At 41.0% G+C, this 144,179-nt stretch overlaps 1 protein-coding gene and 1 long non-coding RNA gene across 3 annotated transcripts; one reads left to right on the top strand and one right to left on the bottom strand.

Annotated features, from left to right (window-relative positions):
- The first annotated feature begins 24,348 nt into the window (after nt 1-24,348).
- Nucleotides 24,349-45,061, top strand: LOC126471092 (uncharacterized). The gene is made up of 2 exons (XR_007586290.1): nt 24,349-24,466; nt 44,930-45,061. It is a non-coding gene; the product is annotated as an uncharacterized LOC126471092 (long non-coding RNA).
- A 2,483-nt stretch (nt 45,062-47,544) lies between these two features.
- On the bottom strand, nt 47,545-141,125 carry LOC126471078 (DNA polymerase alpha subunit B). 2 transcript variants are annotated; one of them, XM_050099153.1, is made up of 10 exons: nt 140,979-141,125; nt 90,575-90,800; nt 60,654-60,699; nt 54,354-54,469; nt 53,919-54,189; nt 53,528-53,798; nt 49,434-49,665; nt 49,093-49,302; nt 48,561-48,747; nt 47,545-48,282 (listed from the first exon to the last, which is right to left on the bottom strand). In XM_050099153.1, exons 1-10 carry the CDS (start codon nt 141,052-141,054, stop codon nt 48,139-48,141), a joined length of 1,779 nt encoding a protein of 592 aa, XP_049955110.1. In that variant the 5' UTR covers nt 141,055-141,125; the 3' UTR covers nt 47,545-48,138. The 2 variants fall into 2 exon arrangements, with proteins under 2 accessions (XP_049955110.1, XP_049955116.1); XM_050099159.1 differs by lacking the exons at nt 60,654-60,699; nt 90,575-90,800; nt 140,979-141,125 and adding an exon at nt 55,391-56,530.
- Between the last annotated feature and the right edge of the window lie 3,054 nt (nt 141,126-144,179).

The following is a 144,179-nucleotide window of genomic DNA, read 5'->3' as shown; positions in this document are numbered from 1 at the left end:
ACTCTCCACAAGGTGTCCTCCGAAAAGATGTCAGCTCCTATGGCTTGTATAGTGTGTTCTGTTTCTGATTTCTTCTTCGTACAAGACATGGCTTATCTGTCATTCGGGTGTCTTCGAAAAATGTGACAATTAAGCCTTTTTGTAGCATGAAACTTGTTTGAAGTAGACAGAAAGTCAATATCACTAATGAGATTAGAATGTTCAAACTGTTCAGTGCTGCTACAAACTTTTGTGTATTATCTTTTATTCCATAACTTTCTAGAATTATCTAGACTATTTGAAACCAAGTCTATGGTTGGCTGCACTGAATAATGGTAAGCTTGGAATAGTTCCTGATCTTGGCTGCTTGTCTCCAACCACTTGATTATCATTCTGCAAGATTCAGACAGCAAAAGTTTGTGGCACATTTGTGACACGGTAGGTTACTCCAAGGAGGAAGGGGATATTAGTGTTTAACGTCCCGTCGACAACGAGGTCATTAGAGACGGAGCGCAAGCTCGGGTGAGGGAAGGATGGGGAAGGAAATCGGCCGTGCCCTTTCAAAGGAACCATCCCGGCATTTGCCTGAAGTGATTTAGGGAAATCACGGAAAACCGGTTACTCCAAGTACATCTCATGTGGCTCTGCAGCTGTTACTGGCACTGCAGTGAAATTGAAGGACACAGTATGAAGCTCCAATGATCAGGTAGTATGGTGAAATGCGACCAAAATGTAAGGCTATGATCTCACGCATTTCTGTCCGTCAACAAGACTGATTGATAGTGGGAGTGTAACTTACTTGAGTGTCTGCATGTTTGGTGGCTCATTCCACCATCTGATATGTTTGTGCCCACACTAAATGAGAGTTGCTTTGTTCATGGCTTGGTCCACCATTATCTCTATTGTCCATGTAGATTGTAGTCACAACTTTCTGCAGTTTTCTTTGCCCTGTACTGGTGGAATATGAAGGCATCCAGTACACCATCCAAGTCTTTGTTCTGATGATGATGAAGAAGAAGAAGAAGAAGAAGAAGAGGAGGAGGAGGAGGAGGAGGAGGACACTCAGCATCTTGCTGGTGATAGAAGTTTTCCGCAATGAGCAAATGTCCAGTGTTGTAAATCACATTGCAGACAATTGTGAAGCATCTACTACCACAGGGTCACCACTGTAGTCTGATATTAGCAGATCAAAACTAATGATGATCAAACACAACATTTGGTACACAGTAGCTGCTTTATTTGTATTACTGATCTCAGAAAGAAAACAAGTTCACACTCCTTGTTACACACCAGACTCTTGCTCAAACCTTTTCTAAGGGTGGTCCTCTTCTCAGTCTTTAATACAAGAAGGTTTTCTTTCCTGTGTATCAATCCTAATTGGTTTGGTTATCCCTGAATTTTAGTAATATTATTGTTGCTACAAGTTAATGCATTGTTCGATTCTGACTGGATTACTAAAATGACCAATACCCTTTCTAAAACAATATGCACTACAAACAAAATGATTTTCAAAGCGGAATTTGGTGTTCACTTTCGACTCAGTGGTCTAAAAGTAGTCCAGTGTGATATTCATTTTATTGATATGTACTAACAGGGACAGTAAAACGGGAATAACCAGTACCCCAGCAGCAACTGAGTAGCACCCCTGCATGGAGATAGCAGACAGGGCAGGTTATGGGGCCACGAGAATTGTTGCTGGACTATTAGTTATTCTTCCTGTTTTATTGTCGCCATTAATACATATTGATAAAATGAATACTACATTCGAATAATTTATGAAATGGGCACACAAAAATTCTGCTTAGCAATCATATTATTTGCAATGGGAGACAAACTGACACTTTCCTTTGACACCAGATTTCGCGTAAAAAATGTGATAAGCGAGCTCCACCTACACCTTGACAAAATTAAAATGCAAATATGTCTTAAGTTTTTCAGCAAAACTTTCAACGTCTAAAACTTCAGCTGCTCTTTTGCTATCTCTACAATCACTATTTTTTCTTATTTATTGAATTGTTCTCCCTTTAAGACTGGCTACTTCATTTTCATCATTTCTGCCTTTTTATGGTTTGTACTTTTTGTTACCTACATTAAATGTATATGGCTTTTCAAAGATATTTTCTACTTTGTTAGAAGGATTTAGTGGTCTCCAGTGGCTCCTTATGGAACAATTAAATGTCATTTGATGCCTTACCCTTGTATTGGTGTTGCACTGAAAATATCCGTATAACATTGCAAATGTTGGCGGTATGTGGTGGGCATCTTATTTGCAAACAGATTTGTTCTATTCACTCACAGTTATTGTTGCCAACAGTAACATCTACTTCAGTCTTGATCCTCAAGACTGCATTCAGTGCTGCTCGGGTTTGTCTTCTTTTCTAAAGTTATTAAACTATTTTTAACAGAAACAAATTAATCCTGATAGAGCCAAATAAATCATAATTACATTGTTATCACTGGTCCCTTGTATCTGTATAATTTAGTTTTTTGGACATAATATGATTTGATACAATGTTCCTCACATACACTACAATTGTGTCTTGTACTAGATGAATTTATAACAAGTAACCCATGCAGCTCACTGCAATACGCACATAGCTCTTCAGATATAAAATTGTGTGTAAGACAGCTATCAGCCTGTTGCACTGCACTACTTTACTGCTTATATATTCATGGGTTTTAATGTCCGCAAAATTCTATGCAGCTTACGGTTGGTTTGTTCGTTGGCAGCTCCAAATCTGCAGTGTTCCTTGAACATCCGATCCCGCAAACAATTAAGTTTCTACTGCAAGAATTAAACCTTAATCCTGTTTTATTTGTGAAGTTACCAACTTCTAATTTCCTTTTTACAGAGAACGAGTGCTGTGAAATAAGATGCTGACAGTGGACACTTGTGAAAATTACTCATGCCGGCAGTGCAATAAGAAGTCCTTACAAGTTTGCTCCACTGACAGACAGCTAATAGTTTCTTGAAAAATGCCAATTTGAAGCTTTAGCTTCTTAGTAAAGAAGAACCACAAACTAATCTTTCACTTACCTGTGCATTACTGCTTACAGAGCAGACTAGAGGCATTTCTAGGTCTGCATTGTACTGCACATGTGTGTGCTCAGTATGTATACTAATATGAAAACATTTTGCTAAGGGACGTGTAGAGTCATCACTAACAACGAAACTGCTACCAAATGGGTAAACAAACACATCTACATACCTCAACCTACACGACCAACTAACTTACATGTTTTAAGCAAAAACAGATAAGTGTGTGGCATTACAGCATTTTCTGTCACACAAGTCACATTGGCATTATTCTGCTTCCATGAGTACATATGAGCGTGCTACTGCTCCCTTTTTGGCTATGGTCACTCACTCTACAAGTGTGTCACACTAGCTTAGAATTCAGATGCTAGTTTCTAGTTTTAATGGGCGTTTGTTTCCATAGAAGTCATGTCGAAAAATAGTTCTATATTTCTTAAACCAAAATACCTATAAAATGTCCATGAACAACCTCCAAACATTTGTTGTCATTGTGGTTCACCCTGCATATACAGGGTGTTACAAAAAGGTACGGCCAAACTTTCAGGAAACATTCCTCACAGACAAATAAAGAAAAGATGTTATGTGGGCATGTGTCCGGAAACGCTTAATTTCTATATTAGAGGTCATTTTAGTTTCGTCAGTATGTACTGTACTTCCTCGATTCACCGCCAGTTGGCCCAATTGAAGGAAGGTAATGTTGACTTCGGTGCTTGTGTTGACATGCGACTCATTGCTCTACAGTACTAGCATCAAGCACATCAATACGTACCATCAACAGGGTAGTGTTCATCACGAACGTGGTTTTGCAGTCAGTGCAATGTTTACAAATGCGGAGTTGGCAGATGCCCATTTGATGTATGGATTAGCACGGGGCAATAGCCTTGGAGCGGTATGTTTGTATCGAGACAGATTTCCAGAACGAAGGTGTCCCGACAGGAAAACGTTCGAAGCAATTGATCGGCGTCTTAGGGAGCACGGGACATTCCTGCCTATGACTCGCGACTGGGGAAAACCTAGAACGACGAGGACACCTGCAATGGACGAGGCAATTCTTCGTGCAGTTGACAATAACCCTAATGTCAGCGTAGACAAGTTGCTGCTGTACAAGGTAACGTTGACCACGTCACTGTATGGAGAGTGCTACGGGAGAACCAGTTGTTTCCGTACCATGTACAGCATGTGCAGGCACTATCAGCAGCTGATTGGCCTCCACGGGTACACTTCTGCGAATGGCTCACCCAACAATGTGTCAATCCTCATTTCAGTGCAAATGTTCTCTTTACGGATGAGGCTTCATTCCAACGTGATCAAATTGTAAATTTTCACAATCAACATGTGCGGGCTGACGAGAATCCGCACGCAATTGTGCAATCACGTCCTCAACACAGATTTTCTGTGAACGTTTGGGTAGACATTGTTGGTGATGTCTTGATTGGGCCCCATGTTCTTGCACCTACGCTCAATGGAGCACGTTATCATGATTTCATACGGGATACTCTACCTGTGCTGCTAGAACATGTTCCTTTACAAGTACGACACAACATGTGGTTCATGCACGATGGAGCTCCTGCACATTTCAGTCGAAGTGTTCGTACGCTTCTCAACAACAGATTCGGTGACCGATGGATTGGTAGAGGCGGACCAATTCCATGGCCTCCACGCTCTCCTGACCTCAACCCTCTTGACTTTCATTTATGGGGGCATTTGAAAGCTCTTGTCTACGCAACCCCAGTACCAAATGTAGACTCTTCGTGCTCGTATTGTGGATGGCTGTGATACAATACGCCATTCTCCAGGGCTGCATCAGCACATCAGGGATTCCATGCGATGGAGGGTGGATGCATGTATCTTCGTTAATGGAGGACATTTTGAACATTTCCTGTAACAAAGTGTTTCAAGTCACGCAGATACGTTCTGTTGCTGTGTTTTTCCATTCCATGATTAATGTGATTTGAAGAGAAGTAATAAAATGAGCTCTAACATGGAAAGTAAGCATTTCCAGACACATGTCCACATAACATATTTTCTTTCTTTGTGTGTAAGGAATGTTTCCTGAAAGTTTGGCCGTACCTTTTTGTAACACCCTGTATGTGGCAAGGTTCTGAGTCACATCATCGCAAATAAACTTTTGTCATTGGCTGACTGTCCAGTTTTGGACTTGATGGCAGTATGTGCAACATGGAGCTCCCAGAGTTTACACCATGGTATAAACTCTCCATCATAAAAAATCTTACAGCTGCATTCTACAACCACTAACTCAGTCTTGATATTGGTTGGTTGGGGTTGAAGGGACCAAACAGCAAGGTCGTCAGTCCCTTGTTTCAAATGTGGTCCATTCCGATAGTGTGATATCTCAGAAAAGTCGGAACGATAAAAAGTAAAAAGGCTAAAAAATGTAAAAGGGCAGTCATGTTGTCAATGGAAAAAACAAAATGAGATAAGTCAGCAAGAGAGAGAACCCCAATGCTATGATAGAGGCAGGAAATATCCCACCTCTGAAGCAGCAGAGGCAAGACCACCTGCGACTTAAAAGGTGCAACCACTAGAATGTAGAAGTGCGTATGGGAAAAGGAGACTAACCAATCCTAAAAAATGATAAAAACAGAGTAAAAGGGGAGAAACGAGGATCTCGGTCAGGGAGGCAAGTCGGGACTCTCCAAACACGTCTTACAGTGAGAGATACCCCAACACTCACCGCCCTGCCCCAACACCAGAGAGAGATTAAAAACTTTAAAACTGAGAATGAAAACCACTATCCCGGAGGAAACCGAGGACCAGGTCGACCATCCGGGAATAGTCAGCCAACATCAAAGGTAAAGTGGGAGGGAGCCTGTACTTAGCGTGCAGAGCCAAAAGAAGGGGGCATTCAACCAAAATGTGGGCTACTGACTGGAAGGCTCCACAACCACAAAGTGGGGGTAGCTCATCATGCAAAAGAAAACCGTGGGTCAGCCTGGTATGGCCAATACTGAGAAGACACTATGTGGTAGAGTCCTTTCGGGAGAGGCGAAAGGAAGAACGCCACGGGCCTGGTGTCACCTTAATCGCACGAAGTTTATTAGACAGGGATGTAGCCTCCCAAGAGTTGGCCCATGATTGTGCGAAGTGGGATTTGATGTGAAACCGTAAATCCGCTGCAGGAGGGGTTACAGAAGACGGGGAGTAAGTGACTGCTCCCCCAGCCAAACGATCAGCGAGCTCATTACCCGGGATACCCATATGGCCAGGGACCCAAAGGAAGTAAACGGAACAAGCAGCACGGTGAATATCAGCGAGATGGTCATGGATGGCCGAGACCAAGGGCTGGCGCGAAAAACACCAGTCAATAGCGTGAAGGCCACTCATCGAGTCCGTACATAACAAAACATGGTTGTGTTGGGACTGTTTAATAAAGGTAAGGGCCTAGGAAATGGCCATCAATTCCGCAGTAAACACCCCACGTGTAGGTGGCAGCAGATGATTTTCCGTTCCAACAGAGGACCTGAAGGCATATCCCACATGATCAGCAGATTGAGAGCCATCAGTGTAAAAAACAACAGCATCCCAAAACTCCCATAAAATTAGGCGGAAAAAGGATTGGAACACCATCGGGGGGATGGAATCTTTCGGACCTTGGCAGAGATCCATCCAAATTCGAGGCCAAGGAACTAACCAAGTGGGGGGGGGGGGGCTGGAGGGGAGGGAGCGAGGAACACAGGACAAAGAAGGAAGCTGAAAATCACCGCAAAGAGATGCAAGGCGGAGCCCAACCGGTAAACCCGCCCGAGGACACAGGAGAGAATAAGAAGGATGAGTGGCAGAGGAACAGATAGCGAGTGCATAAGACACCAGAAGCTGGGACCGCCAAACAGAAAGGGGGAAGACCCCAGCTTCAACCAGCAGACTATCAACAGGGCTAGTAGGGCAGGCACCGGTGGCCAAACGGATACCACGATGGAGGACTGGATCCAGCACGTGCAGTGTGGAAGGAGCAGCCGAACCATAAACTTGACAACCATAGTCCAAGCGAGACAGAACTAGAGCATGATAAAGACGGAGGAGGAGGGAGCGGTCCCCACCCCAAGAGGAGTGGGCAAGGAAGCGAAGGACATTGAGTTTACGGGAACATCCTACCTTCAAAAGTCTGATATGGGACAGCCAAGTGAGCTTGTTGTCGAAAAGAAGACCTAGAAAACGAAACTGTGGGGCCACAGGCAGTGCATCGAGATAGAGCTCTGTATCAGGGTGGATCATAGTACGGCGACAGAAGTGGACCACCCGCGATTTTAAAGGAGAGAATTGAAACCCGTGTGAGAGGATCCATGCAGAGGCACGCCGTGTAGCTCCCTGGAGCTGCCGTTCTGCAGAGGCCATCGAAGAGGAACTAACCCAAATGCAGAAATCATCCGCATACAGGGCAGGGGCGACCAAAGGACCGACAGAGGCCACAAGTCCATCGATAGCAATGAGGAAAGGAAGTAAACTCAAGACAGAACCCTGTGGGATACCCGTCTCCTGGGTCCGTGGAGAACTAAAAACAGTACCAACCCGAGCCCTGAATGACCGATGGACCAGGAACTGGTGGATAAAAATCGGGAGTGGGCCCCGAAGACCCCACTGATGAAGTGTAAGTAAGATGTGATAGCACCAGGCCATGTCAAAAAATACTGCAACGAAATGGCGGCGCTGGAAAAAAAGCCTGCTGAACTGCAGATTCCAAGCGAAGTAAATGATCGATCGGAGACCATCTTTGTCAGAAGCCACACTGGTAAGGGGAAAATAGATCCCGAGATTCGAGGACCCAACTGAGCCAACAGGCTACCATCCATTCAAGTAACTTGCAAACAACATTTGTCAGACTAATTGGCCGATAGCTGTCTACAAATAGGGGGTTCTTACCAGGCTTAAGGACAGGAACCACGATGGTATCCCTCCACTGGGAAGGGAAATCACCCTGGAGCCAGATACAGTTTAACACCCGGAGAAGATGTTGCCGCTGTGGAGCACTGAGGTGTTGAAGCAGTTGGTTATGAATGGGGTCTGGGCCAGGGGCTGTATCATGAGAAGAAGAAAGTGCGGAAAGAAATTCCCATTCAGTAAAGGGTTCGTTGTAAGATACTCACTGACAAGGGGTAAAACATTAGGTGGAAGCTTCGGCCTGCTGTTTACAGTGAAGGAAAGCAGCCGGATAGGAGGCTGATGCTGATGCCATTGCAAAATAATGGGTCGCAAGATGTTCCGCAAGAATCAACGGGTCTGTACAAAAGCCATCTGGGAGGTGAAGGCCTGGGAGGGTGAACTGGCGATGGCAACCTTGGAGAGAGCGAAGTGTAGTCCATACCCGTGAAATAGGGACAGTAGAACCGAGGGAAGAAACAAATCGTTCCAACATATCTGTTTGCTCTGTTTGATTAAATAACAGGCTTTAGCGTCAAGGAGTTTAAAGGTAATAAGGCTGACAACGGATGGGTGCCTCTTAAGGTGTTGCAAAGCTCGACAGCGATCACAGATGGCAATGGCAATGCCCGTACTTCACCACGGGACTTGCCGGCGACGAAATGGTCCAGATGAGCGCGGTACAGCAAGGCTAACAGCGCGAACAATCGCGTCAGACACGTCATGTAGGACGTCATCATTACAACCCGACAAAGAGGGAGAAAACACGACCTGTGCAGTGTATAGAGGCCAATCGGCGCGTTGGAAAGACCAACGATGTAACCTGTCCATCGGGGAGCAGGAAAGGAGAGAGAGAATCAACAGGAAATGGTCACTATCACAAAGGTCATCGTGTGGCGACCAGTGTAATGAAGGGAGGAGAGAGGGAAAAGAAAGAGATAGATAAATGGCTGAAAAGGTACCATGACCGGCACTGAAATGAGTAGGGGAGCCATCATTAAGAAGGCACAAGTCGTGGTCTGTAATGAACTGATCTAAGAGAAGACCTCGTCTAGATGGAAATGCACTGCCCCTCAAGGGATGATGAGCATTAAAATCTCCAAGAAGGAGGAAGGGAGGGGGAAGTTGCTGAAGAAGGGCGGTTAAGGCAGCAGGTGTAAGAGTCCTGTCAGGAGGGAGATAAAGATTGCAAACCGTGACCACAGAGTCCAGGTGGACCCTAACAACAACCACTTCCAATGTAGTTTGAAGAGGAATCCACGTGCTAGCAATGTCTGTACAGACCAACGTGCAAACGCCACCAGAAGCCTGCAAGGGTCCGACCTGATTTCGACAGAAAACACAGAACCCACAGAGGGTCGGTGAGTGAGCATCAGTAAAATGAGATTCCCGTAGAACCACACAAGCTGCAGAGCAAGACGAAATAAGGGATTGCAATTCCGGAAGGTGATGGTAGTATCCATTACAATTCCATTGGATAATCACAGAACAATGATTTAAATGGGGGCTGGACAGGCTAAAGCCAGTCATACCGCTGGGTCACCACCCATCGTCGACAAGGAGGGGTCGACATCCATGAACGACACGTCAGAATCTGGTTGTGAAGCCGCGGATGGGACCACTGGTGACACCAGAGGCTCTTTGTCCCGAGACTTATATTTCTTCTTCTTTTCTGTTTGAGATCGACGAATGCTGTGTGGCAGAAAGGAGCCAGCTGCAGCAAGATTGGGAACAGAAAGAGATCAGGCGACCTGCGGCCGACAGACCGCGGTCGTCGCGTGGCAGCAGACTTTTGGCCTGGAAGGTGCCGGGAAGGGGCATCCCAGGAGGGGCGCCCTTGACTGGCAGACGCCGAAGGAGTGGGAAACCGGCTGGGGAGAGGGAGCAGCGCCCAGAGGAGAAGGTATGGGAGCCGCAGGGTAGAGGGGAGGAGAGGGGTCCGGGACTGGGGTAAGGAAGGGGGAGGAAGGGGTGAAGATGTAACTAAAGCATAACTAGACGCCATGCACACAGGGGGAAGACGTGTATACTTCTTACGAGCCTTTGTGTAGGTTAAACGATCAAGGGACTTATACTCCTGTATCTTCTTTTCCTTCTTATATACTGGGCAATCTGGTGAATGTGGAGAATGATTGCCATGACAATTAACACACACAGGAGGGGGAACACAGGGACTCCACTTATGGAGTGGACGTCCACAGTCACCACAAAGAGGGGCCTGCGAACAGTGGGAAGACGTGTCTAAAACGCAAGCACTTAAAACACCTCGTAGGAGGTGGGATGTACGGCTCCACATCACATGAATAAACCATAATCTTTACTTTCTCAGGGAGGGTAACCCCTTCAAAGGGCAGGATAAAGGCACCAGTATCAATGCGATTGTCCTTAGGACCCTTCTGAACACGCCGAACAAAGTAAACACCCCGCTGTCCGAGATTGTCCCGAAGTTCCTGATCAGTTTGAAGGATGAGGTCCCTGTGAAAAATCACACCTGGAACCATATTTGGAGACTGGTGGGGGTTAATGGACACAGGAAGTGTGCCAAGATGGGTACAGGCACGAAGGGCTGCAGACTGGGCAGCTGAAGCAGTTTTGATCAGCAACGAACCCGACCTCATCTTGCTCAGGGAGTCCACTTCGCCAAACCTGTCTTCAATGTGTTCCACAAAGAATGAAGGTTTGGTATTGGTGAAAGTATCCCCATCAGCCCTGGTGCAAACCAGACAGCGGGGAAAAGGCTTTGCCCCTAGCTGACGGGCCTGACCCTCTTCCCAGGGGTAGCCATGGAAGGGAAGGCCAAAGGGGCAGGAGAAGCAGCACTAGAAGAATCAGCTCCACGCAAAGAGACGGCCGCAGAAGAATGGCCAGAGTTTTGGACCCGTATGCGTTTCATTTGCATAGCGTCCGCCCTGATACCACCCACTCCGATCAGGGGCTCTCCTCAGGCGCGCCACCCAGCCACAGCAAAAACCGTCTGGCACAGCGGCCATTGCCGGGAGTTCCAATGCTCCAGGATGATGAGCAACCACTCCAAGGCTTGCATGAGGTGGTCACAGCTCAGGTATAAGAAGTGTGATCCCTGTGTGTTCAGGGGGCTCAACCAAAAGGGTACATAGCGGCCCACCACACAGGCTGGCTACCATGCTGGGTATGCACCCTAGCATCAGACGACATGAAAGAAAAGGTGGAATGAACTAGGAGGGTACACGTCAGAGATACTAGGTAAGGTGTTCTTCCCCAAATGGCTCACACTACGGAAGATAAATTTAGTAATGGAGGTCAAACCCCAGGGATTGCCAAAAGAGGTGATTATGCAAGAAAGCTAAATTCCAAAACCAACATAACCAGGAGGATAGCGCGGCCAACATAAGCAAGGACACCAAGAGAGGGAGGAGAGGGTGAGGGGGGAAGGAGCAAGGAGAGGAAAGGAGGGGAAGGAGAAGGAAATGCAGCCCTGGAAAGAAGGAAGGCATAGCTCGGGGCCCCATGCTCGCCACGCACGTACTCACGAAAGAACCGTGAGCCCCCTGGGGGGAGGTCTTGATACTGGACGTGTTATGACATATGTGCATATTTTAGACTACACTCTTACCAATTCTGCAGTCAGCGATAGTGTGTTTACCTTAACTTTCATTTGATTCATAATTTTAGTGTTGACTTGGTTCGAGCTATACATGTCACAAGTTGCACACCCAGATGTGGCAAATCTTGTGGGGCAGAGACTCTACACCAGAAGTGGACAAGAATTCAGCTCGTTGACAGTACCCTGGTACAAGTGCCATAGCACCCAGTCCGGCTAGCACATTTCCATCACTGCCATGCCATCTCAGCAAGAGGAGTAAACTCCGAATGTTCAGCATTTAAAAGGCAATAAACTCACACTGCGAATGACTTGGTTTTTAAAATAACAGTTAACTACATAGACCAAAAATACAACAAAATTTCAGTATTATTTGTTTTTGGCATGCTGAAGAAGTATAATTTTGGCCTGGTACAACCTGTTGACATATGGACAGATGTAGACAATTTTATAGATCTTTGCACTCTAGTTGCCACGTAATCATGACTTATACAGTATTTAGCTTCATAATCGGCAAGTCTTCCTCTCGCACACACATTGTAGCACCTGGGCAACCTCATTGTGTAGACATTGAAACTCTACCTGCGAAAAGCAAGACAGACGTCCTAGACAGTTTTAATTTTAAAAGGATTTGTCTAAATTGGGAATTGCCATGCAGATCAGTCAGTTACATCTGCACATGCACCGGGATGCTTTCAGCTGAAATGGCACATGGTCTCAAAAATATACATACGATTGGCAGTTTAACACTTTCGCTGTGGCTGACGCTTATAAGCGTCCGCGCTCACTGTCGGATTACTCAGTCTAGTTGCAGCGTCTAAGCTTGCACCAAAGAGTGTAAACTTTTGTTTTGTGTGAACTGGCACCTGGTCCTTCCAATGTGAAAAGGAGCAGGAAAAGTGTAAAATTGACAGAGGGACAGTTACTTAGTGTACTAAACGACAGTGATTTTTTGAGTTGTGAGGACGAGGCATACCAAGGAGATTGTCATTTAGAGGCTGCAGAAGAATTGCAGAGTGATGATAGCGTGGAAGCACAGCTTTCGAATCTGTTTCGTGACAGTTCCGCTACTAAATTGACGACCTCTATCAGAGCCAATCTTAAAAATGCGCATTTGAAGTAAATATAATTTCAAATGAATCCAGTTTCCTTTTCCCTTCATAAGAATTTGCGTTTTGGAATCAAAATTTTTTTCTGAATGCGGTGGATTTGTTGCTTGTTTGAATTGTATTTTTTTTTACATTATCAACAAATCACGAACATTTGAATGACGCCTGTGACCCCTATAGGTGTCAGACAGCAAACAGACTTTAAAACATGACCACAATACAGTCGAAGGTTATTTGAAGTAATGCATCTAAGGTGTCATCATTAAGTCAGTATAGAACATGATCCTACAGATCTTACAAGGTCCTGACGTCAGCCTGTAGCTCAGGTGTGCTTAGCAGCGTCGGCTCCGAGCGGTACCTGCCGTTTCAGAGTATTACCACAGTCTAACATAACAGTCGCTACACTCACTACTGTAAAAGTTGTTGCAGTTTGACAGATGGAGCGACACTAGCGCTCCAAGCGGCAGGTAAGGTGAACGTCAGACGCGTCGTAAGCATAATGTTTGTTTGCATCCATTTCCTACGTAATTTCCGAATTATTCGTGTTAGTTTCTTGCCTCCAAGAGTTTGTGTAGTATCAGAAGGCATATATGTTTCTAAAAATGATTCTAAAATAAGCGCAAGTATGGACAAAAACCATGAATAGAGTGGCAAGCTACAACACATTCGTGAAGAAACACTTGTGACATTGGACAGAATTCCAGCTTACCACGTTGATATCAAAAGAGTATAAACACACAGATTCACATGTAAGGAGCACAGACATGTACCTCTATATGCAAAAGCGATGGACAGCTCGTTTATCGTTCTGTAGGCCTACTGTGTTTGTCATTGTCGCCTGTTGCCACAAGTACGACCTTCATCTTTATATTATTCTAAGTGGGACAAGCAACTGACAAATAGTGGGAGAAATATGTTGAAAACATTATAGTGAGCTGATTACATTATATTTCACGAAAAACCAAATATTTGAATAATTTTCATACAATCTGTCTGTAGGCACTTCCCTTGTTCCATAATAGTTTCGCTTGAAGTCTAGCGATCTGCACATTCTGCCACTTCACACGCTTTTGTAAGACACAAACAGCTGCACTTAAACTAACCACTTCATCGTCAAAGCAGGTCTGTGTTGACGATTCTCACGAATCTGGCACTAATACATGGAGAGTTGAACTGGCTGCTTCTGTGTCATAGGACTGTTTTACAGCTTTAGATTGACTGTCGAATCTTTGTGGCAGTTTCCTCTTCATCGTCAGTTGAGGTGGCTTATTTGGAATGTCAAACAGTGGGTACTGCATTTCACATGAGTTTGATATTGTCTGCGTTCATGAACTGGTTTTGTTCGAAATGTAGCGAACAAAACCTAATATTATTATACAGGTAAACTGGGTCTTTCTTCATAAGGTCTTCTCGTCTGCTATTAACTAGCCATTTTTCCCCCCCTAAAACGAAACATTCATCATTTATACACATACATTTGCAAGTGAATCCTGACGATACAGTTTAGTAACATGATGGTATATACCTCTCAGGATCCTTAGAAAACCTAAAAAAGACAGCTGTGGTGTCTTCTTCCTATTGCTGCTGCAATTTATTGCGCTACAAACGCTCCCGATGATAAAAACCATTGTATAAATAAAAATAAACCATCACTATTCGCTTTCACGATCGCGCCGAACTCACAGTTCAACCTACCGGCCGCTTGGAGCGCTGAAGGCAACAAAATCGAGGCGAAGTGTCGCGACTGTTATGTTAGACTGTGGTAGTGTTGGGCTAAACTGCGATTTTCCGATATCAGTGATTTCTGTGAATGCTACTTTTCAGTATCTGTTATTCTTAACTGTGATTTGTCGCAGTTAAGAGTCGCAGTTAAGGAACCTAAGTCGCGTATCCCTCCGCCACTGCTATTTCTGCGATTTCTGCTACTACTGCGATTTCTGCGACTTCTGTGACTCCTGCGATTTCTGCAACTTACCACCGCATGAAAAAGCTACATCTGTCCACACAGAATATTGCATCTCAACAAACCTGTCATTGGTAAGTATGTTTTACGTTTGTTCTTCCGTTGGCTTTTATCTTGTGTTAAAGAAACAACTGTGAAAATATTAACAGTGTAATTAATATGTAAGTAGCCATACAGTACCGTAATAGTTCGTGTTTAGAAAATGAATTCTAACGTATTGTTATGTTCTCAGGTACCCGAACTACATTTCAGTCACTCAGTAAAGTGATAACCCAAAATATCATTGTCAGCAGATCTGGAGAAATTGTCACTGCGTCTTTAGACCGTTTTCGTCACACGAGAGGTTAGTTTCTAAGTGTTTCGATGGACTTAATTACTTAAGTGAGATCGTTCTTGCAAATGTGAAATATACCCCATTGAGTAGCTTTCATTACAGCAAATATTAGCAATCTACTCTGTCAATTATATTGCTTGTAATTAGTGACAGCAAAAATTGTTTAATAATTCTTGTGATTTTGCAGACACAGTTCTGGTTGCTGTACGTATCTATCCACATCAAGGCTGTTGGGAGAGACTCGTGAAGATTCAAGAGAGCTCTTAGAGGATTTGCAGTTTAAAAGTGACATTATTGCGAAATAAGTGTGCAGATGAGTGATTAAACTGTGTTTTATTGAAGTTGTTGTGTGATTTTAAAGGAATAATAAATGTTAAATATAGTGAGCGAATAATGAAAATCTCATTTTCCACATGTTAAGCCGTCCTATACCCGTAATTTTCCGCCACATATTTATTGGTAAACACTTGTTGGAGAGTGACATGTCGCCCCCCCCCCCCCCCTCTTTCTCCACAATCTTGGTGTGACACTGACCTGTAACATATCCCGAAGTCTACAATATGCATTTTGAGGCTGTTGATACGAAAGTGGGAAGTACGGATCCTACAGTTAAATCAGGAATAACTTAAGTGAATTACTTGAAAGTAACACAGGAAAAGCTTACTTATGTAGGTGGTAGTAGTGTCGGCAAAAAGTTCTTGTGTGAAGTTTCCATGTAGAACACCAGGTGTAAAACTTTTCTCCCGAGTCTAGAACTGTGTCGGAACAAAAGTGAGGCATTCATATGACACAATAATACTGTTTTTATTTCACTACACTTATACAGGTGTCTGAGTTCTGCTGTGTTAACATTGCAAAGTCCTGTAGGCATGTGGAGTATTAACCAAAACTGTCATATTGGAAACAGAATCAAACACATTTGTTACGTTACTTGGTATTTTCAGGAGAAAAAGGCAATGTTGCTTCTTATTAATATAATACATTCAGAGTCACAGCTGTGTTTCACCAACCATAACTGATGCCGAATGTGCATGTCGTCATATAATATGAAGGGCTTATTTCAATAGTGGTACAAGTCCATTACATCCAATTTTTTTGTCTATAATGCTTCTGAAATTAATGATCCAAACAAACATAAATAAAGGTTCATCTCTAGCAAGAAGCCATATGCTTGAATATTTCTGGTATCTCAACTGCAGATTTTTCAGCACTCATTTAACTTTACGACTCTGTATCTCAAAATGAACAAAAGTGGACTTTTACCACTATTGAAATAAGCCCTTCATATTCAGTATTATGCACACAGTCACACACAGCACATCGATCTCGTGAGGCACAAGGCTCTCGTAACGAAGTACGTACGTCGATCAACAGATGGCACTAGGAAAAGAATGTTAACTGCGCTTTTCAGTTGCTGCTTGGGACTCTTAGTTGCGATTTGTCACAGAAATCGCAGTTTGACTCGGTAGCGAATAGCATAGTGTGAACTTTGCTCAACAGATGGCACTGCTAACTGCGCTTTTTAGTTGCTACCATGGAGGTAAGAATAGAGGGAGAAGCCGTGACGTCACAGCTGCGAAGCCATGTGAAGCAGAGGGTAGCCATCTCAATCCGACCAAAACATTGCTGCTGTAAGCTTGTGTGCATAGGTTCAAATGGCTCTGAGCACTATGGGACTTAACAGCTATGGTCATCAGTCCCTTAGAACTACTTAATCCTAACTAACCTAAGGACAACACACAACACCCAGTCATCACGAGGCAGAGAAAATCCCTGAGCCCGCCGGGAATCGAACCCGGGACCCCGTGCTCGGGAAACGAGAACGCTACCGCGAGACCACGAGCTGCGGACTGTGTGCATAGGCTTGTCGCTCGCTTTTGCAAGGATTTTGCGCTATTATGGTGTTCGGATGTACGAATCGTTCTGCTTGTGATGCGAAATCGAAGGAATAACATTTCATGTGTAAGTTGTCTCGTTAAGTGTGATTTTACAACTTCATTGTGAATGAACATGTGCTACATCGGTACTTGTACTATAGCGTGTTTTTCTCCTGTATGATTTTAGATTTCCTAAAAATGAAAGTCGGAAAGCTCTGTGGGAGAATGCCGTGAGGAGGAAGAATTGGCGTGCGTCTAAATGGAGCACTATATGTTCTCAGCATTTCCGAGAAGAGGACATAGACGGAACTTCCTTTTCAACAGTAAGGCTCCGAGAAAATGCTGTACCATCAGTTTTCCCTACACACCCTAAAGGTATGTTAATTCAAAGAATTAAATTCTTAGTTTTCAAGTTCACGTTTCAGTATAATACGTAAGTATCGTCGATAATCGAAGTGTTGAGTAACTCACTTTGTCTTCATCATGTACCAAATTAAAAGCTAACACTACATTAACTGGCGTAAAGTATAGGCCTAAAGAGGACACTGTGTAGATTTGCCATTCTATGTACCGTATTTCAGTAAATATTGGTGGTAATGAACAGTGTTTCCCAGTAGTGTAACGTAACTGAAATGTCCCAGTACGTATTACAAACAAGATGTATTTATGGGGCTTTGGAGGGAGGGTATAGCTAACTTAGTTTTCAGTTTCTATTATTTAGTTTGTGATACACGTTTATTACTGAATTAACAAAATTGTATCGTTTACATTGAAGACTAGCTATTCGTAATATTACATCAAAAACTATTTTTAATCAGAAGAAACGCGGAATTTCGCCTTTACGAGATTTTATTTTAAACAAAAACTTTGAAACAACCAATCTGATGACGTTACATGCGTACATGGTGCAATTAGCTACTGTAATACACGTAGCGCTATAGCACACTGGCAATGTTTTGGTCAGAGTGTCATGGCAGCGAGCCACGCCCCAATGGCTTCAGAACGTAGTACGGCTGGGATACGTAGCGCCATCTCCACTTATTCTTACCTCCATGGTTGCTACTTGCGACTCTTAGTTGCGACTTGTCACGGAAATCGCAGTTAGACTCGATAGCGTATCGCAGAGATGAGCGTGGTACGAACTTTGCTCAGCAGATGGCACTGCTAACTGCGCTTTTTAGTTACTGCTTGCGACTCTTAGTTGCGACTTGTCACGGAAATCGCAGTTAGACTCGATAGCGTGTCGCAGAGATGAGCGTAGTACGAACTTTGGCCAACAGGTAGCACTGTTAACTGCGCTTTCTAGTTGCTACTTGCGACTTCTAGCCGCGATTTGTCACTGAAATCGCAGAAGGCAGTACGGAATTCGGCCAACAGATGACTCACGGCGGTGAATATGAAATGATACTTGCGACTGCTAACTGTGACTGAAATCGCAGTTAGATTTTGTAAAGTTGTTATTGTGATATCTGTGACTTCTCAATCACTGTGATTTCTCACAGATCGCGATTTCCTGCCCACCACTAGACTGTGGTATCAGGAGGGTGAAACTCATATAGGGAGTTCCGGTAACACGACGTTGGTTTGGTCCCAGGCCACTTGGAGCGCTGCAAGTTTAGCAATTTATAGTCTCGTGTTCCTATTGGATGACGTAGTATTCCATAATTGTTTTGGTATCGTGGCAACGTGATCGTGATTTTTCGTTTAAATTACTGTGTAAGTGTGTTGCTATTATTCTGCTTAATTTTTGGATGCATTTGTAATATTTTATGGTGTGATGATTCAGTATTTACTTTTGTACTTTTGTTGGAAATACGGAAACGTCCGATCCCGCCCGTCTGCTTTGACCCATGACGTCACAAATATGGCGGAAACGACCATAAACCACGATTCCAATATGGCGCATATAAAGTCGGTACGTACACATTATGAGGATGAAAATACATCGAAAAACAAACACACACACTTTCCACAAAAAGCCTAATGACACTAACGGGACAAGCACGGGAAATGGGGTGTTTTTGGGTGGGGGCAAACTAAATGTAATCGAATTTAGACACCCACCCCCATACAAAACCACACAAAATGACACGAAAAAAACCGACATCACAAAACTCTCCAAATACCACTAAACACAATATCATCTGGAATCGGACACTTCCCTTGACCTATATAGCTCAACAGCAGCTCCCGATCCCATAAATTAGGATCAAACATTTCCCTTGGCCTATAGAGCTCAAAAACATCTCCTGAGACCAATATCAACATACACAGCCACACATTGGGAACGAACACGTCCCTTGACCTGCGCATTGTTAATTTTATCCGTCATATCCATTCCTGAACAAAAACAACAACCAATTAATTTTACTAAAATTACCACTCGATGTACAGCGAACAACACTAAATTAACCTTCACACAAAATCGTTAACTCACTGAAACGAATTCAACTACAAACACAGCCGACACTAACAATTCTGGATATTGAGCAAAAGCAAACTGAGCCCATTACACCACACAAACGAAAATCCTGAACATACCACCAGAGAGCAGAACAAACCACAACGCGATGACATCTACAAACACGCCACACTCAACCCAAACTCCACGTCGTCATGACGTCACACACGACAACACCCTTACGTCACGGGTCAAAGCCGACGCGTGGGGTTGGACGCTTCTGTCGACCCCTTTTGTTTCATATAAAACACGAGGTTGTATCATCACATTACGTTCTGTGGACTCTTGTACATTTGTTCCTGCAAAGAAATACAATTTCCGTTGCTCAGTTTACTTAAAGGGTAAGTATATTTCATATTTCTGTTAATATTTCCTTTTATTTCATAGAGAATCCCATGCTAGCAGCTTTTGACATAGTTTGTATTCAACTTTCCGAATCCTGTAATAGAATATAATTCCAGCTTTGATTCATCTTCCTTTTTGCCACGAAGTACTCTTAGTGACATAATAAGTATTATTTATTGTGCCGTTTACTACATACCAAATATTGGATGTGTTACAATTGATTCGTAATGCCTTGAGTATGTTCTATTTCCTGTTTTCAACAGTAAATATTCTGTACAGTACATAACACTCTATCCAGGTAAAAAGTGTTTGTTGCTGTTGTATCGACAAAGGTTGTGTTCTCACATAATAAGACATTTGTTTCGAAGTCCCACAAAGCAGGTCCTTCACGCAGTTGAACATTTACACGTATTATTGTGGCAATATCCAATGCAGTAGAAATCTTCTTGCACTTTAATGCTCAACACAATGTAATAAGGATTTACAGCTGTAACTGTTACTGATAATGTACAGTTGAATTTGGTATCTAGATGCTGAAATATACTGAAATGGTACAATAAGCAGTGTTTCTACCGCCTGGTAGCACTGTTTAACGAAGTAGTGTTGAATATAGAATATAGTGCAACTACGCTCACGCAGTTGTATATAGTGATGCGCATATCCGTAGTAGAAATGAGAATTTGTTTCGTTTTTTCACTATTTTGTAGCAATAACACATCAGATTACAAGCCATGATAGCAGTTGTCAATACTTCAGTACAGGATAGCTGCATTTAGATATAAACTAATATGATTTTTGATAGTGAAATTAATTTCACATTGAGTTTTCTTTAACATTAATCAGTGTAAACCATACCTGATCTTTTTTCTCGTTCCTAATTTTTGGTTTGAATAACATTTCAGACACATGAGGATGGATCATACGGGAAGAGAAAATCCAGTTTGAGATTGAAATACTCGTGCAAGTTTCCTGGATGCAGGAGTAGTTATTATGTAAAAATAAATTCCAAACACAAGAATAAACATTTCTATAAATTTCCAGCTGCATCAAAAAGTGAGACTTTAAAGAAGTGGAAATTGATCTGTAATATAGATGAAGGTGTCAACTGTAGTTATTATTATGTGTATGATGATCATTTTTATGAAGCAGATTTTGTGAACTTTACTAGACACAGGCTAAATCCTGGTGTTATACCAAAGCACATGGAATTGGTGTTGTATCATCCTCCCCCCACACATCTGTGTTACACTGGTGGTGGTGGTGACGGTTTCACCACATCGGGTGCAAATATAAGCGCACAAGAGACAGGTCACAATGCAAAATCTACAGTAATACAACAAAGCAGTCCCCCTTTACAGAGCACAGATGATGGTGAGTACAGCTTTTTATCCTCACCTGTTTATAATGTTGAAAGTAGTGCAGGTGTAATGGGATCTGGCGTTTCTAAACGTGATTTAACTCCAAGAAAACACAAAATGTATCAATTGCATAGAATTACAGTTTACAGAGTGTGTAAATTGAAAAAGCAGCTACAGAATGAGAGGAATAAATTGAAAATTCTGAAAGAGTTGTATGATGACAGGAAATTTCAGTTAATTGAAGAAGAGTTTAATGATGTGACAAACTTTTATTAATAGTCAGTTAAGAAATGCCAATATGCAGCCCACAGCAGTACGGTGGTCTATACAAGATAAGGCATTTGCTTTATCTATTTATAAGCGTAGTCCCCGGTTGTACAGATATTTGGCCACATACTTCTCCCTTCCATCTGTCAGGCTGCTCAAGGGAGTGCTTTCCCACATACCATTTGATACAGGACTTAATCCAGCTTTATTAAACTTTTTAGCAAGGGAAGTAAGTAATATGCATAAAAATGACAAGTATTGTGCTCTACTTTTTGATGAAATGTCTCTGGATGATGGTATGTACTATGATGCACGCAAACAGCTAATCTATGGGTATCAGGACTTGGGTCATTTAGGACGTTCACCGGTAGCTGCTAGTCAAGCATTGGTTTTTATGCTGAAAGGCATTCACAGAACTTGGAAACAAGTTCTAGCATATTACTTTACTGCAACCACTTTCCACTACACCCATTTGAAATCACTCATTGTTCACATCATAAGTGAACTACAGAATATTGGGTTCAAAGTGATTTGTACTGTATGTGACCAGAATGCAACAAACCAAAAGGCCCTTAAGCAACTGTGAAGCAAATTTGTTAAAGCCCAGTATATTTAATTTTGTCGTCAATAATCAACCAATTGTTACCATTTATGATGTACCACATCTGCTCAAAAACACTAGAAATGCTTTGATAGATAATAAAATTCAATTTGAACCTCACAAAGCAGCAAAGTGAGTACATCAGTACAGTGTTCTTTTTGGATAAAAAAAATGGTTCAAAACTCTGCCCAAATTAAAAGCACAACACTTTAACTTTTCTGACTCCCATGTCAAAATGAAGGTAAAAGTTGCTGCTGCCCAAATGAGCCATACTGTTGCAGCTGCAATTGAAACATGTTTCTACTCACATATTCCCATATGAAGCTATACACACAGCTGAGTTTGTGGAAAAGGTAGATAATCTCTTTGATTCACTCAACAGTAATGAGCAATATCCCAGGAATGGAAAACAATTTAGGTGTGCTTTATCAGAAAATTCGCCACATTTAGAAATGTGGTATAGCAAATTGAGGGAAATAGGCAGCTGGCAAATAATAGATTTAAAAACGGGAAGAAACAAGACTAATATGTTTAGCTTCATAAAAGGTTGGCAGATTACATTACAGTCTATTAGTTTCTTGTGGAAGACCTTGAAAGTGGTTGGCTTTAAGTACTTAAATTTAAAGGCGTTCAATGAAGATGCTTTATAAAATTTCTTTTGTTGTATAAGACAACATGGTATTGCTAATACAAACCCAACTTGTTTTCAGTTTGTACAAGCTCTGAAGACTTGTGTTGTCAATCATATGACTTTGCCTTTCAAAGCCATGATTGTAAGTAACTGTGAAAATAATGATTACACTCCCTTGAGCAGTTTGTGTCACTTTTTGGCAGCTAGTGGTACGAGTGAACATTTAAGTGAATGTAAGATGAAAGACACTGATACACCTGAGGAAATTTATTCTTACTCAGATGGTATCATCGAGTCTGTAGAAGATCAACAATCCTTAGCCTATGTAGCAGGCTATGTACTAACAGCCAGATGTACCAGATGATTGTGAAACCTGTAATACCAGTCTCTACTCCTCTGTTGTGACTGAAAATCATTTGTTTACCTCATTTAAAGAGAATAGTGAGGAGCATTCTCATTTGAAATATGCAAGTGAAAGAGCACTCCATGATCAGCTGTATGAGTCTCTAAATAGTCATGGTCACACAACAGAACTACATGATAATTTTAAAAAACATTTGTTCTGTCTCATACAACAATTTGTGATAAACATGACATTGAAGAGAGACTTCTGAAGATAAGTATTCCATTTATAATATACAAGTATGTGAAAGAAAAGAAATTTACAAACTAGAGGAAATTGTGTATGCAACAACTTAAAAAGAAGTTCAAATCATGTTAAAAGACTTTGTATTTTGTTTATTATATGTACAATGAGAGTAAGCTCCCTATACATATACAAATGTTCTTGTATCAAAATCATGCCTTTGACTTGTGACAAAATCTGGTAATTCAGCAGGCACATAACACTTTCTAGATGTGATGATTGGATTCTAAAAGTATAATGAATAAAGTGCTGTCAAGGGGAAATTGTGTTAATTTTCAGTAGTGTACCAAACAGTGTTTTCAAAGAGGAAGTAAATAAATAAAAATGTTAAAAATAAATGTTGTACCAGTGTCTTCTTTCATTATTTAAACATGATGGGTGTAGCCAAAATAACAGCCAAGTTGGGGAAAAAAGAGAAAAAAATGTTGTGTTGCAGTTCATTTTCTTTGTATGTCTCATTGGCAAAAACATTTTGGCTACATTCATGGAGTGTCTACCTGCTCTGCTCCCAATTTGTTTTTCAGTTTTGTAAAATAGTATTTTGTGTGTTTCATAAATTTATTTGAACTGTGCAGAAGTTCAATTTCAGGTGACTGAATAGCCATAAATAACAATCAACAGAAAAAATAATAAATCGGATTTTGTAGACTTTACAGCACATCCTTGGTTTGTAGCACAGATTTTTTTTGTAAATGACCTCTTGGTTATCCATTAGCTGTGTAGTTATTTATTTGTGTAACCTACTATTCCACTTTCGATCATGCGAGTGGACATATATGCATGCAATGTCAGATGATTTTTGTCTGCCATGTGCTAAAGCTCGTTTATTTCCACATGATAATGGCCACACGGCCAAAATCGCAATATTGAGTTTTACAAAAAAATTTTACAGTCAAAAGGTGACGTAATTTACGAAAATTTTCACAATGTAAACTGCAGCTACGAGTAGTTAATGTTTGTTTTTGATTGAGATTTCTTTTATATATTACTTTGCAAGATCTCAAAAACCTTTATTACTGCACTATGCTGCTCATATTGAAAGATTAAATGAAAAATATTGTCCTCTAATTCGCGTATTTAGAAATAAACGTAAGAGATTTTCGCGCCATATTTTTTCGTATTGAAGTTCACAGCCAGGCCACAAGTAGCGCTGGTGTCGTTCTGCGTTTCCGTATAATAATGTGGTCTTTGCACTTCTACTATATTGGTGTTCTGTGTGTGGTATTACCGGCCCGCACTCGCACGTTGCTGGGCCGCACTGGAGAGTTGCGCGACAGCACCGATGCAGCAGCGAAAGTGTTAAGAAACCATTCTTGTAATTCTTTCAACGCCACAATGAATTCTTCGAACCTAGTGTTTTCATTAATGTCAGTGAGCTTCGAGAATTGGACTGTGGTTTGTCGGTATGTATCCCTTATACAAAGGGGGTTTTCCTTTTGAACGCAACCCCATCAAAAATAGAAATAAGTTGTTTGTAATGTCCTACTGTGGGAGGTGTTCAGTCAAATCCACTTAAAATGCAAGGTCCGCAATCCACTCAGTATGTTAGAATTTTCGTTCCTGCACTGTTTTCCTTCTTTAGATTCAACAATACTGAGTGTTATACAGAAATAACATTTATGCACTACATTTTCCTTCTTAAACACAATACCGAGTGTTACATGGAAATACTGTTTCAGACAGGCCCCTTGACTTAATGAACGCACTTTTCAATAATGTATACTCTGTAGAGTACCATCAAAAACTGTTGCAGCTGATGCCAGAATGATCTTTGTGACTTCAGAAATTTTACTACTCATACCACCAACTTCTTCACGTGCTCCATACCTGCAAATTTAGCATTAGGTGCTTCTTGATGTACAGAGCACTGAATCTTGTCTGTCGATTGTTATAATCTTTTGTCTTTCATTGCCAACTAAAGATTTAACAACTTTCTGCATGGTGATGATGATGATGAGCGTTTGGCGTCATTGGCCGGGAGGCCCCTCGCGGGGCAGGTCCGGCCGCCATATCGCAGGTCTTATTACATTCGGCGCCACATTGGGCGACCTGCACGCCGGATGGGGATGAAATGATGATGAACACAACACAACACCCAGTCCCTGAGCGGAGAAAATCTCCGACCCAGCCGGGAATCGAACCCGGGCCCAGAGGACGGCAATCCGTCACGCTGACCACTCAGCTACTGGGGCGGACTCTGCATGGTATTATGATGTCACTTTGTAGAAAATCTGATGTACCTGTTGCTTATGCAACTGGGTAATAAATAGTGAGAATCCTCATCCCTCTACTGTCATTCTCATTAATTTTTAAAGGGTTGTGACAACTGATCACTAGACTGCTTGTCTAGTATGCTTGTTTATGTGCTACCAGCCACTCAACCTGTAAACATCCTTCATGACACAAACGAATAGCAAATGGTAAACAAAACTAACGGCACTACAATTCTATCGAACTGAAGAGTTGTGCGAACCAAAATATTCAGTGAACTGTGGTGTTGTTTTGGTTAATTCCAAGGACTAAGTAAAGTTGAGACAAGCCAGGTCTTGGCCCACTCATCCTGCATTACACATTCTATAACAAGATGTGTTTGCGCATGTGGAAACACTAATTGGCACCTGAAGAAGATAGTCAGGACTTGCATTTAATGTTTCAGTGCCTGTGGAACACAGCGTATGACATTGTTGAAGCAGTGAACACTCCATTGCAGTGTGTGGAAGGTTCATAACTACAACCATCGTCAAAAATTCCAGTTTAATAAGTTAATAATACACAAATTGCAGTGGATTATACTGGCACAAACTGGATGACTCCTTTCCTCTTCCATTTATCTTGACATAAGATGTAAATTTCAACAAGGATACCGAGAGAAGTCTGACCCATCGCTATCAACATCTGAACTTGCAGATGTTCCAAATCATCAGACTACTGAATAATAATTGAGATGGTTTAAAGGTGCTATCCCTGGAAACATCAATGCTGACAGCACAATTATGAGAAATTTCAATGGTACTTATGTCGTGTAAAGGCTATTATTAGGGTTTCTAGTAATTATCTGAGGATCTTTTTAATAAAACTGAATTCCAGCTGAAATGAAAGTTGGATGTTATAATTCTTATATCACTTAGACAGTACAACATGAATAAGATAATTAGATATGACTTTTATATAATTCATCAAATGCTGTAAAAATATTAAACTCTCATTTAGGATGGGATATTACTATTTTCAGATATATTCATCAATACAAGTTTTAAACATAGACCGTAGTGAAAACTTACAATTTTCCTTAAGACAATATAACAGTTATTAAAGTAGAAATTTCTTATCAAATTTCTCAATAAAAGATTGACTGTTTATAACTGAAGTTTCAAAATTTACCCTTTGCCTTTTCTATAATCAGTCTTATTTCTTGAACCATTCTTTTTATTTCTTGAACCATTCTTTTAAGACTGGAACCCTCATTTTCATCAGGCTTTTTTTTCAGTCTGTACATTCTGTGAGAAGCATTCATCAGCATCAACCTTCATAGCCGAAAGTGGTCAGAGTGATTGTCATGTTAGGGACCCGGGTTCTTCCTTGGTGTGAGGACTTGTGGACAGTGGACGCTGCCTCTTGAGGGCAACTGAGGATTTACTCAACTGAGTAATAGTCATTCCATATCAAGAAACCTTAACAGAAGAGCTGTGTGCTGACCACATGCCCCTCCATCCATACTGCCTTTGGCAGGGGATGACAAGTTGGCTGGGCCCATCTTGGGCCAGAGCATAGAGTTTTAAGTTATTCTTCACAGGTAGTACAACTGTCTTTGTAATATCCACATTCAGTTGTTTCTCACTGTTAGGTACACTGACAAACAAAAGCATCCCACTGTAAAAACTCTTTTCTGCAACAACTGTTGTCATTCTCATTAATTTTTAAAGGGTTGTGACAACTGATCACTAGACTGCTTGTTTATGTGCTACCAGCCACTCAACCTGTAAACATCCTTCATGACACAAACGAATAGCAAATGGTAAACAAAACTAACGGCACCACAATTCTATCGAACTGAAGAGTTGTGCGAACCAAAATATTCAGTGAACTGTGGTGTTGTTTTGGTTAATTCCAAGGACTAAGTAAAGTTGAGACAAGCCAGGTCTTGGCCCACTCATCCTGCATTACACATTCTGTAACGATGTGTTTGCACATGTGGAAACACTAATTGGCACCTGAAGAAGATAGTCAGGACTTGCATGTAAATGTTTCAGTGCCTGTGGAACACAGCGTATGACATTGTTGAAGCACTGAACACTACGGTCGCAGGTTCGAATCCTGCCTCAGGATTGGATGTGTGTGATATCCTAAGGTTAGTTAGGTTTAAGTAGTTCTAAGTTCTAGGGGACTGATGACCTCAGAAGTCAAGTCCCATAGTGCTCAGAGCCATTTGAACCATTTGTTAGTGGTGGACGTGATAAGACATCCTGTGAAACTTTACTTAATATCTTCTCTGAAAACTAGCTAGAACCCCCTCATGATAGAAATACATTGGATCTAATGGCAACAAATCAACCTGACCTCTTTGAGGATATCAACATCGAAACCAATATCAGAGAGCAGGACGCGGTTGCGGCGACAATGATTAGCAAAGTACAGAGGACGACTAAAACAAGCAGAAAGAGACGTATGTTCAGCAAACAGGATAAAAGAAATCAGTAGTGTCATAATATAGTGAAGAACTTGAAACTTTCAGCAGAGGTGAGGAGCATGTAGAGGAACTTTGGCTCAAATTTGAGAGAATAGATATGTACCCAGTGGAACACAGCATAATGGGAGGGAATCTGTGTGGTACACGATCACTGTAAAGAAACAATAGATGTAAAACAAAGTGCAGGGCTATTGATAGAGAGATGCTGAATGAAATGTGTTTGGCTATCAAGAGAGCAATGTGTGATGCCTTAAGTGACTACCATAGCAGAATAATGTCAATTGACGTTTCACGAAGTCCGAAGAAATTCTGGTCATATGCTAAGACTGTTAGTGGCATCAAAGTTAATGTCCAGTCCCTAACAAGTGAGACAGGAACTGAAATTGAGGGTAGCAAAGCAAAAGTTCAAATGCTTAACTCTGATGCATTTGCAGCAGATAGCTGACTGTATTCATCAAGATTATGCAGGAACATTTTTAATATTTTATGGGAACGCTGTTGTTGCGAATGCTTTGGCAATTTAAACTTACGATTTTAATACTCTCACCTGCGGGAGGCATTTCTTTCGATCTTACACTGATACTTCTGGATTTCCTACAGCAATTGTTATCTGGATTGGATGTACAGTCACATAATCTAAAAAATCTTTGGGCACACCCCACGACCCAGCCACCTAAGTAAAGAGGCCTCTGATGTGTAGCGCACAACTGACATATTTAGGGGGACCCTACAGTTCTCAGCCGTGTGGTGCAAGTATACGCAGTCGCAGCCTAGACTGTCACAGAATCTTCAAAGTCTCTGGTTATGAGTCAAGTGGAAGGGATGAAACAAAGGACCACTATCAGTTCTGGGGACAATGCTGCAAATTGTGAGCTTCATTGAAACTCCATGTGCAAGAATGGTCTTCTTAACATTCTCTGCCAGTGGCTGGAATGACCCAAGAATGACCACGGAGCCCAGATGACAAGCATTTGTTTCAACGTGAGTCACAATTTGCAGTTGGTTGCCCCTGGTCCCTCAATGGCTGCCAGAATAGACTATTTAACATGTTGAATGAGGATCCCACGACCACACATAGTGCACCTAGTGTTCTTTCCTGACCCTTGCCGCCATCTCCCTAATGGGCACCATCGTTCACTGTATGTTTAAACTGCCAAGGAATAATGGACTGCTACCCTTTTGCATTTGCCGCCTCCTAACACTGGACAAAATCGGTGAAGTGAGTCCCCCTGACTCAATATCAGTTTCAGTGGAAGTCAGCACCTCACAATTGTTGGTCAGGGGGATCAGAGCAACACCCTGCATCCTCCCTTTCCCCGTCCACCTGTACAAGACATTTAGATCTACCACTGACACACAACTCGCAGCCAAGTGGATGGGTAATGACAGGTCCTATACTTCCTGCAGAGGAGACTGGATCCTCAGGAGAGGATAGTACTTGAGGTACTTCTGGTGCAGGTATCACAGATATATGACTCTCAGGAATTCTTCCAACACACCAGTTTGCAGCAGCTGCCAATAGTTTGACAGTAGTCATGGCAATTTCCGAGTGTTTACAAACGACAAATAATGTCTGAAAGAAAGGATATTGTGGAGAGACGTGGCTTTGCCAAGCCTGGACGATGTCTCCGCAATATCCTTTCATTAAGGAGTGCTAGTTCTGCAAGGTTCGCATCTGTAAAGTTTGGAAGGTAGGAGATGAGGTACTGGCAGAAGTAAAGCTGTGAGGATGGGGTTTGAGTCATCCTTGGGTAGCTCAGATGGTAGAGCACTTGCCCGTGAAAGGCAAAGGTCCCGAGTTCAAGTCTCGGTCCATCACCCAGTTTTAATCTGCCAGGAAGTTTCATACCAGCACACACTACGCTGCAGAGTGAAAATCTCATTCTACAAAAATATCATTTTGCGGTGGCTAAAAATATTGAAACTAGTCTTTTTTCATGTAATTGTACAATGAAATTAAAGGAACATTGTTTTAAACAAGGATAAGCCTATTGTCCTCAAAATTTTAAAAGAGCACAATTTAGTTGAAGCCTATAATTGACGATAACAGTACTAATTTATTGTGGCATTAGCGAATGTTCAAAATTTCACACTGTATCACAACAAAAAATGGGTATTGACACAATCAATGAAAGATTACACAGAACAAGTGACGTGAACAGTAAAATATGTGAATCTAGAACTTTAAATAGACACACGACCTTGTACAAGCAGTCTCACACAAGGAAAAATTCATAAGCTAGCTTTTATATATAAACAAACGTGTATTGCACGGATTTTTCACTTTTTGCTGATCTGTGTGCACTTAAAAACTGGCATGACACAAACACTGCAGCATATGTTTCTCTCATCAAAATCACTACAACGTTCAGCACCAACAAAGCACATCTTCTGCCTGTTGCAGCTAACAATGCATGTATGATATGATATGCTTGCATAAAGCAAAAATTTGAATCTTACTATCCAGGATTATTTGTGAGATGATGGAAACACCAACAGCAATCCTCAGTGTCGAGACTTGCTGTATGACTGCCATCCTTCTGGCCTCACAGCCAAGCGCTCTGGTTCACACAAGTTGAAGCCAGCAGCTTCTACTCAAGCATAACTGCGGATACTACAAAGTTTGTAAGTCAGCTTGACCACCAGTATGCTGCTGAGGTGTCGGACGTAATTACTGCACAACCTGAAAGCAATTCATAGGGCCGGCTGTACGAAGAGTTGATCAGAAGGTTATTGGCTTCTCAAGAAAGTCGTCACGGTCATGTTCTAACACAAGAACACAGTGGGGGATGCAAACCATCGCAGTACTTGTGGCACCTGCAGTGTATGATCAACACTGGTATGGTCCTGGACAACCGGCTATGAACTATTTTCAGTAGCTGTTTGGTGCCTCACATACAGGCGATAAAAGTTAAAGCATACCACGTGGATATGTCTTCAGATATGGTGGTGGGCCTGGTGGATAAAGTACAAGATGCAACGATGCCAACACCCACCAGTATGGTAACTGCACAGTACACACGCAAGTCAGCAACTGCATCACATGCAGCCTACAATGCACAGACAGCTGAATGGACTTTTTAATCCAGCAAATTAGTGAATTATTGTCTTGCTGCAATGTTAGTAGTGGTAATGACAGACAGAGTTTCCAAAGACACTCGCATAACAAAGCACTGGTTACCTCTTCTGCACCAGTGACAGAATCTAGCTTTAGAGAACAGGCATGCTGGTGTACTATGCCCTGCACGTACCCAAATGCCAGCGGCAGTCTGACGTAAGCACCACACCAGATTGCCATCTACAACATAGCACCTGGTTGTGAGCAAGTGATGGACAGGCCCCAATCTGTACTACTACCCACGAACCACATTACACCATTGTCTGCCAACAATGTTGTCCTGCCTGCAGCCAACAATTCTTGAATAGAAACATATGGCACACAACAGTTTGAACTGGATTTGGGTCTCTGCTGAGCATTCATGTGGGATTTTACCATCACAGAGCCGATTGTAGCAGCAGACTTTTCTTGCACTGCAACCTGCTGTTCAACGTAACAAATTCGCAACTAGATCCCAATGCAATATAGCCACTGACTCTAGCAAGCTCACTGAAACTGCAGACAGGAGTACACCAAGGTACTACAGGATTTTCCAGCTCTGAAGAGGCCTTCCAGCACATCTAAGTAAAGCACATCATCACATATTACATCAAGGCCATCGAGGGATGACCGTTATCTTCTAGGCCATGGTGGTCAGCTCCGGATCGACCAGCAATAGCCAAAGCACAATTCAACTATGTGATACATGAAAGCATCACGTGACTGTCTAGCAGTCCCTTGTCTTTGGATCCAAAGAAGTGTGGCATGTGCAGAGATTAGTGTTTAATGTCTGGACAGTGCCAGTTACCCTCAGTCGTGCTGGAATAGCACTTCCAACAGTATTCAGAAGGTTAGATCAATATATCACAGTACTGAACACAGTGAAATGTGTCTTAGGGCAGGCACAAGTGGACTTCCTTGGACACCACATTTCTTCGTCAGACGCCTTATCATTATCTCACAAAGTGGAAGCTATTCTCCAGATCTCTCTACCAACACAGACAAAGAATTATGGAATTTTCTCAAACATTGAATTTTACCACTGCCACCTGCAGCTGAAATCCAGGAACTTTTGACAGCTGCACATGTAGATCCTAAAAGTAAAGGAAACACTGCAATTTCATGCACAGAGCACACGACTGCTGCATTCGAGAAGGTTAAGCAGGGAATAGTGGACATTTCAATGCATACCTGGAGCAGGATGCAACATTAGCATTAATAGTGTATGTGAGCCAGACAGCAGCGAATGCAGTATCGTACCAATGCAACTGGCAACTTTTTGCAGTTTTCTCATGCAAACTGTCATTGCAATAACAAACATGGAGTGTGTGCAACTGTACATCCGTACCTACTGTCCAACTTTAGAAGTGCAGCCTGTGTCACCCCTGCATTTCATGTGGCTAGGAATTTAGAAAGACTGTGTGAGTGGACAAGATGCTACATACAGCGCCTTTGCAGCAAGGTCGGTCAGTCACATACATCCACCAACTGTTATCTTCACAGACAGTAACTTGTTTCACTCATGTCCACACAGATGTCATGGGATCTTTGCCTCCTTCAAACAATCAATGCTGCTAACCACGAATGGCTATCTCAAGCTATGGCCAGAAGCAGCACCAGCTGACAGTACCTCAGGGGAAACTTTGGCATACTACTTCATGCTTAGTTCAGTGTCACAATTTGGATGACTGCTACAAATCATGATGGACCACAGAAAACAGTTCAAAGCAAATCTATTTACCAACTTCACAACGTGCTACAGTACAAGCCATCTCAAAACAATGGCCAGCCATGAGATGATTGAGAATTGGCACTGGTTTATCAAAGCAGTGCTGATGTGCCACAAAACTGGGTAGACAGAGGCCTCTGCTGACAGTTTAGTTTGGATTGCAAAATGCCTACAAAACCGATCTTGATGCCTCCTCCAAAGAATTGGTATATGGAGAGACACTGTAACTACCTGGTGAATTTTAGACTATTCTGCCTGATTTAGACCCTGCTACCTTTATCAGACACCTGAGAGATCACTTGTCAAGGATCCAACCTCCACAACCATCCTGACATACATCTTTCATATTTACCTATACCAATCTGAGTGTATGTTCACTCACCATGTTGCATACCAAGTGTCACACCAGCTCTTCAAGTACCATATAACGAGCCGCAAGTACCATATAACGAGCCGCACCGAGTTCTCAAGAAGGGAAACCGTACACTAAGGTGTTTCAATGGGAAGCATTCTGTAGCACACTGACACTAATTGGCATGTTTTCAGTAAGCTGACCTCCCCTACATTGTCTTCACCACGGACCAACGCACCACAAAGTCTGGTTGACACTACATTGTTTATGTTTCTGCTTATTCCTAGGTTCATACAAAATTTAATGTTTGTGTATGCTGCATGCTTCGGAGAACTGACAATATCTGTGTCCAGAGGAGCTGTTGTTTGTGATACACATGGAGTAGTCAACTTCTAATGCCAACTTTATTTTTAGTCACTTTCGCATTATTACCAAGCATTCAGTCCTCAATGAATTATTAGCCTCAAAGATCTAACAAGCAGGCTCACAACGTGGGCACTACTTATCACAGAATTTTGATTTGATATGGTAGATAGATCGGGGAGGAAGATTTGTGAGAATACAGATGGTCTGAAGTGGAACAGATATGTCGAACAGCAAGTTAAGACATAATTGGAGGCCTGGGCAATGTGATGATGGGAACTTTCAGTGATACACAACAGGATACTTTACTGGGATACATGTCCAGAAGTTAAGTGGTCACTGTTGCTTCTTTAGAGTCGTGTAACAGTACACACGGAGCCAGTGGGAGGTGTGACATATCGCTGAGCTGCAGCATCATATTATTGAAAGGCTGGAATAAAATGTAGTAGTAATTAAAGAACTGTGTGTACCGACCTTAGTAAGACATGTGCAAAACGGAGCCCTATTACATTGGTTGCTGAAGGCAGAAAAACCTTTGAAGATTATAGGATTGAATAATATTGTCCTTCACCCACAATCCCACAGATAATAAATACACCATTACAATAAATTTTTCTTTGCTATAACTGGCTACAACTATTCAGAGAGCTGTTGCTCTCACGACAGGATCCTAACAGCTTTTAAAAAGTTAATTGGAGGCCACAAGCAGACAAAGCAAACACTGATGCCTGATGCCATGTACCTGTTGATCGCCACATGCTATTTCGTACAGCACTGTACATTACTTTGTATTTCTCAATTCAGTTGACACCAGTGTACGGGAAATCTATTGCAATACCTTGTTCAATATTTCACCATCCAGAAGTATACCGTGCTAAAAACAGTGGAACATCAGGCATGAACCTCTTCTGTGCCTTCCAGGAGCCTCGCAATTATCAGCATGTTAATACTAAGAATACTCCTCTCTGAAGTGGGTATCATGGAAAACAATAGTCTTCATATAGCATAGTAACCCATGCCAGAAGAGTTAAAAGTTACCAAGGCAGCAAATCTCAGGAGAGAAGTATAATATGAAATGAATGTAACTGGCCAACATGATGCTAAGGGCGTTTGTGATATATTTCACACAGCTCCTGTTTTTTGTTTCACATAAGCATATCTTTCTCACCAGTATTCTTGGGAATTATCACGGGAGGTATAGGCTTCTCATAAGCATAATAACAGCAGAATAACATTTTGTATAGTTTCCCAAGGTATCATTCACACTGTAAAGTCATATTGCAATTAATATTGCTCACTAAGAATTAAATATCTGCTGGAAACTAGCAGTTGTTTCAAATCAGATTGTGACCAATACTACATGAAGCTGATAAGTTACTTTGTTCAGCTGGTAAATGCGACGAGTCTGCTTTTCTCGACAATGCTATATTTTAATAATGACATGTATCTTTTACTTGTGAATTGTATAAGAAAACAGCTTCTTAATTCAGATTAAGAAACTGCAGCAGATGAAAATTCAAAAAGGAAGCCAAAAGATGGGAAAGAATATTGAATATGCTAATCAACTTTAATCATCATATAGAGTGAGTGAAGCGAAGACTGATCTAAATAAGTTGCTACATAAACATATTGGGGTTGAATGGAGGAGTGTAGGAGAGTTTAGATTTCAATGTTAACATAGATCAATTGCTGGGGTAACTGACAATGAGGAAGTAGTTAGTATGTTAGCTTGCAGTTGTTTAGGAGGAGGAGGACTGAATCAAATTTGAAGATGAGCCAATAGGATGGCCATTCTAAACATTTTGAAAATCAAAATGGCTAAGCAGACAATAAGATTATTGATTAACAGTTCTGTTTAAGGGGAGTCGGATGGTTCTATCTTGGCCATGTTAAATTATATGACTTTAGGAACATTTTTCTCCCTAACCAATTTACATAACATCATAATTTTTGCTGTTGTGGTTCTTATATCTTTATCTTCATTTTAAACTGATATGTCTTAAAAGTAATAAAAACTTACATTTAAAAAAATATTTTTTAAAGTAACCATAAAAACTGCAATTTTTTACTTTAAGTAAATCTATACCCTAGTTCTTTAAAAGATATTCATATTTCCTCAGTTTAAATCAACAGCTAACAAATTAGGAACAATTTAAAAAAATAATGTAGCCAAGAAAAATGTTCCTAACTATTGAAAAACAGATGTTGGGGAAACGCAAATAAAGATAAGACTATTAAACAATGATTTTATTCTTACTTTAGTACATTCCAGCTTCATATGAAGGTATATATGGATCTTCTAGTTCTTCAAACTGGTCCTCAATCTTCCTTCTTGCTTGCTGTGTGGCCTGGCAACACTATTTCTCAATTTCTGTGACAGCCTTGTCCGCTTTTTTAATCCAAAGTTCGTCTCCTTTTTCAAAAGCTTGACACAGCTCTTGCCTGGAGATATGCCTAGATGACTCAAAATTTTACACTTTGCTAAATTTCCTTCATTGAAACTTTTAATAGCTTCAAACACTCCCAACTGAAATGCAGACATCAAAATAAAAGTTGCTTTTGGTAGCCACGACCGTGCAACATTGTTGAGCGACTGACGTATTTTGCATTCCACCATGTAGGCACTTACGCAAGATATCAGGATGGGCCAAGTCTCTAAATATGGGTTTTATTTGTTCCATAACAGTGAAAGGAAGACGAGTGTGGTCGTAAGGCTCATATTTCTCTTGGGCTTTTCAGAATTTGCACCAGCTTGTCTCACCTTTGGGGCATAGCTCATGTCCAGATGTGTCTTCGTTGGTAGCCGTCAAATGAAAACATTCTGCCCAGACCGCTGCCTTCATGTCCTTTAGAGATTTTGTAGCATTCCCTCTTACAGCCAGGCCATAATATAGTTGTATTTTATTTATAGCCTCACCAATAAGGCAGCCACAATCCCCAATGGTTTTCCCGTAGGAAGGTTTTGTTTTCCCAAGTTTCTGTTTCAATTTCCTGAGGAAACTACCCACCCGCTTCTGGACGTGACAACAACATTCCAATTTCTCATTTGAGAAGTTGGGACCATATGGTTTGGCCTCACAAACCTTAGGGTAAGAAGCACTGTCCCCGTCTCCTAAATAATACTTGTATCGCACTCCGTATTTCAGCAGCGATTCTTTGAACATTTCCACAACTCCTTTTACCTCTATTCCTCCACTTACTCCAGATCATGATTGTTGGTCATTCAATTTTCACATCTCTATTACCATCATTTTCACCGACACTTTCTTCAACAGCAGCCTTCACACTCTCTTCGCAGACCTCTTTTGCAGCATCGCTAAGCATCCTATTGTAATAATTGAAAGCTGGCGGAGTCCGCAAGTTCATTACATCACAGAAAGTTTTCACCACTTCTTCATCTATCCCAATACATTGGAATGCGTAGGCTAATTAAACATTCACTTCCGATTGTTTTAGAGTCTGGTAAGCATGGAGAATAGTCACTGCACTTTACTACCATCGATACTTGTAAGCCTAGCCTGATCCAGTAGAGACAGTAAGGAATCCTTTACATTTTATGTGTTTTTGTGGTCTTCATTCCTGAGACTGGTTTGATGCAGCTCTCCATGCTACTCTATCCTGTGCAAGCTTCTTCATCCCCCAGTACTTACTGCAACCCACATCCTTCTGAATCTGCTTAGTGTATTCATCTCTTGGTCTCCCTCTACGATTTTTACCCTCCACGCTGCCCTCCAATGCTAAATTTGTGGTCCCTTGATGCCTCAGGACATGTCCTGACAACCAGTTCCTTCTTCTTGTCAAGTTGTGCCACAAACTCCTCTTCTCCCCAATTCTATTCAATACTTCCTCATTAGTTATGTGATCTACCCATCTAATCTTCAGCGTTCTTCTGTAGCACCACATTTTGAAAGCTTATATTCTCTTCTTGTCCAAACTATTTATTGTCCATGTTTCACTTCCATACATGGCTACACTCCATACAAATACTTTCAGAAACGACTTCCTGACATTTAAATCTATACTTGATGTTAACAAATTTCTCTTCTTCAGAAATGCTTTCCTTGCCATTGCCAGTCTACATTTTATATCCTCTCTACTTCGACCATCATCAGTTATTTTACTCCCTAAATAGCAAAACTCCTTTACCACTTTAAGTGTCTCAATTCCTAATCTAATTCCCTCAGTATCACCGGATTTAATTCGACTACATTCCATTATCCTTGTTTTGCTTTTGTTGATGTTCATCTTATATCCTCCTTTCAAGACACTGTCCATTCCGTTCAACTGCTCTTCCAAGTCCTTTGCTGTCTCTGACAGAATTACAATGTCATCGGCGAACATCAAAGTTTTTATTTCTTCTCCATGGATTTTAATACCTACTCCGAATTTTTCTTTTGTTTCCTTTACTGCTTGCTCAATACACAGATTGAATAATATCGGGGAAAGGCTACAACCCTGTCTCACTTCCTTCCCAACCACTGCTTCCCTTTCACATTGTCAAAAGCTTTCTCTAAGTCCACAAATGCTAGAAACGTAGGTTTGCCTTTCCTTAATCTTTCTTCTAAGATAAGTTGTAAGGTCAGTATTGCCTCACGGGTTCCAATATTTCTACGGAATCCAAACTGATCTTCCCCGAGGTTGGCTTCTACGTTTTTCCATTCGTCTTAGTATTTTGCAGCTGTGACTTATTAAACTGATAGTTCGGTAATTTTCACATCTGTCAACACCTGCTTTCTTTGGGATTCGAATTATTATATTCTTCTTGAAGTCTGAGGGTATTTCGCCTGTCGCATACATCTTGCTCACCAGATGGTAGACTTGTCACGACTGGCTCTCCCAAGGCCGTTAGTAGTTCTAATGGAATGTTGTATACTCCCAGTGCCTTGTTTCGACTCAGGTCTTTTAGTGCTCTGTCAAACTTCACGAGTATCATATCTCCCATTTCATCTTCATCTACATCCTCTTCCATTTCCATAATATTGTCCTCAAGTACATAGCCCTTGTATAGACCCTGTATATACTCCTTCCACCGTTCTGCTTTCCCTTCTTTGCTTAGAACTGGGTTTCCACCTGAGCTCTAGATATTCATACAAGTGGTTCTCCTTTCTCCAAAGGTCTCTCAGGGTGTATACGTGGACAAGTAAAAAAAATTCCCGGATTTTTCCCTGATTTCCCGGTTAAAAATACACTTTCTCCCGGGTGTCAGTAAATTTTCCCTTATCAGTGCTTTGAATGGTTATCGTTTTATACACGGGCGTACAATTTCCCGGTACTTTAGAAAACAAAACTCAGGGAAAAAGACACGTTTTGGAAATATCTTTGATGTGCAGCAACATGTACGTTGCGTATTTTCGTATTACAAAAGTATACATTGGAATTCCACCAAACACCGCTTGTTACTTTCTGAATTATTGAAATCGAGATTTCGATGCGCTTTTGTAAGCCGTTCGTAGCTCATGTCACGTGATCTCGCCAGTCGATATTCAGAGCGTAGGACACGTGATGGAGTCAGCCAACAGCAACATTACTGCTAAGTAGCACAAGCACACAAACAGGGAAAGTTAATAGTTTAAATTAATATACATAGTGCTGCTACGAGAAAAACAAAGCTTTCACATATAATAATGGTCTCAAGCTGCAAGAGAAGCTAAGCTTTCGCATATACTGTTGATTGTTTTTGCGCGTGTTACACTTTAAGATATATCACACAAATGTGCCAGTAAAATTTTTAATAATGACATATATGTCTGCTCTTCAGGGTTCGAAATTCTTCTAAATGGCTCGTCATCAAAGAGTCGAGTTTTAAATGAGGGTCAAACACACTGTGATTTAAGAATTTAGTGGTATGTTCTCATACATAGTTCAACTTACATAAAAGGATATTTAATTTGAAAGTAACGCTTTTCAAACCACCATTTGCAATATTTTCCTGCGACCACTTAGAAATTGGTTCGTTTCAGTAGTTGATAGAGAGCGCAGATAACAGGCGACACCGCACTTGGGTAGCTATCATGACGTAGGAATCCGGTATGTACGTACGTGTAAAACATTGAAAGATCATACATTATGTCATAAAAGAAACAAGACATCAGAGGATACTGCAAGAGCATCAGAATTTCGTGAACCATATTAAAATGGGCACATTTAAAGTGCATACTTAAAGGGCATATTCGTATGTCCAGATTCCCAATGAAGTAGACCTCGACCTGATATTAAGCTTTTCAGTGCGGTTTTCGGGATGTAAATTTTCTTGGAGCACCAGTCCTCTATTATATCATGTTTGGTTCTTCATTGTGGCATAATGCCATACGTGCTAGAAAATGAAAACGTGCACTTGAAATGCAACGAACAGTTGAAACTAGCCAGTACTGTGGAATTAAACATTTCGTTTCAAATACATTGGCTGCCTCTGCGGAAAAGGTTAACTGAAGTCAAATTTCTTTAGAAACAGACAAAAATAATTTCATTGTTCCGCATGGCGATTAATGCTTGACTGTCAGAAAGGTGCAAATAAAATAAAATCTGAAACTATGGACATATTTCAGCCTTCCGTAATTATGTGAATGTGTTTTAATTCACCTGATAGCTCCCGTCACAGATACCCGTTTTGTTTTCATTTAACATGAAAGTAAAAAGTGGAAACGGCAACATCATCACTAAATGTAAACATGGGTGACATGGAGACTACCCACTATAACTCAGACTGCTCTGCGCATCAGCCCCAGCTACAACATTTGCGAACTGGGTCAATACTACAAAAAAATAGAATTTTCAAAATATGTTCACCTTTTAGCGCATATCTTTCTGAAAAGTCTGAAACAAACAGGAAATGTAAGACATTATTTGGTCTTAAGTATGCCAAAGTGCAGTGCCACGCCTCTTCATAAAGCATTTTTCTACCGCACGTCCAAACTATATTCAGGAGAGTGGAAATTGAAATGTCCTATGGTGCCTCTCCTGCTCCCAGTTGGCCGGTTTGACAGCCTGCCGCTCTTTAAAAAAAAAAAAAAAATAATAATAATAATAATCTAGCAATTAATAGCGGATGGGATTATTTGTAATCGAGAGAACAAGAACTCTTCAGAAAAATCTTAACTTTTATGGCCTATTAGTTAATAACTTGCTGTTTTGTGTGACATAAAATTAAATATAGGGTATATGAAACCAATACTGTCAAGAGATAAGCAAGAAATTACACATTTCTTCAAACCTTAACTCTTAGAATTTTTTCTCTCTAATCTTGCTACAGCTTTACATGGCGTGCTTTCCTTTCTGCGAAAGAATCTATTACTTCATCAAAGTTCGTGAAATGTCTTGCTACATGAAAAATCAAAATGTCGTTATCTAATACTGAAATTGCTGTTAATACAAATAATACCCAAGACTGGTGTGGTTTCTGGGTCTGATTACGTCTATTTTGTCACTGTCTGTTAGATTTTCCGGTTATGCGTATTACGTGCTCGAACGACACGTTTTCCGCGTTACTTCCAGAATAGAATTTACGCGGCTGCTAGCCGGGGACTGTACTACCAGTCCTTATTAGTGTAACAGCGAACTGACCAAAAATTTTCTGTCAAGATTTCATTTTCTTGGATACACTGAGAAGATAATACGTAATCTTTCTCACTTGTTATTCCTGTCAGTCGTTTATTTCCATTCTAGTAGTCTGAATCTATGGATTTCGCTAGTAATAATAACAACGTTGATCATTCGCAAATTCGATCAACCACATAATCAGACAGCGATTGGCATTCATCCGTTCGGCTTTACTCCCTCAACTCTTATAGCCTCGTCCCCTTTTGTCTGCGGAAAGTTTATTTCTAGATGCGATGAGGATTCTCCTGACAGAGACATCACATACACTATGCATGCATTCAAAAGTCAACATACGATTCAGAAATCAACTTAAAATGTGTTCAAAAATCATCAAGGAAGCGCCTCAAAATCATACGAATAATCGCTAGACAAACGTGCGCTGGATGCTAGGCGCTTTGTGAAACAAGTTTTTTTCCTAAAGAATATGAATTTGGCGCCCCCTTTTCCGGGCAGCATCTAGCTGCAACTGCTTGCACAGCCAACAGCCGCATTCCTGTAGCCAGAAGCGGGAGAATCTACTACTCAAATGTGATTCAACTGCGCATGCGCATGAGCCCGCGTGTAACTGCTAAAATAAATCGAATGTAAACAGTTGCAACTTCACACTCATTGGAGGCAATTTGTTGTTATGAAGCACTCCATAGTCTTCCTAAAGCCTTTGACACATTTTCAGTTGGCAGAAGCTTCCATGATCACTGTGTCGTCGTCGTATATGGCACATTTCGTTTGCACTTTAAGTTATTTTCATTTTTTTTCTCTCGTTTATGTTTTATTGTTGATATATTATTCTGCAGTAGGGGGATACAGTAATATCCTTTGTTAGGGTATCGGTTCTTACCAGTCAAAATTACAAAAATTTAACTGAAAACTAAAACAATGAAAAATTCCCAGAATTCTAAAAATGTCCCGGGTTTATCCCGGATCGTATACACCCTGTCTCTTTAATTTTCCTGTAGGCAGTATCTATTTTACCCCTAGTGAATTAAGCCTCTACATCCTTACATTTATCCTCTAGCCATCCCTGCTTAGCCATTTTGCACTTCCTGTCGATCTCATTTTTGAGACGTCTGTATTCCTTTTTGCCTCCTTCATTTACTGCATTTTTATATTTTCTCCTTTCATCAATTAAGTTCAATATTTCTTCTGTTACCCAAGGATTTCTACTAGCCCTCGTCTTTTTACCTACTTGATCTTCTGCTGCCTTCACCACTTCATCCCTCAAAGCTACCCATTCTTCTACTGTATTTCTTTCCCCCATTCGTGTCAATTGTTCCCTTATGCTCTCCCTGAAACTGTACAACCTCTGGTTCTTTCAGTTTATCCAGGTCCCATCTCCTTAAATTCCCACCTTTTTGCAGTTTCTTCAGTTTTGATCTACAGTTCATAACCAATAGATTGTGGTCAGAGTCCACATCTGCCCCTGGAAATGTCTTACAATTAAAAACCTGGTACCTAAATCTCTGTCTTACCATTATATAATCTATCTGATACCTTCTAGTATCTCCAGGATTCTTCCATGTATACAACCTTCTTTTATGATTCTTGAACCAAGTGTTAGCTCTGATTAAGTTATGCTCTGTGCAAAACTCTACCAGGCGGCTTCCTCTTTCATTTCTTAGCCCCAATCCATATTCACCTACTATGTTTCCTTCTCTCCCTTTTCCTACTCTCGAATTCCAGTCACCCATGACTATTAAATTTTCGTCTCCCTTCACTACCTGAATAATTTCTTTTATCTCATCATACATTTCTTCAATTTCTTCTTCGTCTGCAGAGCTAGTTGGCATATAAACTTGTACTACCGTAGTAGGCGTGGGCTTCGTGTCTATCTTGGCGACAATAATGCGTTCACTATGCTGTTTGTAGTAGCTTACCCGCACTCCTGTTTTTTTATTCATTATTAAACCTACTCCTGCATTACTCCTATTTGATTTTGTACTTATAACCCTGTATTCACCTGACCAAAAGTCAGGTTCCTCCTGCCACCGAACTTCACTAATTCCCACTATATCTAACTTTAACCTATCCATTTCCCTTTTTAAATTTTCTAACCTACCTGCCCGATTAAGGGATCTGACATTCCACGCTCCAATCCGTAGAACGCCAGTTTTCTTTTTCCTGATAATGACATCTTGAGTAGTCCCCGCCCGGAGATCCGAATAGGGGACTATTTTACCTCCGGAATATTTTAACCAAGAGGACGCCAGTAAAGCTGCATGCCTTCGGGGAAAATTACGGCCATAGTTTCCCCTTGCTTTCAGCCGTTCGCAGTACCAGCACAGCAAGGCCGTTTTAGTTAATGTTGCAAGGCCAGGTCAGTCAATCATCCAGACTGTTGCCCCTGCAACTACTGAAAAGGCTGCTGCCCCTCTTCAGGAACCACACGTTTGTCTGGCCCGTCAACAGGTACCCCTCCATTGTCGTTGCACCTACAGTACGGCCATCTGTATCGCTGAGGCACGCAAGCCTCCCCACCAACGGCAAGGTCCATGGGGAAGGTACATTTTATACACACCGCAATTTGGCTAACTAGGTTACCTAAACTTTTGATATTAACAATATCATAGCGACCTCCTCCTTTTCCATACATGTCATAATTAGCCGAGTTATGGGTAAGCTTCTTAGAAGAAGAGCTTGTTTTAGAAGCACAAGCGGCGTCGGTACTAGTACTAGGCCTAGGCTCACCTTCACAATGAACTTCGACTTCAGATTCACCACGATGCAAAAGCTGTTTTTGGTTACATCTCCCCCCACTGAACTCATGTTTTCTTGTTTTGTATTCGCAGCATTTTTACACAATATAAACATATTTGCTGAGATATAAATGCTGAAATACGAATACCATAAACACTTTCAATCACCACAAACAAAGAACTGAAAAAAAAAAACAAAAAAAAAAAAAAAAAAAAAAACAAAGTAAACTGGCAGCTGTTTTCATCATTGTTGCCAACAGTATTTCATAAGTGTTACCAACTAAGCTTTCAAACAGCTGTCCTATAACAAGTAGTCATTAGTGAGTAAAAAGAAGACAAGAGTTCATGAAAAGTGTGCATTGCAGGGTTTTACTAAAACGCTTGTAAAACGGAAACCACTCAACATATATTAATAAATTTGGTATCAATTTAAACTCAAATATACATAACCAAACAACCACCCAGTTCCCCTTACTAAGAACACAAAGAAGCATTTAAATACTACAGTATGTGGACAAAGAACTATAGCACAGCACAAAGACACTGAGATGTATTTAAAGGTGATTTTTATGTGAATATGTTGACTGTGTAATAATACAGTTTCCTACAACACGATGTTAGTTTGATATAGAACCTATTACGAAGTCTACTGGCAGTAAGGTGAACATTATGAGTACACTATACATTACAATGTTAATTGTGAAGAATTAAATTTTATTTTAAAAGCCCATGTTTTGTTACTATAAAAATAACTGGTTTGTCACTTACCTTATGAATAGATTATTTTTATATTTTACAAATTATTCAATCAAAGCAAACAAATTTCCCTTAAATTTGAAGAACACAACTGCAAATTCATTTCAGTTTTTCAAGTTGCTAGAAGCAAGCCCCAAACATAACAACTTCATAATTTAATATTTGTGAAAAATGTCCCCCAGGTTATTACGAAGCGTCAATCTTTTGTTTCTGTAAAATTTAGTTTTTTGGACATAATATGATTCAATATTATGTTCCTCACATACACTACAATTGTGTCTTGTACTAGATGAATTTATAACAAGTAACCCATGCAGCTCACTGCAATACGTACATAGCTCTTTAGATATAAAATTATGTGTAAGACAGCTATCAGCCTGTTGCACTGCACTACTTTACTGCTTATATTTTCATGGGCTTTAATGTCCGCAAAATTCTATGCAGCTTAATGCTGGTTTGTTCCTTGGCGGCTCCAAATCAGCAGTGTCCCTTGAATGTTCGATCCCCCCAAACAATTAAGTTTCTACTGCAAGAATTAAACCTTAATCCTGTTTTATTTGTGAAGTTACCAACTTCTAATTTCCTTTTTACAGAGAACGAGTGCTGTGAAATAAGGTGCTGACAGTGGACACTTGTGAAAATTATTCATGCCGGCAGTGCAATAAGAAGTCCTTATAAGTTTGCTCCACTGACAAGACAGCTAAAAAAAAAAAAAAAAAAGAGAAGCCAATTTGAAGCTTTAGCTTCTTAGTAAAGAAGAACCACAAACTAACCTTTCATTTGCCTGTGCATTACTGCTTACAGAGCAGACTAGAGGCATTTCTAGGTCTGCACTGTACTGCATGTGTGTGCGCTAAGTATGTATACTAATATGAAAACATTTTGCTAAGGGACATGTAGAGTCATCACTAACAATGAATCTGCAACCAAATGGGTAAACAAACACATCTACATACCTCAACCTACAGGTTTTAAGCAAAAACAGGAAAGAGTGTGGCATTACAGCATTTTCAGTCAGACAAGTCACGTTGGTATTAACATCACTGATCAGTGCTTAGCATTCTGCTTCCACGAGTACATATGAGTGTGCTACTTCTCCCTTTTTGGCTATGGTCACTCACTCTGCAAGTGTGTCACTTTACTTTAGAATTCGTATGCTGGTTTCCATTTTTAATGGGCGTTTGTTTCCATAGAAGTCATGTCGAAAAATAGTTCTATATCGCAAATATATTGTTACTTGAAGAATGTGACTAGCTGGTATATGAGAGGGTGTCTCAGTGACTGTATGTGACTAATGTACATTTATTTAAGAGAGAGCCTTGAATGTGCAATAAAATTTGAGTTCTCTATGCACTGCACTGTTCTTGTGTAAAATATCAAAATTAAATATTCTGCACTATTATGCAGTGGTCAGACTACATATAATACTGACTGGCACTGCACTCTAGTGCCACAGAAATTTAGTTGACACAATATGGTGACAGGCTCCACAACACCGATGAGGGGCGGCAGTCTCAAGATTTATGTTCAAAAATATAAAGATTCGATCTGCAGAGGAATCTTCTGAAAGAGGGGCTAAAGCCTTGAAGGTGACCCTTGGATAAAACATTTTAACACAAGAACAACCATAATTATGAAAATTTTCCAGGCTATTATGTTGATCAGACCACTGCATAACAGCCCAGAATATTTATCTTTCACAATGAATACAATATTCAAAACTTACTACACCATAAAGCCTATCACTTATGCAAATTTATGTCGGTCACACACAAAAACCATCTCACAGTATCAGCTAGTCACATTCTTCAGATTACAGTATATGTGCAATATGGAACTTTGTTTTGGCATGATTTTTCTAGAAACAAATTCCCAATAAAACTGTTCCTCACGACTTTTAAGAGTGTGTCAAGAAAGTTGTTCTGCTCTGCCGCCATCACAGCACTCTTGTCGCTGTTCCACATATTCACACTCGTCCCTCTGGTTCATTGTCTTTCCACTGACACACACACACACACACACACACACACACACACACACACACACACACACACACACACAGAGAGCTAGGTTGTGTTGTGTTTGCATTTGTTAGGGATCATTCAAAATGTTTAACACCATCTCTGAGACCACAGATTGAAATACATTCTGTATAAGATTTTTGAACACAAACAATATTAATCCAGCTGAAATTCATCAAGTTTTAGATATGTACGATTGAATGGTGAGAAAGCGGGGGAGGCAATTCAATGCTGGCCGAACCAATGTTCATCCGTTGTCAAAGATGGTTTGGTTGAGAAAGTGAATGAGAAAATTCATGAAAACAGATAGTTGACAATAAGAATGCTTTGCGACAAGTTTCCACAAATTTGAAAGCCTGTTTTGCAAGTGTCACAAATCACTTAAATTTTTGCAAAATGTGTTCCTGTTGGGTTCCAAAAACACTTACAACAGCTCACGAAATGAAGTGCCTTTGCAGTGCATTGAAATTTCTTACCTAATAATGTAACAAGGGAAATGAATTCCAAAACAGAATTGTGACCGGCGATGTAGTCCAGAAACAAAACGACAGTCAATGGAGAGGAGGCATTCACAATCCCTCAAAAAACAAATTCAAAATAATGTTGTAAGAACAAAACATCAGTGCACTGTGTTCCGAGAAAACCTCGGTGCACAATTCAAAAGGTGTGGAATAATCAGAAAAGGCATATGTTGCTTCATGATAATGCACATTCCCATTCTACCGGCAGCACCCAAAACCTTATTCAACAGTTCAGTTGGCAGCAGTTTGATCACCTGCCATACAGCCATGATCTCGCACATTCTGACAACCCCACATTCTCGAACTTTTGAATGTGATTTTGCAGGAAGGCACTTTTACAGCAATGACAACATGAAAAACTGTTCAGTGGCTGTCTTCATTGACAGTATCTTTCTACAATGAGGGCTAGAAAAGTTGGTTCCCCACTATGACAAAAGTCTGAATAATGGTAGCGCTATGTAAAAAACAGTTTTAGGAAATGATCTATCTTGTAAATATAAATTTTAATTTGAAGCAAGGAAAGAATGGGTTTGTGTTTTTCTCCAAAAACTTGTGTGCAGCTTTCAGCTTACCCTATTATTAATGACTATGTTTTCAAGCCGAAGGGTAAAGGTGAGGTACCATTACAAGTTATGTCTTATAGGTTTTGTACAAAAACATACAAACGCAATGAAATAAATTTTTTTTGTACAAAATGTTTTATAGTGTCTCAAAACATTCACCTTAAGATTCCACATTTTCAGAAACCTGGACCAGTTCTCATGAGAAAAAATTAATTCTGCACATTAATGTAACATCTTTTCAGAAAGTGATCAATAATCACACATCGTTCACAGCAGTTCAAGGCACTGGTATTAAGTTTGGCATTTACAAAAAAAAAAATAATCAAATGAAAACCTCAACTTTAAAGTGCTCATCGTAAACGAACTACTTTGCCAACTTTTGAGCTGCAACTAAATGAACAACAGTAACGGCACTTTAAAATAGTGCCACATCTGAATGGTACCATTCAGGGCCAATTTTAGCTTGAAAGAAAACCATCATAAATTTCTACTTCCACTTGCATCTTTTCATAAAAAACTTCACAATACTAGAGTTTTCTAATATCTGACACACATGATTCAGGAAGGCTTAAAATCTGCAGGAAATTTGACACTGGACCAACTGTGTGCATGTTTCATCTCAGTCCTATTATCTTAAAATTATTTCGAAGCATGAAGTACATAATTATATTTAAAATTTGGAAGTCCATTAATACAGTTAAATCTTCAAAATCTGAGCAATAACACTGACAGGAAACTGCGATCCTTGTCCTGCAGCTTTTATTTCTAAACGTGCCATACTCCCACCAACCAATCCTTTGGCAAGCCGCTCTGGATTAACAACCAAGCAACCTTTTATGTTCTGAAACAATTCCATGAAAAACTGTAATTAGAAAAAACTTATTACATCCAATACAATTCTATGTACTATTGACAATAGAATCAATGTATAAATCAAATTTTTAATAGTCAGATAAGAGAGAAAGAGAGAGAGAGAGAGAGAGAGAGAGAGAGAGAGAGAGAGAGAGAGAGAGAGAGATAGAGATAGATATGAATACTGTTTGTGGGAAATGTACTTTAAATTCTACAAGTTATGCACTGCATACAATTACCGATAGGCACTGGAAATATTAAACTCACCTTTATGAAATAACGTAAATCTGATGGCAAAATAAGAATGTGTGGTGCAACAGGAAGATGTGAAAGTTTTTCCCAGTGGCCCAGATCCACACTTAACTCTTCAGCAGGTGGAAAAAGTGGATAGAAGTTCCGCTGGGACAGAACATGACTAGCCAACCGCCCAAGACGGTCTGAACCCTGAGCAGGACTGCAAGAATGCATTGAAAATTTACTAACTTTATGTACCACACTCGTACATTACTTATGCAACCTGATGTTCGCAATGACACTTGTCTCAGTTACAACATGGGTGTAGCTAACAAACAAATGCCACAGCACATATCAACACATTTTGCATACTTTCTACTCTTGTATTGATCTTATCACTGAATTAACTTTCAGTTTAACATGACTAAAACCAAATTTGAAGTATCACAAAACAGTCAGGTAAGAGGCTAGTTTGGGTTCTGTGGATATTTTAAAACCAAACAGAGTCAAACTTCAACCAACTTAAGAGTTACTATATCTTACAATATTATCTAGCACCACTTACTAAGATATCTCTTCCTTCCCAAGGTGGAACAAGACGTCTACAGATGTAACACCAAACTTAACACCACAGATTGAAAACTGGCACGGATCAGACATAAAATGCAAGTTAGTATACATTAATCTTTTTGTACGTAAAAATGGTGGTGTTGGGTATATCACGTGATGATGGACATCTCGCCAACATGGTACAACAACAACTTGTGTGTGAGACCTGGAAGGAAAATAAAGTTTCACTACTGGGATTTTTTATACCCTTTCTCGATACACTACAACTAGAACATAAACAATGCCGTCAGATAAATAATATGTTGAAAGCTCATGCTGTCAGCAACATAACCTCACCCTCTAAGTGGTTCCATAATTCCTTCAACTATCTTCTCAAACAGAGAATCATGTGTTTCTGCAAGTTTTCCTTCCTCAACATGTGGATGCTTGGCGTCTACAAATGGCCCCACTAGTATCAATGCATGTGGCTCATGGTTTCTTATGTAAGACACTAAGTCCTCCAATGGCTGATACATCAATGTATCAGTCTGTGTGTAAGGACCAGCTGCCACAACAACTTGAAGAGGTCCTGATACAAAAGATTACACAAGTAAAAAATAATCTCAACTAGATAAATGTAAAAACGTTTGTGAGAAAGAGAGAATGCATGTAAGATACTGAAGACAATACACAAATTATACACCGAGATTACTGATTTTATCTACTTCTGAATGGAAGTGGATAGTAACACTGTTGATTGTTTTCAGTAGTACTTTTTTTCCTCCATTACCTATTTTACAACTATAAATGTGAGATGTCTTAACAGTTCACAGTAAGTCATAGTTATTGTTGTTTGTACTACTATGTCAGTATCAGAAAATGATCTGGATTTCATAGTCCAATTTTAATGACAGATGGGAGTAATAATACTACAAATTTATTAGAGAGCAACCAGCAGATTCAAATGATGGAAGGCTACTGGCAATTTAGTTTACTGCATATCACCCAAAAAGCAGAAAAACAGGAAGGAGCAAACAAAGTTGGAATTTGCGGAGCTCTGATGTTGATTTCACAGGGTTCATACGCGGACAAGGGAAAAAATTCCCAGACTCTTCCCTATTAAAAAATACACTTCCTCCCAGGTGAGAAATTATACTTTCGCTTGGAATGGGAAAACTCGTCAATCCTTTGAATGGTCAAGGTTTTATACACTGGCGTAGAACCTCCCGTCACTTTAGGAAACGAAGATCGGGGGAGGTGAAGCGAATTCGAAAGATATTTGATTTGCAGCAACATGTATGCTGCATATTCTCGAATTACGAACTTACATAATCAAATTCCACCAAACACAGAACGTTAGTCTCCGAAGAATTTAAATCTAGATCGCGATGCACTTTTCTAAGCCAATCATAGCTCATGTCACATGATCTCGCAAGCTGATGGTAGCAGATATTCATTGCGTTCACATGAGGCATCCAGAACTGGATTTTGTAAACAGATCCAATACCGCTTCTGGGTGGTCATGTAAACACTTCAAAATCGATTCCGGAAATCAGTTTCTGGCTGCCAGTTTTCCAATCCCGCAATCTAATTTTCGCTTCCACGTAAATGCAGCCAATGTGCTTGGGCTGTCAGGCTTAGTCTTGTTTTTCAAAAATTTCGGCTAATATTGATGGAGTGCCTTTTTGCACAGTGAAGGACAAGTAGAAATGTTAGAGTGAAGCGGTTTATACCTCATCTAATTTAAGATAAATAGCAACTGTGTTGACTAAATCATAAACCACATCTCCTGTTTTCCAGGTGCCTTCATCAACTGTGCAAGCAATCCGCTTCAGACATTAACACATAAACGCAACAGCAAAAAATGGTTTCCAAAATTCTATTTTTGTCTTTCAGAAGATGTATCGCATGTAAATGAAGTGATTCAGCGCATAGAACACAACATACAAATATGAAAAGTTAATGGCATAAATTTATGTCTAGTGTAGCTACAAGAAAAGCTTAACTTTCACGTACAATATCCGTCTTTTTTTTTTTTCGTGTGTTACACTTCGATACATCACACAAATGTACTAGTAAATGACATAAATGTCTGGTTGTCTTTTCGAAAATCTTCTCGAAGTGTTAAGCTATAAATGAGAACGAAATGCTCTGCGATTTAAGAAATTAAAAGCATGTTTGCACATGTAACATAACTCATATTGTGTAAAATGAAATGTACTTCAAAAGTAACACTTTTCAAACCAACAATTGCAGTATTTTCCCGCAACCCATCAAAATTCGATTTAGCAGTTGCCAGAGAGCGCCAGGAAACGGCATTACTGCACCTGCACAGCTATGACGACGTAGGTAGCCCTTAAGTTCATACCTATATAGTATTAAGAGACTTCACATTACATCATAAACGAAACAGGACATCAGAGGATACTCCGAGAGCACCAGAATTTCGTAAACCATAATAAAACTCATAATTCGACTCAAAGAGCACATTTGTATGTCCAGATTCACAAAGACATAGGCCCCAAGCTCATATTAAACCTATCAGTGTGATTTTTGGGATGCAAACATTCTTGGAGTACCAATACTGTATTATCTCAGGATTAGTTCTTTATTATGGCATAATGCTATACGTCCCAAATGATAAGGAGCACTTGAAATTCTGCAAACATTTGTCACTAGGCCAGTTAGTGTTTCAAACAAATGCAGTGCCCGTGGAAAAGATTAATTAAAGCCAATTTTTTTTTATCAAATTGACAAATAACTTGCAGTACCGGGCACAAGGAAAATTCTTTGTTGGAGTATCAGTTCTTACCAATCAAAACGTAACTGAAAACTAAAACAACGAAAAGTTCCCAGAATTCCCTGGTTTTCTCCAGGATGAAAAAATTCCCAGGTTCTTCCTGGAGCGTATACACTCCGTTTCAAAACTCCTGGGAGAGAACAGTTCAAATACTCAGAAGATATTTCAATGCTAATTGGTATTCTGAACTACAGTGTCAATAATAATTCTCTATGAAATTTAACAATAGTGAAACATATTCCAGTATCTTTATGTTGCGCTCATTACAATAAATACCGGTTTGATGCAGCTCACCATGATAGGAGTCTATCCTGTGCAAGCCTCTTCATCTCCACATAACTCTTGCAGCCTACATCCATGTGAACCTGCTTACTGTATTCAAGCCTTGGTCTGCCTCTACAATTTCTACCCCCCCCCCCCCCCCCCAACACTCTTCCTGCCATTAGCAAATTCACAATTCCTTGTTCCCCATGTTACAATATAACTATACTTAATGGCAGGAAACTTATTAGAAGAAATGTTTCACTGTGTTACTATTTCTATTCCTGTAACTGAATGGTGCACAATTCATTATTAACTCACACTAACATTACTGACCATTCAGAAGATACTGTATGAAATACTTAAGTTTTAACTTCAAAAATCTGATACCCACTATCAGATGAATGCCTCTTGACTCAGTCAAGAACAAAAACGAGAATTTTTTCCTAAGGCCCAATTTACCTTTCCTTGAACAAAAATTATTCAATGAATTCACTCAAGCGTCATAGCTTCTGTCTCCATCGTGTAAATTCAGGGAGAGTAAACTGAATAAAACACAGATACTACAGGAATATATTTACTGAATATACAGTGCAAATGAATTACTGATGTGTGCCTTGAATGAAACATGTCATTAGTGTTTTACAAAGATTTCTGCTGACTAAGCTTTACACTTCCTTAAATAAATGTCCTTTTCCTTTCCTCTTGTAGTTCCTTGTTCTCTTACCTCCATCTTTAAACCGACTCATGAAAATGTAGACATCATGAACATGAGCTTTAAAAATTCTGCCCCCTCTCCCCCAATTAACCAAGAGGGTCCAACACCAATTAGAATATTTATGAATGGCAAAATCTTTATTTCAGTAAAGGCGCGCGCGCGCACACACACACACACACACACACACACACACACACACACACACACACACACTTTAATGAAGGGATAGTTGAATGGGATGTCAGCAGTGCAGTGCCCCTTCACCATACACCATGCAGTGGGCCACGTATTTAAACACTCATCTCTCACTAGAGAAACTTTTTTCACTTTAACCTCTGGAGCAAGAAACAAGAGTAGTGTCCGAAATTTAAATCATATTGATATAAAAGGCACAGGAAACCTGGCAAAAACTTCGACTGTATAAAGAAAGCTGCCTTTGCCTTCTATAAAGAACTATAAATAATAATGGCCACAAAGCATATCAAAAGTGCAGCAATTCACAAATAAGACCCCAATTTAACCCACAAGTCATTTCATTGTATTATGGTGCTGGAATTTAGCTATTAAATGGATAGCTAGGGTACTACAAATATTGATGAAAGATTTTAAACAATAAAAAATACTTTCTTTCATTGAGTACTATGCATATAAAAATTTGTTGTAAGGTCTTACCATCATCATTGCTGAATGTTGGGAGAGAGTCTGCAAGAACAGGTTTTATGTCTGTGTACAGTTTTTTAACGATCACTTTCTTTCCATCAAGATTAACACCTTCTATGGCAATTATTTGTCCTGGAAACAGCGAATAGGTTTCAAGCTGGCTAAGGTCGAGAGCAACAGATTTTCCACAACCAAAACTCTGTTCACTCTCCAAAAGTACAGAACTTGGGTTTAGTCTGCCATTAGCATCACAACAAACTCTCCCAGCAGCTACAAATAGTTCCTAAAATAAACAATACAAAGCACAATAATTCACAGTTTACTGATTTAACTTTCATAAATACTGTGCAGAAACAAGATTTTTTTCAGTTTCAATCTCTGTAGAACAACATAAAATACTAACCGCATGCCTTACAGTTGGGTTTGTGGGTTCAGAAAGATTGTTCTGCTGAAGTAATTCTTGACCCAATTCGTGAATCACATCACCCAAAATTTCCGCTTTCTCCTGAAGACGTTCAAACATAAAACGAAACCTCTGGTGTTTTACTTCATCATGGGTAACTATTGGTGTAAATTTAGTTCGAGCTGACCACAAGGCACCTTCACAGTTCCCATGCTCTAAGACAATGTCACCAGAATTAGTTCGGGACTCATACTTCGTAGATGGAGTTGCACTAGAACAACATTGTTACAGTTATCCATGTCATTGCAGTACAACAACTAATATATATGTTACACACTGTGTGTGTGTGTGTGTGTGTGTGTGTGTGTGTCCGTCCAATTTACAGCATTCATAATTTGTAATACATCTTAGCATATAAAAAGTGAAAACGCTTACACTTTGGGAGAAAAACTTGCTGGAGAGAAGACTGCTCTTGGACTACGCCCTTGTGATACTAGTTTCTTCACTGCACTGCCATCTGGAGTATTTTCCTTAGGAACATCCTCTTTTCTCTGAAACCAGATGTCAGTTCTCTTATATGATCACACAAATGGGAAAATTACTTAAGCTTAACCTCAATGCTTACTGAATACTGCAAAATTGCTTTGCTGCAGAAAATTCATGTGTATTTACTACTAGTTAACTTTTGAGGTTTAATTACAGGTATTGGGGGGAAAAGGGCAGCCCAGTAAAGATTGTAATGAGAGGGGCAGTGTAACTTCCTCTCACTGCACAGTCACTCAACCTCAACTAGGTACAGGGTGTATACGCAGATAAGGCAAAAAAATTCCCAGATTTTTCCCAGTTAAAAACTTTTTCTCGGTCGAAAAAACACTTCTTCTCTAGTGAAATTCCACTTTTCCGCAGTGAAAGTGTATTTTAAGTGACATCATACTTTCCCTCAGAGCTGTAAAAGGTATCCGTTTATTCACCAGGGCAGAAGTTTCCGACACTTTGTAAAGATCTTTGATGGATGACAACATTTACACTGCATATTTTCATATTACGTACGTATAAATACAAATACCACCAAATACAGCACGGCAGCTTATGAAGCACTTAAATCGAGATTGCAATGTGCTTTTGTCACCCAATTACAGCTCATGTCACGTGATCTCACTAGCCACTGACAGCAGGTATTCAGAGCACAAGTCACGTGATGTTAGACAATAGCAACATAACTGCTAAGTAGCACAATTGCACAAATAAGAAAAGTTAATGGTTTAAGGAAATATACATACTGTACAGCTGCAACAAAAGCTAAGCTTCCATATGTAATATTAGTTGCCAAAAAGTTTTTGCTGTTTCTCCCCCCCCTCCAAAAGACGTGGTTAGGCAAAATCCTTACAGCACAGTTTAAATTGCAGCAGCTGAATATATCTGACAAGCATGATTATAAAATTCACCTGTGCATCAAACAGTTTGTGGATTACCTGGCTGAATACATGTTCCATCAAGCATTTTTCCATAACAGAAAAGCCGATCATGTGTGAAATTGCTCAAGAACTCACATAGGATTTTTTGTGAAGGGTAATTATACTTTTACCATCATAACATAATTTGTAATCTGAAAGAATTAAAGGATTTTTTAGTGTGTGTTACCCTTTATGATGTATCAAACATACACAACGTGCCAATAAATATTACGTAATGGCGTAAATAGCTGGTCCTTTGGCCCCGAAAGTTTTTTAAGAGGTTGGTTCTCGGTGTTAAGTTTCGAATGAGTGTGTAATGCTGTGCGACCTAAGAAATTCGTCACACATTCTCACACGTAACATAATTCATATTGAGTAAGAGGAAATTTAGCTTTAAGTAACACTTCTCAAACCACCATTCGCAATATTTTCTTGCGACCTGTTAGAAATGTAAGCAGTTGTGACGTCATGCTCATTGAGAGCAGTTTTTTTTGTATTGCATGGTCTTCAAAACAAGGCTCATGAGAATGACGCATCATAACCAGTCCTTTTGTGTTATTCTCTCGTTTAAGTTTCTTTGCTTCAGTATTATTCTAAAGTAGTGGGCTAACGCAAAATTCTTTGGTAGATTGTCAGTTCTAATCACTCAAAATTAAAAAAAATTAACTGACAACTAAAACAATGAAAAATTCCTGCATTTTCCCCAGAAAGTATACACCCTGTAGGTGGCACTCCTACTTTCCTTTAAGCATGGCATGAAACAAGTGGAAACAAATCAAAAAATGTTTCATGTAATTTCAAAATGGTTACCACAGACTACTTCAGTGCTATGACACTTAGCATTTCACTGGCAAGAGACTACAATAGCATCCCAACACATTTGCTAGCTAGTTTTGAATCCGTAGAAGTCTTAGTACAAATATATAGTATTACACAAGTATCGTATTACATATAAAGATGCAGCATGAACTCTTTAAAAGTTTCAAGAATGGAGAAGAAAATCTGCCACTCCCTTTGGAAGGAACCATTCTGGCATTTGTTGAGAGCAATTAAGGGAAATCACAAAAAACCAACATCTGCATGGCTAGATGTGGATTTGAACCATGGTTCTCACAAATTAGTGTATGTGCTAACCACTGCATCACCTTTCTGTCCTAACAATTATATTTTTATGAACAATATTTTGATGACCAGACCATTTATTGAAATATACAATACAAAAATTAAAAATGAAACTCTTAACCAAGATGGGCATCCATAAAAGTTATTTACAAATTGTGGAGGAAAATTTCAAAATGTAAATTTTTCAAATTTCCAAGTTTCTAAATTAAGGTACTCAAGTAACAGCCTAATGAATTTGTAAAAAATTAGTACTTACCTTCAAAGTGTCTCAAAACTTATTTTACACTTGTAAGAAAAAATTTGATTTCATTTTTCAGACCTTCCTAAAAGCCAGGAGTACCAAATGAAAAGTGTCTGTACCAGTAGTTATAGACGAGTATGGATCTAGTCACGTTCAAACACAACGTCACCTAGACCTAGACCCGCCAAAAGCCACTGGCATTTTTATATTTCACATTGTGCGCACACTCCTGGAATGCTTAGACACACTGCTTGTACACAGCAACTACACCAATTAAAGATACTTTCCTTTAACTAACACCACCTGTGCAGAATTCAGTTACAGAACAAATATAGTAAAAAGCTAATTGCTACTGCCATTTTATATACCATACTCAAATTAACCAGTAACTTCAGCAAACTGGTATTATGCAAGCCTAGCACACAGAAAATGTAACGAATATTTTTCCCTTCTGCTCTTCTCTTGCGCCTTTTATGTCCCACTTCAGGTTTCTATTGACCCTTTACTGCAACAACTGTAGATTTGACACATTATACTCTGATATAACTATCCTGAGAAACACATATACAACTAAGTCCAGACACTGTCACTCTACGTAGGAATGTGGGGAGGGTGATGAGTATACAGATTAGTAACACACAAACATAGCTTGACACTCCCAATTTAAAGTTGCTGGGTGGAGATTTAAGCAATCCCTGCCCCACATGGGAAACTGCATACAAAAGAAGACCACGATTTGTTCCCACTTAACAGAAGTGGCACATGGAGATAAAAACTTTTTCTTAAAAAAAAAAACTGGATATTCAAAGCTAATGTCTTATGGTAAAGAATAATAAAATGCTACTAAGAATAGTTCCGATCATTGACAGTGGTTGCCACTGACCAGAAACAATTATCTGTCACCTTCAGCCTATCCTTAATTGACAGAACACATCCTGTAACCATGACCAAATTATTAAAACAAGCACACGCTTTATTTCGAATTCCAAGTATTAAGAAATTTGAGACCGGCCAAGATACTTTATTGAACCAGTCAGCAGCCAATGAAACTTTGATGATCACGGCTCCATCAGATTTACAAGGCAATTCTTCAGAACAGTTTATACACACAATTTACAATACAGACAAAATTATAAAATAGAGCATGTACTCCTGTTTATGTAATTTAGAAAATGAATTATGATCAACTGGGTAAATGAAATAACAAGCAGAGCAGACAATTACTGTCAACTACAGTAAAACACTTGTAGGCTACTTTTCTGGAGTTCTTCAGAAGTGAAAAGCTGCGAACACAAAATAAATTACAAGACATGAAGCGCTTACTGTTCCAGGGTTAATTGAGAATATCAAAATAACACTACTTTTGGATTACAAGCTGGTGGATAAGACTCATTGTCAAGTACAGCTATTGCAATATCATTTGCATATATTCAACAGTACAAACTTCTTTAGAGATACCTTTGCCCCTTCTCTCAGTGCCCCCATTTCAAGAGGAGGAAAGCAAGAAAATGTCTGCAGTTTCTTAGTAAGTAGTTTCTGGCATATCATGCATAGAAAATTCTATAAAACTGCAAAAATAACAAATATCACAAACTGATGTGATTATTAGACTGTAACTGAATTCTGCACCATAAAGTTGTGTATCCCACCAACAAAAACTTTATTCACATTACAATAATAACATACACAAAAAACAAATTATTTCTATTAACATGCAATTGTCAAAGAACACCTCCATGGATAGCAATTCTATCCCTGAACCACTTAAGTAATAAGAAAAGCAGTTATTTCACATTGTATTAAATATCTGAAAACAAACAAGTTAAATATGTAAAGTTGCACGCATATATTCATGTCATTTGGAACAGAATGTTAGAAGTACTTGTGCAATACTCCAGTTAATTCCATGGCAGTAACATTAATAAAAAAATCCAATTGGCAAATTACAATCCACTGCATATTAACACATACATGCAAAATTCACAATACAAACCACCGCAAGAAAATTCGTGAATCAGAAAATGTCACACAAAAACAGTACAGACTTAGTTGTGAACAATTTACACAAGTTAGGTAAGGTCATAACAAAATCCAAAACATAAAACTTATGGCACTAGCACTTATACGAACAAAGTATGTAACCTAGGAGCAAAAGCTGATTTAAAAGACATTACTTGCTTATCACATCTAGGATAAACAAAATCTTACAATGATACAATTGTCAAAATAATATTTTTTTCTGGCTGCCTATATATATTACTTGCAACCGCTGGGGTACGGTATATTTTTCAGCTGGCAGTCATACATCCCTTGATGAGTGTGGATCTAGTCACAATTCCAATATATGTACACAAGACCTACACCCATCATGGGCCATATGAATATTTCGGTGATGTCAAAAACACTGTTACCTGTTCCTTTTTAATGATTTAAAAATATCAAAAGAAAATGCTGAAAGAGACTACAACAGAACCAATATATTTTTGCTTATCTGCTTCTGCAGTATAAGCTAACATATTTTGTTCGTATTGATAAAGAGAAAAGTCAAGTTGGAAAGTTTTATTCTGAAATCAGCAAAGCGCATGATTTTATTTATCTTTTCTTTTCTAAGAATATTAAAATCTTTCACAAAGAGTAATGCGAAATCTGTCCGAATAATTGCTTGAACATGGTAAGACCATACCAATAAAACCACAAGACAATTCCTCATACATGTAAGCTAACGTATTTCTCATTTTAACCGTTAAACTCATTAAAATATAAATACGAGTATATTTTCACAATAGGAATCATTACGATTTTTTGTTACACAATGTGCAAACCACTTCGTACGAAACATTGTGTCAACGATATAGTCACATAATATTAGGGCACATTTACCCACCGAAAACATTTTACATTCATGCACAAGATAAAAGTTTAAATTCAGTTTACCTCCACGCCATTCTATGGTTACTCCGAAAGCTAGTTGTTGCTAATGCCATGGCAAGAGATTATTGCCGCATCGAATTCCCCAAAATGTAAGCGTGTTCTCTTCGGTGAATTCAACCGTCACCGGCAAGGCAACGCAGCACGGCACGCAGTAATGACCCGCTGGCCACTGACACTAGCTGACCCCTCTACGTCAGAAAAGAAAGAAGCAAAAACGTGCACGGTTTTTGAAACCACAGGATAACTTTACTTCAACGAGCATCACATCTTTTCAACACAAAGGCGAGATTAACTTACATTGTATTCTCCCGGAACCTACGTTAACTACGACACACACTACTTCGCAAGTTATTATTTTGTACTTACAATTATTTCCTGTTGACAAACAGCCCAACGCCTCACCTTTTCGGAAACAATACCGGTATTCTAAAAGCATAATCTACCACAAGCATCCTAACATATCTCCTAGCGTCTCGCTGTCAAACCAGAACAACTATGGCGGCTGGCCTTGAAGAACGCTCTAGCGGCCAAGAGGTGCTGGCTGTGGAGGGGGGGAGAACCTTGTACCTGAACTTGTTGGCGCGCTTCTCGTGCTATCTTTCCCAATCACAAATCACGACTCTGGTGCTTACAGGAGCCACTAAATGTATATGTACTAAATCTTCGTTTCAGTCCTGTTCGAGAGTACGTAATGATTGGTTTACAAAGAATTCGAGGAAGAAGTTTTAATTGTAAAGTTTCAATACGAGGCCGATTTTTCTTTCTATTGGAGGTAAACCCGGCAACACAGCGCGTAGAACTGGTTTTGATCTTCCCACCAGCAGCCTCCTCCGACGCCGTGGCAACGTACATGTACCTTTCCATTTCCAAATAGCCTGGAGGTATTCCTATTCCTACCTGCTCTCTCCCTAACACAGATCCTCTCGGCGTTTCTACTCTGATAATGGAGAACTATTTAGTAAAATGCAAGCCACAATAAATACTCACCTTAGCTGTGGGCGTCGAGTAAAGTTGTAAAATTTCACTGTGATTTCTGAGAAATAGTTAAGACGTTACATTTTACGGCTGATAAATACAGATTTGTTGCGATGTAAGGATAGAACGATGATACTAAGTCAAAGTGCGATTAATAAATACTTCACACATTTCGTGCTTTGTCGTATAGATTCAACTGGAGTGGAAAAACTAAGTTACGTAACTGATTATCAACAAAATACTACAAGAACAACATATATGCCGCTCACGGCTACGATTCAAACGTATGAACATTAATTATTTTTACAAAATTTAAATATTTTAGGATTTCATACGTTATTTATGTGAGCAAATTGGTTACAACTTCACGGGGTTTGTCACAGACAACCTCCCCAAACCCAAATGATTGCCCATTAGTAAAATGGCGCATATTTTTCTAATTCTGATGTTCCATGAAAGGCTTATGATTATTTACAGAAAAATTACGCCTCAGACTTCTTTTAGCCTTTCCGAAGACTACCAACTTTTCGTTATGATACGCGAATCTGTGGTTCGGTAGTTTCAAACTTGAAAGGCCTACTCACTGAGAGATAAAGAACAGATATAGCTGCTGGATTCGTGATTCTTCGGTAATGGGAGGGAACACACGGGCTTTATATTGGCAATTTTGACGTAACGCCTGCTCAGACTTCAATTATGCATGCTGCATTGGTACATTTTGGCGAACTAAAGTTATTTCTATTTCATATAAAATCGTATTTTAAGACCAAAAAACATACACTCATGCATCGCAAAAAAACGAATGGGTTTGTTAATATGGGGAAATTACTCTTTTTATTTAATAAGTACGAGATACTGTATGTGATGAAAACAATCGTTCATTAAAAAACGTATTATATGTTGCCTTCTCGCCCCAAATGCAACGCAGTGCTTCTAATAGAACTATATACTATTTTGCGAAAGCAATTTCTTTTTAAGGGCTGATATATATGGCGTAATATGAATCCACCAGTCCTTTAGCAAATTTCCACAATTTTCTTAATCCTCAAAGCTGCTTTATATATATTAAGCTGATAAAGTATGTCTTGTTAAATTGATGGGTAGGTCATCAGTTTTATCAAATTGCTGCTGATGCTTCTCTCAATCTGCAATGTTTCATATTGATGAAGTCTTTACTCTGCATTCCTTACTTGATATCAATAATTTTATGACAAGACCTTGTGCTTGAGGGTTTAATTCAAATAGATCTCCAGCATGTTGGTTGTGTCAGTAATATTAACTGTGTTACACAGAACTTTTGTCTTTAAATGCTGAAGAGCCATGTCCATAGGCATTAACAGCTTTGAACAAGCAGCTCAATCCAAAACAGACAAATCTGCTTAGTTCACAAATACAGTTACAATGAAAATAATTTGTGAGGGAATGTTTTCTCTCTAACCACATCCTTTCAGAGATATGTGTTGAAACTTCATGCACATGGAATTTTTACATTTTGTATGCTTTGTGTAGTACTCCCTGCTACGGTGTAAAAAAAAAGTACTACATTACTGAGATTGAATAGTACTGTAAGGCAGGTGTCCAACAAAAGACGCTAAGCAAGTGTCCCTTCAACCAATAGGTACTGCATTTAACCATGCGTAGTTGACCTCTGACAGCTAGCCAATCTTATCAGTTGGCATTCAACACCAGAGCACATAATCATACATGAAATCTAGTAAAGGGATGGTTTCATTAACTTCTCCCAGAACTGCACCATTTCTCCGAGGTGCATCTTATTTTATCTCATGACTTGCGCCCCCCCCCCCCCCCCCACACACACACACACACACGACAGAATTAAAACTCCGGGATGTTTGTGTGTCTAGTAGTGATCATACATATTTCATATACTGATTTGGGAAGCCTGGACGTCTATAATGCAGTTAAAAATTTGTAACTGGCAGAACTTTCTACACATGGAAATATATTGACATGGCTTAACTGGTGTTGAGTTCAAACTGCTGACTAACCATGGTTGTGGCAGGAGCAACACTCTTGCTTAGCAAAAGTTAAGATCTTTTTCCTTACTCAGGAAGTAAGAAGTAATTCTGAAGTGTGGTAGACTGGGAGCAGTGGCACTTTAAATAACAGTTCACTATTACACTTTAGTGTTGATCATGAGAACCAACCAGGCTAGAAAGTATGTCAAATCCAGACATTTTCACTGCCAAGGTAAGCCTTGACTGATAACTTTAGAGTACACTGAGAATGGGCTGCTCTCACGAACCCACACTTCAAACAGTGTGACAAACCAAAGTCTATATAGCCCTCTAGATGGAAAGCATTATAAGTGACACCAGGAGAATCTTTCTATTTACCAAATTATGATTATTTATAGGAGACCTGAAGTCTCTGCAGGCACATAATGCATATGTCAACTAACCAGGTTGTCAGAGGACATAGAGCATCAGTATTCAGACCCAGATGAAACAATGGTGTGAGCAATGCACTGGGAAATCCAACAATTCAGCCACAGGATATATCCCATTACTTGTGTGTCCATATCACACTAAGTTTGGCTAAGAAGGTAATGTTACCTTAAAAACATCTGGATGTACATGCATATCCCCAAACCACTGCAGTGCATGGTAGAGAGGTACTTCTCACTGTATCAGTTATTAGGACTCTTTCCCCCCCCCCCCCCCCCCCCTCCTCCCTTTCTCCCATTCGATTTACGTATGGAGCACAAGAAGAATAATTGTTTAAATTCCTCTGTGCACACTGTAATTAATTTAATCTTGTCCTCACAATCCCTACAAGAGTGACATGTAGCGGGTATTCATCGACTCCTCATATAAAGCTGGCTCTTTGAACTGTGTAAAATAGACTTTTCTGGACAATTTACACCATCTTCCAAAGCACCAGTTTAGTTCTTTCAACATCTATGGCACACTCCCACAAGTCAAACAAACCTGTAACCATTTGTCATGCCCTTCTCTGTATACCTTCAACAGCCCCAATTAATCTTATTTGGTATGGCTCCTACACACTTTAGCAATGCTCTAGGATGGTCAACACAAGTGATTTGTAAGCATTAACCATGTAGACTGAACATATTTCTCTACTACTCTACCAACAACCTGAGTCTGCTACCTGCCTTACCCAAAACTGAGGCTATGTGACAGTACCATGTATTACAACCAAACATTTGTAAAAGTTTACTGTTTTCAACTTTGACTCATTGATGTTATAGTCATGGGATACTACGGCTTTTTTGTTTTGTTAAGTGTACAATTTTACTTTCCTGAACATTTAATGCACGTTGGCAATCCCTGCACCACTTCAAAATGTAATCAAGGCTGGACAATATTTGTGCAACTTCTTTCAGACTATACTTCATTACAGATAACAGCATTACTGGCAAAAAGTCTGAGATTACTGTTACATTATCCTCAATGTCTATACAACATGGACAGCAAGGGTCCCAACACTTACCATAACTTGCCGTGTCCTCACTACTAAAACAAACATTGTCAACTCAGTCTCAAACTTTGCCAGATATCCTTTACGACCATACTTTTTAAAGCATAGTTGTGGAACTGAGACAAATGCTTTTTGGAAATCAAGAAATACTGCACGACTGTCTTGATCCATGGCTTTCAGTATTTCATATGTGGAAAGTGCAAGTTGGGTTTCACATTATGTTGTTTTCGGAATCTGCTGGTTGGCAAAGATTTCTGTTGGAGATACATTATTATGTTTGAGCTCAGAATAAATTATAATATTCTACAACAAATGGCGTCTAAACATGGGCTTACACTAGTTTTTATTTGGGATCACCACTTCAAAGAACATTAGAATCTGAGAACAGGTTACTGGAATTTGAAAAGCGGGAGTGGGCCTAGAATTTAAGTTCAAATAAATTACATTTTTTTAAATAATTAAAATGAGGAAATATGCTTACTACATTGAAACTAAGCAAGGGGTACGCCGATATTGAAAGAACAGCTGATGAAATACTAAAACTGGTTTCAGAAATGAATAAAAGATAATCCATGGAAAGAAAGTTTAGACACCAACCGTTTCCTATTATACTGAATTATAATGAAGAGATTGAAAACCTCCACAAAGAGTTACGCAAAGCCAGTAAATGATAGATAATCCTGTTACAACATCTTAATCTGAAATTTTAATGCAGAACTTAGATAAAACCCCGAGAACAATTCCTTAGTGGGGAGCACAAGTGACAGACTTCAAATGTCAACAGAATTTATAGAGAAGAACATTTTCTTAACACTTCCAGAGGATGTATGTATATCCCAATGTCTTCTTACACACAACAATATCCATGAACGAAAACTACATAAAAAGTTATCATAGGTGATAAAGCAGGTATTGTGCAGGTATGTTATTTTATTTGGATGTGGGACATCATGTCATGATGGAACCAGCAATTTTGTCAGGGGGATGTACCTGCTCGAGTGCAAATATGTAAGTTTGGAGGATCACCAACCTACTTTGAAGAGGTGCAGAAGCCGTAAGAAGGTATGTAATTTTAATAATGCAAATGAGACTCCAAAAATGATAAATGGAAACTTAAATTCGGGCAGATTGATTTGTTCTATGTAGAGGCAGTGTTGGACATTGATATCGAGAGTAATTTTATGCTATACATATGAAGATATGTGTTTATACGGTTAATGTGAAACAAGTCAGTATGTTATTCAACAGTAATTAAAAACTAGTGTTGAGTTTTTTCCAAATAGCTATTGAAAAGCCGTCAGGGAAGTAGCCTCTCTCATACTTTGAAGAAGGCTAAATCTAGAAATAGAAAGAGGCAATGAATACCTACAGAATAGGAAGTCCGACTAAGTAAAACAATACAAACCCCAGAGAACCAAATAGGAAAGGGACTTGGCAAGAAGCAAATTAAACTGACAAATTAATCACATTTTACACAAAAAAACCATAGAAATACATACTCCAAAAGCTACTGCACAGTGTGGGACAGCATTTACCACAAATATTAGTCCTCAATCCAGTCACAAATTTCGCTTTATAGCCCATATGAACGTACTTTTGGCAATAAATGTAGGTGTAGTACTCAGCCAAATGCTTTTCAGAAATCAAGAAATACTGCATCTACCTGACTGCCTTAATCTGAAGCTTTCAGTACATCATGTGATAAACATAAAGTGTTGGGTTACATGTGCTCTATGTTATTAGAATACATGCTTGCCAGCACCAAGGAGGTCATTTTGTTCAAGATACCTCATTATGTTTGAGTTCAGAACATATTCTAAAATTCTACAACAAATTTTGTCAAGTATGTTGGACAGTAGTTTTGTGCATCACTTCTACTGCACTTCCTATTGACGGGTGTAACCTGTGCTTTCTTCCAAACATGGGCATATTTTTTTGTTTGAGGGATTCACAATATATTATAGTTATAAGAGGGTCTAACTCTGCCGCAAATATTATGAATTTAAATTTGGTGAGATGGCACAGCATGCCATTTTTCCGTAAGTATCTTAATTTTCTGGCAGTCTTATGAATAACACTGTACAACACAGTCATCCAAGAAGTCGCTAAAGACAGGGCCCTGGGGATTTGTTCTATTTTTATGATTTCAGCTATTTTTCAACATAACTAACACTAAATTCATCTGAGTTTTCCTTTGTAAAGGAACATTTGAAAAAAAAGTTAAACATTTAAGCTTTTACTTTGCTATCTTCAATTTCAATTCCCATTTCATTCACTAGGGACTAGACTAACATTGGTGCCCTAACAGCCTTTTATATAACCAGAATTTCTTTGGGTTTTGTGAAAGATCATTTGACACTACTCTACTACTGCAGTCACTGAAGGCTTTACGCATTGCTCTCTTGACAGCCAAACACGTTTCATTCAGTATCTCTCTATCTATAGACAAATAATGCCATTATTTACAGTGTGTACCAAGGAAGGTTCCTCCCATTATTAACTGTTCTATTGCATAAATATTTATTTGGTGGATGGTCAACTATTCTTTTGAACGTGAGCCATAGTTCCTCTACATGCACCTTCCCCGTGTTCAAGGTTTCAAGCTCCTCATTGATATACGACCCTACTGTGTGTTAGATCCAATATACTTCCATCATGAGTGGGGTTCCAAACAATCTGTTCTACGTATTTTTCAGAGAAGACATTTAGTAATGTTTCTCATCACCCCCACTACTAACGAAACTTTAATTTTTCCAGTTGATTGTTCAACAATTAACATCTCCACCAATCATTACAGCATGACTGGGGAACTTGTGTAACAGCAAAATGAGGTTTTCGGTTACGTCAAGTGACGAGTCTGGTAGGCAATAGAAGGATCAAATTATGGTTTTATTCCTATCTCTGATACCCATGCCTTACCCAAAAATAATCTTACATACAGCTTCAATTTCTATCTCTGTGGAGTTTAATTTCTTCTCTACAGCAATATATATACCACCTCCATTTCAAATTTGCCTATCCTTTTGATACACATTTATATTATCTGCAAAAATCTCACTGCTATCAATTTCAGGTTTCCACCAGGTTTTTGTAACCAGTATTATGTGAGCAACATCAAGATTGAGCTGGGTGATTTTAATGCACAACTTGGAAGAGAAGACATGTTCCAGACTGTAATTGGAGCCCCACAGTAAACATGGAACCACTAATGATAATGGAATGAGACTGATCCTCTTTACAGCCTCCTGGAATATGATAGTGGGATTTACCAGGTTTCCCCATAAGGAGATACATAAGGGCACATGGAAGACACCTTATGGTGGAACCATTAATCAAATTGATCATAGGCATATATCCAATTTATTGGATGTTCGAATCTTTTGTGGCCCTAAAGTGGATTCAGATCATTTTCTTGAAATGGCCAAGATAAGAGCTAGGATATCAAATGCTCAGAAAGAAAGACCTACTAGGTAAGAAAGGTACAATATCACAGCACTTGCAAATCATACTGTCAGCGTTTCTCAGGCCCTAGAACAAGGAACAACACAAGACAGTAATGACACGAAACAAAAATGGCTGACTATAAACATTTCAGCTAAGGAAACACTAGGAATGGAGGGAAAATCAATAAGGCCCGAATGGTTTGACAATTATAAGAGTGATTAAATAAAGAACACTGCATACCAAAAGACATTACAGGTGAATTGCACAAGAAGCAGCTTGGAGGATTATCGAGAGAAAAGAAAGATCAAAGAGGTGACATCGCCGAAAGGAAACGGAATGGTTGGTTGGTTTAAAGGCGGGGAAAAGGGGCCAAACTACGAGGTCATTGGTCCCTTGTTTCTAATAAAAACAATGCCACAAGTGTGAGAGTAAAACGGACAAAACATATAACACGAAATGGAAAGAAAGGAAAAGCCGTAAGAATGAAGGGAAGGCAACAAATACTGAAATAAACAAAAGAGGACAAGAAAACAACAGAGAAACAGAAGAGAGTAAAACATGAAATCAGATTACAGTGGCTGGTCAACCACGAGAATAAAAAAGGAAAGCCACCACTCTGCAACACTTTAAAACCTCCACCCTAAAAGCACTAGGGTGGAGGACACAGAGGGACAAAGGACATGCGCTAAAACGTACATAGTAGTATAAAACCCACACTCATGGATAAAACGTAAAACTAAAGCTGCTGTGGAGGCATTGTCGCCCAACACCAAAGGCAGGGTGCTGGGACAGTTGTAAGTCTGCCACAGAGTGGCTAAAAGTGGGCAGTCCAGCAAGAGATGGACGACTGTCATTTGGGAACCACAGCGACACTGAGGTGGGTCCTCGCACCAGACAAGGTAACCATGCGTTAGCCAGGTATGGCCAATGCGGAGCCGGCAGAGGACAACTGATTCCCTGCGAGAGGCCTGCATGGAAGACTTCCACACATAGTCTCCTTAATGACACGTAGTTTGTTGTGCGTGCTATTATGCCATTCCGTCTCCCAAAGCCGGAAAACCCTGCGGTGTAAGACAGAACGCAGGTCAGCTTTGGAGATGCCTATCTCCAGAAGCAGTTTCCGCATCACCCGTTTGACCAGCCTGTCGGCAAGTTTGTTGCCAGGGATTCCGATGTGTCCTGGGGTCCACACAAACACCACAGAATAGCGGGACTGTTCCAGAACACAGATGGACTCCTGAATGGACGTTACCAGAGGGTGGCGAGGGTAGCACTGGTCGATAGCTTGTAGGCTGCTCAATGAGTCAGTACACAGGAGAAATGACTCGCCAGAGCGTGAGCAGATGTACTCAACAGCACGAGATATGGCTGCCAGTTCTGCAGTGAAAACTGCTGCACCCAACTGGCAAGGAGTGCTGCTCAATATGTCCTCCATCAACATATGCAAAGCCTATGTGACCATCAGCCATTGAACGGTCGGTGTAAACCACTTCAGAAACCCGGAACACATCAAGAATCAAGAGGAAGTGACAGCGGAGAGCAGCGGGGTTAACGGAACCCTTAGGGTTATGCAAAAGGTCCAGAAGAAGCTGCGACTGAGGCGTACACCATGGAGGCGTACGTGAATGGACCGCAAGTAGAGGTGGTAAAGGGAAGGACTCCAGTTCGGAGAGACGGGACCACTCACGAATCACAAATGTTTGCCCTGATTTGGGCCACCGATGAGGCAGATGGACTGCCGCAAGCGGGAAAGGAGACGGTAATTTGGGTGCTCAGGGGAACTATGAATGTGTGCTGCGTAACTGGCAAGCAGTGGAGGGACACCAGCCTCCACCAGTAGGCTGGTCACCAGACGCTTCCTAAAAGCTCCTGTCGCTAATCGAACCCCACAGTGGTGCACAGGGTCGAGTAAATGCAATGCTGAAGGTGCTGCCGAACCATAAATAACACTCCCATAAGGAATTCGGGATTGGACAAGGGCTCTGTAGAGCTGCAGCAGCGTAGACCTATCTGCACACCAATTGGTGTTGCTCAGGCAACGGAGGGCACTGAAGTGCTGCCAGCAGTTCTGCTTAACCTGACGAAGATGAGGTCAATCGAGTGTTGAAAACCAGTCCTAGGAATTGATATGTCTCCACTACAGTGAGTGGATCGTCATTAAGGTAAAGTGTGGGTTGCAGATGAACAGTACGATGATGACAGAAGTGCATAACACACGACTTTGCGGCTGAAAACTGGAAGCCGTGGGCTGGAGCCCATGACTGCGCCTTGTGGATGGCTCCCCGGAGGTGCCGCTCAGCAACAACAGTACTGGAGCAGCAATACGAAATGCAGAAGTCATCAGCATACACAGAAAGTGAGACTGGCAGCCTGACAGCTAACCATTAATGGCCACTAAAAATAGACACACACTCAACACAGAGCCATTCGGAACTCCATTCTCCTGTATATGGATGGAACTATGGGAGTCACCAGCTTGGACACGGAATGTACAGAGCGCCAGGAAGTTTTTGATAAAAATCAGGACTGGTCCCTAGAGACTCCACTCATACAATGTGGCAAGGAAATGATGTCACCAAGCCGTGTAGTATGTTTTATGTAAGTCAAGAAAGACGGAAATCAGGTGTTGCCATCTGGTAAAGGGCGTTCGGATGGCAGACTTGATGGACACAAATTTATCAGTGGTAGAGCGACCCTGGTGGAAGCTGCCCTGACATGGAGCCAGCAAGCCACGCGACTCCAGGACCCTACCCAACCGCCAACATACCATACATTCCAGCACCTTACAAAGAACGTTGGTGAGGCTGATGTGCCGATAGCTATCCACATCAAGCGGGTTACCGTCTGTGAGCACCGGATGTTGGTTTTCTTCCACCATTGCGATGGAAAGATGCCATCGCACCAGATCCAGTTGAAGACGACGAGAAGATGTTGCTTGTAGTCATCTGGCTTTGGATGTGATCAGGCCCAGGACCTGTGTCAGGGTAATGTGCAAGGGCACCGAGAGCTCCCACTCTGTAAATGGGGCATTGTAGGATTCACAGTAGCGTACAGTGAATGAGAGGACATTCCCTTTCGGCCGCCATTTGAGTGTGCAAAAGGCTGGAGGGTAATTCTCCGATGCAGAGGCTCGAGAAAGTGTTCGGCAATCACGTTTGCGTCAGTACATAACTGGCCATTTATGGTAACACCGGGGACAGCTGTTGGGGCCTAGTACCCAAAAAGATGTTTGATCTTTGCCCAGGCTTGGGAAGGTGACATGTGGCACCCAATGGTAGAAACTTATCTCTCCCAACACTCCTCCTTCCGTTGTTTGATAAGGTAGCGAATACGGACATGGAGCCGTTTAAAGGCTATGAGGTGCTCCAGGGAAGGGTGCCGCTGTAGAGCAAGTCGACGCTCCTTAAGTGCTTCAGCAACTTTCGGCTACCACCAAGGGACTGCCTTATGCCTCATGCACCCTAAAGAGCAAGGTATCGGGTTTCCCGCCACAGAAACAATTGTGCTAGTCACCTGCTTAACCATCACATCGATGTTACCGTGTGGGGGAGATTCAGCGATAACAGCAGAGGTGAGAGTTATACAGTCCGCCTTGTTAAAAGCCAATCTGGGCAGGTGTCTGTGTGCCTGACACTGGGGCAGTGTCAGGAAGATGGGGAAGTGGTCACTACCACACAGGTAGTCATGTGCGCTCCTGTGTATAGATGGGAGAAGTCCTTGGCTGCAAATGGAAATATCAGTGGCTGAGTAACTACTATGAGCCACACTGAAATGTGTGGCAGCCCCAGTACTTAAGAAGCAGAGGTCGAATTGCAACAGTAAAGTTTTGACATCTCTGTCTTGGCCAGTAAGCATGGTACCACCCCACAAGGGGTTATGGGCATTAAAATCTCCCAGAAGTAGGAAAGGTTTAGGAAGTTGCTGGATCATTGCAGCTAATACATTCAGGGGTACTGCACCATCCGGAGGAAGATATACATTGCAGACAGTTACTTCCTGTGTCTCCCTTATTCTGACAGCCACAGCTTCAAGAGGGGTTTGAAGGGGCACATGTTCACTACAGACCAAGTTTAGGACATAATCACGAACTCCACATGACACTCAATTATAGTCGCTACGGTTCGTGTAATATCCCTTATAGCTGCGGAGGGCAGGGGTCTGCATTGCTGGGAACCAGGTTACCTGGAGGGCACTGCAGATAGCAGGTGTAAAGGTTAACAGTTGCCATAGCTCAGCCAGGTGGTGGAAAAACCCACCGCAATTCCACTGGAGGATAACGTCATCGTGAGACTGGGAAGGCGTGGAACATTAATTCAATGTGACAGTTTACGCCTCAGAGTCACCAGCTGCCACCGACTTATTGCCTGAGCAGTCTATATCCACTGTGTCTGAGGGTGTGGCAAGATCTAGGTCCTCAGTGGACGGTAAAATCTCCACCCATCCTCAGCCGCAGAGCTCGTTGGCAGCAGTGGTGTGGGTGCCATTGCAATTTCCTTGGTCTTAGAGGTTTTCTTTTTGGATTTCTCTTGCTGCTCCTTGGGTTTCCCTGGTTGGGAGGACTTCACTGGCTCAGTCTCTGTGACTGACAATGAGCGTGAAGCCCTATCACCAGCTGTTTTTGGGCTCTTCAGCCACTGGCGGGTGTCTTCTTTCCCACTAGAAGAAACCTGGGAAGGGAGTGACAAGGCATCCCTTCCTGGCGAGAGACTTACGCTTATCCAGTTTAGAAGTGGGGACGGATGTCCCCGATGGTTGGGGGAGGTGTTGCTCCCAAAGTAGGTGGTGCAGGCGCAACAGGGAGGGAAATGCCACCCACTATCAAGGGGGCAGGTGTAGTCTTCCAGCTCTGAGAGGTGACCTGGGTTTGCAGAGTTGATGGTGTGAGAACTGTTGTATCGGCAGCGTAAGATGATGTCATACACACAGGATGCACACATTCAAATTTTCTCTTAGCCTCTTAGTGTAGGTCAGTCGGCCCAGGGTCTTGTACTCCATGATTTTCCTTTTTTTCTGGAGAGTCCTGCAGTCAGGTGAGCAAGGGGAATGGTGCTCTCTGCAGATGACACAGATGGGAGGCAGAGCACATGAAGTATTGGGATGTGATGGGCGTCTGTGATCTCGGCATGTGACGCTGGAAGTACAGCGGGAAGACATAAAGCTGAACTTCCAGCACTTAAAGAACTGCATCAGGGGAGGGATATAGGGCTTTACATCACACTGGTAGACCGTCACCTTGACCTTCTTGGGCAATGTATCACCCTCAAAGGCCAAGATGAGGGCACCGATGGCAACCTGATTATCCTTTGGACCCTGGTGGACATGCTGCATGAAATTTACACCTCGACGCTTTAAATTGACGCGCAGCTCATCGTCAGACTGCAGAAGGTCTCTGTGAAATATGATACCTTGGACAATATTTAAGCTGTTATGGGGTGTGATGGTTACAGAAACATCCCCCAGCTTGTCGCAAGTGAGTAACTCCATGACTGGGCAGAGGATGCTGTTTAGATCAAGACTGATCCAAATCTCATTTTGGACAAGCACTCCACCTCCCCCAACTTGTCCTCTAAATGTTCAACAAAAAACTGAGGTTTCATCGTCATGAAAGGATTCCCCCATCAGCTCTCAAACATACAAGGTACCGGGGAGAATAAGACCTGCTGCCATCCTTAGCCTGACGTTCCTCCCAGAGGGTGGCCAGGGAGGGGAACGATTTGGGGTCATACTTCTGTGCTTTCAATTGAGCTCGTGATCACTTAGAGACAGCTGGTGTTTCACTACCAGCAAGAGATGGAGGACTACGCTTCATCACATGTCATCCGCCCTGATGCCGCCCACTCCAACCAGGGGCCCTCCCCACGGGTGCCACCCAGCCGCAACAAAGGCCACCTGGCAGGATGGCCATTGCCGGGAGTCCCGATGCCCCAGGGGGATGGGCGTCTACCCTTTGGCATATGTGTGGAGTTAATAGCGCAGGCATCAGCAGAGTGATCCCTGTGCGGTCAGGGGGCTACAACCAGCAGCGTACATGGCGCCCTCACCACAACTGACTGGCTACTGTGCTGGATATCAGGTGCATAGAAGTCCATGGTCATCATCAACGCAGTAATCGACACTGCATAGTGCATGGTGGAAAACGCAACCAGGAAGGTGTCCTTGCCAAAGTTATGGAGAATGGGCAGGACTGCAATGCGACGACGAGAAAGTGGGCTAAAGATCTCTATGCACGATGGACACAATGCACCTTGTAAGGCGCCCTTCCCCAATTGGCTCGCTCTTCAGGAGAATTTAGAAGAATGGAGGTCAAACTCTACAGGGAACCATCACATAAGGCTCAAAACACGTGAACATCCTTTTAGCCGCCTCATACGACAATCAGGAATACCTCAGGCCTATTCTAACCCCTGGACTAGGAGGGGGGAAGGGAATGGACTAAGGCTGAAATAGAATGTGTGGAATTGTCCAAGAAGAAGAATGAATCAAGGACGTTCTTTATAAACGTAAACAATGGTAGAAGACAATTTGCTCCAATAAACAGCTTGATTAGAGATGAAGAAGAAAACATAATAAGTTAGAGTAAACATACTCTGGAAACATGATGAAGGTACTTTAATGACCTACTGAAGAGAGAGAGAGAGAGAGAGAGAGAGAGAGAGAGAGAGAGAGAGAGAGAGAGAGAGAGAGCAGAGGTTATCTCTAATTATTGTGAGCAAGAATTGGATAATGAACAGCCACTGGATGGCCTAGGGTTAGAGGACATTAAAAAAGCTTTAAAGTAAATAACAAACAAGGAGCGAATTATGAGTGTAATTTTTTTCCTATAGTTAGATATCATACACTATTAGCCTCATATAGAGCAAGAACACTTACAAATACTTCCTTAATTTATTATTTTTTAAATTTGAAAATTTTCTTTTTTGTAAAGTTTTGGGTTAGTTATCTCAGGTGGGACTGAATATAAATATATTATTTTTGCACAGTTGGTACTACTATACGATAGCAACATACTGTAAAAATTTCAACATTGATACCCGACTGTGAACAAAGATATGAAGTTTTGAAAATGAGGAAATAATTCACATTAACCTAAAACTGATCTTATGGCTGTTGCCTATTTAAATGTTTATTGTTTCATTGTAATAAAATTTAATTGTGACATGTATTTAGTTAACACTATCACCCAATATTCATTTAGTTTATTTATTTTTAATAATGCAATATTAAACAATAGGAGCTTTTGCTTTTGTTCTGTGGTAATAAAACGTTTAGGTTTATTGTCAATAAAGTAGTACATTATTGCTACGTGAGGCATTGTTGTAATCGGTCTGTTCTGAAACCTCTGTTAGAGTGGATGTACATACTTCATTGAGAGTGTAGAATGTGTTATGTGCTTTGTTCTGTGTGTAATTTGAGAGAGTAACCGGAATGCAATAACGTGGATGAACAGTGCTCTGTTGGGCAGATAGCAAGTGAAGTGTGTCACAAAACTGTTTCTGGTTCAGTTTCAAAAAACTTGAAAAATGTCAATGACTTTGATGAAATCGACAAACTTACTTTAAATTTCGATTAAGTTCTTCTGTAACATCAGTGTGCTAGTATCATGAGAACAAATATATTCTTTAGTACAACCACATTTTTGGAAGACAGTGCTGTGATCCACGTAAAGTTCATAAAATGCCTATTACTAAAGGTTTGAGGGAAACAAAACTTACAGCTTCCCAAGTGAAACTTAATGTGATTCCTGGAAATTCCGTGCCCAAACTGTTACTCAAAAATATTTGTTGCGAATCCAGAACCATCATCATGTAACATTTTTAATGACATTTATATTCCTAATGAGGAAGCTGTCAGCATATTGGATTTTGCTTGTTCTAAGTTAAGACGTATCTCCTGCTTCGAAAATAATAAAATTAAGTAGCAGAAAAAGAAAAGCAGCTATTGAAGATAAGGTACAACAAATTTCAGACAAAATTAGAAAAAGACTTGGAATCAAGCTTTAGTAATACAGATACCAACATTACTTCTAAAGAAGAAGAAAACCTACCACCAGCATCATCTGACACTGAATATTTGAGCTTATTGGAGAAATTAAAAATTAAATGCTTAGTGACATCTAAAGAGGAAAAGGTTAAAATTTTAAGTTTGCTCCCCGACTCATGGTCAAGAGAAAAAATAGTTCCTGAATTCAACGTTTCTCATTGTTTGGTTAAACTAACCCTAAAATTAGTGAAAGAGCAAGGCATTCTTCCAGTTTTAGGTAAGAAGAAAGGAGTAGGTATAAGTGAAGAAACACTTTAAAAGAACCAGCAGTTTTTTGAAGATGATGAAAACAGTAGAATGTGCCCAGGTAGCAAAGATAGTAAAAGAGTTATTATAAATGGAGTTAAAGTAATAAAGCAAAATGACCTGGTGCTGTGAAATTTAAACGAATTTTATGTAGCTTTCAAAAATTCCCACCCTGAATGCAAAATTGGAAGGGCAAAATTTTGTGACCTCTGCCCCAAGTGGTGTATTTTGGCTGGATCCTTAGGGACACGCTACATGTGCGTTTGTTTATATCATCAAAATGTCGAACTGGTGACTGCGGGTGCACAACTCAGTGATCTTAACTACAAAGAGTTACTAGATTTAATGGTCTGTGACACTGACAGTTATGACTGCATGATGAGTTTGTGTAATAAATGCCTGGTAAGGAAACCATTATTGAACTGTTTCACAAATATGATGAGGAAATGCCAGACAGTATTACTTTCAAACAGTGGTTCACAACTGACAGGGCAGAAATGATAACAGTGGTTAAATCTCAGGAAGAAACTTGGAATCTTTAATTGATAACTTACAAGAACTCAAAAGTCACCACTAGGTTTCTAAAATCCAAAGTAAGTATTTGAGGGCCAAAAAAGCACAACTTCATGAAAATGAAGCATAGTGCTAGCTAATATTGCAGAAAATTTTACATTTGTGTTTCAGGATGCAATACAAGGGTAACATTGGGTCAATGACCAGGCAACAGTGCACCCATTTATTCTCTACATTAAAAATGAGAGAGGTGAAGTTTGCAGTTCTTCAATTTGCATTCTAAGTGACTACTTGGAGTACAACCCTTTGGCTGTACATGTGTTTCAAAAGTATGTAATAAATTAAACAAAAGAAAATTTTCCCAAGTTTGAGAAGCTGTTATACTTTCCAGATGAAAGTGGTAGTCAGTATAAGAACAAAAAGAATTTTTCAAATCTGTACAACCACAAAGTAGACTTTGGGATGGAGGCTGAATGGCACTTTTTTGCATCTTGCCATGGTAAAAATGCATGTGATGGAGTGGGAGGTACAACAAAATATGAATTAAGTAACGCCAGCCTACAAAGACCAACCACTGACCAAAGTCTCACAGTACAGGACATGTATGTCTTTTGAAAGGATAATATTAAAGCCATGACCTATTTTCTGATCAAGAAAGAAGAAGTGGTTCTGCATTTGAAAACAACACTTCAAACCAGGTTTGAAAACTTTATAGGAATTAAAGGAACAAGGCATTTCCACAAATCCCGTGGCATTGCAGAAAACTTAGTTCGATGCTATTTAACATCAGAAACCGAAATTTATGAGGATCATTGCGTCAGTAAAATTACATCTGTCTTTAACATTGAATGACATAGTGGCATGTGTGTATGATGGGCAGTCGTGGCTTCCAGAGGTTGAAAGAATAAGTTTGGAAAACAATGATGTTTTTGTGCATTTTTACCACCCTGTTGGTCCAAGAACATCATTCAAGAAATCTACTAGTGACAAAGTTTGGATACCAATGAAAAATGTTTTAAGGAAACTTTCAGTGCTTGAACTTACCACAGCAACTGGGAGGTCTTATTCTATATCACAGAAGCTGTCTGAAGAAATCACAGAAGCTGTCTGAAGAAATAAGTGTTCTTAACATTCACCACCAGGTTTAGGAACAGCCGCATCTCGAAGGATGTGAATTGAAAATGGCTCAAATGCCTCTGAGCACTGTGGGACTTAACTCCTGAGGTCATCAGTCGCCTAGAACTTAGATCTACTTAAACCTAACTAACCTAAGGACATCACACACATCCATGCCCGAGGCAGGATTCGAACCTGCGACCATAGCGGTCGCGCGGTTCCAGACTGTAGCGCCTAGAACTGCTCTGCCACCCCGGCCGGTGTTAATTGAAAATATTTTGAAGTATGTCAAAATAATATAAATGTTAATTTCAGTGATGTTTCCACTTTTTGTATATAATTCAGTACCTTACTTCAATAATAATTTATTATATCCCGCCAATATCACACATGAATAGGCAACACAGTTTTAGAGTAATGTGAATTATCTCCCCAGTTTCAAACATTCATACTTTTGTTCACAGTCAGATATCAATGTTGAAATTTTCGCAATATGTTGCTATCATACAGGTGTACAAACTGTGCAAAAATAATATTTTTATATTCAGTCCTACCTGAGATAACTAACCCCAAACTTAAATTTCAAAAATTCATAAAAAATTAAGGAAACCTTTGTAAGTGTTCTTGCTCTATATGATGCTAGTAGTGTATGGTATCTAACTATAGGAAAAAAAACAGACACTCATAAATCGGCCCTTGTTTGTTATTTTTGGACCTAAAAAGTGGATTTTTGAAAATTTGGATGCCAAACTTTGGAGGTCAATTTGACTGGTTATTTTTGAATTTAGAGAATTTTGTATAACAGACAATGTTGTAGAGGACACTTTTCTAAAAACAATCTTGTCAATTGCAATGTTGTAACTTAACCCAGTGCAGAGATATTCATATTTTTGCTAACATCTCTAAACTGAAACCTCACAAGTGATGTGGGCCATCGCCTCCTGTGCACAATCCTTTTGTTCAAAAATAGCCTGTCGACTATACTGTAACCAATTTGCCCTTTGTATCATCCATCTGATGGTCTCATGTTAACCACCGTCCTAGTCAGTAGACGGACCCAAACTGGGAAGTGGTCTTCCCACTGAACTGAGTCCGCAATAGCTGGGGAACAAAAACAAAGGCCAATGGATGAGAAAGACCCTGTCTCTATGGAAAAAGTGTGTCATCTGACCCATGTTCAGAATGAACGAGTTGCTCGATCATCCGACCCCTTGAGCAAGTGGTAGCCCCACAGCACATTGTGTGCATTTAAGTCCCCACAAGGAGGAATGAGCATGGGAGTGCCTAGAAGAGTTCTGGTAGTGCGTCTGCATCCAAAGCATCATTAGGGAGCAGGTACAAAGAATACACTGTTTTATTAAAGAGTGCGAGAACTTTCAAAGCAATTGCTTACATAGTCATGGTAAGAGGGACAGGAGAGGAGCGGCATCTGTCATCAAGGAAAACAGCCACTACACGTTTAGCTCTGTCTCCAGTAGTACTGTCCTTCCTTTACGCATGGTAGCCCCGTAATGCACGTGCGTCTGTGACTGAAATGGATTTCTAGTAAGCAGATGCAGAAAGGTTTCTCCCGGACCAGTAACCGAAATTCTTCCAAATATGAGTGACATCCATTCAAATTCCACTGCAACAGCATAAGTCCCTGTGGAAGCCATTGGTTAGCGATGGTTGTTCTTTTCATTCTCCTTCAGAGGCCGTGATTTACAGGGGAGGTCAGGAGGAATGTTAGCCAGTTCCTTGCTCTCCAGTTCCTCTGACTGTAAGTCCATATCCTCAAGAGCAAAGTCCCCATCAGAAAGGGTGAGAGCTTGCGGAACTTAAGATTTAACAACTGCCTTTTTGGACTTGGAAACTACTTTCCAAAGGACATTTTTCTTTACTGACAGGAGGAGGTGGCTGCCTGTGTTGCGGGGATGGCTTATGATGTTGGGTAATGGTATGTGGCTTAGATGGTAAGCTTGTTGCTGACAGCTTCCAAAGGACCCCAGTTTCAAGTGGAGTGTTTCTGCCACAGGCACATCGACAAGTGCATGTGCTCGTACTTTAATCTGGGGTCTGAGTTTGTGTGGCATCATACTTAGCGATTGCCATATTAAGAGGTGATGCAAAAGAAGAAACAAATACCGGTGGCCGCAGTTTTGAAAGCTTTTTTAGCTTCATCATAGGGTATACATCTCTATTTCCAACTCCTGACTTTTCCTTTCCTCAATGTAAACCTCACATTTTCTGCTCCACACTGGTGATCCCCAGAGCAGTTTACACATTTCGGAGGAAGTGTACAAGAATTACCCGACTCATGAGCTGAGCCTCCACAATTGCCACTTGCAGCCTTCTCATTACATCCCATAGTGGTATGGCCAAATCTTTGACATTTGTAGCATCGCATTGGGTTAGAAACAAGCGGGCGAAGCTTAAGACTGATATAGCCTGCAAGGACATGTTCAGATGATTCTGGAGTACTAAACATTAGAATAAATGTTGCTGATTTTTCCAATTTACCATTGACCCTCCTCGTGTAGTTCTGCACTTCTGTGACGCCCATATTTTTCCATTCTTCATTAACTCCACGGGATCCACTTCCATTATATCTGAGCAGGTAATTACGCCCTTACTAAACTTGAGGGTGTTGTGCAACTCAGCCTCGACTGGGTAGTCACCTAAGGCCTTACATGCCAGGAGCTCAAATATCTGGTTAGAATTAACAGTTTCAACTAAAAGTGTTCCCTTACGAAGTCGTCTGATGACTTCCAGAGCCCAGCAATACCTTCCAATGCCTTGTGAACATAGAAAGGGGAGATGATCTAAAAGATCACCATTTGCTTGAATACAATGAAAGTGTTAAGGCACACTAATGCCCTGTTACTACTATTCTGAGACTTAATTTTCGGAAGGACTGACCAATTGAACTCTCTCTGAAGAGTGAGTGCAGGTACTGTCTCGACGGTACAACCATCCCGTCAGGAGTAGAAGTTTGATGAGACCGTTCCATAGGGATCCAATGAGACGCTAGGGAAACAACCATCGACCCACGCTAGGGAAACAACCATCGACCCAGGCAGAGCCCTGAATGCCTGAGCAAGCTTTATAAAATTGGGGGGTGGCAGGTGCACCAGAGGTTGCCCACTAGAGACTGTTTTACCTCAATAACCATTCACCTCATCAGTCCGTAGCACACCTTGAGGTTGAGGATTTTTTTTAATAGAGGTGGGTACCTTCATCACGGTCCAGGCAGTGAAGCCAAAACCCCTTTCTCTGAAACACACAGCATTCCGTGGTGGTCACTAAAGTATGCCCAGAGCTTACAGTGACAGAGGGCTGGCAGCACTTACCAGTCCCCAGCTCAGGAACCCCAGGGTCGCCAAGCCTGTACTCAGCAAACGAATTCTGAGCCACTGAGGGATCCTTTGAAGGAAGTGACTAATATTCTGCTTAGTGAGTTTATACCGATCAGAAGATATTATTCCATTGCACAAGACATTAGAACTAATTCCTGCAGACTTGTTTGTTCCACAGAAAATATGAAAGGTCATATGCCCCCCTACTGAAGAATAGGGCGACTCGTGCAAATTTATGTAACTTTAACCCTTTCACTGCTGCAGACATGCTCTCTGCGTTCCATGCTGCGCACAGATTTCGTTGTGGCTGTACTGGCTCACCAAATGCCAGTGCCTGTGGTAAGAGATTTGTGGCCGATATGAAATACTTACCTGATTTTTCAAAACTATTAGGTAAAAAAGTTAGTTTTGCTCTTTGCTTGATAAGGGACAATTTCTTTGTTACATGCCATAGTTACTAAACTGCATCAAATTAAGTAAAACACTGCGCAAAATCTTAAAGAACTATGCCTGTCTCATTATCCAACTTTTAGTTTCAGTTACACAGTTCCCCAAGACTCTCACTTCTCAGGATAAGCGTATCCAGAAAAAGCCGAGGCAAGATATAGAGAAACAGACCTATAGTACTGCAGTATCGGTTTTTAGGATGACAATTATCCAGCAAGGCTATCCACTGGTCAAGATTACCTCGCAGCAGGAGCAACTCGTGCAGATGTCGCTCTTTGAGAAGATGTGGGGGACACTGGCCCAGGATCCAAATTCAGGAGACTATCTGGATCACATTGCTCTTATCTTTGTCTGTGAGGGGGTGGGTAAAGTGACTGTCTTAAGGAAAATGTGCCCCTAATATCACCTGGGAGGATGTGAAGCTGCTGGTAAAGACAGTGGCTGAGCTCTTCAAGACTGCAAAGATATTCATGTGTGTGCGAAAACCTCAGGGTCTCAAAACCTGAAAAACTTGACAGAGGATTGGAAGATAATCAACCCGAAGGTTGCACCAAACGGCCAAACCCTTTTAGTGAAAGTTGGAGAGAAGTCCCCGAAGGCAATGCAGGAGCAAGACCTGAGACTATTCTTGGGGTTCTCACAGGTTGCTGTCAGGGTAATCAAAGAAATCAGAAGCGACAATGGTGGCAAGATGGAGCCTGAATGTGCTGTAGATAAATCTGCAACACAGTAAATGGGCCACTGCTGCCCTGAATCGTCTTCCGGGAAGACGGAACACAAGAAGCGGACGTGGCCGATTCAGGAACCCTGTGTATATAAAGGGGGTGTACTGGACCTCAGCATCACTGGAGGTAAGCTGGTTTAGGCTAGAAATATAAGAAACTCCAAAACGCCTATTTATGTAAAAAATGTAATCCTCTTCATGCCAATGGCAGACTTTTGTTCTAGGGACTTAGTGACCATTAGGATGCGGCAATATGAGGAAGGTATCACAAGGGAGTTTGTAATGGCCTTTGAATACTTTCCTTACGAGAACAGTGCTGCTCCTTCTCAGGAGGTGAGGAGACTGACGGAAGCCTGCGCACAACAGGACGAGCAACTATTGGTTGGCTGTGAAGCTAATGCCCACTACTTAGTGCGGAGCAGCACCAACACCAACAGTAGAGGTGAGTACCTTCTAGAATTTCTTCTGGCTAATAACTTGGAGATCCTCAATAGGGGCAAGGAACCAACATTTAGGAGTATAATAAGGGAAGAGGTATCTGACATAACCTTCAGTTCCACTTTGATGGGTAGTTATGTCAAACAATGGCTTGTAGCTTTGGAGACATCCTCATCAGACCACATGTATATTATTAAGCTTGAGGTTGAAATGGGCATCAGACAGACCATGTCCTAAGAAATGCCAGGAAAGCGGAATGGGAAGTGTATAGGAAGGACCTCGACTCAAGCCCATCAGAAGTCAGTACTTCGATAAGGAATCCAGTAGAGTTTGAGGAGGAAGCAGAGGCAGTGACCTCTGCCATCATGACCTAATACCATGACAACTGCTCTATCTCCTAGAAGTGCACGAAAAGGAAAGTATCTTGGTGAAACAACAACATGGAATCACAGAGGAAACAGGTATGAAGACTGTTTAACCTAGCGAGAAGTAAAGTACAATAGGCAGAATATTGGGAGGCCCTTGTCAAATATAATCTTGCAATTAAGCAAGCACAGCAGGCGTCCGGAAGGTATTCTGTGAGGAGGTAAAGGGTTCAGCTGTTCCGGCCAGACTTCACAAAATCCTCATTAGAATACCAACTAATCCAAGAGGAACTTTAAGGAAAGAGGATGGGAAGTATACCAGGACAGCACACGAAACGCTGTAACTACTACTCAAGACTCATTTTCCTCAATGTACCCTCACAGACAACATAGGCTAGGACAAGATATAAGTTTTCAGGCTAGGACAAGATATAAGTTTTCAGGTATTCGAAGGGAGAACCGGAAACCTGCCAGAGAATGTGCTGAACATAGTAAAATCCTATGGGTGGTGGGAACATTCTAACTGTTCAAGTCACCTGGCCCAGATGAAATCTTTTCAGTGCACCTACAACAAGCAGAAGTGAACTTAATAAGATTCCTATGCATGTTATTTAGAGTTAGCCTAGCAGCAGGAATCATTCCTAACATCTGGAGGGCAGTGAAGGTTGTCTTCATACCAAAGTCATGGAGAACTGATCATATCAAGACCAAGGATATGAGACCAGCCTGTCCTTTCTTCTTAAAACATTACAAGAACTGGTCAACATGTATGTTAGGAAGAGGGGGTTAACTAGGATCCCTCTACACATAAACCAACATGCATACCAACCAGAAAAATAGTTGGGAAGGTGGAGAAAGCACCACACTTTCAAGAAATAGCCCTCTGCACCTTCTTGGACATCGAAGGGGCTTCTAGCAACACAACCTTCAAATCCATGGTTAAGGCAGCAGAGGTGCATGGATTGGAGACCACTATCTGCAGGTGGATTAGAGCCATGCTTAGTGGTAGAAAGATAGAAGCCACGATGATGCAAGGAAAAATGTTAGCACCACCAGAATAAAGAGGGGTCCTGTCCCATCTACTGTGGAACCTTGTGGTGAATGAACTCATTGTAGAATTAAACTGTTGACAGTACTTTTGCCAGAGATACGCAGACAATCTTTTCATAGAAATATTTGGCAAGTTTTTAAGTACAGCAAGAGCTATGGCACAAGGAACATTGAACATTGTGCAAAATTTATGCAGGAAACAGGATCTAAGGGTCATTCCTAAGAAGACTGTTGTATTACCATTTACGAGGAAGCAGATCCAAGACACATATTGGAATCTCAAGCTTCTCGATGAAACTCAACCAGAGATGGGGATATTGAAACATCTAGGGGTAACCCCGGATGAGAAATATCGCGGACCCCTCACATAAGGAGCACCTGTTCCAAAGCAATAGGTAGTCTAATGAGTACCAGGAGAGCTTGTGGTAAAAACTGGGGCTTAAGCCCAAGTCAAAGAGTATGTGCTGGACATACACCACAATAGTAAGACCTATGATCACTTATGGGGCTGCAGTGTGGTGGAAACAGAACAGCAGGTAGCTGCTAAGGAGCTAGCTAAGGTGCAGAGATTGGCCTGCTTAGCCATTACATGCAGAATTAGCCGCACCCACTGCTGGGATGGAAACCATGTGGGACATGCCCTCATTATACCTGTGGGTAAAAATGGAGGCAGCAGCAGGAACACAAAGGCTAAAAACTGGCAAAAACTGGATCTCAGTGGGGTATCCAGGTTCTCACACTGAAATACTGATTGAGGTAGACATGAGTATGGTTGGGGAAATGCCGGCTGACTATATAACAACTCCCAGCTGCTTTAAATATAGTAACTGGAAGTAGAGAGCTCTGGGAGAACAAATTTCAACACTGTACTGAGGACTTAGTCTGATTCACTGACGGTTCGAAGATAGACCAAGGCGTTGGGGCCAGGTATACGGGGTGCAGTCAAGGCTGGAGAGTGCAATCTCTCTAAGGAAGATGGCCACTGTTTTTCCAGCAGAAATATATACTATCAGGGTGTGCGCGGAGGAGAATTTGCGTAGGTGCTACAGAGGTCATAGCATTTTCATTTATTCAGACAGCCAAGCAGCCCTGAAAGCACTGGCAGCCTCTGCAACAAGATCAAAGATCGTGGCAGAATGCCACAAAGTCCTTATGGAACTAGGGGAAAGCAATAGGGTAAACCTATTGTGGATACCTTGTCACTCAGGGATTAGTGGTAATAAGCAAGCCGATAGGTTGGCCAGGATAGGGGCGATGACACCATTTATTGGACCAGAATCTGTCCTGACAATCACCAAGGTAATGATCAAAATAAAACTATGAACTGGACAAAGAGACAGCATGTAGAATATTGTGCTAAGGTCCAAAAGCAAAAACATGGCAAGGTATTGATGTCGTAGCCATGTTCTAAGAGAAGTCTGTCAATCCTGGGCTTGAAAAGAAGAGAAATGAAACTCATGGTTGGACTATTGACAGACCACGGTAATTTCAAGAAACACCTACATAAAATCGGAATAAAATAAGAGGACCCCAAATGTAGGATGTGTGGTGTGGGCTAGGAAACCACATCACATTTAATCTTCGAATGCGAGGCATTGGAGATTAAAAGACAGAACAATATGATCAACCAGACCTAAAGAAATTGTGTCTAGTGAAGCACTGGTAAAGGATCTCCTTGCACTGTTCAAGGGCATTGGTTGGCTTTACTGGAGACACATGGAATGACACCAGCACAATAAACTCTATTTCGGTGTGCGCAGCAGCACGCTTGACCAATGTTTTTGCTTCCCTGATAAAATCAAATCAGGTTACCTGAAATACATATCTACAAAGATTGAATTCGATTCCCTGTTTGGGCTGCTTTCTGCTTTGAAGTATGTCACACTGTTCGCTAAACCATAGTCCATGATTATTATATATATTTGACCTATGAAATTAGCTCCTGGGGCAATGCAGTTAAAGCAAACACACACACACACACGTAAAATGTTTTTTCTACGATGTGTGCTTTTTTTATACATAGATCACAGTACATTTACATATTAATGGTATTGGTTGACAATAACGAAGAAGTGTTTCCACATGCCACTCAAGCTGTAGTGTGTAGAAGAAACCAGATCCCAGTGCATCACTTAAGAAGCACAACCATTTTCCATGCCTGAAAAATTAGTCCCTTTAACTTTATGAAGCCACTTGCCTTCCACAATCAACTAGCATCTTTCAACTCTCCTGCATTTTGGCACATCCTCAATCTATTTAGGTTTTTACCAGATGCCACAACAAACACATGAAAGAATGATTTTTAGAGAGCAACAGAAAAATCAAATTGCAATGGTTTTGTACAGTGACATGCATCATAGATCACACTTGTAAGAAATGTTTATGTCACATTCTTTTATGTATAAGAAAAATTATTAAAATACCATATTAAAATTTGTGCAAGATGTGTGAACATTTAATTTGTTATTACTGTACTCTAACCATGGCATAACAATAAAATACACACTAACGAAATCATGGACTTTCCTTTCTACATTTCAATTACAAAGCTGGTCACAGTTACAAGTGTCATTTCTCTTACAAATTCTAAATAAATTTATGCAACTAACATATAAGAGGCTTGTATCATCTGACAGGTGAATAAGGCTGCTACAATGGAGCATCCCCACCCACCATTACCAGATATCATCCTGAACTGGAAAAGCTTAACCACACCCCTCGCCAGGACTTGGATAACCAACCATCATGCCCTGAAATGAGGGACATCCTACCCAAGATCCTACCCATCTCCCCCAAAACTGCACTCCATCGCCCACCCAACCAACACGGCTTTCTAGTCCATCTCTATGCCATTCGTGTCCGCAGCTCACGGTCTAGTGGCTAGCGTTACTGCCCCTAAATCACGGGGTCCCGAGTTCAATTCCCGGCCGGGTTGGAGATTTTCTCCAACCCAGGGACTGGGTGTCTGTCTGTGTCATCACCATCACCATCACCATCACCATCTATGCCATTCCCACTCCGAACCCCTTGCCACAGTGATTATATCCCTGTCGCAGACCCAGTGCAAGACCTGCCCTATCCACTCACTCCAGTATGGTCACAGGCTTATCCTATCCCACAATATTATGTACAGATTTGTTAGTCCAATAGTTTGTTCAGATTCTGGTAATGAGAGCATAATCTGGTTATGTATGCTCTTCAAGCACTGTAAACTGACCTCTTAAAAGATCTTTCAATACACCAATGGCACAATAATTTCTGTTGACAAACTCTTGTTAATATAGCAAAAAATAAACTATCCAAAACTAAATAGTTAATTAACTATTAAGTGAAATTTTATTATTGGATAAGACATGATTGACCAATATTTATTTCCTATTCCACTTCTTTACCTCTTGATACACTTCTACTATCTGTATAACTGAAGCCGTATTGAAAATGATTGCCAACAGGATTTTTCACTGCGGCTTGTGGAAACAACAGTGGAAGGCACTGCTCCAGTTTTGGGCAATAATGCCACTTTTTGAGGCGAAATTTTAGTTGCATGTGAAATTGCAACTACTTCTAAGAAAGCCCTAATACGGAAAATACTCTGTAAATCTTTGTGAACAGGCACTGTTCTGAATTCTTTTTTGTTAAGCATCTTTCACTGTGAATAATACAGGTCTTACTATAGTTCAATTCTTTTATCTTGGCGGCTCGCGCATGCCCGCCTAGACGCGGGAGATTGCTGCGTTGCCAGTTGCACACGACGCACGCGCCAATAGAAGCAGCGCCATAGTATAGCATAGTTCGCAAGCTTACGTTTAGGGGGGAGCGCGCAGTTCGTGAAGTAAAGCCACCACGGCCGCATTAACCCTTTCGCTGCTACAAAGACGTGCTCCCTGCATTCCGCGTTGTGAGCGGTTTTGTCACTGCACTGCTCGCCTGTGCAGACACATTGTGTTCCGACTGCTTTGACACTCTTTTATCATTCGATTCCACAAAAACTATTTGGCTCAAAAATTAGATTTTTACCTATCTTCTTGACTGATACCTTCCCCCCATAAATGACTTAATTTTGTTTCGATGTTCAACGCAGTTATTATGCAGCATTAAATATAGTAAACCATTGCACGAAATTTTGAAGAGTTTGCAGAGGTAAAAGTCCATAGAGTATACTTTCCGGATGGTCGATTTTAGTTGCCACAATGTTGAGAATGAAATGTGGACAAGATATCTATATATTTCATTTAATTTAAGTACCACATAAGTGTCGTATGTAATATTGAGAAATATTCCACCTTTCGCGACTGTAACAAAAGTTTTACTTACACTGGGCACGTTTGGCTTTATTTTAAAGCACTTCAATCAATCAAAAGGAAGTAGACAAAATACATTAAACAAAACTGTGGACTTACAAAAACATTAGGACTTGAATATACCGTCTGTCAGTGAAGTGCTCAGAGCTATGTCAAATATAATTTTGTGTGTGGCACATACAAACAGCATTTATTTGCTAAAACACTGATGAGCCAACACAAACGTTGAATATTGTGCTACCGGAGCACAAAATTACGAAAGGTGACTTGGCAATGGAGGACACAAAGTACATGATGCTTCAAAAGAGAGAAACGCGTCTGGTCTAAATAAGTCGCTTATTACAGTTGCAGAAGAGGGATATATTTCAATACCATAGGTAAAACCGCGACTGTGGAACAAAAACAAGAAATAGAACATGAATACCATTGTGTATGTGCCATACCTTTCACCGATGGAAGTGCTTTAAAATAAAGCCAAACGTGCTCAGTGTAAATAAAACTTTTGTTACAGTCGTGAAAGACGGAATATTTCCCAATATTACATACGACATCTATGTGGTACTTAAATGAGCTATTGTTATACAGTAAATTTTATATGAAATTTAGGTATCTTGTCCACATTTCATTCTCAACATTGTGGCAACTAAAATCGACCATACGGAAAGTATACGCTATGGACTTTTACCTCTGCAAACTCTTCAAAATTTTGTGCAATGGTTTACTACATTTAATGCTGCACATCAAAACAAAATTAAGTCATTTATGGGGGGAAGGTATCAGTCAAAAAGAAGTGTAAAAATCAAATTTTTTGGCCAAATAGTTTTTGGAAATCGAATGATAAGTGTGTCAAAGCAGTGGGAACACCATGTGTCTGCACAGGCGAGAAGTGCAGTGATGACAAAATCGCACACAGCGCGGAATGCGGGGAGCACGTGTCTGCAGCAGCGAAAAAGTTAATGAAGAGGCAAAGCAATAGAAATTTCGTTCAAACGAATAAAATTCGTGAAGTAAGCCACTCCAATATTGTTTTTTAAATAAAGAAAATATTAAGCACCACACAAGGTTCGAACTCATAACCTTATACTTGGCAGCCCAACACCTTAACCGTTCTGTTATCTCACCTCATCAGACAGTGTAACTCCATAAGGACTCTTAACACCTCACGCAACTACTTATAAACACTGTTGGTATGACTATGAATTACTCACGCTTCGTCGAAGTACGATAGGAAATAAACAATTACCGCTGTTGTTTATTGCGAAAAAGCAGTTCGTGAGATTGAAACAAACATCTTTCCTTGCTATCGCCTGAATTAGGAGTCTTATTGCTTGTTTGGTTTAATTAATAGAATATGAAGCAATTGGTATAAAGAATGCTTTTTCCAAACTTTCTATAAAAGAAAGTCTGCTATCAAGACATTGCTTTTGTTCTATTACTTTATTTATGACTGAACGTTTCTAAAACTGAAGACACTCGTCCGTGCTCTGCACTGCAGTCGAGATGTGGCAACGTCGTTCTCTGTTCATTGGCTGACTGTGTTTTGTGACGTCAGATGCGCAGAACGAACCTAAACTCGGCCGCCAAGATATATGACGTGCACTTTAGTATTACTGTAAATTAACCCAAGTAGCTAAATTTAAGTACTGGTAGTTAAGGTTCATGTTTACTGTACACGTAGCAATACCTATTGTTGAAGACATCTTTTCTTATTGTACACAGGGCAAGTTACCCATGATAACCAGTAGTGTAATCAAGGAAATAATAAGTTAGCAGGATATAACCAGCATCTATTCAGTATAAGCAGACACACAGTTAAGTAGCAGCTTTCTTGCTAATTTTACGATGTTAAATTTAGTACGAGAAGCAAAAAATAATTCATATCATTATTTATGCATTTTCTAACAGCTGTTTTTCTTTGTTACCTTATAGCATGAATTTTTCTATATTCATTCCTTGAAGTGATCTGTGGCACACAAAGTAATGACTGTCATGTGACTGTAGCTAACATTTCATCTACATAAGTTGAACACTGACAGTTGAATTTCTAGCAACCGGTAGCAGGAAAAGTACTCAACATATTGGAAAATCAAAAGAATGTCTTATGTCAGCAAAAATCAGCAATGTGTAACGTTTTACTGATCTACCACTCAAATGTGTAGTAAATTACTAAAGTCTGAGTAGTAAGTGTACTAAATTACTACAGATTGAGAAGCTGCCTGTTCCTATTTTACACACTGCTTCATCCACTAATTGCCATTATTGTTAAAGGTAGATAATACTGACTACACAGCAGAAGAAGTGGGAGCCAACTTTACAACTGTTAGTTATTTTAAACAATTTGTTAAGATCCGAGAATTTTCTCTTCCCATGCATGTTGTACTTTTATAAACTAGTGAGCATGTGCGTTATCTTGCACTTCAAAGTGAATGAATGAAAAATCAGTAAAGGATACGTGTTTTCTGGTAATGACACATTGTAAACCATCAGACTGGATTTTTTGCTGCTATTTTGAGAAGTAGTAGCAGACGTTCCTATGCTTTTTGCAAGTTCTTTTCGTTCCATTTGATTTAACATATCCACAGTTGGATCCGCATCTCCAATATTTGAAACAGCATAAGCCATCCATGTTTCCAACAGGTCGTCTTCGCTCAAGTTGTAGGTACTGCATAGTTCGAGACCTGGAACGTCAGAAAATACAGGAACACCATTACCTACTATGTCAGAAAGAGCACAGCCACATCAAATCTGGGGGGGAAATGGCCCGAACATTAATAAATGACAGACTGTTCCTTGTGTCCAAAATCAATGTGAAAAACAGACAGTTAACAAGATAACCTAATTACATGCCCTTGTGGAGTAATAAAAACCAATTAAATACAGCTCCATCAATAGGATTCTGAAAGAGATGCATCTTTGAGTGGTAATAGGAGGAGATACGAGGAGACACCATGTAGAATTCTGAAGTTGAAGCAGTTTTGAGGAACAATAGACATTTAGAATATACAGCCAATACCATTTATAGCAATGACATTTCTAATGATTTGTGGGCTATAACAGCAAAATCTAACTGTCCTATCTAAATCCTATGTAAACACTATACTTAAAAAATCACTTAGTACAATATCGCCTACTGTGCCACATCATCTGAACAACAGATTCTTTAATTACATATTCAAAGAAGTTTATTGGTTTTAACATCCAATGTTAATTTTTGTTTGTGTAAATGCAAAAAACAAACAAAAGTAACTGATCGTCTTAAGTGGAACAGTATACTGTAATATATGTTACAGCGCTGTCTCTGCTGTGATTGTAGAAAACTAGAAAAATTATATTTCAGTGTGCTATTTTTCCAGTGCTCAGAAGTAGGATAATCATATATTTGTTACTGACATTTTGTGGTCACGTATTTTGGACATTTTAATGTGTTAGGTACAGTACATCACCTTTGTACAACATATTAAAAGACAAACAGAAGAAAACGTAGGTCTCCAGGAATTTTATGTATAGAGAACTGTCTTTTCATTTTGCTGCTGTTAAGCTTAGTAATACTGTAACTGGAATGAAGTTGTGTCATTCATGACTATTATTAGTATACTGAATGTACAGCAAGTTTTTAGCATGCTCAACATTTTATCACTTTCATTCTCCAATACTATGTACGACATTATTGAAAGGTTTACATTGTGGCTACTTTCTTCTTCAATTACTCAAGGTTTTTACATTTTGCTGACATTTTATTGCTGTACATACTGTATAAACATAAGAAAAGTTCCTCTTTAGGCACTCTCCACAAATACGGTAGACGTACTTCATTTCTGCTTCTTTTTGAAGTGTTAACTCTATGGCAGCCTAAAATTTACATACGAAATTTTTACTAAAAAGACCAAAAATCTGGTTTGTACAATCTTGGCTACAACAACCGTAAACTGTTGGTCCCTTCACGTTGTCTTAAAGGAAGAATATAAAGTGAGAAAGAGAATCACAAAAAGTGGCCAGAGAGAAAAAGAAGTGGATGGAAAAGTGGATTACAGTGACTGAACAAGACAGTAAAGGAAATTAGAAAATACCACTGCCGGATAAAGAAAATTAGTACACCTTTCAGAGATTTCCAGTTCACTCAAGATTTATTGTTGCAACAGTGCATATGTAGTACATGAAATGATTACATTTACAGATCAATAACATACACGGTTCTGAGGTACCAGGTATCAGGCAATAGTGAAACACTTATACTAGTACATGGTGTAACCTCTACAGGTGGCAATGCAGGTGCTAACTGGCATTCACCCAATTCTATAGATTATGAATACTGTCCTGGGATATGTTATGCCATGCTTGACATGTTCATGTAGTTCTGTAAGAGTTGTTGGGTGATGTGTTGCACAAGTCAGTTCTTGTCCCATCACATCACACACGATTGACTGAAGACAAGTTCGGAGATATTTTTTTAAATTTGTTTTAGGGCACAAAAACAACTAGGGTCATATGCACCCATGACAGAATCGTAGAACACAAAAGGAACAAAAAAGTGTTAAAATCAACTACACATTAATCCGAAGTGACTGAAGAGAAGACAGCTGAAAACAGGGATGTGGAGAAAGGTCTATAAAATACGCCCTAGAGAAACAGGGGCCTTGAACTAAAGATTAAATGTCGTTCACCATATTGCTAAGACAGATAAAAACTAAAACTATGTCGACTGGCTGTATGTCATTCACTAAAATGGCCGATAACTCACACAGCAAACACAAATTAGATTGTAAGTGGTTAAAAAAGGGCATTCCGTCAGGAAACGGTGGACTGTCAAAGGTTGAGGGCAATAAACACAAAGTGGTGACGGAACACCACTTAACAAATGGTGATGGCTAAAAAAGACAAGTGCCCAAAACACAACCTAGCTAAAAAGATCTCATGGCGAGAGGGCCAGGAGGAGGTCGTCCAAGCCAATGGCAGAGGCTTAATAATCCAGAGCTTGTTCCCGTGAAGGGAGGACCAGTGGTCATGCCAAAGTGAAATAACCTGCTGACAAGACAGCAACACAGAGATAAACTGAGGGGATGGAAGAACTAGTGGTCTGAGATACGAGGACTGCAGCCTTGGAAGCAGCATCAGTGGCCTCGTTTCCTGTCAGACAGATGACCAAAACCCACATAAGCATCACAGGGGCTACATGAAGAATGAGCAAGTGATAGCTTTCCTACACCTGTTGCACTAAGGGATCGACATTGTACAGCAGACAGAGGCTTTGAGGGCACAGAGAGTCGGAGAAGATAACTCAATTGAAAAGCCTGTCACCAATTGTACTATGTGGCCTGTAAATGCTGAGCAGTGTTCTAGAAACTTATACCAAAATTGTCGGTGCCAGTGGCGAAGGCATACCCAACACCATGGTCAGACCTAGAACCATCAGTGTACACGAAGGTACTACAGCTAAGTTCCGTGTGAAAGTCATGAAACTGAAGGTGATAGAGCAACACTGGAGCAAATGAAGGTCAAGGTGAACAAGGGCCGCCGCACAAAGCCAAGATGGTGAAGGGTTAACACCCACCGGGAAAGTGGCAGGTAGTGTGAAGTTAAGCTGCTGGAGCAAGAGCCAAAAGCGAACTCCAGGAGGTAACAGAAGAGGGACACACCCCATACTGGCAACCAAAGGATTCATCGAAGGAGGCATTGGGTGGATGGCAATGCATGGCAGACAAACGGCATGCATACCTGCTGAGGAGAAAGTCACAGCGGTAGTTTGCCAGCTTCTGCATACAGTCTCTCAACTGGGCTAGTGTAAAAGATGCCAGTGGCCAAACAGATGCCACAGTGGTGGATAGTACTGAGATAGCAAAAGAGGGTGGATGTGGAGATGCATAAACGAAACATCCATGGTGGAGTTTTGAACGGACAACAGACCGCTACAAATGGAGAGGTGGTTCAGTCTGCTCCCCAGGTAGTACCACTGGGTACACGCAGGACATTGAGGGACTGCATACAGCAGGCCGCCAGGTAAGACACATGGGAGGACCAAGGAAGTTTCCTATACAACAGATCACAGCAAATTTCGGATGGAAAAGAGAAGGTTATAGCCTACGCTTCTAGGACCCTTACAAAAGCAGAGAGAAACTAAAGAAAGGGAATGTCTTGCTGCGATCTGGGCCGTGTGCAAGTTTCGACAGGATTTCTATGGAAGGCCATTGACAGTTGTTACAGGCCGTAATTCATTCGGTTTGTTGACAGGTCCTAGGATTCAACCGCGCGACTCACCAGGTGGGCATTTAGTCTTCAAGAGTATGATATTACCATAGTGGACAAAAGTGGAAGAAAACACCAAGATGCCGACTGTCTCAAGAAACCCTGTGCAAGACCATCAAGACTTTGGTGAAGTTAGTGACTGTCTCGCAGCACTCCAGGATCTCTCTGCTGAGCAGGACGACGTCAAGATGTCTCAAATTATGCTTGCTTTAAATCGGTCAGAGGATGTGAAAGGAGAATTTAAGGTAGTTAATGGATTACTTTGCAAGAAAAACGTTGATCCATTTGGAAAGAGGTGGCTTCCAGTGATTCCTAAACACATGCATTTAGATTTTCTACAGAAATTCCATGAAATGCCTGGGGCTGGACGTTTAAGATTTATTAAGAGATTTTTCTGGCTAGGTTGATTTACGAGTGTCCGTCACTGTGTCGCACTGTCAAGAGTGTCAGAGGAGAAAGGCAGTACCTCAGAAACCACCTGGCCGACTCATACCAATTCCACCAGCCAAAATGCCTTTCCAGCATGTTGGGATTGACCTCCTCGGACGATTTCTAACGTCTGCTAGTGGCAATAGATGGATTATTGTTTGCACTGATTATCTGACACACTATGCCAGTACAAAAGCTGTGAAAACAGCCGAAGCATGCGAGGTAGCCAAATTCATCGTGGAAGACACCATATTAAGACACGGTGCCCCAAGGTCATTAATTACGGACTGAGGGAAAGTTTTTCAATCGAATTTTGTGACAGATAAACCGTCGGTGCAACATTACTCATCAAATGATGATTGCCTCCCATCCGCAAACTAACGGGTTTACTGAATGCCTTAATAAGACCTTGGCAGACATGCTATCAATGTTTGTCAGCGTTGAGCAGAGCAACTGGGATGAGGTGCTACCTTTTGTGACATTTGCCTATAACACCACCAAACACGACACCACAGGATTTACGCCATTTTTCCTGGTGCATGGGTGTGAGGTGACTACAACGAGGGACACACTGTTTTCATTACATCCTGACGTTGACTACACCGGCCAGGTGTTCACCAGAGGCTAAGGAAGCTCGGACGTTAGCTCAACTCCACATGCTGCAGGCTCAAGAAAATTATCGCCGAAGGTACGACTCGAGCCACTGCCCTGTTGTCTACCAGCCTGGTGACCTCGTCTGGATCTTCACTCCTGTTCCGAAGGTTGGCCTCTCTGAGAAGCTCTTCAGGCGCTACTTTGGACCTTATAAAGATGTAAGGCAGTTGTCTGATGTTACTTACGAAGTTGAAGATTTCAACCCTGACATAAGACTACCAAAGATCAGAGATACGGTCAACGTCCTTAAAATGAAGCCCTATAAGGATCCTGCAACCCAGGGTAAATTCAAAGCTTCAGCGACAGGCAACAAGTGGAAAGGTGATAAAGAGTGTAGTGGCAAAAGAAGTTCTAACAAGAAGAAGATCAGTCATCGGGAGTCGGAGTATGCAAGACTGATGCCTTGTTCCCGGACTAGGACAACGTAACACCAAGACGCTATTCTCTTAAGGAGGGAGCAATGTCGCAGAAGAAGCAGAGTAGCACCATGGTGTAGTGGTTATGATACTGAACTGTTGCATCAAGGGTCGTGAGTTCAAAACTCACCTGGACTGTACAATTTTAATTTCTATATTCGGTTTGAGTACATTCTAGAAGTATCCACAAATGTCAAGAATCATTGTACTGGAACGTTCTGTATCTGTATGTATACTTCATGTGTTTGGGCCGGAGGCAGTTTGCTCCGCGCTCTTGTATGTGAAAGTGCTGAATAAACCTTCGTTAAGTGAAGTTAGTGTTCGTCATTCATCTAATTACACCTTCTTCTATGTGACAATATATTAAAGGATAACACTCACAAAAAGGACCAATATAATATGTAAAAGCTTAGCTTTTTTTGTAACTACAGTATGTGTGTATTAAATTAAACCATTAACTTTCCTTATTTGCATGTCGCACCACTTGACAATGATGGTGCTATTGGTTGACTACATCACATGTCCTATGTTCTGAACATGTGCTGTCTTTTTCTGCGGGATCACTTTATGTAAGATAGGATTGACTGATGAAAGTCCATTGCAATCTCGATTTTAATGCCTTGGAACTAACAGGCTGTGTTTGGTGGAATTCATGTTTATACTTCTGTAATACAAAAAAATGCAGCATATATGTTGCTGCGCATATAAGATCTTTACAAAGTACTTTTTTTTTAAATGCATTTTGTTTCCTGAAGTGCCGGGAAGTTATACACCAGTGTATAAAATCTTTACCATTCAAAGGATTTATAAGTTTTACAGTTCTGCCACTAACACAGAAACAGAATTTTTTTTTCCTCGTCTGCATATACAACCTGATGCAGCAACTTCCCTGGCCAGGGTGATCTCTGAACTCCCCCAGGGGGCTTGCTGCTCTTTAGTGGGTTTGTGCTTAGCTAGCATAGGGACCCGGCCTTTGCAGCATCTTTTCCCTTCGTGCTGCATGGCTATCCTCTTGCTATCTCCCCTCTTCCAAAGTCGTGAAAGGGTCTTCTACTTTATTCTTTCTGTATGATCATTCTGTAGTCTTTGATACACCAAATCCTCCAGTAAAACATCCATTTCAGTCAAATTATCTTCACTTGAGAGATGTGACTGTCAGCTGGAAGAGTTAGTAAAGCTATCCTCTCTCATGGACTGGATCTCTCATGGACTGGATCTCTCATGGACTGGATCTCTCATGGACTGGATGGCCACCCTTTCTCTAGATGAAATGCTACTCCATAGGGGTGGTGCTCAAGGAAGTTTGTGGGAGAAGACCTGTCTGCCTGGTCATCAGGAAAATGGGACCAGGCTTGCTCCACTGCACAGATGAAATCAGTAATGGAGACACTCCTTGGTGTGTGAGCAACATTTAAGCCTTTCTTCAAGGCTAACAACATAGTCATCTAGTTTCCCATTAGATACATTAATCAAGTTCTGTCGATGGGTGTTAATGTCAGAGACAGTAGACTGAGTACAAAGTCAATTCTGAAACATGAAGATGAGGCAACTGATTTACATCATCTTGAGCTGACCGACTTATTGTGTATTTAATTATACGTGTCAGTCCACATGAAATAAACCAAAGGTCTGGTTCTTTACATCTCAGATCTTGATAACTTTTTGTATATCAGTAGTAGCAGTTGCTTACATGAAGAATCTCAAATTAGAACTTCGTTTGGCCATTCATTTTGCAGTTATTAATTTTTGAAGTTTTCAAAGCTCCCTAATTTTTGTCACGTTTTGCAAACTTAAAATGGCAATTTCTCAAAAACTACTTGACCTACAGACCTGAGGTTTATATCAATTTATTCAGTCTCTTATAAGGTTTAAAAATGCATGCGACTTTAATACATTCTTAAAAAGAGTTGAATTTTGTAAAACCATTTTCTTAAATTCAAAAATTTGACATGTTTTGGTTCTGAAAAAGACATATGTTACTTATATGCTATTTGTAAATGTGTGTGCCAAATTTCATGATAGTATTCCAATGGGATCATTTTAAAAATAAATTTTACTTTAATCAGGGTGTCTACGCGGACAAGGAAAAAAAATTCCCGGCTTTATTAGTTAAAAATACACTTTCTCCCGGGCAAAAAAAAAAAACTTTTTTCATGTTAAGTGACAGTATATTTTCCCATAGAAATGCAAAATTTATCGATCCTTTGAATAGTTATGGTTTTAGACACAGGCGTAGAATTTCCCGGCACTTTGGAAAACGAAACTCGGGGTAAAAGACACGTTTTGGAAATATCTTTGATGTGCAGCAACATGTACACTGCATATTTTTGTATTACGAAAGTATACATTGGAACTCCACCAAACACCGCATGTTACTTTCCGGATCATTGAAATCAAGATTTCGATGCGCTTCTGTAAGCCAGTCATAGCTCATGTCATGTAATCTCGCCAGCCGATGACAGCGGGTATTCAGAGCATAGGACACTTGATGTAGTCAGCCAACAGCAACATCACTGTTAAGTAGCACAAACACACAAACAGGGAAAGTTAATAAATGTCCGATCTTCAGGGTCCAAATTTCTTCTAAATGTCTCGTCATCAAAGAGTTGATTTTTGAACGAGAGTCAAATGCTGTGTGATTTACGAAATTCATGGTACATTCTCGCACATAGCTCAACTTACCTAAAACGAAATTTACTTTGAAAGTAACGCTTTTCAAACCACCATTCGCAATATTTTCCATCAACCTGTTATAAACAGGTTTGTTTCAGCAGTTGCCACAGAGCGCAGGTAACAGGTGTCATTGTGCTTGCGCAGCTACCATGACGTAGGGAGCCCGTATGTATGTGTAAAACATTGAAAGATCATACATTATGTCACAACAGAAACAAGACATCAGAGGATACTCCAAGAGCATCGTAATTTCATGGACCATACTAAAATGTGCTTACTTAAAAGTGCACATTTGTATGTCCAGATTCCCAATGAAGTAGACCTCGACCTGATATTAAGCTTTTCAGTGTGGTTTTCTGGATGTAATTTTTCTTGGAGCACCAGTACTGTTTGGTTCTTTATTATGGCATAATGCCATATGTGCTAGAAGATGAAAATGTGCACTTCTAATGCAGTAAACAGTTGAAACTAGCCAGTACTGTGGATTTAAACATTTAGTTTCAAATACATTGACTGCCTCTGCAAAAAGGTTAATAAAAGTCAAATTTCTTTAGCAAACAGACAAAAATAACTTCATTGTTCTGCAAGGCAATTAATGCTTGACTGTCAGAAAGGTGGAAATAAAATAAAATCTGAAACTAATAACATATTTAAGCCTTCTGTAATTATGTGAATGTATTTTAACTCACTTCGTAGCTCCCGACCAAAGGTATCCATTTTGTTTTCATTTGACATGAGAGTAATTGATGGGCGAACAGCAAAATCACTAAACATAACTCAGACTGTTCTGCGCATCAGCCCCAGATCGGCGATATTTGCAAACCGGGTCAATACTTGAAGGGGGGGGAGAGGGGAAACTAATTTTTAAAAATATGTTCCATCTTGTAGCACACGTCTTTCTGAAAAGTCTGAAACATAAAACGTGTGTTTGAGGAAATCTAAGACATGTTACGAGGGTTGGAACTTAAATAGTAGCAACTATTTACTCACAACCGATACAAAAGAGTTACATGTTTGCACCTGTTACTGTCCTTCAAAGTAGTCACCAGCATTGTGTAGAACCCATTGCCAGCGATGTGGAAGGCATAGTATACTGTTAGCAGAGCCTGTTTTGTTGATGGTGCGAATGGAGCGGTCCACTGCCTGTCGAATCTCTGGAACAGTTCTGCAGCGAATGCCACGAAGTGGTCCCTTCATCTTCGGAATCAAATCCAAGTCACAAGGAATTATGTCCCATCGAGCGAACAGAGTAGCTGCAGCTTGAGCTGTATGCGCCCGCGCATTGTCGTGCAAATTGATGGGTGGGTTGCGCAGAAAGTGTCGCCGCTTCTTCCGCAAAGCTGTTCGCAGGTGATGCTCCAAAGACGAACAGTAATACTGTGCATTTACAGTCTGCTATCGAGGAACGTAATGCGTTAGGATAATACCGTCACAGTCGTACACGAGAATCACCATAACTGCTAACAGTGTACTACGCCTTCCACATCGCTGGCAACGGGTCCTACAAACACAGTAACAGGTGCAAGCATGTAGCTCTTTTGCGTCAGCTGTGAATAAGTTGTTGCAACTATTTAAGCTCCTAACCCTTGTATTTTGTCTTATGTGTGCCAAAGTGCAGTGCCACGTCTCTTCATACAGCATTTTTCTGTCGCATGTCACTGTATTTCGCTCTGCGAAATTGAAACGTGTATATTTTGTAATGGATCCCATCAAACTATATTCAGGACAGCAGAAATTTAAGTGTCCTATAGTGCCTCTCCTGCTCCCAGTCAGTCGGTTTGACAGCTTGCCCCCTTTTTTTAAAACAAAAATTATAAAAACACCTCACAATTAATAGCAGATGGGATTATTTGTAATCAGGAGAACAAGAAGTCTTCAGAAAATTTGCACTCTACTGCCTATTAGCTAATAACTTGCTGTTTTGTGTGACATAAATTATTCCTGTTAGTCGTTTATTTCCTTTCTGGTAGTCTGAATCTATGGATTTTGCTAGTAATTATAATGCTGATCATTTGCAAACCCAATCAACCACATAATCAGACAGTGATTAGCATTCATCCGTTAGGCTTTACTCCGCTCAGCTCGTATACCCCCATCCCCTTTTGTCTGCGGAAAGTTTATTTCTAGATGCGACGAAGATTCCCCTGACAGAGACATCACAAACACTATGCACGCGTTCAAAAATCAACTCCTTATTAATTCAGAAATCAACTTAAAATGTGTTCAAAACTGTTCAAAAACCAACAGGGATGAATTTCAAAATAATATGAATAATCGATAGACCAATGTGAGCTGGATGCCAGGTGCTTTGTGGAATAAGTTTTTTCCCCCCCCCCTCAAGAATACGAATTTGGCGCCCACTTTTCCCGGTAGCATCTAGCTGCTTGCCGTGACTGCTTGACAAGCCAGCAGCCACATTCCTGTAACCAGAAGAAGGAGAATCTAATACTCAAACGCGACTCAACTGCGCATATGCACGAACCCGCTCGTAACTGCTAAAACGAATCTAATGTAAACAGTTGTGACTTCACGCTCATCGGGGGACAATTTGTCGTTATGAAGCATTGCAGTCTTCCTAAAGCCTTTGCCACATTTTGCTGTTGGCAGACGCTTACATGAGCACTGTGTCGTCGTATATGGCGCATTTCCTTTGCAATTTATTTTAGTTTTTTTTATCTTGTTTATGTTTTATTGTTGAAGTATTATTCTGCAGTAGCGGGATACAGTAATATGCTTTGTTAGAGTATCAGTTCTTACCAGACAAAATTACAAAAATTTAACTGAAAACTAAAAGAATGAAAAATTCCCAGAATTCTAAAAAATTCCCGGGTTTTTCCCGGTTGGCCTGGGTCATATACATCCTGTTAATGGTAAGTGCACCATCCAGCATGCAGTCAGCAGGATTGCACACTTCTTACGAAGAAACCATAAAGGCGGTCAAGTCACTGTATTTTTCATTTAATGGCAATTTATTGCATTATTAGAATTTAAAGTCAGTACTGGCCTTTCCAAGTTAATTATGAAAATATCTGAATATATAACAACACTACATGCTCAAGAACACTATAAATAATTTACTTAATTGTGCCCATATTTTCCAAATACATTCATATTAATAATAGTAATTAAACATTGCTGTAGCTGTTACTATTTAACAGAGAGCTGTTTAAATGTCTTTCAGTGAGAAATTTTCTATTCATCTTCAACAATAAAAATGTTATAATGATCCAGTTACAATCTTTTAGACTCAAAAAATTATATATTGCATCCTTCTTTTGTATGCTGTTACCTAGTCATCTAGAACAATAGTCACAGATTACTGGCATAACAACACATTCTTTTACAATACAATCTGTGAGGCTTTTTGACCCTCTTCATGTGATAGTCTGTATGTTCCTCCAGTGGCAACTGCACGGTATAATTTACAACATATGAAGTTCTTTGGAACAGTCAATTCACCCGGTCTCCTTCAATATGAAAGGAAAGGAGCTAGTCCACAAGGATGCATAAATAAAAGATTTAGTTCTTCTTTTTCATATATCGACAGTGGATAACCCATTCACTACCTGTTGCCATAAGCACAAGCAAGAAATCCTGTATTCTATGTAAAAGGCATGACATCTGCATCTGGACGCACTTGAATTTTATGAACATCAAAGTCTTTAAAATCAGAAACAACTTTTGCTTTAACCTTGTCTTTGCTCAAAGGAATAAATGCATGATATTTCCGAGTCCCTGTGACAATCTTTTGCCAATATCCTTTCTTCTGTGACATTGGCTATACCTCCTCTCGAACAGTTGGAAGATTTCATGATTGATAGGATTTTGCTCACTAGCTTAGGCTACAAACCATTTTACTGTGCCACCAACACCCTCACACAACCCCCTTCCGTGTGAAGTAGCATAAAAATGCCATTCTGCCTCATTTCCTTCGAAATCTTCAGCATGACAAGTTAGTCAAGTTTTTTTGGGTCTCATATTGTGCTGCTGAACCATAACTGAAGAACCAATTTTTTTACAAATTGGGAAGGAAATAAAGTTTTATAAGCTTCGTCTGCTTTTTTGGAGCAGATGTACATGTACTGTGTAATGTGTCAAACTGTCTGATACAAAAGCAAAACTTTTGTAGGTGATGATATTATTTTTCATTATTTTAAAATTTTTTGTCTAACAACACATGGATGCACTGTGGTCATGGAATTATTCCAATTGAACCCTTGGGCTTCATCTTGTCTTGAATAACAAAAGATTAATTTTCTACAAACTCAAAGACGACAATAGCTTAATTCTGATTTAGTAAAGTTTTTTTCTTAAAAAAACTGCTGTTTTGCAACAAAGTCATGTCATCTTATCTATGTACAAAAGTCTTGCATGAATTCCTCTGTTGATTTGCTCATAGTGTGAAACACGCAATCAACGGTAACCCACTGTTTGTAAGATATGTTTTGTATAATAAGTGTAGAAATTAATGTGTCTTTAAAAAGGCTTGCATTAGGGTAGTACTCTCATTTACTTGTGAACCACTGAGTATTCAGTGGGTTGCACATAATTTTGAACATGCTGTGTTTGTATGTGGAAAGTGAGCTTTCATATTCTGGTACAACGAGCTCACGCAAGTTTGCACCAGCTCTCTTTAGTTTCACATTCTGATGAGCTGTACAAATGCAAACCGTGTGTCTCACTTGCTCCAGCTATAATACAATTTTTTTGCCTTAACTTCAGCAAATTTTGAGAATCCAATTTGGACTTGTGGGTAATTTGATTTAAAAAGTTTGCATAGTTCTTAGATATTCCAAAAATTAATTTTCTTGAGTGTGCATAGGCTTATCACCACTATGTTTTCCCATGGAAATGTAATCTTTTTCATCAGGCATTTGCCTACTAACATTGTTACAATAGAAGTTTTTCACTAACAGAACAGTTTTAGCAGAGGACTGTCCAGGCTGATGGTCAGGAGCAGATAGTATATGGACTTTTCTTCCACTTTTTTTTCCTCCTCTCTTGCCATGTAGTTGCTTACTCCAACTTTTTCCACTTTTGCTCGAAGTATCAAATTTGTCTTTAAACTGATCAATCATTTCTGTTGTGGATTATCAGAGCCACATATTTTCTGATTATCGCCAGCTTCACCTAGTTTGCATGTAATTTTTTTGCCTTTATTTTTGCAATATTTCTTTAAGCTGACACATTTATTCTGTCCTGTTGAAGTCAAACAGGTATTCGACAAATTATATCTTCCATACGTTTCACCTTTTTGATGCTTGTGATTTATCTATCATTTACTTGTTAAGAAGGAAACAAACTACGGATAAAAGGGGACAAAATTTTGACGTAACCCCTTGAAGAGTAACTCTCACTGGGCGAATAAGTATCTGGGAAAAAGCAACTCACTGAGTAAGTATCTGGGCAATGTAACTTCTTGAAAGAAAGATTAATCACAAGCATCAAAAATGTGAAACCTACAAAAGATATAAAAAAGTAAAATTGACAAGTTTAAATTCATATAAACAATCATTATGTAGGGCACAGAAAAAGTACAACACTTCAAAATACCATTTTATGAACCTAGTAATGTAGTACAGTGATGATTCATACTAGTCTTCAGTCTGTAGCAAAACATAGCATTCTGTGTAAAATGCCACTAATACTATTTCAGAATGGCTTCTACTGTGTGCCTGATTCGTGCATCCAGTTATCTCCCCCCCCTCTATCTACATCTATATTCTGCTAACTACTGTGAGGTGCATTGCAGAGGGTAGGTCCCATTGTACCAGTTATTGGTGTTTGTTCCTTTTCCATTCACATGTGGAGTTAGGAAAAAATGACTTATTGAATTCCTCTGCGTGCGCAGTAATTATTCTAATCTTATCCTCACGATCCCCATGCGAGCCACACATAGGGGGTTGGAGTATATCCCCACAGTAATTATTTAAAGCCTGTTCTTGAAGCTTTGTTGTAGACTTTCTTGGGATAGTTTACATTTGTCTTCAAGGATCTGTGAGTTCACATACTCTCCCATGGATTAAACAAGCCTGTGGCCATTCGGGCTGTTCTTCCCTGTATACCTCAACATCACCAGTAAGTCTTATCTGGTACTGGTCCTACTCACTTTAGCAATATTCCTTAACCAGTCAACAAAAGTGATTTTTAAGCAATCTCTTGTAGACTAACTGCACTTCCCAGCATCTCACCAATAAACCAAAGTCTACCACCTGCTTTACCCACGACTAAAACTATGTGATCATTCCATTTCATATCCCTACAAAGTGTTAAACCTAGTGAGAATTGGCCGATTCCAACAGTGACTCATTTTTTCGTCCTGTGAAGAGCAAAATTTTACATTTCTGAACATTTAAAGCAAGTTACCAATTCTGCACAATGTTGAAATCCTATTAAGATCTGTCTGAATATTTATGCAGCTTCTCTCAGACAGTACTTCACTATAGATACCTGCATCATCTGCAAAAAGCCTAATTTTACTATTAATATTGTCTGCAAGGCCATTAACATACAACATGAACAGCAATGGTCTCAACACACTTCCCTGGGACACACCCGAAGTTACTTTTACATCTGACGATGACTCTCCATCCAAGATAATATGCTGTCCTCCCTACCAAAAAGTCCACAATCCAGTCATAAATTTTAGTTGATACCCAATATGATCATATTTTTGGCAGTAAGCATAGGTGCAGTACTGAGTCAAATGCTCTTCAGAAATCAAGAAACATTGAATCTACCTGGCTGGCTGCCTTGACCCAAAGCTTTCAGTATGTTATGTGAGAAAAGTGTAAGTTGGGCTTCACATGATCAATGTTTTCAAAATTGATGCTGGTTGGCAATTTAGAAGGTCATTCTGTTGAAGATACCTCATTATGTTTGAGCTCAGGATATGTTCTAAGGTTTTACAACAAACTGATGCCAAGGATATAGGACAGTAGTTTTGTGGATTATGTCTACTATCCTTGTTGACAGGTGTGACCTGTGCCTTTTTCCAAGAACTGGTCAGTTTTTTGTTCGAGGGATCTGCAGTGGGTTGTAGTGAGAAGAGGGGGGCCAAATTCAGTATAGAATCTGACAGGGATTCCATTGGGCTTTGTTCAGTTTTAATGATTCCAGCTGTTTCTCAACACCACTGACACCAATACTTATTTCATTCATCTTTTCAGTGGTGTGAAAATTAAATTGGGACAATTCTCCTGCATTTTCCTTTGTAAAACAACATTTGAACAGAGTTAAGTGTTTCCGCGGTTGCTTTGCTACCCACAAGTTCAATTCCTGTCTCATTTGCTATGGACTGGACACTAGTTTTGATACCACTAATAGCCTTTACTCATGCAAGCAGAATTTCTTTGGCTTTTGTGAAATGTCATTTGACAATATTCTGCTACAGTAGTCATTGAAGGCATCATGCATTGCTCTCGTGACAGCCAAACATATTTCATTCAACATCTATCTATCAAGAGTGCTGCACTGTGTTTTATATGTATTATGCAGTAATTTCTTGTTTCTTTAGAAGTTTCTTTACAGTGACTGTATACCATGGAAGTTCCCTCCCAGTATGAATTGTTGTACTAGGTAGATGTCTATACACTGCATGGACAACTATTCTTTCAAAGTCAAGTCAGAGTTCCTCTGCATGGTCCTGACCCGTGCTGAAAGTTTCTCGAGTTCCTCACTGAGATATGACTCACTTTATTTTTAATCTAGTTTATTGAACATATACATATCTTTCTGCTTGTTGTAATTGTCCTTTGTAGTTCGGTAATCACTGTCACAACCGTGTCCTGGTCACTGATACCAATTTCGATGTGGACATCCTCAAAGATGTCAAGGCTATTTGTTGCCATTAGATCCAATGTATTTCCATCATGAGTGGAGTTCCTAACTATATGTTCTAGAGAAGGCATTTAATAAAGTTTCACAGGGTGTTTTATCACACCCACCAATGATTATAACAGTATGATTGGGGAACTTACATAGAAGTGAACAGAGGTTTCCTCTGAAGTTTTCAGTTACATCAGGAGATGAGTCTGGTGGGCAATAGAAGGATTCAATCATCATTTTATGCCCACCCCTGATACCAAGTCTTACCTGAACGAATCTCACATGCAGCTGCAATTTCTATCTTGGTGGATTTTTAGCTTCTTGTCTATTGCAACAAATATGCACCGCCACCACTTTGCTAGATTTGTTTCAACAATTGACCTTTATTGAAGTGAATTATTGCGTCAATAGAAGTGAGTTTTTTGTTTTACTGTTATATATTGGTAGTATCTATTTTCCATTGTGTGAAAAACAAGAAAATTAAATGAAATGAAAAAGACAATATCAGTTACATTATATAGGTTGTTGTATCGTAGTGTTTACTACATCATTAAAATCATAAACTGAAGTCTGCTTAGTTAGGACACTATAATTTCATTTTAAACTAAGTTTTATGAACTGCCTGCAGAAGTTGTGATTTAGTTGACAAAGTAAAATGCAGCAAGATTAAATTTATTTTATTATGTACCAATTGGAATACAGTCATGAAATTTGGCACACATTAACAAATAGCGGATAAGTAACATATCTTTTCTAAAGAAAAAAATTGTATTTGAAAATTCGAAGAAATTTAAAAAATTACCTTTATGAATATAGTAAAGCGTCATTTTTCAGGTCTTTTAAGTCAAATACTTTCTGTAAAAAAGCTATTTTAAGGTTTTAAAACATGCTAAAAAATTTCACAATTGCAGGAACTTTAAAACTTAGAACTCGAAATTGAAATGTCCAAAAATCTTGATTTCAAATTTTATCTTTTTTTGACAATTAGAACAAAATTACAAAAATTTACAAAATTCTAAATCATCAAGGTTCAAATTAAATTTTTTATTGGTTGACTTCACATGGAACGACCCACACATTTTTTGAGCAATCTGACGGAGTGGTTATGGGGAGCCCTCTCCCCCCTGCATTTTCATGGAAGACTAAGGACACAGTGCTCAGGACTTCCTGTCTTAAACCCACAAGTTTTTGGACAAACATTGATATTTTTATTGTTTGGTCTCATGGAATTTGTGTGTTGAACTGTCTTTTAGCCAAGAACATTTTAACTGTCTTAGTCCTACAGTTATTCCACATCAAGAGGACCAGAGGTCCCCACTCTACCACCTCCAATTAAATAAAATTTAGTGTGAAGATTCTATAGGGTCTTTGATGGTTATATACCAAATTTCATTACAGTATCTTCAGTGGTTGAATTTTTTAGGGGCTTTTAAAGAGAGGCAACTCATCTTTGCATCACATACAAAGTTGCAAATGTGCCAAGTTTGCTAGGATTTTTTAGAAGTTCTAGAAAACATTTGGTCATTTGCTTTAATATACATAGACATCTTCAATGCTGAATCATACCACAGCAAAAATTATGGGTTTAGTCACACCTAAATATAGATACAAGCCTCTAAAGTGGCTAAAAAAAATTCATCATACTATTCTGAGAGCCGCCAAGGTTTGACCGACCACTGCTACTTTTCATATGAACCAATCAAACCAAGAGTTCAGAGGGGTATTCCTACCTGTGATGTCTATATATGGATCAAATTTAATATTGTATGCCGAGGTGAAAGGTATGCATCTACAAAGCTGGCAAATAATTTTTTTTTTTAACATGCAAATTTAAGGGTATTTTTTTCTTGCTATGGCTAGAAAGAGCATGCTTTAAGCTTTCAAAGCTATATTCTTTAATTTCTGTATCTTGCATTTTGATGAGTAAGAATAAATTTCAAAAAGTTATTATTTTAGCTCTTCAAGAAGATTGAAAAGTGAAATATTTTGCTCAGTAAGCCCCACATTTTTTTTATTCCATTATATATATATATATATTAATTTAACACATGAAATAAAAAACAAGTGTAAGACACAAAACAGCAAATTTTCAAAACAAAGATACTAAAAAGTCAGTTCCATTTTTGGTTAAACAGTTCTACAATTTTGTCAAGGACAGATTGTGGGTAACTGTATTGTCTTCCTGATGGTGATGATGGTGGTCGTGCTTCTAAAGTCCTAAAATTATGTTGCTCAGAAATCCAGCACGTCTTTAGCAGTTGGCCAGTGGAAGGAACGAGCAGAATCATGTGGGTGCATAAAGCTGATGAGGGCATCTTTTTGTTCATGTGAAACTTCACACAAATTTCCAATCCACCAAAAATTGTCATACATACATGTAGCATGTCCTGGTTGTAAACATGAAATTGAGATTGCTGGAATTTTTTCATCTGCTTCAAAGGCATTAATGTGAATGTTGTAGCAACAATGGAAACTCTGCATACTCTTAGCTGATTATAATTAATTGGCTTAAATTGATTATCTTGTTCCAGATATTGTGTGTCCCATGGCAAACCTTGTTTCTTGATCAGATTGATTTTATTTTTCCAATTTTTTCCTTTGGTACATATACAAACTTTATGCCTGGAATAATATCATCACAGAATTTGAACCAATCAGATGGAGTCAATATTTGGTTATCGAAGGGCCTCTGCAGACTAGCACGAGTTGCTAGTCTTTTTCCTGTTCCCAATACTATCCCAAGCTGATTTACCATGGCTTGTCCCGAAAAAATTCCATTCAGCAGCGATGCCAAAATCCTTTTCGTGTAGACATAAATTGAGGAAATTGTTGAAATTCTTACACTGAATAGCTGAACCATCACTAAAGTAATAAATGTTCTTAATGTTTTCAATATTTGTCTTTGAGTATGCTATTCACTTTATTTGAAAGGCATTGACAGCAATTATATCACAAAGGACACAGTTGCTGATCACACAAATGCTAATGCTCTGACATTCTTTGCCACCAAAGTAGACAATAAATGGATGTTATGTGACCTGACTATTCTCCCAATGAAATCCTTGAACACCATCCTGAACAAAAAATGAACAATTCTCAGCAAAATTCATCAACATAATTAATTCATTTGCTGCAAGATTTCTTTTTAGTTGCTTAAGGTATAAACTTTGGTGTTTTGACACAGTGATGGCTTCCTAAACTGGTAATTTTCAAAATCAGTGCCTCCATCAAATCCTAATCTAATGTGCATCTGCCAGAATGGACCCATTGCTTGTATTCCATTGATTCTTCAGGGTCATATTCTGCAAAAGCATCTTCAAGAAAAGCCTCTAGTTGCATTTTTCCTGGACATCCCTCACAGCATTGCAGAATACAATCTCTCGATTCCAAACTGCATACAGTTTTTTTCATCAAATCCTTGTACTCATCTTGGATGGATGTTACTTAAGCTAACATTAATTTGACATTTGATGACTTGCGCACAAACACATACTGAATGTCATCCAGAAGCACCAACTGTAGTACACCATTTTGGCCTGAGCGCACAAAATTTTGATAAGCTCAATTGACTTCCATATTGCTTACAATAAGCAATGAACATTTATTTCAGGTTACACAGGAGCAGGTGTTTCTACTTGTGAATCTTTTCCCCATTTATTTTCACTGCAACACAATCCTCTTTGCCAGGACATAAACAAGAAAATTCCTCTTCGAAAAATGTGAGGACATATTGTTTTACTTCACCACTCAACTTTTTTCTTTTCAGTTTGCAGGTGTCGCCAAAATCCCACCTTCTATCTATAGTTTCCTAACCACCTCCACCATTTTGGTTGAAACAGCAAATTCTTTAGACTTTTTTCTTTCAATAGTCCAGCTATTTGGGGGCCAGGGTCAAAATTCGAACTTAACTGCAATTGGAAGTCTGAAGCTTAATCTTAAGTTCTTCCATTAAGATATTTATATCTTTACTTTTTTGGCTTGCTCCATTTGTATTTGAGCAATATCCACATGGCTCACAACAGTAGCTGTGGCAGTTACCTTAGTAATGCTGCCTTTGGCTTTCAGAACTTTTCTCTTTATATATCCCATTGAATCCCTTTTGCTAATCTGTTGAAGCTCTAATGGTGACTCTGTAAGTGATGATAATTAAGTATTAGCAGTAAAGCAAGCATCAACAACATCCATCTCTTCACAGGATCGAGATTCTTGCTTAGCGCAAGCGCCCATGGAAGCCCCACGTGTGAAGAGTACAAAGGATACCAGTTCTCCAGCAGGTGTCGTAGGCCTTCTCCAAATCGAAAAACACGGCCACAGTCTGGGATTTCCGCAGAAAACCATTCATGACATGGGTGGACAAAGTAACGAGATGGACAACTGTAGAATGCCGTGCTCGAAATCCACACTGTGCATTTGTGAGTAAATGGCGAGACTCGTGCCCTCACACCAGCCTGGCATGAATCATACATTCCATCACCTTTGTAAATGCAGCTGGTAAGAGAGATGGGGCAGTAGCTAGAAGGAAGGTTTTTGTCCTTACCGGGCTTAGGTATAGGTATGACGGTGGCTTCACACCAGTGTCCAGGAAATGTGCCCCCAGCCCAGATGCGGTTGTATGTGTTAAGCACAAAGTGCTTGCCGTAAGAGAGAGGTGCTGCAACATCTTAATGTGGATAGCATCTGGCCCTGGGAAGGAGGACCGGGATGAACTGAGAGCATGATCTAGCTCCCTCATAGTGAAGGCAGCATTGTAGCACCCAATTCGGAGAAGAGAAGGGTATCGTCCAAACCATCTCCACATGTTTCCAATGGACGAAGGCAGTGTGACAGTGGGAACAGCTCGAAACTTCCGCAAAATGGCGACCCAAGGTGTTGGAGATAGCAACAGTATCCACGATGACATCACCTACTGTCAGGCCAGAAATAGGGGAATGCATCATGGCTCGAGCGAGCCATCGGAGGTTGGCCCACACGACAGAGGAAGGAGTGGAACTGTTAAAAGAACTCGTGAACGAAACCCAACTAGCTCTTTTGCTATCCCGAAGAACTCTACAACACTTTGCACGCATCTGTTTGTAAGGAATCTAGTTTGCCAGCCTAGGGCGGCAACTAAAAACATGGAGAGCACGTCTCTGTGCGAGAATTGAGTCACCGCATGGGGGATGGTGTAGGAGTCAGCAGACAGAGAGCACACGGGAAATGATGCTCAAGTAGGCGATTCAGGAAGAACAGACCACTCAAGACGATGGGCAAGCTGGGCAGTGCAAAAGGATAGGTCCAAATGGGACTAGGTGTGTGAGGAGTCAGAAAGGAAAGTGGGTGCTCCAGTGTTAAGGCAGAAGAGGTTGATTTGGTTAAGAATGTCAGCCAAGAGGGCACCTCTCTGACAGGTCCTGGGAGAACCCCAAAGGGGGTGATGTGCATTAAAGTCATTGAGTAGCAAAAACGGTGGAGGTAGCTGCCCAATAAGCTGAAGGAAGTCTGCCCTGGTGACATCAATGGACGGAAGTACATAAATGGTACAAAGGGAGAAAGTCAGGTGGGGAAGGAAAAGGCGAACGGCAACAGCTTGAAGACTGGTAGTCAGGGAGATGGGTTGACTATGAAGGTCATCCCGTATAAGCAGCATGACACCCGCATGAGATGGGATGCCGACATCGGGGAAGGTCAAAACGAAATCGGTAACTAAGGTCTTGAGCGGTCTTGAGGGCGCAATTTTGATTCCTGAAGGCAGAGTACAAGCGGATGCTGCAATGCTAGAAGCAGCCGTAAATCCTCTTTGTGGGATCAAAGGCAACGAATGTTCCATTTGAGGATAGTCATGAGGATGAAGAGATGTAGGGGTGTTAACTCTGCGGCCGCCAAGGGACAGCTGATGGAGAGTCGCTACTAGAGGGCACAGAAGGTCGCTACTAGAGGGCACAGAAGGAGAAGGATCCTGCTCCATGATGTCCACAGAAGCATCGGCGTGCTTGTGTGGTCGGTCTGTGGAGTCCAGCACAGAAAAACGGTTGGTGGTGGGCACCGGCGAGACAGAGGCCGGCCGGACTAAGTGACCATGTGGCGACTCCATTGAGCAGGATCTTTGAGTTGGTGAAGGAGAAGACGGTTTGTCTTTAGCAGACTTCTTTGAGCCCTTCTGTTTGTCCTTTCCTACCTGCCGGTTGTGTAGAGGGTAGCTGTACCCCTTTAGGGTAGAGTTTGAAAGTTTGTTGCACAGCAGGATGGGGGGATGGTGATGCTATCTTGACACTGGGCGACTTCACAACCTCAGAGCCAAATTTGAGGTCACATGTCTGCATAGCCATGTCCTTCATAGAGCAAGGGGTAACAAGAACTGAACTCTAAGTGCCAGACAGTAGAACACAGGGTTTGCAACTAGCCAGTAACTTGCAAGCTACTGGGTAAGGCACTTTTTCCTTTACCCGAATCTCTTCAACAGCCCACTCATCTAGATTCATTGGGCAATCCCCAGAGGAGGCAGCGTGGCTCCCATTGCTGTTGATACAGTGGGGAGGAGGAGGCGGACATTTGCCCCAGTGTGCATCCCTGTCACAAGTTACGCATTTGGCTGCATGTCGACAAGACGTTCTAGTGTGATTGAAACGATGACACTGGTAGCAGCACATCAGATTCAGAATATATGGCTGGACTGTGATTATTTCGTAGCCTGCTTTAATATTGGACAGCAGCAACACCCTATCAAAGGTGAGGAAATGAGTGCGGGTGGGCACCAAGGAGGAATCGACCTTTTTCATTACACGATGGATGGCAATGACATCCTGATCAGAGCAATAAGATTATATTTCAGCCTCTTTTAAACTCTCAAGCAGCCTGGTGTAAATTACACCACAGAAAGAATTCAAAGTTCCATGTGCCTCGACATGAACAGGGTAGCAGCGGAGAAGCGAGGCAGCAAGTAGGTGTTGTGCTTGAGAAACATAAGCCATCTCCAAAAGCAAAGTGCCATTCCGTAAATGAGAGCACGATTTTACAGGGCCAACAGTGGCATCAACATCCTTCTGAATAATAAATGAATTGACCGTGGCGAAGAACTGACCATCTTCAGTACGTGATACCACAAGAAACCGCAGTGCAGCGGGAAGGGTCTTCAAAATCAGTAGCCCCATTACGTTTATGTTTCATCGATGTCGATGGAGAGGATGTATGACTCATTGTGAGGAAACCCCCCCATGATTGCCAGCGTCTCTGATGGTGCGCTCCTTCCAACTGGGGGCCCCCTTCACAAAGGGCACACCCGCCTTAGGTGAGCACTGCACAGTTGAAACATTCTAAAGCAACATAGCGTTCCATTATGATCATCTACATTTTATAATCTTAAGAGCATTTTGTGAGGTTTTATTATATTTATATTCTACATGGTAAAATAATGTAAAACACTTCTTATTACCGTAGTTACATTTCCCAAACCACAGGCAAATACTATACTACTAAAAGACACTGTGACTACACATTTTTGATTTACAACTTCAAATTCTATTAATTTTAATCCATTTTCCCTACTTTTGAAAGACATTCTTACTCATCAACATGAAAGGTCCAGAAATTAAACAATATAGCTTTGAAAGCTTAAAGCACGCTCCTTCCAGCCATGGCAAGAAAAAAAGGGCTGAACAAGACAATTCAGATACTACCCCCTCCCCCCCCCCCCCCCCCAAAAAAATACCCTAAAACTTGCACGTAGAAAATTTTGACCAAATCTGTGGATGCATATCTTTTCATCTAGGCATCCATTGTTAATTAAATTTCATTCACATACAGACAACATAGGTAGGAATAACCCCTCTGGAGTTTTGGTGTGATTGGGTCATAGGAAAAGTAGCAGTGGTTGGTCAAACCCTGGCTCTCAGAATAGTGCAATGAATTTTTTAGCAATTTCGAGCCTTATATCTGTATTTAGGTGTGGCTAAATCCCTAATATTTACCATTATGTGATTCAGCATGGAAAGTTGTCAATGTATACTAAAGCTACCAGTTGTCATTCACCACACCAACACACAGTCTTACACACTTTGGTGAAGAGAGCTTATGTCATCTTTAACTCTGGACATTTGATGCAGAAATTGGACCACTGTAAAGTTGTTTTTAAGCAAAATGGTTATGCTGACCAACAAATATATTCTGCTCTTCAGTGCAGACTTTTGGAACCATTAGAGGATATTTTAAAACCTGTTCCTCCCCCCCCCCCCTCCCGCAAGGGCGGGAAAAGGAGACGGTAATTTGGGTGCTCAGGGGAACTATGAATGTGTGCTGCGTAACTGGCGAGCAGTGGAGGGACACCAGCCTCCTCCAGTACGCCGGTCACTGGACTCATCCTAAAAGATCCTGTCGCTAATCGAAGCCCACAGTGGGCACAGGATCGAGTAAATGCAATGCTGAAGGTGCTGTCGAAGGTGCTGTCGAACCATAAACCACATTCCCGTAGTCAATTCGGGATTGGACAAGGGCTCTGTAGAGCTGCAGCAGCGTACAGCTATCTACACACCAATTGGTGTTGCTCAGGCAACGGAGGGCACTGAGGTGCTGCCAGCAGTTCTGCTTAAGCTGACGAAGATGAGGGAGCCAAGTCAATCGGGTGTCGAAAACCAGTCCTATGAATTGATATGTCTCCACTACAGTGAGTGGATCGTCATTAAGGTAAAGTGCAGGTTCCGGGTGAACAGTACGACGCCGACAGAAGCGCATAAAACACGACTTTGCGGCTGAAAATTGGAAACTGTGAGCTAGAGCCCATGACTGTGCCTTGTGGATGGCTTCCTGGAGGCGCCGCACAGCAACAACAGTACTGGAGCAGCACAGCAGTATGAAAGGCAGAAGTCGTCTGCATACACAGAAGGTGAGACTGGCAGCCCGACAGCTAACCATTAATGGCCACTAAAAATAGACACAGACTCAACACAGAGCCCTGCGGGACTCCATTCTCCTGGATATGGACGGCGCTATGGGAGTCACCAACTTGGACACGGAAAGTACAGAGCGACAGGAAGTTTTGGATCAGGAGTGGTCCCCAGAGACCCCCCTTCCCCCCCTCATGCAATGTGGCAAAAGGATGATGTCATCAAGTCGTGTAGTATGCTTTATGCAAGTAAAAAAAAGACGGAAATCAGGTGTTGCCATCTGGAAAAGGCTGTTCGGATGGCAGACTTGATGGACACAAATTTATCAGTGGTAGAGCGACCCTGGCAGAAGCTGCCCTGACACGGAGCCAGCAAGCCATGTGATTCAGGACCCAACCAACTGCCGACACACCATACGTTCCAGCAGTTACAAAGAATGTTGTTGAGGCTGATTGGCCGATAGCTATCCACATCAAGCGGGTTTTTACAGAGTTTGAGCACCGGAATAATGATGCTCTCCCGCCATTGGAATGGAAAGACGCCATCGCACCAGATCCGGTTAAAGATTACGAGAAGATGTCGCTTGTAGTCAGATGAGAGACGTTTAATCATCTGGCTGTGGATGTGATCAGGCCCAGGAGCTGTGTCAGGGCAATGTGCAAGGGCACTGAGGAGCTCCCACACTGTAAATGGGGTGTTATAGGATTCACTGCAACATGTAGTGAATGAGAGGACATTCCCTTCCAGCGGCCATTTGAGTGCGCGAAAGGCTGGGGGGTTATTCTCTGACGCAGAGGCTTGAGCAAAGCGCTAGGCAATCAGTTTGCATCAGTACATAACTCGCCATTTGTGGGAACACCAGAGACAGCTGTTGGGTCCTGGTAACCGAAAAGACGTTTGATCTTTGCCCAGACTTGGGAAGGCGACGTGTGGCACCCAATGGTGGAGACTTATCTCTCCCAGCGCTCCTCCTCCTGTTGTTTGATAAGGTAGTGAACACGGACATGGAGCCGTTTAAAGACTATGAGGTGCTCTGGGAAAGTGTGCTGCTTATGCCGCTGTAGAGCTTGCCAACACCCCTTAATTGTATCAGTGACTTCCGGCGACCACCAAGGGACTGCCTTATGCCTCGGCACCCTAAAGAGCAAGGGCTCGCATTTTCTGCCACAGAAACAATTATGCTAGTCACCTGTTCAACCATCACGTCGATGTTACCGTGTGAGGGAAATTCAGCGGTGACAGCAAAGGTGAAAGTTATCCAGTCCGCCTTATTCAAAGCCCATCTGGGCAGACGTCTGTGTGCCCGATGCTGGGGCAGTGACTGGAAGATGGGGAAATGGTCACTACCACACAGGTCATCAAGTGCTCTCCAGTGAATAGAAGGGAGAAATCCTGGGCTGCAAATTCATAAATTAATGGCCTAGTACCTGCCATGAGCCACACTGAAATGTGTGGCTACCCCAGTATTTAAGAGGCTGGGGTTGAATTGCGACAAGTTTAGACATCTCTGCCTCAGCCACTAAGCAAGGTAACATCCCACAAGGGGTTATGGGCATTAAAATCTCCCAGAAATAGGAAAGGTTTAGGGAGCTGGTCGATCAGTGCAGCTAATAAATTCAAGGGTACTGCACCATCTGGAGGAAGATATACATTCCAGACAGTTATTTCCTGCGTTGTCCTTATTCTGACAGCCACAGCTTCAAGAGGGGTTTGAAGGGGCACATGTTCACTACAGACCAAGTTTAGGACATAAACACGAACTCCACATGACACTCAATTATAGTCGCTACGGTTCGTGTAATATCCCTTATAGCCGCGGAGGGCAGGGGTTCACTTTGCTGGGAACCAGGTTTCCTGGAGGGCAATGCAGATAGCAGGTGTAAAGGTTAACAGTTGCCATAGCTCAGCCAGGTGGTGGAAAAACCCACCGCAATTCCACTGGAGGATAACGTCATCGTGAGACTGGGAAGGCATGGAACATTAATTCAATGTGACTGTTTACGCCTCAGAGTCACCTGCTGCCACCGACTTATTGCCTGAGCAGTCTATATCCACTGTGAGGGTGTGGCAAGATCTAGGTCCTCAGTGGACGCTAAAATCTCCACCCATCCTCAGCCGCAGAGCTCGTTGGCAGCAGTGGTGTGGGTGCCATTGCAATTTCCTTGGTCTTAGGGGTTTTCTTTTTGGATTTCTCTTGCTGCTCCTTGGGTTTCCCTGGTTGGGAGGACTTCACTGGCTCAGTCTCTGTGACTGACAATGAGCGTGAAGCCCTATCACCAGCTGTTTTTGGGCTCTTCAGCCACTGGCGGGTGTCTTCTTTCCCACTAGAAGAAACCTGGGAAGGGAGTGACAAGGCATCCCTTCCTGGCGAGAGACTTACGCTTATCCAGTTTAGAAGTGGGGACAGATGTCCCCGATGGTTGGGGGAGGTGTTGCTCCCAAAGTAGGTGGTGCAGGCGCAACAGGGAGGGAAATGCCACCCACTATCAAGGGGGCAGGTGTAGTCTTCCAGCTCTGAGAGGTGACCTGGGTTTGCAGAGTTGATGGTGTGAGAACTGTTGTATCGGCAGCGTAAGATGATGTCATACACACAGGATGCACACATTCAAATTTTCTCTTAGCCTCTTAGTGTAGGTCAGTCGGCCCAGGGTCTTGTACTCCATGATTTTCCTTTTTTTCTGGAGAGTTCTGCAGTCAGGCGAGCAAGGGGAATGGTGCTCTCTGCAGATGACACAGATGGGAGGCAGAGCACATGAAGTATTGGGATGTGATGGGCGTCTGTGATCTCGGCATGTGACGCTGGAAGTACAGCGGGAAGACAAAGCTGAACTTCCAGCACTTAAAGAACTGCATCAGGGGAGGGATATAGGGCTTTACATCACACTGGTAGACCGTCACCTTGACCTTCTTGGGCAATGTATCACCCTCAAAGGCCAAGATGAAGGCACCGATGGCAACCTGATTATCCTTTGGACCCCGGTGGACATGCTGCATTAAATTTACACCTCGACGCTTTAAATTGACGCGCAGCTCATCGTCAGACTGCAAAAGGTCTCTGTGAAATATGATACCCTGGACAATATTTAAGCTGTTATGGGGTGTGATGGTTACAGAAACATCCCCCAGCTTGTCGCAAGTGAGTAACTCCGTGACTGGGCAGAGGATGCTGTTTAGATCAAGACTGACCCAGACCTCATTTTGGACAAGCACTCCACCTCCCGCAACTTGTCCTCTACATCTACATCTACATCTATACTCCGCGAGCCACCTTACGGTGTGTGGCGGAGGGTACTTATTGTACCACTATCTGATCCCCCCTTCCCTGTTCCATTCACGAATTGTGCGTGGAAAGAACGACTGCTTGTAAGTCTCCGTATTTGCTCTAATTTCTCGGATCTTTTCGTTGTGATCATTACGCGAGATATATGTGGGCGGTAGTAATATGTTGCCCATCTCTTCCCGGAATGTGCTCTCTCGTAATTTCGATAATAAACCTCTCCGTATTGCGTAACGCCTTTCTTGAAGTGTCCGCCACTGGAGCTTGTTCAGCATCTCCGTAACGCTCTCGCGCTGACTAAATGTCCCCATGACGAATCGCGCTGCTTTTCGCTGGATCATGTCTATCTCTTCTATTAATCCAACCTGGTAAGGGTCCCATACTGATGAGCAATACTCAAGAATCGGACGAACAAGCGATGAGTCACATTTTCTTAGAATTCTTCCTATGAATCTCAACCTGGCGCCTGCTTTTCCCACTATTTGTTTTATGTGATCATTCCACTTCAGATCGCTCCGGATAGTAACTCCTAAGTATTTTACGGTCGTTACCGCTTCCAATGATTTACCACCTATGGCATAATCGTACTGGAATGGATTTCTGCCCCTATGTATGCGCATTATATTACATTTATCTACGTTTAGGGAAAGCTGCCAGCTGTCGCACCATGCATTAATCCTCTGCAGGTCCTCCTGGAGTACGTACGAGTCTTCTGATGTTGCTACTTTCTTGTAGACAACCGTGTCATCTGCAAATAGCCTCACGGAGCTACCGATGTTGTCAACTAAGTCATTTATGTATATTGTAAACAATAAAGGTCCTATCACGCTTCCCTGCGGTACTCCCGAAATTACCTCTACATCTGCAGATTTTGAACCGTTAAGAATGACATGTTGTGTTCTTTCTTCTAGGAAATCCTGAATCCAATCACAAACCTGGTCCGATATTCCGTAAGCTCGTATTTTTTTCACTAAACGTAAGTGCGGAACCGTATCAAATGCCTTCCTGAAGTCCAGGAATACGGCATCAATCTGCTCGCCAGTGTCTACGGCACTGTGAATTTCTTGGGCAAATAGGGCGAGCTGAGTTTCACATGATCTCTGTTTGCGGAATCCATGTTGGTCATGATGAAGGAGATTTGTATTATCTAAGAACGTCATAATACGAGAACACAAAACATGTTCCATTATTCTACAACAGATTGACGTAAGCGAAATAGGCCTATAATTATTCGCATCTGATTTATGACCCTTCTTGAAAATGGGAACGACCTGCGCTTTCTTCCAGTCGCTAGGTACTTTACGTTCTTCCAGCGATCTACGATAAATTGCTGATAGAAAGGGGGCAAGTTCTTTAGCATAATCACTGTAGAATCTTAAGGGTATCTCGTCTGGTCCGGATGCTTTTCCGCTACTAAGTGATAGCAGTTGTTTTTCAATTCCGATATCGTTTATTTCAATATTTTCCATTTTGGCGTCCGTGCGACGGCTGAAGTCAGGGACCGTGTTACGATTTTCCGCAGTGAAACAGTTTCGAAACACTGAATTCAGTATTTCTGCCTTTCTTCGGTCGTCCTCTGTTTCGGTTCCATCGTGGTCAACGAGTGACTGAATAGGGGATTTAGATCCGCTTACCGATTTTACATATGACCAAAACTTTTTAGGGTTCTTGTTTAGATTGTTTGCCAATGTTTTATGTTCGAATTCGTTGAATGCTTCTCTCATTGCTCTCTTTACGCTCTTTTTCGCTTCGTTCAGCTTTTCCTTATCAGCTATGATTCGACTACTCTTAAACCTATGATGAAGCTTTCTTTGTTTCCGTAGTACCTTTCGTACATGATTGTTATACCACGGTGGATCTTTCCCCTCGCTTTGGACCTTAGTCGGTACGAACTTATCTAAGGCGTACTGGACGATGTTTCTGAATTTTTTCCATTTTTGTTCCACATCCTCTTCCTCAGAAATGAACGTTTGATGGTGGTCACTCAGATATTCTGCGATTTGTGCCCTATCACTCTTGTTAAGCAAATATATTTTCCTTCCTTTCTTGGCATTTCTTATTACACTTGTAGTCATTGATGCAACCACTGACTTATGATCACTGATACCCTCTTCTACATTCACGGAGTCGAAAAGTTCCGGTCTATTTGTTGCTATGAGGTCTAAAACGTTAGCTTCACGAGTTGGTTCTCTAACTATCTGCTCGAAGTAATTCTCGGACAAGGCAGTCAGGATAATGTCATAAGAGTCTCTGTCCCTGGCTCCAGTTCTGATTGTGTGACTATCCCATTCTATACCTGGTAGATTGAAGTCTCCCCCTATTACAATAGTATGATCACGAAACTTCTTCACGACGTTCTGCAGGTTCTCTCTGAGGCGCTCAACTACTACGGTTGCTGATGCAAGTGGTCTATAGAAGCATCCGACTATCATATCTGACCCACCTTTGATACTTAACTTAACCCAGATTATTTCACATTCGCATTCGCTAATAACTTCACTGGATATTATTGAAATCTTTACTGCTATAAATACTCCTCCACCATTGGCGTTTATCCTATCCTTGCGGTATATATTCCATTCTGTGTCTAGGATTTCGTTACTGTTCACTTCCGGTTTTAACCAACTTTCCGTTCCTAATACTATATGCGCACTATTTCCTTCAATAAGAGATACTAATTCAGGAACCTTGCCCTGGATACTCCTGCAGTTTACCAATATTACGTTAACTTTTCCTGTTTTTGGTCTCTGAGGACGGACATTCTTTATCAACGATGATAATGTCCTCTCTGGTAAGCCGTCAGGTATTTTATCGTTTCGCCCAAGGGGGGGTCCCTCTAAATGCTCAACAAAAAACTGAGGCTTCATCGTCATGAAAGATTCCCCATCAGCTCTCGAACATACAAGGTAACGGGGCGAATAAGATCTGCTGTCATCCTTAGCCTGACGTTCCTCCCATGGTGTGGCCAGGGAGGGGAATGATTTTGGGTCTTACTTCTGTGTGTTGAATTGATCTCATGATCGCTTAGAGACTGCTGGTGTTTCACTACCAGCAAGAGATGATGGACTACGCTTCATCACGTGTCATCCGCCCTAATGCCACCAACTCCGACCAGAAGCCCTCGCCACGGGTGCCACCCAGCCACCTGGCAGGATGACCATTGCAGGGAGTCCCGATGCCCCAAGGGGATGGGCATCTACCCTTTGGCATACGTGGGGCGTTAACGGTGCAGGCATCAGCAGAGCAATCCGTGTGTGGTCGGGAGGCTACAACCAACAGGGTACATGGTGGCCCCACCACAACAGACTGGCTACCATGCTGTATATCAGGTGCAAAGAAGTCCATGGTTATCGTCGACGCAGAAATTGACACTGCGTAGTGCATGGTGGAAAACGCAATCAGGAAGGTGTCCTTGCCAAAGTTATGGAGAATGGCCAGGGCTGCAATGCGACGACGAGAAAGTGGGCTAAAGATCTTAATGCACGCTGGACACGATGCACCTTGTAAGGCACCCTTCCCCGATTGGCTCGCTATTCGGGAAAATTTTTGAAGAATGGAGGTCAAGCCCTACAGAGGACCACCACATAAAAGCCGAAACGTGTGAACCTCCTTTTAGTCACCTCACACGACACACAGGAATACCTTGGCCCTATTCTAACCCCCCCATCTGCAGGGGGGCTTCCATGTGAAGATGTGGACTCTGTCCATAATTTACTGGATATTAACTGCAGATTAAAAGAGAGATAACTGCAGGACTACATGCAACTAAGGAGTTCAGAACTGGATAAGCAGAACTGGATAAGCTGAAAGAAACAAAGAAGAGTTTCAAAGAACACATTACGAAATGATTGACTAAAACAGGGAAAATGAGTATGTTAGAACACAAATGCTTAGGTTTGCAAGACTAAATAGTGAAGGAAACAGAGGAATAAATAAAAATGCCAATCTTAATAGAAATCTTAGGATATCACAGGAGATGCTGAATTTAATTCTTGAAAGAAGAAAATGTAAAAATGCAGCAAATGTTGCAATCAAAAGGGATTACAAAAGTCTACAAAGAAAGACTGATAAAGTACTAAATGGCTAAGTAGGAATGGCTACGGGATATATGCAAGTCTATAGAAGCCTGTATACTACGGAAAAGATAGATGCTGCTTACAGGAAAATTACAGACATTTGGAGAAGAAAAAGCAGCTGTACAAATTTCAAGCACTCAGCTGGAAACCAGTACTACACAAAGAAGGTAAAGTTGAAATGTGGAACAAGTTTATAAAGGGACTACACGAGAGAATTAACTTAGAGGAAATTGATGAAGATAATATATGATATGATGCTACGAGAAGAAGTTGACAGAATGCTGAAAGATGTAAACTGAAATGAGACTCCTGGAGTAGACAACATTCCCTCAGATCTACTGGTATCCTTAAGAGAGAGAACAATGAAAAAACTATAGTGCAAGATATATGGAACTTGCAAAATACCCTCAGACTTTTAGGAAACCACAATAACTCCATTTCCAAAGGCAGCAGGTGTTGATGAACATCATTATCACTAAAATACCAGATCCATACGTTATTGGTTGGAAAATACTGACAAATTATTTACAGAAGAATAGAAAAACTGATAGAGGCTTGTCTCCAAGAAGATCAGTTTGGATTCCAGATAAATGGAGGGACACGCAGGAAAATACTGTGCCTATGAATTACCTTAGAAGATAATGAAAGACAGACCTATAATAACTGCATCTGTAGACTTACAGAATGCTTTCACCAATATTTACTGGAATACACTCTTTGAAATTCTAAAGGTAGCGGGGATAAAATACAAGGAGCAAAATGTTTTACACAGCTTGGGCAGAAAGCTGGCTGCAGTTATAAGATTCAAATATGAAAAGGAGGCCGTGGTTGAGGAGACAGTGAGACAGCGTTGTAGCCTATTCCCAATATTACTGTATTTGACACTGAGCAAGTAATAAAGGAAACCAAAGAAAAATAGGAGGAGGAATGAAAGTTCATGATGAATAAATAAAAATTTCTGAGGTTTGCTGATGACACTGTAATTGTTTCAGAGACAGCAAAGGGTTTGGAAAAGCAGTTGAAAATAGTGGACAGTGTCTGGAAAAGGGGATATAAATGAACATCAACCAAAAAAGGAAAACAAGGATAGTGGAATGTAGTCTAATTAAATCAGGTGATGCCGAGGGAATAGATTGCAATATGAGATTTATAAAGTAGTAGTAGTTTTGCTATTTGGGCAATTAAGTAACTGATGATACTGAAGTAGAGACAATAAAAAATGTTCATTGGCAATTTCAAGAAAATCATTTCTGAAGAGACATTCGATAACATTGAACATAAATTTAATGTTTTAGGAAGTCTTTTCTGGAAGTAATTTGTGTGGACTGTAGCCTTGTACAGAAATAAAATGACGATAAACAGTTCAGACAACAAGAAAATACCATCTTTTGAAATGTGGTGCTACAAAAGACTGTCCAGGACAAGATGGACGGAAGTGCTGAGTATAATTGGGGAGAAAATTTTTTTGTATAATTTAACCAAAATAAGGAAGTGATTGATAAGGCATTCTGAGACATCAAGAAATCGCCGATTTAACACTGAAAGGTAAAATTCGCACAGGGAGTCCGTGAGACAGAGTAAGCAGATTGAAATGGATGTGTGTTGCAGAAGTTATACAGAGATGAAGAGACTCGCACAGGATAGAGGAATCTGGAGAGTTTCGTCAAATCAGTTTTCAGACTTCCTTTACTACACAGACCACAATGACGACGACTAACTAAGGCAAATGAAATTTATTCATTGAATTAATTACAATATACTTAATCTAACTACACTACAAACCACTTTAAACACACTTCTGAAAGTGGCAATAGTGCTCCAACCTTAATCACTGCACTCATGACAGATTTCAATGAACTCTTGGGGGCAGATTTCAACTACATGATATGAACCCACAGCTAATCTAAAGAATTTAATTTGGCAACAATATCTTACTATATGGAGTAATATGTGCAAAGTAAGTAGTTTTTAATAGATTTGAGAAATATGATATGAACTTACAAAAATACTTTTATTATTGTCTCTTAGAACTGCTGCAAATCTGCATATTATATATTATTCTAGTCTATTTGAAAAATTAAGAACCAGCAATCAAGTGGATATTAAGCTGAGTGACAGTAACAAGCCATCACCAAACTGTTATCAAAATATACAACTCAACAAGTTTTCATTCCAGATGAATAATGTAAGCTTTATGACTGTATTATGTCATCGTCGTTCTTGTTGTTTTCATTTCAAAGACTGGTTTTATGAAGCTCTTCCACAAGTACAATCTGCACAAGTCTCACCTCTACATATCTACTGCAACATACATTCATTTGAACCTGCTTACTGTAGTCATGACTGTCTCTATCTCTACATGCCTCAGAAGGCATAATTTGAGCTAACCGACCTTTGCTTGGTGTGAACAAAACCAAGTCAAGGTTTCAAAGAGCAATTTTTTTTTCCTCTTCCCGCAACAGTGTCTGCTGAACAGATTGGAAAAGTGGTTACTCTCCAAGTTGAGTACAAATCTGAATGCTTAATTCACAGTTGAAACATTCTGAACATGTGTATAGCACAAGAAGAGTTAAACTGGTACTCAATGAAACATAACATGGAAAAAACAAAACTATATAAAAATTCATGTGTCAAACGAATCAACAACACAAAAGAACATAAAACATTATGAAACTCAACACCCCTGGCAGTTGGAGGAAAGCTGCTTGACAGCTGCAACTGATTTGTTAAAACACACGCACACCACTGTACACAACAACATTGCCGGTTGGCACAAACTACACTACAGTACTATAAATTGATCCCACCATTTAGTCAAGTTGTGCCATAAATTTCTTTTCTCTCCAATTCAGTTCAGTACCTCCTCATTAGTTGTGTGATCTACCCACTTTATCTTCAGTATTCTCATATATCACCAATTTCAGAAGTGTCAATTTTCTTCTTGCCTGAACTGTTTATTGTCCACAATTCATTATCGTACAAGACCACACTCCAGACAAATACCTTCCAAAAATACTTCCTAATGCTTAAATCTACATTCTATGATAAACTTCTCTTTATCAGAAACTCTTTTCCGACCTACATCTTATATTATCTCTACTTCAGCCATTATCAGTTTTTTACTTTCCAAATATCAAACTCATCTACTACTTTCAGTGTCAATCTAATACTTTAAGCAATGACGGTTGTAATTTAACTGCATTCCATTACCTTTGTTTTACTTTTGCTAATGTTCACCTTTTAATCTCTGTTCAGGACACTATTAATTCTTTTCAACTGCTCTTCTCATATCCTTTGCTATCTCTGACAGAATTACAATGTCATCAGCAAACTCTGTTTTTCTGTCTCCCTAAACTTTAATTCCTTTTCCAAATGTCTCCTCGGTTTCCTTCAAAGCTTGTTCAATGCAGACACTGAACAACACTGGAGACACGCTACAGCTCTGTTTCATTCCCTTCTCAAGTACTGCTTCCCTTTCTTGTCTATTTCATAAAAATCAGTCTGGTCTCTGTGTAAGCTATGAATATCCCTATTTTCCCTGTATTTTTCCCTGCCATCTTCAAAATTTCAAAGATTCTATTCCAGTTAACAGTGTCAAAAACCTTCTCTGAATCTACAAATGCTATAGCATAGGTTTGCCTTTCATTAACCTGCCTTCTAAATCACCATGACTTGGTTTGGTAGTATTCACAAGTCTGCACCTGCCTTCTTTAGGATTGCAGTTAACATATTCGTCTTGAAGTCTGAGGTATTTCACCTCTCTCATATTTTCACACCAGGTGGAATCATCCCGTACTGTCCAATTATTCTTTCAGTGTCACATCTCCCATCTCATCTCAATTAACTTCTTCTTTCCTTTATTTGCTTAGTACTGCCTTGCCATCTGAGCTGTCGAGATTCACACAGCTGCTTCTTTTTGTAAAGGCCTCTAACTTTCCTGTAGGCATCTTTCCCCAGGCTATACCTGCCTTTATAGACCTGCTTCTGTCCTCTAGCCATCCTGCGCTGCCATTTAGGACTTCCCATCAATCACATTTTTAGACATCTTTATTCCCTTTCTTTATATTTTCTCCTTTCATCAATTAAATTCAATATCTCTAAGTGTACCAGATTTTTAGTATGCCTTGTCTTTTTACCAGTTTGATCCTCTGTTGCCTCCTCTGTATCATCCCTCAAACTTGCCCATTCCTTTTTGTTTTATTCCTTTCCTGTTTCAGTACAATGTTGTCTAACGCTGCATCAAACTCAATGACCTCAAGTTCTTTCAACTTATCCAGGTCCTGTTTCTTACCTTTTTACAATTTCTTTAGTTTTAGTCTGCAGTTGCTAACCAACAAATTATGGTCCGAGTCCACATTTGTCTCTGGAAATGACTAATAATTTAACATCTGTAAGCATAGGTTTTTGCAGCAATTGTAACTGTCAAAATTCTTCAGGGCTGTTGGTTGCATTGTCAATACATAAGATTGTCCAACATTTTGCCCACTATTGTAAGTAGCCTTCTTCAGGGCTTTGTGTGTGTATTTTTTTTTTTTTTTGTTTTTTGGTGGGGTTTAAGGGCGCTCAACTACTGAGGTCATTAGCGCCCAGTCACTGTTGTTAGAGCACATGGAATCTAGTAAAACTCATGGGGAGGGGGGGGACACCAAAAAGACCTGACAAAGATGCAGACAAAATAAGTAAAAAGGTTAGATGTCTTTGGACAAGCCAGTCAAAGTTATAAAACGCAGAACACGAGCAGCTGCTTGAGCGTCATCAGCTAAAATATTCGGTAAAGTAGATGGCAGGGACAGGACAACACGAGATTGACTAAAGCGGGGACACGACAATAAAACATGGCGCACTGTTAACGCCTGACCACAAGGGCACTGCGGGGCTGGGTCACCGGAGAGCAGGTAGCGGTGGCTAAACCGGCAATGCCCAATCCGCAACCTGGTCAGAAGGACCTCCTCTCGCCGAGATGGTCGGGAGGAGGTTGTCCAAGCAGTTGGGAGCGGTTTTACTGCCCGGAGCTTGTTTCCTGGGAGGGATGACCAAGCATCCCACCACAACGACTCAAGCCTTTTACAAACATCCCCACGAACTTCAGATGACGGGACACAATGGGAGGCTAGCCGAGGCAGGAGGACTGCAGCCTTGGCTGCAGCATCCACAGCCTCATTCCCAGGCACTCCTACATGTCCGGGAACCCACAGAAAGTTGACAGGAGAACCATTATCAGCGAAAGAATGGAGGGACTGCTGTATCCGTTGAACCAAGGGATGGACCGGATAGGGAGCTCCAAGGCTCTGAAGAGCACTGAGTGAGTCAGAGCAGAGTACATACGATGAATGGCGGTGGCGGCGGGCATACTGAACAGCCTGATGGAGAGCAAAAAGCTCGGCCTAAAGCTGGAACATTGGTCGAGGAGCCGGTATTTAAAGGTGGCGACCCCGACGACAAAGGCACAGCCGACACCATCGTCAGTTTTGGAGCCATCGGTGTAAATAAAGGTGTGACCGGCAAGTCGAGCACGAAGTTCGACAAACCGTGAGCAATACACTGCAGCCAGAGTACCCTCCTTCGGGAGTGAGCTGAGGTCGAGATAAATATGAACCGGAGCCTGGAGCCAAGGTGGTGTCGGGCTCTCACCCTCTCTGAAGGTGGTAGGGAGGGCAAAATCCAATTGTCGAAGCAGGCGACGGAAGCGGACTCCGGGGGGCAGCAGGGCAGACACATACAACCCATACTGACGGTCGAGAGAATCTGCGAAGAAGGACTGGTAAGAGGGGTGGTCGGGCATAGACAACAGCCGGCAGGCATACTGACACAGCAGTACGTCGCGCCAATAGGTCAATGGAAATTCGGCAGCTTCAGCATAAAGACTCTCGACAGGACTAGTGTAGAAGGCTCCAGTCGCAAGACGTAACCCCCGAAGGTGGATGGAGTTGAGACGGCGTAAGAGGGATGGCCGAGCAGACGAGTAGACGAAGCTCCCATAATCCAGCTTCGATCGGACTATGGACCGATACAAGCGAAGCAGGACAGTGCGATCCGCTCCCCAAGATGAACCACTAAGAACTCTGAGGACATTAAGGGAACGTGTACAACGGGCCGCCAAATAAGAGACATACGGAGACCGACACAGTTTCCTGTCCAACGTGAGCCCTAGAAACTTGGTTGTTTCCACGAATGGGAGAACAACGGGACCGAGATGTAAGGATGGCGGAAGGAACGCTTTATATCGCCAAAAGTTGATACAAACGGTCTTCTCTTCAGAGAACCGGAAGCCATTTGCCACGCTCCATGAGTATAGGCTGTCTAGACAACGCTGAAGGCAGCGCTCCAGGAGGCATGTTCTCTGGGCACTGCAGTAGATCGTGAAGTCATCGACAAAGAGAGAGCCTGAGACATTAGGTGGAATGCAATCCATAATTGGATTGATCGCGATGGCAAAAAGGGCTACGCTCAAGACGGAGCCCTGAGGCACTCCGTTCTCCTGGAGGAAGACGTCGGACAATACGGAACCCACACGTACCCTAAACTTTCGATCCGTTAAAAAGGAATCAATAGAAAGGGACAGGCGACCGCGTAGGCCCCACCTGTGCATAGTGCGGCGGATACCTCCTCTCCAACAGGTATCATAAGCCTTCTCCAAATCGAAGAACACGGCTACCATTTGGCGCCTTCGCAAAAAGTTGTTCATGATGAATGTCGACAAGGTCACAAGGTGGTCAACAGCGGAGCAGCGGCGACAAAACCCGCATTGGACATTGGTAAGTAGCCGTCGAGATTCAAGAATCCAAACTAATCGAGCATGAACCATGCGCTCCATCACCTTACAGACACAGCTTGTAAGAGAAATGGGGCGGTAACTAGAAGGAAGGTGTCTATCCTTCCCAGGTTTGGGTATAGGAACAACGACAGCATCACGCCAACGCATGGGGACCTGACCTTCGGTCCAGACGCGATTGTAGGTACGAAGAAGGAAGCTTTCGCCCACCGGAGAAAGGTCTGCCAGCATCTGAAAGTGAATGGCATCTGGCCCCGGAGCAGAGGACCGGGACAGTGCAAGCGCACGTTCGAGTTCCCGCATAGTAAAGGGGGCATTATAAGTTTCCAGATTCAGCGAGTGGAAGGAAGGTCGCCGAGCCTCTTCTGCCTCTTTCCTGGGAAGGAAGGCAGGGTGGTAATGGGCGGAGCTTGAAACCTCCGCGAAAAACCGGTCGAAGGCGTTGGAGACAGCCACAGGATCAACAAGGACCCCATTACCTGAGGTCAGGCCAGGTACCGAGGAGTGAGCCTTAATGCCCGACAGCCGGTGCAGGCCACCCCAGACGACAGAAGAGGGAGTAAAACTGTTAAAGGAGCTGGTGAAAGAGGCCCAACAAGTTTTTTTGCTGTCTTTGATGACTCTACGGCATTGTGCTCTGAGTCGTTTGTATCCAATTCACCAACGTAGGATGGCGGCGAAAGGTGCGTAAAGCATGTCGTCGAGCACGGATAGCGTCTCTACAAGACTCGTTCCACCAGGGGATGGAAACGCGACATGAAGAAGAGGTAGTACGAGGAATGGAACGTTCGGCAGCATTGATGATAACAGCCGTGAGGTATTCAAACTGACTGTCACAACTGAGAAAATCGTGGTCCGGAAAGGTCGCCAGGGAGGAGTAAAGTCCCCAGTCAGCTTTCGGTATGTTCCAGCTCGAAGGTCGTGGGGATGGGGTGTGGTGCAGGAAACGAACGACACAGGGGAAGTGGTCACTCGAATAGGTGTCAGAAAGGACATACCACTCGAACCAACGGGCAAGAGTGATAGAACAGATCGAGAGGTCCAAGTGGGAGTAGGTACGAGTAGAGTCCGAGAGGAAAGTCGGGGCGCCAGTATTGAGGCAGACAAGATTGAGATGGTTGAAGACATCCGCCAAGAGTGAGCCTCTTTGACAGGATGCAGGAGAGCCCCAAAGGGGATGATGGGCATTGAAGTCGCCAAACAATAAAAATGGCACGGGAAGCTGAACAATCAGGTGCATCATGTCAGCCCGACTAACAGCAGATGACGATGGAGTGTAGATGGTACAAACTGAAAAAGTAAAAGCAGAAAGAGTAATACGGACAGCTATTGCTTGGAGTGGGGTGGTCAATGGGATGGGATGGTAATAGACATCGTCCCGAACGAGCAACATGACCCCACCATGAGCTGGGATACCGTCCACAGGGGTGAGGTCATACCGCTCCGAGGTATAGTTGGTAAAGGCAATACGGTCAGTCGGGCGCAACTTGGTTTCCTGGAGACCAAGGACGAGCGGACAGTGCAGGCGGAGGAGCAGTTGTAATTCCTCCCGATTACATCGAATACCTCTTATGTTCCAATGTAACAAGGCCATCGCTAGTCAAAAAAGAGGGGGAACGAGACGGGGGAAGAGCTGGTCACCTCGAGGGCCGCGGAGGGCCAGGTTTCGAGGGAACAACGCTACAACCGGCGGGAGGCGGATCCTGTTCCATCGAGTCGTCACCAGCTGCGGCTGCTGTCCCTGGTTGTGTAGGAGGGGCAGCATCATTTGCCGACGACAGGCCAGCTGAGCGCCTGGCAGCAGAGCTCCCGGCGAAACTGAGGACGGCCGGGAGCAGCGACTCACGGATGGAGTGTCAGACGAAACGCGCCGGGGTGGAGAGGGGGATAGAGACTTCTTCTTGGAGGCCTTCTTGGAAGTCCGAGGAGGCACAGGGATGGTGGGCTGGACCCGAAGAAGGTCCTACCACCCGGGGTCCGTTTTGGAACGCCGAACCTCGGAAGCTGGGGTCCAGAACATTTCCCCGATGGACGCCTGAGATGAGGATCGCTTCTCAGGCGGCGGTGGGGGGGGGGGAAGGGTGGCATGGCACCTGGGGCGGAGGGGGTGGGGGCCACGGGGAAGGAGGATTTGGAAGGGAGGGATTTGGGAGGCGGAGGCAGAGACCCCGGATGGGGGGAGGAGGCAGAGGGGGGACAGGACAGGGGTGAGGATACCGCGGAAGGAGTGGACACAACTGAGGCAAACGAAGTGGTCAACGGCACGGGATGGAGGCGGTCATACATCTTCCTGGCCTAAGAATAAGAGAGACGATCCAAAGTTTTGAGTTCTTGTATCTTCTTCTCCTTCTGATATGCGGGGTAGTCTGACGATCTAGGCGAGTGGATGCCAGGACAATTAACGCACCGAGGTGGTGGGGTGCATGTATGTTCCTCACGAAGAGGACGTCCACAATCGCCACAAAGGGGCTCAGCCTCACACCGTGACGACATGTGCCCAAAGCGCAAACACCGAAAACAGCGCATAGGAGGCGGGACGTAAGGTCGCACGTCGCACCGGTAGCACATCACCTTTACCTTGTCTGGGAGAACGTCCCCCTCGAAGGCGAGGATAAAGGCCCCGGTGTCGATGCGACGGTCTTTGGGGCCGCGCTGGACTCGCCGGACGAAATGTACGCCTCGGCACTCCAGGTTGGCCCTGAGCTCCTCATCAGATAGCAGCAGGAGGTCCCGATGAAAAATAACCCCCTGCGTCCTATTTAGTGCCAGATGCGGGACAATGGACACTGGGATGTCCCCTAGGCGGTCGCACGCCTGGAGCACCGCCGACTGTGTGGCGGAGGTGGTCTTTATAAGAACGGACCCCGAACACATCTTACTGAGAGCCTCGATTTCCCCGAAGATGTCCTCAATGTGCTGAACAAAGAACATGGGCTTGGAGGTGGCGAACGTCCCCCCATCGGTTCGAGAACAGACCAAATAGCGGGGGAAGTACTTCGCCCCAAGCCGGAGGGCCTGTCCCTCCTCCCAGGGAGTGGCCAAGGGGGAAAGGACAGGAGAACCAGAACTAGAGACAGTACCTTTCCTTTTGAAAGACTCGGCCGCAGAGCGACCTGATACGTGTTGACGTTTCATCTGCGAAACGTCCGCCCCGATACCACCCACTCCGACCAGGGGCTCTCCCCACGGGCGCCACCCAGCCTCAGCAAGGGACACCTGGCAGGATGACCGTTGCCGGGAGTCCTGATGCCCCAAGGAGACGGGCATCTACTCCTTGGCCGACGTGGGGAGAGTGCAGCTCAGGTATCGGCAGTACGATCCCTGTGTTGTCAGGGGGCTACAACCTAGAGGGTACATGACGACCCCACCACAACGGGCTGGCTACCGTGCTGGATTTCTGGTGCCATGGGAAGTCCATCATGATCGTAGGTGCAGATGGGGACGCACTATGGGCATAACTTGTACAACCCATCAGGCGTTTAGGCCCAATTTGAGGAATAGTGGGTATGGTTACAACGCCGGTACAATGCTGAGTGCCAAGGTCTTAGTGCACTGAGGACCAATGGTACACCACGTAAGGCGTCCTTCCCCAAAAGGCTCGTACTTCTGTAGAATTTTGAAAAATGGAGGTCAAACCCCAAGGGGGACCATCACATGGAAGGCCGAAACGGTTGAAACTCCTTTTAGTCGCCTCTTACGACAGGCAGGAATACCTCGGGCTTATTCTTACCCCGGACCCGCAGGGGGGTTCAGGGCTTTGTGCTGAATTGACTGTCAGAATTTGATTGGCAATTTAACACCTGGTTTTTAAATTGCTGTATTGCCATTATATAGGTTATTACTTTCAACTTCAGACAAATACCTCCAACAACATTGAACGAAAACATCTGTAGGTGAAAAGTTTAACATTAATAAATGGGACACATGCTGTATTACAACTTGCCATTTCCTAACCACTCCCCGAGTGGGTGGTGTCAACTTTTGTCAAATGGGAACCACCTCTCCACAAGTTTTGTTCAGCATTCGGATACTATGCCAAAAAATACCTATGTTTAGTACAACCATTGTTTCCCCCATTTGTGGTGGATGGCACTATAAGCGGCAAATATCAAGTGTGCCTGTTTCTGAAATTTAGTACCAACAAATTTGTCACGATGTAGAAGTAAACCTTTGTGTTGTAATGGTTGATATTGATGTTCAGACATTACTTGAGTGTGCAAATGTGATTGTATAGTACCAACAATATGGCTAGACATTGATGTTTTTGGCAAATAAGCTACTTGTATGGTAACATAGTATCTTTTGGCATAGAATCCAAATATTAAACAATAATGGGGACGTTGTTTCCCATTTGAAAATACAAAGTTGACCCTGCTCACACTGGGGGAGGCGGGTGGGGGGTGGGGGTGTAGGACGCAACCATTTTTATCACAGATGTCCCCTTTACTAATACTAGCTTTTCACCTATAACATGTTTTTTGTACAATATTGTTGGAGATAATTCTCTCAAGTGAAACAAACAACATGTATAGTGGCAAGGCAGCTATTTAAAAACCAGATATCCTTTTCAAAAGATTTAGCTGTCTCAAGTTAAAACGAACATCCTGTATAATCAAACTGCTAAGGCCTCAAGCACCTTCTTTCACAATTGTTAAATCAAGTGTTGGTCACGGCTACATTATGCTCTGTGTAACATTGTACTATTTTTGCTACTCTTCCTTTTCACACTTCCAAATTCAAGTCACCCACAAATAAATTTTCGTCTAACTATGTGAATATTTTCCTTTCTCTCCCATCATAAATTCTTTCAACCTCTTTATCTGGGCAGCTACTTGGTATTTTTAACTTTCACTTCTGTGGCGGGTGTTGGCATTTTGTATATCTTTGCTACGACAATGTGTTCACTATGCTGTTAGTAGTAGCTTCCCAATGTTTCTATTTTATTATTCTTCATGAGACTACTACTGAATTAAACCTATTTGATTTTATGTGTATTACTTTCTACTGAATAAATGAAAAGTACCAGTTTGCTGTAGAACAAAAGCTAACCGGTGCTTTTCATTTATTATAATGTTGTTCTACAAAGAAATGACGGAAGATTCTGTTAACACTTTCTACTGACCTGATCAGTAGTCCTGTTCTTCCTGCCACCAATTCCCACTACATCAGACTTCAACCTATCCAATTCCTTGTTAAATTCTATAACCCACATACCCAATTACGGGATATAATATTCCACAACTCAATCTATAATGGCAGTTTCGTTTTTCTTGATGACAAACTCTTGAGTTGACCCGTCCCAGAGTTCCAAATGAAGGACTCTTTTTACCTCTAGAATTACCCAGGAGGATGCCATCACTAACTATACAGTATAGCTGCATGCCCTTGGGGGAAAAAGCATGTAGTTTCCCCTTTTTTCTGTGATTTACTGTGTCAGTACAGCATGGCTATGTTGGCAAATAGTAATAAGTTTTATCAGTCAACCATCTACACTTTTGGCCGGGTGACAACTGAAACAGCTGCTCTCTCTTCTCAATAGCTATGGGTTATTTCTTTACTCTCCACAAATACACTTGCTGTGGCTGCACTTACATTACTACTACCTGTAGCATATAGGAACCAAACCATTCCACATCAGCAAGGTCAATGGCTGAAGTTAAAAACATGAGCTATGGACTGACTGACAAACACATTGACAGCTTGTATACAAATATGCAGAAAGGCTGGATTCAACTGTACGAAGTAAATAAAATAGAAGAAATTGCTTGGTCCATGAGTTTCATGAGCTGGTTTCAACAGCTGACCTTCCAAACACATGTGAACACTAACTTACCAAAAGCTATAGCTTTTTAAATAACTAACATCCCATATCACATAATGTTGTGAGCTATTCATTCTGATTTCACAGAAGACTCAATATGCGACCCAGATGAAGTAGGCCTAGGTGGTTCTTAGAATGCTGCGGTGAACTGTACAATTGGCATAATCTGTATCACTTCAGGTAGGGGGATTATCTTCATAATCTCAGATGTTATTGAATTTAGCATATGTTAAAATTCTGGCGTAAGTAAGAAACACGTATTTTTTGTTTTCCCAAAAAAATTCCTGCCGTGTGCCCTGAGATACTGGCCTCCAAAGATGACACTGTGAAACACCATTTTGAAGATGCAAATTTCTGAAGAATTTTTAAAATGCTGTATATCTGTAACAGTTCTAGATAATAAATGAAAAGCACCAGTTTGCTTTTGTTCTACAATATTACTTTTGTTGTTAACCGGTTTTAAGGCGAACTTACAAAGCCATCTTCAGGCATTTACTGAGTACTGTCACTAAAGAAGTTCTAGATATTTCAATAAAGTTTTTTTATTTGAAAGACAATTGCTTTATGGTTACAATGGTATACTCCGTTCAGACATATCTGTCAAAGTTTTTATACTGTCGCCTTTTGAATTTTCTTTATAATTTAGGGAATTTTTTTTTATTTTTTTTTTTCAAAAATGCCAATCCAGAAAAGTTAGATTTTTTTCTGTTGTTGAGTACCATGTAGTATTGTATCCCCTGTAAAAGAGAGCTTCCACTTTTAAGTTGGACAGGTTATTTTTCTTCACTAAAGTTCTTTCTTACTAATTTCTTTGTTACAATGAATATTTCTAGTGTCTTTGTTGCAGTTACTTCTAGTCACTTTCTTTGTTGCAGTTATTTCGTTGCAAATATTTCTTACAATCTGGTGTAGTTTCTTGTCAGTTTCTTTGTCATGGTTGTTCATTGCAGGTGTCTGTATTGTAGTCGTTCAGTGCTAATTTGTTTACTGAAGAGGCTTCTAAGAAATCTGAGACCATCCAGTGAGTTCTGTGTTTTTGTGAGACTGTTTGAAATGTCTTCTGACTGGGGCCACAAAAGAGTGAAGTGTGCTGACTATTTGCATATCCATAAAAAAGTGATATATGAGACAAACAAAAATACAGACTTTGTTCAGGGTGGGAATAAGTATTCTAATTTGAAGACTGTTTCAAAGTGAAACTGTTTCCAGTGGCAACTTTTGTATTCTAAATGTTTTGACAATATAACAATGATAGTATCTGAACAAAGTGAAGCCTCCCATGGTGCAGATGATGCAGGTTTTTCATCAATGGAGGAAAAATTAAATACCTTGAATCAGTCAACTACAGAGGTGGGTGTTACTCCTGTTAAGAAACTGTGGTCCGTGAAGTCGGTTCATAAGCTCTATACACGAAAAAAGTGCAGAGAAATTACAAAAGCTATGGATGAATACACTACAGCAAAACTGTGCGCTCTCTTCAAAGCAGAAATTCCATCTTCAGAAGAAAATGAACCAAAACACTCTTGCACCTCTAACCAGCAATTTTTCACAAATATCAAGTCAGCTGTTGAATATTGTGCATCCTATAGTGAAAAGGTGCAAGTTTTAAATATTATTCCAGAGACATTTTCAAAGAAAACAATTCTGAACCGCATTCCATCAGCATCAAGTACATGGTAGACAAATTAAGAAATGCGAGGTCTGTAAAAGCAGCCTTTCGAACTCCAGATCCCTATTGTGGTCATACTGTAGCAGAAGCTCAAATTCAAATAGTGCAGTCATTTTATCTGGAAGATATATGGGACTGTTCTCACCAGAATGCCAACAAAAAAGACGCTATAACACTTGAAGGTCAGAAAGTTGTGAAGAGATGCCTGTTTATGTCTGTACTGTGTAAATTTTGAACTTTGTGTGGTACCTTTGAAGAATTTACTGGAGCACGTGACATATGATACCTTGGGCATGTGAAGTCATTAATAGTCTGTGTAAAGCGAGAGACTTGTTTGTTTCAAGAATGTGGTGACTGCCCTGGAATGGAGGAATGTTTTTACAGGCACTTGGCCTGGAAGATGTAGCAGATAACTCTGCAGAAATTACATATGCAACATGGGGGAAAAACAAACAGTTAAGAAAACTGTTGCCTTTGGCAGTTTCATTGATGAACTTGGTAAATGGTCAGTGAAAGCAGTAACACACCAGCATCTGAAGAAATTGCGACAACTACACATTTCATTTCAGAAGTTTAGTGCTTCACTGTGATTTTGCAGAGAAGTGGTCTGTAATTCTACCACAAGAAGTACGAGGGTATCATTGGAGTAATGGCCAAGTTTCAATTTTTACAGGAGTGACATATTTTCAAAACAAGATCACAAGTGATGACAGAGGACAGGACTCAGCCCATGCTTTGCTAGCAATGCGCAAAATTCTTCAACCACAAACAGGGACACAGAAAATAATCATTATTTCTGATGGTACTCTTAGTCATTTTAAAAGTCGTTACCAGCAGCTTGAATTGAGTAAGTCGCTTGTGCCAATTGAGTACACGGTGCTATTGGTCACAGGAAGGAGCCTTGTGATGGTGCAGGAGGCATGCAGAAGCACCATGCAACAAAACAATCTTTCCAGACCAAATACAGCTGTGATTCAGAATGCTGAGGATTTTACAAGAGTCGTGAAATCTTACATACCCACAGCCCTCATTCTCTTGTCCAAAGAGGAAATCTAAGAGTTCCGTGAGCAGAAAAAAGAAGAATGGTCCAAACAAACTACTCCTGTGAAAGGAATTTAGAAGACTTTTTGGATACAAAATGATGGGCAAACTCATATTGCACGCACTTCAAAGAGCAAGAAAGAAGAAATTTCGTTCGTTCAGCCAACACCTCAGAAACGCAGTACAACATTCAGATTCACAACCTGAGAAGGGGGATGTTTGTGGCGCATGTGTATGACTGTCTGGTGGACTGCAGAGATTATAGACACCAGTTATGAGTTACATGAAATTGTAGTGAACTTTATTCTACCACATGGACCAGCTGCTGGATACAGGTTTCCAGCTGAAGGACAACAACACCACCATCAGTGCTCACTTCCTGTTCACAATGGTTTGAAGATTGCAAGTGCTCCAATTCCTATTGGTTCAACAGGAAGGTATCTCACTATATCAAAGCAGTGGAACACGTTTTTAGTTCACTGACTGGCTAATATGAGGGAAAAAAAAAAAAAGTGTGGAAAGAAGCTGTATAAATTGAAACCATCTTCGGACCTTTCACATACATTTGAGACCATTTAAAATGCCTGAGAAATGAGTCTCTCACTCATCTTTCAAAACTAAAATTATGTTAAATACGGCTAGGTTTTGATTTTTATGAGCCTGTTATGTGATAATGTGGCAATAAAACATGTTTTATGTACAGCAAAAATTTGAATTGTTTTTTAAAACCCGCTTAACCTAAAAGTGGAAGCTCTCTTTTACAGGAAATGTAGAACTATATAGTAATGATAAAAAAAAAAAAATTATATACTGGCATTTTTGAAATTTTTTCCATAAATTATAACAAATGTTCAGAACACTATAGTAAGAACTTTGACAGATAAGTCCAAATGAAGGATTTCTTTGTAATCATAAAGCAATTATCTTTCAAATAAAAACAACAAAATATGTAGAACCATTACAGGGATCCATCATTAGAACATTTTTTTCCAAAATTTGCATCTTTAAAATGGGATGCAGTGTCATCTTTGGAGGGTTGTATCTTGTAACAGAAATTCCTTTTTTTTGGAGAAAACAAAAAAATGTGTGTTCCTTACTATTCGTTCGTTTTAACATATGTTAAATTCAATAACATCTGAGAATATGAAGGTAAGATTTTTTCCTAGCCTGCCTGAATTGATAAGGACTACATCGTAAATTAATTTTCGAACATGTTTTACAGCACCACCATAAATATAAAATTATTTTTGACAGTGATCCAATTATCATCCTTACTTTCAGGATATGTTTGACTTTTTAGAATTTATTTTTAAAATATTTTATCGAAATCCATACTATTTATGAATAGTACATGCATACTTCATTTTAAATAAATACAAAATGTTCAGGTTTAAAACCATACTGTCATTTGTTGATCTGACATGGAATGACCCTTTTGCTAGTATGATATGAAGTTTAATAACGTACCAAGTAGTTTTGTAAGTTAATTCAAAAAACTGCATGGGGCCCCATTCTATTGCAGTACTATTAATTTTCCAAGAAAATCTACTGGAGCACACTTGTCCATTTCGTTGCTCAGTTATATCCACCCCCATGCAACCTTTCTGTATCTGTGTTCGAACAATGTTCAGAAACCCATTACATTCATTCACACGATATGCAACTTGCAGTTCTAAAAATATCATCAGTTCACTGATGTTAAGTTCAACCATAAAATATTTTGATGTCAAATTCATTGTAACTTCTTTACATTTTGCAAATTTTAGGTTCAAAATTAACTTCTTTTAAAGTGATCGCCTGAAATCTGAGTTAACCAACGACCTCCCTATGACCGACCCCCCCCCCCCCCCCATTTTAAAAGATTTGCATGACAAGCAGTAACATTCTTTAAATGCTCATTTCTTATTTTTAAGTCATACAGAGGACAATCTCTGTGATATAATTCAATGCAGTCAACTGAAAACTCAGCAATATGTTAAATAGCAACTGTTGAATAACTGATGCAATGAATGTCAGAACGGCACACTCAAATTTAACACGCCTTGAGTAAGAAGAAATTGTTTACAACAGTTAACAATGTATAGTCTACTTTCTCTATTTCCATATCTGTACAGACTTTCTTACAAACAAGTTCTAGAACACATGACTGAGCAAATTAATGAGCATGTACAATAAGATAATATTTGAAAGATGTAGTAAGCCTATTGATAACAGATGGAGAACTAAACTATTGGTTCTACTAAAGTCTAATGCGAATTAAAAAATAAAAGCTACGTTAATTTTATCGAAAATACAGAAAGAGTTAGCCAATACTACACACTGCCACGAACAAAATAAGAATAAACCATTTTAATGTTTGGTTTTTGTGACAAATTGCAGAAACTATGGACAAGAACACAGTATATAAATTCTTTGATTGGTGCATTGGCAAAACAAAATTGTAAGAAGCAAATTGTACGAAAGAGTTTTCTTTCTGATCAAAGAAAAACCTACAGGGATCTAAGAAACAAAGTAAGTGGGCATAGTTTTATTCTAAAACATGAATACAATAAAGTGTTAGAACTGTAGCCTTTTGTGGTAAACAGTTCATTCGGTGAAGCTAAGTTACAAATTTAGCACACGGCGAAGATCAATTTTATGGCGTTTAACAAATGCGTACCGGTTGTACACCCTGGTTTAAAACAACAAAACGTTTGTGTCAATAACATCACTACAGAGGCATTATAATGCAGTGTACAATGATCCTCAGCACGACAGCTTACGCAGTACAAAACTATAGACTACTTTGGGAACAATGAATACAAATTTGCTACGTAACACAAAGATCATCGGAAAAATATCGAGACGTCAAGTGAAAAGAAGGGAGTGGGGTATTTGACAAAAGAATCCCCACAGATGATCGTCAGATTTGAGCTCCAGTGCCACTACGCGTGACCGAAAGTCTTTTTCCTCAATCATTACTAGCCACTATGACAAACTGAGGGTAGGAATTCATAAACGACCATCGATTACACGTAACACTACAGCGTTAATAATATACCCATGAAGCAGATAGTTAAAATCAGTCAAAAGTACAGTGCTACAAAAGATAGTAGTTATTACTCACATTTACTTAACGCTACGTCAGTTATTCTCACGCCCATCGACAAAAACTGCTCTCTTAAACCCTCTTTACTAAACATTTCGAACAACCATTAGAACTCCAAAACGAAATATTGGCGCGCTTCTATGCATTCTTCATCTGTCATTGGCCATTCGTGACCAAAGCTTTTAGCTTCGAAGTACTATTTGTTGCCGAAAGATTTTCTGAAGCCGGCAACACAGATAGTGGCATATTGCAATTATGATTTAGCTGCATGTGCGAATTCCAAGTTTTTAGTGGCGCAACTTAACAGACGCAACTATTGTCACGTAAAGCTCAACTTAGTTGCAATTCGTTGCGCCACTTTCCTTCCACCGATACTCCCTGGTGGCAGTATTTCGAAAGACGAGGATTCTGTTGCAGTTATCGTGGAGTAATTGCTGCTGTACTCCATTCGATTTCACTGTTTCCGTTTTATAACTGAAAAAAGTAGAACAGAGGTCGACATGTAAGCTTTCACAGCTTGTGGAACTAAAAGAACGGCAACTTATATTTTGTTTTCTGCAGCGGTGTGTGTGTGTGTGTGTGTGTGTGTGTGTGTGTGTGTGTGGGCGGGGGGGAGGGGGGGTATTTACAAACCAATGACACATTACACAATCTTAAAAGATTTTTAAAGGGATTAATAAGTAAACTTAATATATGTAATCAAAAAAAGCGACTCGTATGAGCTTCATGATTTGTGAGACCAAACAATCTATAAATTGTGTATTATATTCAGAAAATAGCTCCGGAGTGGGATGTGGTAGTTGTTAAACTAAAGATTAGTTATTCAAAATGTCTGTAGCAACAGATACACTAAGACTCTAAAATCGTGGAAGAATGGCGTGTCTCCATATGATATTTACATATCAGCTCTTGGTTAGTTTTCCATTGCAGACAGCATTTTCGTCTCTGTCTATTGTTTCTTTTACAAATGTGTTTATTGCTCCTGACTTATCCCTGTGCTAAATCTATTTTCGAATCTAATATTTGAGTTCTGTCTTCCTTGTATCTAACTATTGTCACAGCTGTAATGCTATAACCCGCACTACAACATTCATATCAGCCCATATGATTTCAGTTGACACCATACTGAAAGTTGTGCAACTACGTAGAATTTGTGGCGACCTGTATGCACGGTAGCTCACAATGTCACTACAGAAAGTCACAAGGTGGGCGCCACATTAGATGCTTCGATGAACCCTGCTTAAAGCCAGGTACCCACCGACACGAAAAATTGCACAAACATCTCCAGAAACGTTCAACGCCCATTGTCAGCAGAGGATATGTGGTGTCTCTCTTTAGACTCAAATTACGTCCTTACAATATACCGGATGATTATAATTAAATTTCCCTATTTAACAAATTATAGCACATAAACTAATTACTGCACGAGTACCAAACTTGGTAGCATTAATATCAAGGACGTGGAAAAGAGAAATAATGCAGAATCAATTCAAGTCAAACACTTTTAATTTGGTGCTATGGTGCAGCATACCGTTAATCCTATAAAAGGGGTCAATATGGCGCCCATCAGTGTCCAGAAGAATCTGAAAGCACAGGATTGCCTTCTGCGCAGCAAAACGAAGCATGTCTGTAGGTATGCTGGCTACCTCTCTTGATATGCTGTGCTTCAGACCAGCACATGTGTGAATGTTCCGCTGCTAAACCCTGTCCTTCAAGTAGCCCCACAACCAGAAATCAAAGAGAATAAGATCACATGATGGTGCTGACCAAGCATTTGGAAATGATCGGCTGATAATTCGATCGTTTCCAAATGTGTTTCAGAGAAGTTGGTGAACTTCACGAGTGAAGGGTGGTAGGACGACATCTTGCATGAAAACTGTTGAGTTTAATATGTGTTTCTCTGTAGGGCAGGTATGACATGCTGATGAAGCATATCACAGTAATGCTAGCTTATCACACTGCACGTCTTTGGTCATTTAGTGACAACCTGTTCAAAAAGAATGGCCCAGTGATGAACATAGCTATGAAATCACACCATACAGTGACACATTCACCATATAGAGGAACTTGATATGCAGTGAATGGACGTGAAGATCCCCCCACACTGTGTTTTCACCTCACACATCAGAGAAAAATGAGCTTTATCTGTCCATTGGTTTGTCCAGGGTCAGCCCTCATCAACTTTAATCCTTTTGAGAAAATGGAGAGCAAAGTCAACAAGTCGTTGTATGTCCTATGGTGCAAGCTGCTGTACGATACGGATCTTGTACAGAAACCATTTGAGAATGGTTCGAAGCACCTTTCATACAGTGGACCACGGGATGTTCAACTGTTGTGACAGCATGTGCAGTGCCTGACTGTTGGGATATGTGTGCGGCATTGTCTGCCATAGCAACAGCGATTTCATCAACCACCTGTCATGCACCCAGTCGTCGACCTATTCCTGGAGTGACACCCAGTACTCCAGTTGATTCGAACTTCTTCATTATGCTCCGCAAAGCAGGTGGGGAAAGAGGACCCTTCCATAATCCTTTCAGCCGACGATATTCTCGAAGTGCAGCTGCAGCATCACCATTGTTTTGATAATATAGCTTCATAAATAATGCCATACTCCTTTTGTCCAAGCTCATGTTGACACATTAACAAGTGCACTGCAACTAGCCAGGTGTTTTAGACTATGAACCATGATGGGTGATCACGGCACCTGGTGGCCATAGTAGGATCTGGAAGGTGGCGCTGTAACACATGGAAATCGTGCACCCCATGCTCTGCACATTACGCCTGCCAAGTTTGGTACTAGTATGATAATTAATTTCCATGTTATAATGTGTTAAATAGGGAAAGTTTAGTTATAATCACCTGATAAATAAATGTTTAAACAAATAAAGCAATTAGTGTGCTCGTTAATGAGTTTGTGAAGGTTTGTTCATGATCTCACAGAAACGTTAACAAAGAGACAACTAGCGTATACTAAACTGAATTTACATAGAAATCATTTTGTGGTAAAGCATTCTAATACAAGAGTTAAGTTCAGTATACACTGGGTTCCAGCAGAAGCAAACTAGAAGCAACGTTTACTTTAGATGAACGTCCACACGTCACTTCACTTAGTACAGGCTTGAACAGTGAAATTTACGTTATGAGGAGTAGTAGTAATAGTGGTGGCTTTATACAGACATTGATCAACAATTACTAGGATACTGAAAATGTCTTCACATT

This window comes from Schistocerca serialis, chromosome 1, assembly GCF_023864345.2.
Source record: "Schistocerca serialis cubense isolate TAMUIC-IGC-003099 chromosome 1, iqSchSeri2.2, whole genome shotgun sequence".
In the NCBI taxonomy this organism is placed as follows: domain Eukaryota; kingdom Metazoa; phylum Arthropoda; class Insecta; order Orthoptera; family Acrididae; genus Schistocerca; species Schistocerca serialis.
This window is presented reverse-complemented; position numbering and strand designations above follow the sequence as displayed.

Bases quoted from the DNA above. Each gene is read 5' to 3' on its own strand.
- LOC126471078 (XM_050099153.1), bottom strand. From the start codon at position 141,054: ATGTTTAGTAAAGAGGGTTTAAGAGAGCAGTTTTTGTCGATGGGCGTG. The intron at 53,799-53,918 runs GTTAGTATTTTA...TGTTTATTTTAG, and splicing joins ACCCAACTGTAAGGCATGCG to GAACTATTTGTAGCTGCTGG. The intron at 48,283-48,560 runs GTGAGTTTAATA...GAATTGTTTCAG, and splicing joins ATTTACGTTATTTCATAAAG to AACATAAAAGGTTGCTTGGT.